At 39.4% G+C, this 130,198-nt stretch overlaps 7 protein-coding genes and 3 non-coding genes across 12 annotated transcripts; 6 read left to right on the top strand and 4 right to left on the bottom strand.

The window, feature by feature from the left end:
- The first annotated feature begins 10,852 nt into the window (after positions 1-10,852).
- Positions 10,853-10,953, top strand: LOC135599594 (small nucleolar RNA Z43). Its single transcript, XR_010481943.1, has one exon. It is a non-coding gene; the product is annotated as a small nucleolar RNA Z43 (small nucleolar RNA).
- A 288-nt stretch (positions 10,954-11,241) lies between these two features.
- Positions 11,242-11,323, top strand: LOC135599598 (small nucleolar RNA U83). The gene has a single exon (XR_010481947.1). It is a non-coding gene; the product is annotated as a small nucleolar RNA U83 (small nucleolar RNA).
- A 77-nt stretch (positions 11,324-11,400) lies between these two features.
- LOC135599592 (small nucleolar RNA snR60/Z15/Z230/Z193/J17) lies at positions 11,401-11,495 on the top strand. The gene has a single exon (XR_010481941.1). It is a non-coding gene; the product is annotated as a small nucleolar RNA snR60/Z15/Z230/Z193/J17 (small nucleolar RNA).
- An 18,897-nt stretch (positions 11,496-30,392) lies between these two features.
- Positions 30,393-32,597, bottom strand: LOC103974878 (uncharacterized). The gene is made up of 2 exons (XM_009389778.2): positions 31,294-32,597; positions 30,393-31,209 (listed from the first exon to the last, which is right to left on the bottom strand). The coding sequence occupies exons 1-2, from the start codon at positions 32,595-32,597 to the stop codon at positions 30,393-30,395; spliced, it is 2,121 nt and encodes a 706-aa protein (XP_009388053.2).
- Positions 32,598-37,286: 4,689 nt separating this feature from the next.
- LOC135599191 (uncharacterized) lies at positions 37,287-50,352 on the bottom strand. The gene is made up of 20 exons (XM_065094038.1): positions 50,097-50,352; positions 49,836-49,988; positions 49,590-49,749; positions 47,641-47,959; positions 47,081-47,218; positions 46,797-46,989; positions 46,557-46,687; positions 44,613-44,831; positions 42,412-42,578; positions 41,487-41,565; positions 40,626-41,159; positions 40,203-40,540; positions 39,949-40,065; positions 39,769-39,873; positions 39,453-39,695; positions 38,857-38,925; positions 38,444-38,659; positions 38,076-38,183; positions 37,865-37,966; positions 37,287-37,730 (listed from the first exon to the last, which is right to left on the bottom strand). The coding sequence occupies exons 1-20, from the start codon at positions 50,197-50,199 to the stop codon at positions 37,430-37,432; spliced, it is 3,795 nt and encodes a 1,264-aa protein (XP_064950110.1). The 5' UTR covers positions 50,200-50,352; the 3' UTR covers positions 37,287-37,429.
- A 6,964-nt stretch (positions 50,353-57,316) lies between these two features.
- LOC135599190 (uncharacterized) lies at positions 57,317-69,951 on the bottom strand. The gene is made up of 4 exons (XM_065094035.1): positions 69,600-69,951; positions 68,025-68,340; positions 58,104-58,162; positions 57,317-57,661 (listed from the first exon to the last, which is right to left on the bottom strand). Exons 1-4 carry the CDS (start codon positions 69,847-69,849, stop codon positions 57,621-57,623), a joined length of 666 nt encoding a protein of 221 aa, XP_064950107.1. The 5' UTR covers positions 69,850-69,951; the 3' UTR covers positions 57,317-57,620.
- On the top strand, positions 69,886-73,080 carry LOC135581103 (vacuolar protein sorting-associated protein 25-like). 2 transcript variants are annotated; one of them, XM_065094036.1, is made up of 7 exons: positions 69,886-70,065; positions 70,162-70,274; positions 71,587-71,726; positions 71,987-72,040; positions 72,161-72,249; positions 72,333-72,408; positions 72,733-73,080. In XM_065094036.1, exons 2-7 carry the CDS (start codon positions 70,216-70,218, stop codon positions 72,852-72,854), a joined length of 540 nt encoding a protein of 179 aa, XP_064950108.1. In that variant the 5' UTR covers positions 69,886-70,065; positions 70,162-70,215; the 3' UTR covers positions 72,855-73,080. The 2 variants fall into 2 exon arrangements, with proteins under 2 accessions (XP_064950108.1, XP_064950109.1); XM_065094037.1 differs by having other exon boundaries at positions 69,926-70,065; positions 72,333-72,402.
- A 1,096-nt stretch (positions 73,081-74,176) lies between these two features.
- Positions 74,177-93,015, top strand: LOC135599189 (mitochondrial carrier protein MTM1-like). The gene is made up of 10 exons (XM_065094034.1): positions 74,177-74,539; positions 74,752-74,841; positions 76,668-76,796; positions 76,894-76,953; positions 78,639-78,809; positions 80,083-80,182; positions 91,334-91,425; positions 91,560-91,709; positions 91,928-91,986; positions 92,275-93,015. The coding sequence occupies exons 1-10, from the start codon at positions 74,273-74,275 to the stop codon at positions 92,405-92,407; spliced, it is 1,251 nt and encodes a 416-aa protein (XP_064950106.1). The 5' UTR covers positions 74,177-74,272; the 3' UTR covers positions 92,408-93,015.
- An 892-nt stretch (positions 93,016-93,907) lies between these two features.
- On the bottom strand, positions 93,908-109,321 carry LOC104000689 (protein SUPPRESSOR OF PHYA-105 1). 2 transcript variants are annotated; one of them, XM_018827819.2, is made up of 10 exons: positions 109,046-109,321; positions 107,036-108,675; positions 103,269-103,426; positions 101,732-102,569; positions 96,871-97,017; positions 96,383-96,697; positions 96,227-96,286; positions 94,524-94,888; positions 94,391-94,436; positions 93,908-94,265 (listed from the first exon to the last, which is right to left on the bottom strand). In XM_018827819.2, the coding sequence occupies exons 2-8, from the start codon at positions 108,554-108,556 to the stop codon at positions 94,697-94,699; spliced, it is 3,231 nt and encodes a 1,076-aa protein (XP_018683364.1). In that variant the 5' UTR covers positions 108,557-108,675; positions 109,046-109,321; the 3' UTR covers positions 93,908-94,265; positions 94,391-94,436; positions 94,524-94,696. The 2 variants fall into 2 exon arrangements, with proteins under 2 accessions (XP_018683364.1, XP_009421072.1); XM_009422797.3 differs by having other exon boundaries at positions 94,391-94,888.
- A 6,239-nt stretch (positions 109,322-115,560) lies between these two features.
- On the top strand, positions 115,561-118,266 carry LOC135599187 (protein trichome birefringence-like 26). Its single transcript, XM_065094033.1, has 3 exons — positions 115,561-115,794; positions 116,557-116,834; positions 117,263-118,266. The coding sequence occupies exons 1-3, from the start codon at positions 115,629-115,631 to the stop codon at positions 118,019-118,021; spliced, it is 1,203 nt and encodes a 400-aa protein (XP_064950105.1). The 5' UTR covers positions 115,561-115,628; the 3' UTR covers positions 118,022-118,266.
- The last annotated feature ends 11,932 nt before the right edge of the window (positions 118,267-130,198 follow it).

The following is a 130,198-nucleotide window of genomic DNA, read 5'->3' as shown; positions in this document are numbered from 1 at the left end:
GTATTCGATGCAATTCATCGAATCTAGTTCTGCATTGTTTCATCATCACATGACATGACGTAATATAAAATCTAAATTTACGCTTGATTCTCAAACGTAGAAACCATCTTAGAGAAAAAGATGTGTTCATATATTACGTCACAGAGATAAGTAATAAATATTTGAGTGAAACACGGAAGAAGTTGGTCCGGTCCCCTTTATCTATCACCACAATTAAGTTTAATAAAAACAATTAGTTTATTGGGACATGTTATTAATGTAGACAAACATTTTAGAATAGTGAGTGAACATCAATAAGATTAGTTCATCAATTATAATGTTGAGATAGGAATTCCGATAACAATGAATTATCCATGGATTCAAATGTTTTTAAAGTCGACCTAACACTATATATATAGCAATTTAGATAGATAAGGAATGGAGCCATTGTCACATTGTGATATGAAGTGATCATTAGCTATAATCTTATATGCACTATACTAGAGTCTTATTTTGAATCATATAAGTTTTTGACAAAGATATAAAACCATTAATAGGTATAATCTTATATGCACGTCTCATTTTGAACTATATTAGGTACTAGATATAAAATAATTGTGACTTAAGGTATCAAGCTTTAAGAATGCCTTTGGGGATGAAAGTCTCTCTGGTTGCAAAGGACTAGCAACATAACGAGCTCTAATAGTACCTATCATTCTTCCATATGAGTCTGTCTGTGAGGGTGAGGCCATATTTGCAAGCCCAAATCACATTTTAAAGATCTATCACAATGAATATTATAGTTAAAGTTTTGAGGCAGTGAGAAAAAGCTTGAATTAATATTACTAGTCGTTCCTTTAATAGTATTTTCATGAAGGAATAAGTCATTGGTGGCATAAACCACCTTTATACGAATAGTTGAGGCTTTGGCATGAAGGTTGCAAAACACAAATCATTCCTATTTATCCAAATATAACACGGTGAATTAGCAATGATACTACAAAGCAGGTAAGGTTATAGGGAACATCTCAAAAGACAGACTCCTTTTCTTTATAAGAACGCAAGAATATATTGAAATAAAGATGGATACAATTGTTAGAAAATAAATAGATAAACAAGTTGTAGAAGAAGTTGATTGTTATTAACATATCCCCCTTCCTTTTATACAGGTTAGAAGGGAGAATTTTCCTCAACAGGTTAGAGGATTTTCCTCAACAGAGTAGAGAGATTTCCTCAAACAATTAGGGAAATCTCATCTACTTATCATGCCCCCGCAAGATGGTACTTTGATCAAAGAGGCCAATCTTGGACAGATATAATGCAAAAAGTTTATGAGCTAGAGGCTTCGTAAATGAGTCGGCCAATTGATTAGCCATATGAACATGAGAAACACGAAGTTGACGATGGACAACTTGATCGCGTACAAAGTGGAAGTCGATAGCAATATGTTTCATGCGGGAGTGGAATACCGGATTAGCGCACAGATAGGTAGCTCCAATATTATCATAATATATTGTAGGGGTGGAATCGATGTTGAGTTCCTAGAGTAGATTCGTGATCCAATTGAGTTTTGCAGTGGTAGCGGCAATGACACGGTATTCAGCTTCAGTTGTAGACCGGGCGACTGTCTTTTGCTTCTTAGAACTCCAACTGATTGGATGAGCACCAAGGAAGATAATATACCCCGATGTGGATGTTCTATCATCAAGGTTACCTGCCCAATCAGCATCGGCAAAGGCATGAAGACGAAGTGGAGAGTGTTTACGAAAAAAGAAACCATGATTTAAGGTCCCTTTAAGATATCGTAAAGTCTCTTGACCACAGACCAGTGTAGAGTAGATGGTTGCTGCATAAACTATGATAATTTGTTGACAGCAAATGAGATGTCTGGACGCGTGAGAGCTAAGTATTGTAAAGAGCCAACAACTTGGCGGTATTGAGTGGGTTCCGTAGCAAGACTTCCATCCGATAATTTGAGAGAACCACTAGTAGAGATGGGGGTTGTAACTGCATTTGCATCCTGTATGTTTGTCTTTAATAATAAATCTTGAATGTACTTGCGTTGTGATAAAAGGAGTCCGGAAGACGTGAAGGTAGCTTCGACGCCCAGAAAGTAGCTCAAGGGTCCGAGATTCTTAAGCGAGAATCGAGCTGTCAGCTGTTTGATGAACGCTTGGATGCTGATGGGATTGTTGCCTGTGACAATAATATCATCCACATATACCAGAATATACATTGTGTTTCCATGATGATGTCGCAGAAACAACGAAGTGTCAGATTTGGAGTTAAGAAAGCCAACAGAAGTCAAAAATGAGCTAAGTTCATTGTACCAAGCTCTCGGAGCCTAACGAAGTCCATAAATGACTTTCCGAAGTTTGCAAACATGCTGTGGATACTGAGGATGAGTAAAACCGGGGGGTTGTTGCATAAAAACATCTTCGGATAGAGATCCCTGTAGAAAGGCATTATTAACATCCAATTGTCGTAATTGCCAGCCTTTAGTGGTAGCTAGACTCAAGATAAGCCGGATTGTAGTGGGTTTAACAACAGGACTAAACGTCTCAGTGAAATCAACTCCATGTCGTTGATGAAACCCTTTAGCGACCAAGCGTGCCTTATATCAGGCAACAGAGCCATCTGGGTTTCGCTTAATTCTAAAGACCCACTTACACCCGATGATGTTTTGTGAAGGATGGAAAGGAATGAGATCCCACGTTGAATTATGGAGGAGGGCATTATATTTCTGACTCATGGCAGTACGCCAATGCAGAGATTTTTATGCTTGAGTGAAGGTGGTGGGTTCAACGTTGGGGGATGAGGAATTCATGATAGCTTGTAGGTTAAGTACCTGACGAGGTTTAAAAATACCATGCTTAGAGCGAGTGGTCATAGGATGATTGGAGACGACAGGATTGAGAGGTGATGTTGGGTGAGGATCTGTGGCACAAGCCGGGTCAAGTGGAGACACGTCAGGGGCACTTGGACGAGAAGGAGATAAAGAGGATGGTTGTGTTTCGGAACATATTGCCCCATCAATTGGGGAAGAGTGGAGTGGAGTAGGAACAGAGGAAACGGGCAAGTGTTGAACTGGACTGATATAGTGCGGATCAGGAGGGGAGGAAGTAGACGAAGTCATGGGAGGCTCGTCCGATTGGTCCGAAGGTATACTCCAGTGAGATAGTGAAGTGGTCCATATGGCAGGATATGGAAGAGTTTGGAAAGGAAAGTTAGACTCAACAAAGACAACGTGACGTGATATGAAAATTTTGTGAGTGTGGAGATTATAGCAGCGGAAAGCATTATGTTCAAGTGAGTAACCAATAAAGACGCAAGGAGTAGATCGAGATGTTAACTTATGAGAGGCATAAGGACGTAACCAAGGATAACATAAACAACCGAACACTCGGAGTTTACGAAGGTTAGGGGGTTTGTGAAATAATGTGTCAAAGGGGGACTGGTATTGTAGAACTGGTGTAGGCATTCGATTAATTAGGTAGACAATAGTTTGAAAGGCTGCTGTCCAAAAAGTTGAAGGCATGGAAGCCTGATGTAGAAGTGTGAGTCCAGTTTCTACTATATGCCGATGTTTGCGTTCGGCAGAACCAACTAGTTGAGGAGTATATGGGGGAGACTTGAGGTGTTGTGTTGAATGCCACAAGCTGAGAGATGGGATGCTAGGGCTTGATATTCACCACCACCATCAGAGTAGACTGTTTTAACGATAGACTGAAAATAGTTTTCGACCAACTTCTGAAAAGTGAAAAAAATGCGAGAAACGTCAGATTTATGAGAAAGAGGATATATCCATGTGTACTTAGAGAAGTGATCTACAAAAATAATATAAAATTAAAACTTATCAAAAGATAAGATTGGAGCAGGACCCCAAACATCAGTATATATAATTTCAAAAGGTTTAGAGGAGGAAATGGAAGATGAGCCAAAAGGCTGCCGATGACTCTTATTACTAAGACAAGCATCACAATGCATCATAGAATTAGTGGACTTAAAAAGAGGAAGAGAGTGATGAGATAATAATTTCTACTGAATAAAGGACGAGGGATGACCAAGCCGACAATGCCACACATCAACTGGAGCCGCAACAGAAGAATGAACAGTGGGCTGGGTTATTCGAGAGTCTGACGGCCATTCGTAAATGTTGTCTTTATTCGGGCCTTGGACCAATGATGCCCCCGTGCTCAAGTCCTTAACAAGAAATGAATCAGGAAAGAATTCAATGGAAGTATTGTTATGTTTGCAAAATTGAGAAACAGAAATGAGGTTGCATTTAATATGAGGGGCGCATAAAACATCATCGAGGGTAAATGTATTAGAGTCAGAATTAAGCGTTGTGGAACCAGTATGAGTTATAGGAAGTCCTTTACCATCACCGATGGCTGGAGTTACCACTTTACGAGAAGTGATGACTAGGAGGATATGAGGGGTGTTGCATGGAACTCACAGAATCAAGAGGTGCATTAGCCAAACCTTGGGTGATGTTCGGCGAGTACCGAGTGCTCTTCCGTTTAGACTTGTGACTGACTTGAGCTGTGACAGTTGATCCAGACAGTTTGTCTGCACGCTTCAAGTACATCTCGTAGTCAGTCAGTTTGAGGTGGACTATGGTCCTGTGATTTTTTCCACATTGAGTTTTCTACGTTAAAAGATTTGGTCTCACTATATGATTGATTTATTGCTCTACTATTTATGTTCTTCTGGTTGATATTTTCATTTTGATATCAAGTTGGTATTTTGATGAGGAACCCATTTTGATACACAAAGAGGAAAAAGAATTATTTTGCTTTAACTAGTTTTTCCCAACACACAAAGAGGACGAAAGAGTTCATAGATTTCAGCCTCTCTATCAACTCCCTCACCTAGTTCTACAGAATTGCTTGGGTTGTCAAATCTTCCGGAACTACTCCTCTAGGCCACACCACCTAGTTCTACAGAATTGCTTGGGTTGTCAAATCTTCCGGAACTACTCCTCTAGGCCACACCAAAGCACATTTAGGTGCATCATCGAGGTGTCACTACTCTAGTAATTGACGCTCCTACCTGTAGTCTTTCGCTCTTTCTATAGCACCCAGCTTCAGCACTTGCTACTTAGTGTCATCTATCGTGCCTTCCTCTTCCCCATTATCATAGCCTATATCTAACAGATTTCACAATCGAACGATGCCATCGTATCCGCACCGTCCGGCTGCCCATTACAATAGCAACCCATGTCTAGACAGCACCCCTTCCCACCTTTCTTCTCGTTGCTACCTCCATCTTCGACACTACTATCTCTATCCCCGATCTTACGATCTAAGAACTCCCATAGTCACAACAGGAGAACTTCCAATAGCCAACTTCCTAGTGAATCTAATGTGACAACAAATTCGTCACTGACACCCCAGTTATTGTCCTTACAGGAAACCATATCACTTCTCAACCTACAGGCCTTATCACCATCAATGCTGCAGTACTGATCCCTTTTAAATTATCTAAAGACGGTAACTATACATCTTGATATATATAACATTCTAATCTCCTATTTGTTGAATCTCATATTTTGATGATGAAATCAATTGATAAGTATTTATGATTTGATATACGTTTTTAGTGACGTAGGATACTTCGATCAGGATGAGACAATTAAAGCAGGAAGAATCATGTTAGGCCGATGGAACATGTCAGAAGATTGGACGTCGAGCCGGAGGATCGGTCGACGTATCGACAGAAGGCTTCAGGCCATGGATTCGGGCATCGAGCCAAGAAGAGCGGATATTATACTAAGGATATCGGAGTTACGGAGTCAACTGACCGATTGGGCAATAGGCCGCAAGAGAGGACGATGCGCCGAAAAATCGGACGAAGCGTCGATGGACCAATGACATGCCGGACAATATGATTCAAGCTTAGTAATAATTTTCTAGATCGAAGTATATTTTTACATGTGCAGGATTAACTACGATAGTAAGACATAAAGTAAAATGAAGTCCCGAAGTTAAGAACGTGATTTCGTTGGGAGTTTGAGAGTTCGTCAAAAAGTTCGGACATTCATTGGAAGTTCTACCGGAACCAACCGAGAAATCTAGGAGCTTGCCAAAGAAGCTCATCGGAATTCGCCAAGAAGATTGTCGTGAAGTCTAGGAGCTTGCCAGGAGTCCGCTAGAACATTGCCGAGAGATCTTCGGAAGATCGCTGGAAGCTCGCTGGAAGAAACCTAGACTTACGGACTTGTTTAGCTTAGGAAATATCTTAAATTTCATAGTTAGCACGTAATTAGGATTGGAATTGGGCCAACCAAATTAAGGGTCAGTTGGGCCCATGTAAGGACTGTGTTGGGCCCAATGAAAGGCCCAAACAATGACCCAAGAAGTGGCATCATCGTGGCACAATCTTCGAGACTATGTCAAGCGGTGGTATTACCAGTCTGGGTGGTGGAACCACCCATGGTAGGGTGCCAGGCGATGGTACAGCCAGTCTGGACGGTGGTACCTCTTAGTGGCAAGGAGGCAGGTGGTGGTACTGCCCAGTGCAATGTCAGTGTCAGACTGACACTGGCGGTGGTACTGCCCAGCACAGGTGATGGTACCGCCCGAACCTAGGAAACCCGGGATGAGATATTTTTAGGCTCCAAGTTTGAATCAACTTGAGGCCTATAAATACCCTTCTCATCCCTAGTTAAACCACAAACAACTTAGAGCAAAAAGGAAAGAAAACTCTAGTGTAATTGTGTGTGAAACTCCTATCAAAGTTCTAAGTATTAGAATAGGTTAAGAGATGAGCAAGTGGGGGTGTAAGGGTTATCTTCTAAACCAGGTAAAAGAAGAAGGAAGACCGATAGTGGATGCCGGTGGCCTCGACGGAAGAGGAATCGATGGAGTGGATGTAGGTCACGACGACCGAACCACTATAAAAATATGGTTTGCCTTTACTTTGAGCAATTTACTTTAAACTGCAAATTGCCTTCTCATTACTTGTTACGCTCTTCCGTACACTTTCAATCTAAGCATATTTCTGGAATCAGTTTTCAACATACGAAGAATTTTCAGAACCAACGTTACAATAAACGAGAAATATAATAAAGACTCGCAAACCCCAATAATAATAATCACAAGTACACACATCACACGATCCATGATCATCTGTCCACACATCATACATCACATGTATAAATAATCATCATCATGTATGATTACTAGATAATGATAAAAATAATAATTAACTAAACTTAATTAATTAGTATTTTATGAAATCAGGGATATATAGGAAATTTCTGAATTCATAGGGGTATTTTTATAATTTGGACAAAAGACAGAAACTGGAATTTCTGAAATTCACAAGGGCAAAACTATCTTTTTTGCCCAAAAACCCTAAGCCCCTTTGCCTTTTCGCTGCTGTTGCTGCCGCCACCACCCTGCCGGCGACGGTAGGTGCAACAGGGTTGGGGCGTCGCCCCTGTAGGTGGGCGCCCCCATGGGTAGCGCTGGCCCCGTGGGCGGGCATCCCTATGGGTGCCGCCCCTTCCGCGGGCGGGTTCTGCCCACGAGGCAGCGCCTGCAGGCGGTGTTGCCTCGCCGAGGTTTTTGCCCATGGGAGCAGCGGCCATAGGCGCCGCTGCCCTGTGGTACCTCTGCCCGCTGGCTGCCAGCCCCGTCGGTCGCAAGCCTGCTGCAGGCACAGCGCTTGCGCATGCGTCGACGTTGTGCTGCCTGGCTACGGCTATCGCTGTAGGTGGTTGCAGGCACACAGATCGAGGGCAGCAACTATTGCTGCCCTTCCTTGTTTTTACGTCAATGATTTTGACGTCAAAATTCTTCCTAAACACAACACACGCAGTTCAAAACCAATCATTCGCATGAACAACCTAGCCTTGATACCACTGTTGGGAAATCTTGGGGGTGACATCAGATGCACAGCAGAAGAACAAGAAAACAAAATCCCCGATTCCCAAAGAGATGTTCATCGTCGTGCGAAGATTGGTGCGCATAATCCGCGAAACTGAAAAACTGTGTATAGAGTATATTATGTTACCTAGGGAGATCGTATATCCCTATTTCCTTACAGATCTTTAGGAGAGGGTGAAGGAGGTCAAGCGTCCTCCTCTCTAGCGGTGATCCACACAGCAGGGCTGTGATGATGCTCCTCAAAACTCAAAACCTACTCTGAGATGGAGAGGGGAAGGAGAGGCAAGCAAAGGCAATAGCCTTTGAGGCTCTGAATCCCTCCTATTTATAGAGGTCTCCTGTCAAACCCTAATGGATCCTCCTCTAGTGGGTATTGGATCTGCATCCAATAACCCAAGCCTTTTAGATTAGTGGATCTCTATCCAATAATCTCTCATGGGCTCTTATTGGATCTCGTCCATGGGATCCAATAATTCAGGGGCTTATTGGATATCCAATAAGATAAGGGCTCTGTTGGATATCTCATATCTAAACCTCTACTAATCGTAATGCCTACCATATGTGTGTGATCCTCTAGGCACAATATCGAGCTGACCGTGAGTCATACCCGTCAGAACTCCTTCTAACTCAGTGAATTATTATCTCTGTAATAATTCACTCGACTCATCGACTACGGACGTACTAGGCCACTATGCCGTAGTCCCTAGACGATACAAGGAAATCCAATCTATTGGACATGTCTGTCCTCAGTTACCGTGTACCTATAGTCCCTCATCCATCTAATATCCCAGAGATCATATATCGAGCATGGTGTTGTCAGACCCATACGGTTTCTACTCGAGTCTCGCTCTAATCGGATTCTCCCGGAGAACTCTTTTTCTCTCAACCCGAATGACCCTGGCCAGAGATTTGTCTGAGCAAAAACACATGGGATATTCCTCTCATGACGTCAAGAGTGGATGATCCTCTATCGACACTCAATAGCCCTCGTAAGGTCGACTACCACTCCCAATGACCAACTGTACTAGATCTGGGACAGCCAAACCTATAAGTCTAGTATCAAAGAGTGGAGTACTCATACAGGACATCCTTGGTGTCTCAAGTCTAAGGACCAGATATACCACTATGACTACGGAATCGCTGTCTGACAATAAGGCATCATCAACCATCCAGCATTCCGTAAGTGAATCAATTAGTGAACTCATTCTCCAATGAGCACATATACTGTATCCCTAGTGTCCCTACACGAGCAGCTATGAGACCAGCCGCATCCATCATATGGACGGGTATACCACACACTAGTCTGTCCGGTTATCACGATGTCCCTCTCGAGTAACCTATGACCAGGATTATTTATGATATGTGTTTAAAGGTGAATCGATCTCATTTTCGTGATCTCATCACGATCTGATTCCCATTGCACAAATCCAAGGACATCACAATATATATGTGCATATATGCAATAGTTATAAAGTGATATATACCAAAATATAATAAGCAAAAAGATTCTGTATTAAGTCACACGTGTCATCACTCACGTGATTGGCTTCCTGGGCACCTATGACTAGCACCAATGTTAGGAACTTCCGGTGGATTGAATAGGATGATGAGGTGGCTGCGCCTCTTGAACGTCTCGGGCGAGAGTTGGACCGGCGGGGTCGGTTGGGCCCTCGTGAGTGGATGTGGGTCACGTCCTTCCGTTCTCAGGGTGGTTGACAGCTCGTCTTCGCGACGTGGTCGCGCCCTCGGGAAGGGATGCTAGTTGGCATTGGTTGGGATCCGGACCGACGGGCTGCCCTCCTTCTACGCACCAAATGGAAATTCCCAGGTGGAGACGCTCGCTGCTCGGGAGTGGTCGCTTCCCTGCAAAAATGGCCTTCGTCGGGTGCTTCCCGACTTTGGCCCCTCCGACAAGCAAGTCAGTCGAGTGTTATTTTTTTTACCTCTCTTTTTTCTCCCCTTCGTTGAGTGTCGGACAAGGGTTTTTATACCATCATGCGAGGATTGGTTCCACCTTGATTTGGCGTGGCCACTGACTTTCATAGGGGTAGAGTGACTTCTCTAATGAGTTGGCATCTTTGGGGGTGCCTGAGCGACGTCAAACAGCACTGTCCCAAGCTCTCGGTGTAGTCATGTCGCATAGTATATCGGTACGGAACCCAATATGGCGTGCACCCCGGGGTTTTGATGGCATATGGCGTCGGTTCGTGGCTGGTGGCATGTGACGTCGATGGTGATTCATACAGAGCCAAAATATGTCCTATCATTAATCATGAACAAGATTATTAATCTCTTAAATGAAAGAGATCATGTTACCTAGTAAGTGGAAGAAGACTTAATAAACTTGTAAAACGATAGCTAATCTATAATCATTAATTTAAATTTAAATATTTTGAGTTAGTGATTTGAATAAACAAATAAATGTGTTGGTTCTCTCATCGGGAGATAATTACCGAGCAAATCACGTTAAAAAGTGGGAGTAGAGTTTATGTTGTTCACTCGTGATGGTCATCTTGGATGACTAGACCGGGCCAATTGTGGAGGCGGTTCAACCAGGTCAGATAACACTGTAGTCCTCTTCTTATGCTTGGATAATTAGACCGGACCGATGTCCGAGCCGGTTTCTTTGAACAGATTAGATAACACCGTCCAAGTCGACTCATGTTTGGATGATTAGACCGGGACGACGGCTGAGCCGGTTTAAATACGTGAGGTAACAAGCCAAATCTTGAGGTCCGTTGGATCTCGAACCTCCTCGCTAGCGGACGGTCGGAATGCGATTGTCATCGAAACCCTCATCGAGTCCCGAAACCCTAATTACTTTCCTCACCTATTTAAAGCCACGAGGTCTACCGCATCTCCAAGAACAGCCTTCCGCCCCTCTCTGTTTCTGCCCGCCTCTTCTCCTTCGATCAGGTTGGCTTCCTTTAGGGTTTTCGTGTTTTTGCTATTGCTACATGGCATCGTTCGTGGAAGAGGGACGATGACGAATGCGTTGATTAAAGGTCTCGTTCGTCGTAATGGCGGCACCACCGCCTTGCCGACCATCCTGATATATCACCACCCATATTCTGAGTCCCACTCTCTCCCTCTGCTTTTTCTTTTACTTTCGATCTTTTAGCCACAAAGGTTTACTTTCAATATTTTGTTTGTGTGGCCGATGATTAAGCTGATAATAATGACAAGCATATGTCTGAAGCTTATCTGTGTGGAATAGATCTAATCTTCTCTATGAGGCCACCCTTTCGATTTATTTTTATTTTTTCGTTTTATTTTTGAAATTTCTGGATTTATCGTCAGGAGATTAATGTGGGGCGTTTAATTCTCTTGATTTGATAAGTTACATGGTGGTTGATGTTTCTGATGGAGCCCATGACGAGGATTGTGATACTTGTATTTTGTCTGAGATACTGTGATTACATCTTTACTACTGCCTTCCTTCTGAGGCTTCCATCTGCATGCGTTTTGATGTTGGATTTAGTAATGTTGGTTCTTTTGTTTTGATGTAATATGATTAATGGGCTGAAATGGTCGCGCGATGATCGGTTGCATAGTTCAAATGATCACCCCTTTGAGGGTATGATTAGTATGAACGTCTTTCGCTCCTATCTGATGACCTAAACATCTTTTGCCTTAAATTAGAGTTTTTATCTTCTTATTGTTTAAATGGATTGACCTTTCTTATTTTTGAGTTATAAAATGATGTAAAATTATCCATGGAACTGTAATTTTTTCGATTTTATCTTTGATTAATATATGGTATTTTATATGATCGAGTTTTACCCGTGTAACTTTTTGAGAAATTTCTGTGATGTCATCTGAATCACATATTGGAACATTCTTTTTATTATCACGAATTCCTTTCTCGACTAATATAAACGTTCTCCATCATCCCTAGAGTCTACCGGTGATTACTGCTTCAGGCGGCTGCGATGATCTCTGACGTTAAAACTGCAATCCGTCTGCTTCGATCCAATAAACAGCCGTTTTTATTCAGGGTCGATTGTGTTGTATGTGTATATTGAATCATAGCATTGGATATTTGCACAAATGTCTGAATATATATAATTCTCACAAGGATGGCCAGTTATACCTATAAATTAGGCCTATAATTTTTGAAAAATCTTAAAATATTGATTATATGAATTAAAAAGAATGATAATAAAAAATTCTCAGTTAGAATTTTTATAACACATAATGTTTTTTTTACTAAATCGTAAAAAAAGTATAACTCTAATAGAAAACATTATAATTTAATTTCAATTAATTGAAATTTTTATTAACAATAAAACACCAACATTACAAAAAGTTTGGAGGTATTATAAAAATATTAATATATGAATGTGAATGATTTTTGTTGAAAATGATGAAGATCTTGACATATTTCAAAATAAATCACGATAAAATTTTGTTTTTTTTCCACTTTGTCTTAAATTTAGGTATAAATAATTTTTAAATGAGCAAATGATAATAAAAAATAACTATATATTATTCTTGTTTAGTAATAAAAAATACTATAATTCTATTCAAAAATATTATAACTCTATTTGAAGACACTATAAACCAAATATATTGTAAAGCTATTTAAAGATATTTAAATAAAAATATTATAACTTTATTTAAAAAATATTATAATATTGGATCAGTTTAGTTTTAACCGGTAAACTATTTGTAAGGGTATTTTGATTTTATTTTATTTTTAAGAAAGGGAATGATCGATCAGGGGTGTCATCCGAAAATAAAATAAAATTTAAGGTAATTTTGATGATGGTGGAGAATTTTTCCTTGTCCAACTCGCAACGGCAGACTTGGCGTGCAAAATCTCCCCCATCGGCCGGTTTTGTTAGCCCCCCTGTCGGCAGATCGGAGCTCTAGGCGTCACTTAAGCCGTCGTCTTCGCGGCCGCTGCCTTAGCGGGGGGCCCGGTTCCGTCGGGACCCTTAGGACTGGGGTCCACTCATCAGAGCTGACGTGGCCACGGGAATTCTGTTCCGGGGTGAACACGATTCAAAACGGAATCCCCTTCTCCCGCGCCTTTGCTGCCCTCTTGCAGGTACCGCCCCAGAGAAAACCGTCGCCGGAACTCTCTCTCTCTCTCTCTCTCGCTCTCTCTCTCTCTCCTCCTCGACTCTCCTCCTCCCTCTCCCTCGACTCTCCTCCTTCTCCCGCGCCTTTGTTGCCCTCTTGCAGGTACCGCCCCAGAGAAAACCGTCGCCTGCACTCTCTCTCTCTCTCTCTCCTCCTCGACTCTCCTCCTCCCTCTCCCTCTTACGACGAAACCCTGATAAATTATTCTTGATCCCGGCCCTCCTCGGCTCCCGCGCCCGCCCCGCCTCGCCATCGTCGATGGCTCCGCCGAATGTGATCCCGAAGTACGCCAAGTTCGGCCGGTCCTCCCTCATGAGCTGCTTCAGGGCGATCCCGGCCGGCGAGCTGCGTCTGGGCTACTTCGCCAAGGACCTGCAACAGTTCAATCTCGTCCGGCGGTCGCTGCTCGCCGCCGTCGGGATCGTCGGCTTCTCTTCTTTGAAGGTCGGGCCACGTCTATCCATAAGGTGCCGGCGGCGAGTTTCATCTATTCTTTGTGTTGCTTCCTCCTTACATGTTAGGTTCAATGGGTGATTCAGGACCATGACAAGGATGCTCTGAGTGTTACGGTAAGTAACTTTTTCAGCCGTGACCTCAGGGTCGACACGGCTGATTCAGGGCTCCAAATGGTCGGGATCAAACGTGGCTCCCCTTGGGATGTTGTGGTGGCTGCCGCGGGGGATCCGGCCGGAAAGTTCTGCGACGCCAAGCGGATTCAGCGGCGGTCGAGTACCTGCACACAGGTCGGGTCGGTTGCTTGGCCCGACCCCTCCGACGATCAAGTCAGTGAAGCGGAGAGGAGCTTCTTGGTGAGATCGTTCTCCCCCTTTCTGTTGGGAGCCAGGGGGTATTTATAAGTGGGTTTGATGTTACCTGATGGGCCATCCTACCGGGGCAGGGTCGTACCTCTGATGGCGTCTGTCGTCGCAGTCGTTGCATGGAAGGCCGAGCTGCCGCAGGGTATGGGGGGTGTCAGTCAGCGCCTTCGCCTGCCTTGGCCGGCCATGAGGGGTCAGCCGAGGAGGCTGTTTGGGTATGGTGGGTGTGGGTGCGCGTCGTGTCGTTGTTAATGCTCGTTCTGGAGTAGTGTGCCGCACAGGGTGTCCGACGTGGGGGTGCATTACGTCAAATCCGAGGTGTTATGTCAAATCAGTTTTTTACCCCTATCATATGCCCCACCCGAAAGGAGCTATGCGTCGGTTTTGCAGGTAGGGAGTCCGATGCATGGCTTTCTGCTTCAAGCGGGCTGTTCAGACGGGTCTGAGGAGCGCGCCGCAAACGGGTCGGTCGCGTGAATGCATCTCGAGCAGCGTTAGGTCGAGGCGTGCAACTCAGTCGGGAGGCTGAGGAGGATTGGACTCGGGGGTAATGGAGCCGATAAGGGTCGAGGAGCACAACGCAGGCGGGGTGACCGCGCAGGTGTGTCTCGGGAGGCGTAAAGCCGAGGGCCGAGGGGCACAACGGAGGCGGGGTGACCACGCAGGTGTGTCTCGGGAGGCGGGAAGCCGAGGGCCGAGGAGCACGACGCAGGCGGGGTGACCGCGTAGGTGTGTCTCGGGAGGTCGAGGAGCACAACGCAAGCGGGGTGACCGCGCAGGTGTGTCTCGGGAGGCCGAGGAGCGCAACGCAGGCGGGGTGACCGCGCATGTGTGTCTCGGGAGGCGGGAAGCCGAGGGCCAAGTGGCACAACGCAGGCGGGGTGACCGCGCAGGTGTGTCTCGGGAGGCCGACGCAGGCGGGGTGACCGCGCAGGCGTGTCTCGGGAGGTAGGAAGCCGAGGGCCGAGGGGCACAACGCAGGCGGGGTGACCGCGCAGGTGTGTCTCGGGAGGCGGGAAGCCGAGGGCCAAGGAGCACAACGCAGGCGGGGTGACCGCGCAGGTGGCATTTGGTTCTTTGACCGTTTGGTTGGTCGTCTGACTGCGCGCGGGCGCGGGAGGCCAGGTTGCTTTTCCCCTGGGGAAGGTAATGGGCTACCCCTTTTTGGGAGTCGCTAGTTCTCGAAGCTGATATGATTGGGGGCCTCCGTACTTCGCACCGCGCTGCCGTTGGCCGCCACGTCAGGCTCCCATTAATGCGGAGCGCCCTTGGGGGTCTCCCGATGCGACGTGACGGCTGCGGGTGAGGGGGCTGCCGCCCGTCCTTGGGAAGCGAAGGGGCGCTGGTTCTGACGAGTTATCCCCTTTAAACGGCGGAGGCTCAACTCCGCCTCCATCTTTCGCCGTCGTACTTTCTCCTTCGAGTTACGTTGTTGCCTCCCTGGTCCCCTTCCGTCTTCCGCGTACTCTTCCTCTCTTCTTAAGGTCAGCCGGGATGTCGTCTCCTTCTTCTCCTCCTTCCTCCTCATCCTCTTATTCTCTTCGTGTCCTCGGAGCTGGGGAGGGAAGTCCCCCTCCATCTCCCGTCAAGTCCTCCGACGGAGAAGCGGCACGAGCCCTTGAGGCTCTGATGTGGCCGCAAGACATTGATTCCACCGTAAGCGGGGCCCTGCTGGAGGAACTCCGGGTGCGCTATAACATCCCGGAGGACCATATCCTTAGTGCTCCCGAGCCGGGTCAACGGGCGTATGACCCTGTCCCGAAGGGCTTCGCCCTGACCCTCGACACCTTGGAGGCGGGCTTGCGTTTTCCTCTTCACCCCCTCATAGCGTCCTGCCTGTCTCTCTGGCGGATTTCGCCATCTCAGGTGGCGCCAAACTCTTGGCGTTACCTGGTGGTATTCCTGGGGGAATGCCATTACGCCAATATACCCCCACTCTCAACCTCTTTCTCTCCTGCTACCGCCTCTGCAAGGGTTCGTGGGGCTATTTCTTGTCAGCCCGGACGGGTTTTCGAGTCGGTGGTGCCCCTTCCAGTAACAAGGGATGGAAGGGGAGGTTTTTTTATGTCAGCCGTGCGCAGGACTGGGGTTTCGGGGTTCGGTGGTCTCCGAGGGCGATCGATAACACCACCCCATGTCTAGGCGAAGCAGAGCGCCAAGCTCTGGTGAGGCTCAAGGAGATTCTCCCTAGGTCACAGGTCATCCGCACCATGACCGAGCAATGGCTAGTCGAGGCGGGCCTCAGCCCGATGCCTCTGGGTATGCTTAGTTACGTTTTGTCCGTGCGTTTGCGTGGTCGGCCCCGGGTACTAACTTCTTTTGTTTCTCGTAGATATGGTGAACCTGCGTTCGCTCTTGGGGGGTCAGGGTTCGGAGCCCCCCCTTCCAGCTTCGCCAACCGGTCCGCAACCTCCAATTCCCGCTCTGTCGACCAACCCGCTACCTGGCTCGGAGGGCGCCCCGCTGGAGGTCGAGGCTGGGCACCCTTCGAAGAAGGCGAAGACAACCCCGTCGAAGGGGTCCAGGACGAGCTCTCATCGCGGAGGGGCAGGCCCTAGTCGGCGGATGGTCGGGAAGCGTCTTCACCCTGTCTCCGTGCGCGACCTCTACCGGCTTCCTGCCAGAGACGGGGAGCCGTACCTGACGCGGCTAGCAAGCGAGATCCTGCCCGATGAGCTCAGCGACCCCTGGTTCCCCGCTGGGAGGGCTTGTCCCGGGGGTCTAAAGTATGGGCCGGAGGGGATCCCTCCGCACCGTTTCTCCGAGGCGCGCTCCATCCCGATATGGCTCATGACTTGTATGTCCTGCCCTCGGAGACGTTGCTCAACAAGTCGGCCCAGTCACTGACCTGGGTAAGCGTGTTCCCGTTTTCCTGGTTCGTCTATCTGATGCCGGCCTTCTTGATCTGTTTCCCTCTATGCATGGTCTCCACTACGCGGTGGCCCTGATGGACAGGGTGCGCGACGCCGGGCGAGTCATTGGGGGCCTCGTCCATCGCAACGCCGAGCTCCACCGTCGGATCGCGGAGGTTCAAGCCGGGGCCGGCCCAGAGGCCGTGGCGGCCACGGAAAAGCGTGCGATTGATCTGGATGCAGAGGCGGCGCACCTCCGGTCGGAGCTCAAGGCCTCGAAGGAGGCGAACGAGGGGCTCCAGAAATTAATGAGGGTGGAGCGGACCGAACTCCGCCTATTGAAGACGGAGGCGGGTGCTCTCGGTAAAAAACTGGACGCGGCGAAAGCTGAGGCGAAGACGGCCTCGGAGGCGCTGGCGGAGGAGGCTCATCTTCGACTCGCGAGAGACAAGGAGCTCCTCGAGGCCTACAAGAGGTCGGAGGGGTTCGAGCTCGGGCTGACGCGGATGGGGCGGGTATCCTTTGAATATGGATACCGTATCGCCACGTCCCGTTTCCGTGCTCATCACCCAGGTCTCGAGGTGGAGGAGGATCCTTTTACTCCTCACCCCGAGGACCGGGGGGTGGACATGCCCGAGGAAGTCCCCTTCGACGATCGCCTAGAGGTCCCCCAAAAATAAAGGGGTTTTGTATTTGGTTTGTTGGTCAGGTTTTTGTAAGTCGGGTCTTGTAATTGGGCTTGCTTTCAATACAAAAGAAAACTTTTTCTTCCCTCGACGGTTGACTTCTCCCCTTTTGGGCGAAACACCTCTTTTAAAAAAGGTTTCATTACTTCAGACAAAAAACTTCTTAAGGTTCCAGACATTCCAGGTTCTCGGCAAGGGAGAATCGTTCATTATCATGAGCCGGTAAGTACCTGGTCGGACCACCTCGGTGACCCGATACGATCCCTCCCACTTGGGGGCCAGCTTCCCCCTCGCTAGGGTCGGGTTGCTGACCTCGACCCTTCGTTGGACTAGATCGCCTAACTTGATTGGTCAGGGTCTTACCTTTTTGTTGTAGACCCTCGCGACGGCTCTCTGGTAAGAGAGGGCTTTCAGGTGCGCGTCAGCGCGTCGTTCCTCGAGCATGTCGAGACCGGCACGAAGTCCTTCGTTCGAGACTTCTTTTTCATAGCTCCTCGTCCGAAGGGTGGCGACAGCCATCTCGGGTGGCAAGACGGCTTCGGTCCCGAACATCAAGCTATACGGGGACTCTCCGGTCGCGGCCTTAGGAGTGGTGCGCAGCGACCATAGTACGCTGGGGAGTTCGTCTGTCCAGGCCGATCGGGCTGCGGACACTCTTCTTTTCAGTCCGTACAAGATGGATCGGTTGGTTACCTCCGCCAGCCCGTTCGTCTGAGGGTGGGCCACCGAACTGAACCTCAGTTGAATGCCATGACCGGCATAGAATTCCAGGAACCTTCTGCCGGCAAACTGAGGTCCATTGTCCGTGACAATGGCCTTGGGCAACCCGAACCGAGTTATCAGGTTTTTCCACATGAACTTCTCTACTTGATGTTCTGTGATCGTCGCCAGTGGCTCGGCCTCGACCCACTTTGTGAAGTAGTCCACTCCTACGATTATGTACTTCCGCTGTCCAGAAGCCGGTGGGAAGGGTCCGAGGAGGTCCAAACCCCACTGCGCGAATGGCCATGCGCAGTTGATGGGGCTGAGCGGGACCGCTGGCTGTCGGGGCGCGCGGGCGTGTTGCTGGCACGACCTGCACCGACGCACGTAAGCTTTCACGTCCCGGCACATGTTCGGCTAATAGTAGCCTTGGCGGAGTATCTTGTGCGCCAAGGTTCGCCCGCCGACGTGCTCGCTGCAGACCCCCTCGTGGGTTTCGGCTAGGACCGTCTGGGCCTCGTCAAGCTCCAAGCATCACAGGAGGGGATAGGTGAAGGGCCGTTTGTAAAGTCGGCCACTCTCCTCGGTGTACCATGCGTGCGTGCGACGTAGGCGCCGAGCCGTGGCTTCGTCGAGGGGAAGGGTTCCATCCCGCTTGAAGCGCAGTAGCTCCTGCACCCACATGGTCGGCGTGCTGCCTGAGGCCATAATCGCCACTTCAATGGTGCGAGCAGGGAGCTCCTCAACCTCTGGCCGTGCCTCGGAGGTCGGCTTCGATGCCAGCTTAGCTAGCGCGTCGGCTCGTTCGTTTTCCTCCCTCGGAACATTGGATAATGTAAAGTAATGGAACTTGACGGTTATGTCTGTAACACCCCTCATTTCCGAATTTTCGTATAATATTTCTGGTGATAATGTAAGCATCTATTTTTAATTGACACAAGAAATAGAGTATGAATCAGAGGTAACTTATTTTTAAGATTTGGGAGATCTGTTCAAAAAAAAAAAAAAAAGAAAGAATCTGAGGACCTATATGTAAACCCTAAGGACCTAATCGTGAATATGATAAAAACGAGGACTAAACTGCAAAATGCACCAAATGACAAATTCCACCGCTTAAGCCTCTCTGCCTTCGTTGTTAAGGAAGCAGAGGAGGCAGCTCGTGGGTGACCAGGGAAAGAAAAGAAGAAAAAGAAGAAGAAGAAGAAGAAGGAGAAGAGAAAGAAAATTTGGGGCTTTTAGGGTTTTTGCTTTAATCTTGTTACTTCGGGACAAAATTTGCAAAGGCAAGTGTTCTAACCCCATCCTACATAAGTATTTGACTCTGTTTTTATGTTGATTCAAAATAAATTGGAAGATTTCTATTTAGAGACTGATATATCTCTCTTTGGACTTAAACCATGGATTCTGAAAGTCTTTCGGTAAACTGACCCCTAAGCACTGTTTCGGCTATAAGTTTTAATATAGAATGAGAATTCAGGCAGGAACTATTTTGTTTGAAATTAGACTCGTATGTGTTTCTTTTGACACCGATTTTGTAGATTTTGGACACCGAATACTTACCCAAAAATTTGTTTCAAAAGAGCCTATAGACGCTGTAAAACAGAGTTCAGATTTCTGACCTTTCGATACTAAAACGCCTATAACTTCCTGTTGAAAATTATGATTTGTATCAAACTGATTTTATTTGAAACTAGACTTGAAATTCTCTCTTTTGACATATAGTTTGAAAATTTTGGAGTTCAATTGCCCACCCTATCGTCTGTTGATTCCGACCTTATAAATTCTGTAACACAGTGATTGTGATTTTGACCTTGTGTTACCAAATCAGAGGTAACTCAGTGTTGGGAGCCCTGTTTCATATGAAATCTGTTCCATCTTAATATAGATTGATATATGATTCGACCATAGCCTTATTATGGGTATTGGAGCATAATTGTTATTCTAAAATATTTGTTTGATGTGCCACTGGAATTCTGTCCGAAAACGAGCTTTGGTCGATTTCGCGTATTTGGTTCCATTCCTTTGGATATCTGAATTTGTCTAACCTTCTTATTGGAATTGAGCTGATTATGATTGCTTGGAATCCCTGTACACTCTTGCTTTCAATTCTTTCCTAAAATGAATACTTTTGTGAGAGATTTGTTCCTTGCATCATTGTTTTGAAAAGGCACATGTACGTTTGGTTGTTCCGCGTGTGCTTCCGTTATATGCTGCTTATTGTTGAAACTGCCTTCTTGTACTCTGGTGTGTGGGATATTGTGAACCTTTGCCAGAAATGGTAAAGGGAGTTGTGAACCTTTGCCAGAAATGGTAAAGGGAGTTGTGAACCTTTGCCAGAAATGGTAAAGGGAGTTATGCATAGAGCCTGCGATGCTCTGCCGGCCCCCTCTGACTTCACCTAGACGTGGGTGGATGGAGCTCCCAGACGTGGGAGACTTTTGTCAGGTGGTCATTCAGAAATGGATGAATCACATTCTGACTGAGATCCCACTACACCCTCTATATGTTTGATATGACATCCAGAGTTTTGGTGAGTTATTTCTGTTCGTGCTCTGGATAAGTATGATATGATTGCAACGTCAAGGACGACGTTTGAGCTTCTGTACGACATATGAGTTTGATATGCTCTGAAATGCTTCATTCACTATTGAGTTTGCTTCGTAATGTTCCATAGATCGTTGATGTGTTCTGGAACATTTTATATGCCATTGATAAGCTCCGATATGTTTCCTTTGTTTCTGATATGCTCCAATTACTCTATGCCCCATCTGTCAGGAACCAAATATGTATGATTAAAAAGGACAATTATGATTCTGCTCCTAATGATATTATGTATACGAAATCGTATATTCTGCTTTTGTGTTTTGATACTGTATCTCTTTGGAAATTGTACTATTTTGATATGGATATGTTAGTCACTTGCTGAGCTCTTTATGCTCACCCCGTTTGTTGATAAATTTTTCAGGATAGCGTATCGCTTGCTTAAATGTTAAGAATGGGCTGAGGCAGTGGAAAGTTTAGAAGACGTTGGGCAGAACTTTTGTTAGCATATATGTAGTTGTGTATAAGCTACCTTGCATCTAATGAAATGTGACTATGAATCTAAACCTGTGGATTTTGTGTAAGTTAAAGGATCCCTCATGTATAGGGTTTTGGAATGTTAAATTAAATTTGTGTAATGATATGAACTTATGGTAAATCGATGATTGTGGTGACTGCATAGATTTCCCCACTTGTGGACTTATATTGTGGTTTTTATTTTGATGAGTCGGGTTCAGATGGTATAAATTTTCGAGTGATGTGTGCTATGTTTATGAATTGCACAGGGATATGAATTGGTAGATTATAGAAGCGAAATTTTTGATTTGAATGTTTTCTTAGTGACCTCAAATGTGTGTTTGGATCCTGGGTTAGTTGTGACGAAAGATTTTAAATATCATGTATATTTTTAGGGGTGTGACAGAGGTGGTATCAGAGCATGATTTGAGAATCACTAAGAATGTTATGTTTTTTTTTTTGAGGTTTATTGACTATCATTTAGAGATTGATCAAAGAAAATGTTCTTTTGATGTTTTAGGAAGCAAGGATGACGAGATCATCTGGTTCTCCTGTTGCATCTACTACTGATCAATTGAGTGGTATTATGCGGACTTTGGAGACTATGGCACAAGTGATGCAACAACAACAACAACCTGTCCAACAAGGAAGTAATGATGGAATAGAGACATCAAACCGGACGGGGTTGGGAATTGGACAGTTTAAGAAGCTTAGTCCTCCCAGTTTCAGTGGTGAGTCTGATCCAATGGTGGCGGAACGATGGATGATGCAGATAGAGAAAATATTTGATGCCCTAAGTTACTCTGATGAACGAAAGGTTTTTCTTGCCACCTTTATGCTGGAAGGAGAAGCTGAACACTGGTGGAGAATGATTAAGAGGATGTCTGAAATCAAACATGAGCAAATGACATGGAAGTTATTCCAAGAAAAGTTTTACGACAAATATTTTCCCGATTGTATGAGAGAGCAAAAAGAATTGGAGTTCTTGAACCTTATCCAGGGAAGTATGACGGTTACAAAGTATGAATCTAGATTTACTGAGCTCTCCAGGTTTGCCACACATATGACTGATGATGAATCTAGAAAGGCAAGAAGGTTTGAAAGGGGATTACGGCCAGCAATAAGAAGCCGAATGTCAGCTTTAAAATTACAAACATATGCTGATACGGTAGAAAGAGCTTTGAAAATTGAAAGAGACATGGAGGAAATTCAAGAAATCATTGGCAAGAACCAAAGGGACAAATTTACTAGCAAAAGCAGGAGAGAAAATAAATATGAAGATAGTAACAAGAGGTTTAAGACATCTGGATTTGAGAAAAGGAAACCATGGGGGAGGACTCAGTTATGTGAAAAATGTGGATCAAATCATGAAACGAGTCGGTGTTTTCGGGTGACTGGAGCATGTTTTAGTTGTGGAAAGCTAGGTCATCAAATAAAAGATTGCCCACTGAACAGGAAAAGAGAGCCACTGTCTCCTAGACCCTCAGCCCATGCTAGAGTGTACGCTATCACGGAACAAGATTCTAAAGCTTCTAAATCTGTGGTGGAAGGTATTCTTCATGTTTCTAAAAGAAATGCAAAAGTTTTGTTTGATCCCGGCTCCAACTTATCATTTGTTTCACAACACTTTGCTTGTCACTTGGATATTCTACCTAAACCCCTGGATTATATGCTATATGTAACAACTGCTGTTGGAGATTCATTGGCAACAAACGTAGTCTACCCATCTTGTTTGATCTCTATTGGAGACCATGAACTCCTTGCTGATTTGATTCTCCTAGAGATCCAGGGTTTTGATATTATACTTGGCATGGATTGGTTATCTTCTCATCACGCTAGTATTGACTGTTACAAAAAAATAATTACCTTCTGCATACCAGATCAGCCTATATTTTTCTTTGAGGGCATTAAGCATGATTTGCCTCCTTGCTTGATATCCGCACTTCAAGCTTATCATCTTATGCAGAAAGGTTGTCTTTGTTATATGGTGTGTGTAAAGGAGCATTCAAATCAGGAAACCCACATAGATGAAATTTCAGTGGTCAAAGAATTCCCTGATGTATTTCCTGATGACTTGCCTGGTTTACCTCTAGATAGAGAGGGTGAATTTGCTATTGATCTAGTCCCCAGTACAACCCCAATATCTAAGCCTCCCTACAGAATGGCACCACTTGAGTTAGAAGAATTAAAGAAGCAAATACAAGAATTATTAGATAAGGGTTTCATACGACCCAGTGTATCCCCATGGGGTGCTCCGGTACTATTAGTGAAGAAGAAGGATGGAACATTGAGGCTTTGTATTGATTATAGACAGTTGAATCAGGTGACCATCAAAAACAAATATCCCATACCTAGAATTGATGATTTGTTTGATCAACTGCAGGGTGCACAAGTATTCTCTAAGATTGACCTGAGGTCAGGTTACTATCAGTTGAGGATCAAAGAGGAGGATATTTCAAAAACAGCCTTCAGAACTCGATATGGTCATTATGAATTCTTGGTGATGCCTTTTGGTTTGACTAATGCCCCTGCAGCTTTTATGGAACTAATGAATAGGACATTTCAACAGTTCTTGGATATCTGTGTAATTGTATTTATTGATGACATATTGGTGTATTCAAGGAGTAATCAGGAGCATGAGGAACACTTGAGGAAGGTATTGTCCATACTAAGAGAAAAGAAGTTGTATGCAAAGTTCAGCAAATGTGAATTTTGGTTGAATGAAGTTGCCTTCTTAGGCCATGTGATTTCAGGAAAGGGTATATCTGTTGATCCAAGGAAAATAGAAGCTGTAGTTGAATGGGAAGTACCAACAAATGTGACAGAAGTTAGGAGCTTCTTGGGCATGGCAGGTTATTATAGGAGATTTGTGGAGGGATTTTCTCGAATTGCTCAACCTCTCACCAAACTCACTAAGAAGAATATGAAATTTGTATGGGGTGATGATTGTGAGCAAAGTTTTCAAGAGTTAAAAAGAAGATTGACTAGTGCCCCTATTCTCACTATTCCAAGGGGTAATGATGAGTTTGTAGTTTATACTGATGCTTCAAGTAAGGGCCTAGGATGTGTTTTGATGCAGGAAGGGAGAGTAATTGCGTATGCTTCTAGGCAACTTAAAGGTTATGAACTGAATTACCCAACTCATGATTTGGAATTGGCAGCAATTATTTTTGCTTTAAAGATTTGGAGACATTATTTGTATGGTCGGCAGTTTGAAATCTTTACTGATCACAAGAGTTTAAAATATATTTTCACTCAGAAAGAGTTAAACATGAGGCAGCGAAGATGGATTGAACTTCTGAAGGATTATGATTGTACCATCCGTTATCACCCGGGCAAAGCCAATGTTGTAGCTGATGCACTTAGTAGGAAATCTACAAGTTTTATGGCTAGTCTGGTCGTGAAGCAATGGAAGCTAATAGAAGAAAATTTTGATTTGAAAGCTTTGAGGAAAGAGCAAGACTCGATGATTCTGATGGCCTCCATTCAAGTGCAGTCTGATCTTATGCAACAAATTAAGGAAGGACAATTACGAGATCCACATTTAATCTACTTGAGGACTGAAGTAGAAAAGGGATTGAAGCCACAATTTCAAATTTCAAAGGATGGCCTATTGAGATTTGGGGAGAGAGTATGTGTACCAAATGAACTAGTTATCAAGAATCAAATCCTCACTGAAAGTCATACTTCAAAGTACACCCTACACCCTGGGAGCACTAAGATGTATAGAGATCTTCGAAGTCATTATTGGTGGAAAGGCATGAAGAAAGAAATGGCAATGTATGTTTCTAAATGTTTGACTTGTCAGCAAATCAAAGTGGAACACCAAAGACCTGGAGGGTTGTTGCAACCTTTAGTTATTCCTGAATGGAAATGGGAATGTATTACTATGGATTTTGTTTCAGGACTACCTAGAACCTCGAGGAAGCATGATGCTATTTGGGTTATCATTGATAGGTTAACAAAATCTGCGCATTTCCTACCGATTAATATGACTTATTCACTTGATAGACTTGCAGATTTATATGTTAATGAAGTAGTAAGACTTCATGGTATTCCAAAGGAGATTATCTCTGATAGAGACTCCAGATTTCTCTCTAGATTCTGGAGAAAATTGCAGGAGTCGATGGGCACTAAAGTCAAGTTTAGTACTGCATATCATCCTCAGACTGATGGTCAGTCAGAAAGAACAATTCAAACACTTGAGGATTTGCTTAGAGCCTATGTTATGGATTGGAAAGGTGAATGGGATAAGGATATTTCACTTGTTGAGTTCACGTATAATAATAGTTATCATTCAAGTATTCAGATGGCTCCTTATGAAGCTCTATATGGGCGAAAGTGCGTAACACCTGTATGTTGGGAGGAAGTTGGAGACAGAAAGCTATTAGCACCGGACAAGGTACAAGAAACTACCGAGAAAATTCAAGTAATAAGGAAAAGGTTAAAAACTGCTCAGAGTCGTCAAAAGAGTTATGCTGACAATAGAAGACGAGATATTGAGTTTGAAATCGGAGATTTTGTATTCTTAAAAGTCTCCCCTTCCAAAGGCATTATGAGGTTTGGGAAGAAAGGAAAATTAAGCCCAAGATTTATTGGACCTTTTGAGGTTCTTGAGAGGGTTGGTTCTGTCGCTTACAGGATTGCCTTGCCACCAGCATTGAGCCATGTCCATGATATATTTCATGTCTCGATGATTAGAAAGTATATGTATGACCCTTCTCACATCATTAAGTATGAGCTGGTGGAGTTCGATAAAGATCTATCCTATGTGGAAGAGCCTATTCAGATTATTGATAAGAAAGAAAAAGTCCTAAGGAATCGGGTCATCCCACTGGTTCAAGTAAATTGGAAACATCATTCTGGAGAAGAGACAACTTGGGAGCTAGAAGAGGAAATGAAAAAGGTGTATCCTCGTCTTTTCATCGAATAGAGGTACGATAAATTTAGAGGACTAAATTTTTCTTTTAAGGGGGGGAGAGTGTAACACCCCTCATTTCCGAATTTTCGTATAATATTTCTGGTGATAATGTAAGCATCTATTTTTAATTGACACAAGAAATAGAGTATGAATCAGAGGTAACTTATTTTTAAGATTTGGGAGATCTGTTCAAAAAAAAAAAAAAAAAAAAGAATCTGAGGACCTATATGTAAACCCTAAGGACCTAATCGTGAATATGATAAAAACGAGGACTAAACTGCAAAATGCACCAAATGACAAATTCCACCGCTTAAGCCTCTCTGCCTTCGTTGTTAAGGAAGCAGAGGAGGCAGCTCGTGGGTGACCAGGGAAAGAAAAGAAGAAAAAGAAGAAGAAGAAGAAGAAGGAGAAGAGAAAGAAAATTTGGGGCTTTTAGGGTTTTTGCTTTAATCTTGTTACTTCGGGACAAAATTTGCAAAGGCAAGTGTTCTAACCCCATCCTACATAAGTATTTGACTCTGTTTTTATGTTGATTCAAAATAAATTGGAAGATTTCTATTTAGAGACTGATATATCTCTCTTTGGACTTAAACCATGGATTCTGAAAGTCTTTCGGTAAACTGACCCCTAAGCACTGTTTCGGCTATAAGTTTTAATATAGAATGAGAATTCAGGCAGGAACTATTTTGTTTGAAATTAGACTCGTATGTGTTTCTTTTGACACCGATTTTGTAGATTTTGGACACCGAATACTTACCCAAAAATTTGTTTCAAAAGAGCCTATAGACGCTGTAAAACAGAGTTCAGATTTCTGACCTTTCGATACTAAAACGCCTATAACTTCCTGTTGAAAATTCTGATTTGTATCAAACTGATTTTATTTGAAACTAGACTTGAAATTCTCTCTTTTAACATATAGTTTGAAAATTTTGGAGTTCAATTGCCCACCCTATCGTCTGTTGATTCCGACCTTATAAATTCTGTAACACAGTGATTGTGATTTTGACCTTGTGTTACCAAATCAGAGGTAACTCAGTGTTGGGAGCCCTGTTTCATATGAAATCTGTTCCATCTTAATATAGATTGATATATGATTCGACCATAGCCTTATTATGGGTATTGGAGCATAATTGTTATTCTAAAATATTTGTTTGATGTGCCACTGGAATTCTGTCCGAAAACGAGCTTTGGTCGATTTCGCGTATTTGGTTCCATTCCTTTGGATATCTGAATTTGTCTAACCTTCTTATTGGAATTGAGCTGATTATGATTGCTTGGAATCCCTGTACACTCTTGCTTTCAATTCTTTCCTAAAATGAATACTTTTGTGAGAGATTTGTTCCTTGCATCATTGTTTTGAAAAGGCACATGTACGTTTGGTTGTTCCGCGTGTGCTTCCGTTATATGCTGCTTATTGTTGAAACTGCCTTCTTGTACTCTGGTGTGTGGGATATTGTGAACCTTTGCCAGAAATGGTAAAGGGAGTTGTGAACCTTTGCCAGAAATGGTAAAGGGAGTTGTGAACCTTTGCCAGAAATGGTAAAGGGAGTTGTGAACCTTTGCCAGAAATGGTAAAGGGAGTTATGCATAGAGCCTGCGATGCTCTGCCGGCCCCCTCTGACTTCACCTAGACGTGGGTGGATGGAGCTCCCAGACGTGGGAGACTTTTGTCAGGTGGTCATTCAGAAATGGATGAATCACATTCTGACTGAGATCCCACTACACCCTCTATATGTTTGATATGACATCCAGAGTTTTGGTGAGTTATTTCTGTTCGTGCTCTGGATAAGTATGATATGATTGCAACGTCAAGGACGACGTTTGAGCTTCTGTACGACATATGAGTTTGATATGCTCTGAAATGCTTCATTCACTATTGAGTTTGCTTCGTAATGTTCCATAGATCGTTGATGTGTTCTGGAACATTTTATATGCCATTGATAAGCTCCGATATGTTTCCTTTGTTTCTGATATGCTCCAATTACTCTATGCCCCATCTGTCAGGAACCAAATATGTATGATTAAAAAGGACAATTATGATTCTGCTCCTAATGATATTATGTATACGAAATCGTATATTCTGCTTTTGTGTTTTGATACTGTATCTCTTTGGAAATTGTACTATTTTGATATGGATATGTTAGTCACTTGCTGAGCTCTTTATGCTCACCCCGTTTGTTGATAAATTTTTCAGGATAGCGTATCGCTTGCTTAAATGTTAAGAATGGGCTGAGGCAGTGGAAAGTTTAGAAGACGTTGGGCAGAACTTTTGTTAGCATATATGTAGTTGTGTATAAGCTACCTTGCATCTAATGAAATGTGACTATGAATCTAAACCTGTGGATTTTGTGTAAGTTAAAGGATCCCTCATGTATAGGGTTTTGGAATGTTAAATTAAATTTGTGTAATGATATGAACTTATGGTAAATCGATGATTGTGGTGACTGCATAGATTTCCCCACTTGTGGACTTATATTGTGGTTTTTATTTTGATGAGTCGGGTTCAGATGGTATAAATTTTCGAGTGATGTGTGCTATGTTTATGAATTGCACAGGGATATGAATTGGTAGATTATAGAAGCGAAATTTTTGATTTGAATGTTTTCTTAGTGACCTCAAATGTGTGTTTGGATCCTGGGTTAGTTGTGACGAAAGATTTTAAATATCATGTATATTTTTAGGGGTGTGACAATGTCCCTTACCCGTGCCAGGTATCTCGCCATGGTTGGGTCCCGAGCTTCGTATCCACCGCTGAGTTGTTCGGCCACGAGCTGCGAGTCGGTGAGGACGTGTATCGCGGCTACCTGCATCTCGAGGGCCAGCCTTAGTCCGGCTAGGAGCGCCTCGTACTCCGCCTCGTTGTTGGTGGCTTTAAACCCGAAGCGGAGGGAACGCTCGAACGAGCGTCCGTCAGGGGCAAGGAGGACCAGTCCCGCGCCGGCACCCCTTGAGTTGGCCGAGCCGTCCACGTGTAGGGTCCAAGCTTCGGGGGTTTGCTTGGGGTCTCCGTCCTCCATCTGAGTCAACTCCGCGATGAAGTCGGCTACCGCCTGGGCTTTAATGGCGGTCCTGGGCACGTATCTTATATCATGTTCGCCGAGCTCCACCGCCCATTTGAGGAGCCGGCCTGCAACGTCAAATTTTGTTAAGACCTGCCGAAGAGGTTGGCCGGTGATGACCTCCACCGGGTGTGCCTGGAAGTAGGGACGCAACTTCCGAGCCGAGAGCACCAGGGCGAGCGTAAGTTTTTCTATTGGCGGGTAACGCTCCTTAGGTCCACTCAGGACGTGGCTGACATAGTAGATCGGGAGTTGTTGGCCGGAGCTTTCCTTAATCAGGACAGAGCTGACTGCACGCAGGGAGGCCGCTAAATAGAGGCCCAGCTTCTCACCGGGAGAGACAGAGGCGAGGCGGGGGAGGCTGGCCAGGTGCTGCTTCATTTGTTTGAAGGCCTCCTCGCATTCCGATGTCCACTGGAAGTTCCTCGGGTTTTTGAGCGCCTTGAAGAATGGGAGGCAGCGATCGCCCGACCGGGCGAGGAAGCGAGACAGGGCGACAAGCCTTCCGTTAAGTTGCTGCAGGTCTTTAATCGTCCGGGGGGACTGCATGTTGATTATTGCTTGAACCTTCTCTGGGTTGGCGTCAATTCCTCTCTCGTGTACGATGAACCCGAGGAATTTCCCGGAGGTGACGCCGATAGCACATTTTGTGGGGTTGAGTCGCATGCCGAACTTGCGTAGTGTGGCGAATGCCTCGGCCAGGTCGGCAAGGTGCGTTTCGGCTTCTTGGCTTTTCACGATCATATCATCCATGTAGACCTCCATGTTCCTCCCGATCTGATGGGCGAACATCTTGTTCACCGTTCTCTGGTATGTGGCCCCAGCATTTTTTAACCCGAACGACATGACCTTGTAGAAGTATACCCCTTGATCGGTGAGGAAAGCCTTATGTTCTCTATCTTCGGGCGCCATCCTGATCTGGTTGTACCCTGAATAGGCGTCCATGAAAGATAGGCATGCGTGCCCAACTGTTGCGTCGACCAGCTGGTCGATCTTCGGGAGGGGGTAGCAGTCTTTAGGGCACGCACTGTTAAGGCTGGTGTAGTCAACGCACATCCTCCAGCTTCCATTGTGTTTTTTCACGAGGACTACATTGGACAACCATCGAGGATATTTGGCTTCTTCTATGAAGCCTGCTGCTAGGAGCCGGTCCACCTCTTCTTGTATGGCGCGTTGTCGGTCAGGAGCCTGGCGCCGGGGCTTTTGCTTCACTGGGCGAGCGTCGGGTGGGATATTGAGATGATGCTCCGCGACCTCCGGGTCGACACCCGTCATGTTTGATGGGGACCAGGCGAAGATGTCGGCATTTTCCCGTAGGAGCCCGACGAGTCGTTCCTACTCCCGCTCGGGCAGCTCCGATCCGATCTTGATCGCCTGGTCTGGCCGAGCTTCTCGCAAGGGTACGTCAACAGTGGATCCCCTCGGCTCGAGATGAGGAGCCAGTTTTTTTGTTTCCCGTGGGTCTTCCAAGGGCGCCTCGGTCCTAGCTCTCTTTCCCAACGAGACGACGGTAAGGTAGCACCGCCTGGACTCTCGGGGGCTTCCCGTGACTTCCCCGACTCCAGCACGAGTTGGGAACTTGATGGTCTGGTAGTAGGTTGAGACGATGACTCTGACCTTGTTGAGGGTCGGCCGGCCGAGTATGGCATTGTAGGCAGTGGGAAGGTCGACCACCAAGAATGTGGTCATCACCATTTTCGACCTCGACGGGGTCCCCAGAGTCAAGGGCAAAGTAACAGCTCCCAGGGGTGATATTGAATCTCCCGTGAAACCGGTGAGTGTCGAGCACATCGGGCTCAGATTTTCCCTGGCCAAGCCCAGCTTCTGGAAGGCGTCGAAGTAAAGTATATCGGTCGAGCTCCCTGTGTCGACCATGATTCTCCTCACTTGCGCGTTGGCTACCCTGGCCGATATCACTAAGGCGTCGTCGTGGTCGGGGCGCTCGGAAGCTCCGGTTGGGAAGGTAATCTCGAGCTCAGGCTCGTGTCCCGAGGCTTCGTCAGGAGCGGCTCGGGCATACGCCTTTCTGCCCGACATGGAGCCTCCCCCTGATGCAGGGCCCCCGGCTATCACATTGACGTGCCGCTCGACGGGGCCCTCCGGTCGAGGCGACTGCTCCTTGTTCGGCCGGAGATACTGGCCGAGGTGTCCTCTGAGGATAAGCTCCTCGATTTGCCTCTTCAACTCGTAGCACTGCTCAGTGTCGTGCCCGTGCTATCGGTGAAATCGGCAATACCTTGAACGGTCTGCGAGCTCCCGCGGGTTCCTCATCGGGTGAGGGTCCTTGAGCAGCCCCTTCCCCTTCTCATGCAGGAATATTTCGGTTCGGGACGAATTCAAGGCGGGAAGAGGAGACCTTGATTCGGGTCTGTCTGTCCTCCGCCGGGAGGCGACGGGTTGTAGCTGTCGGGACGGCTCTGACTTGACCTTTTTGTGATCCTCCCGCTTCCCAGCCATCCAAGTCTCCGCGGCGACGAATTGACTGGCACGCTGGAGCATTTCGGGGACCGCGGCGGGGGGCCGCTCTACGAGCGACCAGAAGAACCTGGAGGGCCGTAGGCCTGTCATGAATGCCTGCATTAAGAGAGAGGGGTGAGCATCCGATAATCCGCGGATCTGCGTCATAAAGCGGTTCACAAAATGGGAGAGGGGCTCGTCCTCCTTCTGGTTGAGCCCGAGGAGCAGCGCCATGGACGGCTTCGGTCGGGCGTAGGCCAAGAAGTTAAGCTCGAAATCCTTGGCGAGCTGATCGAAGGAGGCGATGGTCCCGGGCTTCAGGCCGCTGTACCATGCGCGGGCTGGCCCCCGCAGAGTCGTCGGGAATGCCCTGCACATTAAAGCGTCAGAAGTCTCGTACAGCGCCATCTGGGTGCGGAAAGCGGCCACGTGGTCCGCTGGGTCAGCGGCGCCATCATACGCGTCCAGCGAGGGGAGGCGGAAGTGTGGCGAGATCGCCTGCTCTTGTATCTCGGGGGTGAACGGGGATCCTTGGTGTCCGTCCGCCCCGAGCTCTCCTTTTGACTTGCGAACTTCCTGTTGTACCTCGTCCAGTTTTTGACTGACGAGGCGCAGCTGAGCTCGCAAGGCATTCGTCGAGTCGGCGGTCGGAGCCTCGGGCTTGGGGCAGCTCGCCGTGTCCTCCGCTTCCCGGCTCCCAGGCCGAGTTGTGGGGTTTCGAGGCGAGACAGGAAGCTCTGGAAGCGATGCGTGAGTCCGGACAGGGGGCTCCCGTTGCTGCGAAGGTCGGGTCGCATGCGGAGGGGCTCGCTGGGAGACGATTGGGACGATAGTCTGCACCATGCTTGTCAGGGTTCGGACCTGGTGGGTGAGGTCATGAAAGGCCTCGGGTGGCACTTGCGACGGGCCGGCGGGTGTATCGCCGGGAGGCGACAAGCCTGGGTCATTAAACAGTTGCCAGTAGCGTTCTGACACCGCCGCGGGGCGTTCGTCGTGGGTTTCATCACGTAGGGGGTGTTCCCCCGAGGCGGGGAGCCCAGTAGTCGAGGGTCCGCCGAAGTGGATTCGCTGATCGCTTGACATTTGGATGGGCCCTCCTTCTAGCGCCAATATATTACGGTAAGTAACTTTTTCAGCCGTGACCTCGGGGTCGACGCGGCTGGTTCAGGGCTCCAAATGGCCGAGATCAGACGTGGCTCCCCTTGGGATGTTGTGGTGGCTGCCGCGGGGGATCCGGCCGGAAAGTTCTGCGACTCCAAGCGGATTCAGCGGCGGTCGAGTACCTGCACACAGGTCGGGTCGGTTGCTCGGCCCGACCCCTCCGACGATCAAGTCAGTGAAGCGGAGAGGAGCTTCTTGGTGAGATCGTTCTCCCCCTTTCTGTTGGGAGCCAGGGGGTATTTATAAGTGGGTTTGATGTTACCTGATGGGCCATCCTGCCGGGGCAGGGTCGTACCTCTGATGGCGTCTGTCGTCACGGTCGTTGCGTGGAAGGCCGAGCTGCCGCAGGGTATGGGGGTGTCAGTCAGCGCCTTCGCCTGCCTTGGCCGGCCATGAGGGGTCAGCCGAGGAGGCTGTTTGGGTATGGTGGGTGTGGATGCGCGTCGTGTCGTTGTTAATGCTCGTTCTGGAGCAGTGTGCCGCACAGGGTGTCCGACGTGAGGGTGCATTACGTCAAATCCGGGGTGTTATGTCAAATCAGTTTTTTACCCCAGAGAATGCTAGGGACTTCCGCATCATCCAAGCAAATCACTGAAGAGGTGGGTTTTTTGTTCCGGTTATCAAACTGCTTTAAGTTAGGGCTGGTTCGAGATCTATCTTATTTAAAGATCAAACTGTAGCAAAGCAGTTGCCGAGGGACTGAATGGAAAAGATGACTCTTCGAAGAATTTCCTGATAGAGACCATTATGTTCTTTAAGTCTTCATAATAGTGTCTTGTAGTTATTTTGTTAACCATCAAATTATCCTGATCATGGTTGTTTCTATAATTTATGGGGTTTTAAATTTAACTATAAAATCCTTATAAAGATAATACAACTAGATGAAATGCATTTACCTTTATTTCCAATTGAATTTTATGCTTATGCTGGTAATTTATATTCTTTTGGGCATAGGGATCCAATGGGAATGAAAAACATCTTTCCAAAAATATGAGTACAGACCTGTAGACAAAGTGGCATATTGCAATAGTTGAATGGCCATATGTAGATATATTTAGAATTATAGGATTAGCAAATAGAGCAAGGTAGAACTGGTTAAGATAATTCATGTTGAAGTAGTTTTTTTAGAATTAATATGGAAATATGTAGAACCGTATACAAATCATAGTTTGTGATCCAACTATCAGTCAAGCTCTGAGATTGGAAAGCTTCAGAAAAGCATGTATTCTCATCTAATCATGTGATATCTATTGTAGCATAAATTAAACAAGTGCTTATTGTCTGCATCTACTGTCAGCCAACATTTTATTTCCTTGTTAGTATGGGTAATTCATATCGCTGAACCTTGAAACCATCTAAATTCAGCACTGAGCATACTAGGTCAAGCATTACAAGTTTTAACTTTTGATATGCATATATGTGTCATCAATATCTTTATTTTTCTCCGGTGACATGTTTTCACTATTTCCATTCCTTGCCTACGGAAGAGATGGTACTCATATTTATATACCTTCTGATACAATGTATTTTTTTTCTTAGGCTGGTTCATATTCATCTACAGAACACAAACACAATTGCCTACAGATGGATTTCCGTATTTCTGATGCCAAAGCTAAGTACGAGGTGCTGTTTATTCTTTATTCCTTTTCTCTATCTGCTAATTTTTTTTTTATCTCTTGTACTTGAAAGCTTGTAAAGCATTTTTGTTTCACTGTAATGGATTATCAAGCCATAAGTTATTGCTCTGTTCTTGATGGAAAGCCATCGGGACAGTTATTTTCCGTGAGAAGGTATGTTTCTGTTTGATATGATAAACCATTCTAAAGATCACTATGCCAAGAGGATTTGGGTTCCTATGGACAATCCATATTGAATTTGATGATTTATATTTGACATTCATTATGCCAAGAAGGTTTGAGTTTTTAAAACATGATACATGTTATCTATCTCCATTTTTAATTTTTATGCCATGTGACTTGAGGTTTCCACCAAATACTGTGAGTTATGTTAAGTTCTGTATTGCTAGGAAGATGGCAGCCTTCATGATTCAGAAAAGGTTGCTGCTTTTGATTTTGATGGTTGTCTTGCAAATACATCTGTGAGAAGGTATGATTAGTAACTGGACAGCAAACATTTGAGATAACTTCTGGTTGAATAAACAGTTTAATTATTGGGAGACTAGCTCCTGATTTGTTGGTGTTTGTTGATTTCAATAATCTGAAATGTGATGTAATATTTTCTGAAATGCTTCTGACGGTCTCTATGTGCTACTAATGAATCCTCGCTGAAATATGGGCGCTTGGTTAGGGTTGCGGCTGGGAGGCGGGCGGCGGTGATGGAGCAGCGGCGGTTGAGAAGGGGAGCGGGGTTGTGGCAGGATAAGACGCTGGTAGCGTCGTCTCCTAGCAGCGGTGGTGACTTGAGTGGGAGGCGATGGCCACGGTGGACTCTGGCCGGACGCGGTGCAGGGTCGGTCGTTGGTCGGAGAGCAGCGACGGTCGGCGGTGGGCTGGCCGCAAGTAAGGGAAGCAGTGGTGCGTGGCTGCGGCTTCTTCTTCTTCTCTCTCTTCTTTCTCTTTTTTTTTTTTAGTGATGAATTACAATGAGAACGTCTAGGATCGCTGCTCTGATACCAAATGATAAGACTCTAAAGTCTTATCGTCGCTCTGATACTAAATGATAAGACCCTAAAGTCTTATCGTCGCTCTGATACCAAATGATAAGACTCTAAAATCTTACATCACTATTTATAGAGTTTCACCTAGAGTCCACTTGGACTTGGACTCTTAATAATAAATAAATATTAAATAAATCTCTATCCGATTCTAACTGTACTAAACAACTTGACTAAACAGACTCAATAAATAATATTAAATAAAAGCTCAGAAAAAAGGGTCCTAACATAGTCTGTTATGGATCTTCATGTGAATCAATACAAATGTTGACCAATTACATTCGCAACCACTCGATAACATCATATGTGAAAGTACAAGGGCCATAACCTTTCTTAAATTGGGTGTGGAGCCTTTAAATTATAACCATCACTCAATTATAAAAAGATATAAATAATATTTTATTAGCATAATAAATCATTAATATCAATTTTAATTTATAATCAACATGTGTGAATAACTATTCCTTACTTTGATCGAGACTATAATGACACTTTCTGGCAAAAGTCAATATATAATATTCTTTAGTACTAACATTAAATGTGATCGCATTCTAAGATTATATTGAAATTCAATGGCTAGATTTAGATAATATATCGTAAGACAAATAATTTTGTTCATAATTTTTTTTAATATTAAATATTTGTTAGAATCATAAATGACACTAAAAGAGGGGGTGAATTAGTACTTTCGAAAAGTTAAGACGATTTGAAAAACTTTCGTTCGATTAAATCCATATCGGAAAGATGTTTAACTTACAATGTGCGTAAAAGTAATGATCAAGTAAATCAATAAATGATATGAATAAAAAGTATAAACAAAAATGTAAATTGATTTATAGTAGTTCAGTCGTCCCGACCTACGTCCACTCCTGATTCCTCTTTACTCGAGGCCACCAGCTTTCATTATCAATCTTTTTTTTAATGGGTGAAAATCAACTACCCTTTTTACAGTTCTTTCTCATTTTCACAGAGAGAACCTTCGCACCTCTCTTTTACACAAGACCCAACTCCTCCCTTAGAAAACTTCTAACTTTAGGAGGAAAGACTCTAAACTTTAAAAGAGATTACAACATTTTTTCCTCAAGGATTCTTTTCCCCTTTCTACTTTTTTCTTACTTACCCAAGTAGGAATAACTCAGATATTTATAGACCCCAACTAGCTTAAAAAAAGGAGCCAAAATTCAAATCCCTAGAATTTTCGGATACTAGCGGTACCACCGCCTGTGGCCCTGATAACTGGCGGTACCATCACCCAATTTGGGCGGTACCATCGATTGACAGTCTTGGAGACTATGTCTGGGTAGTACCATTGCCTTACACTAGCAATACTACCGTCGAGTCTTTCGAAACTGTACACTTCGTACGTTTTAACTCATAGGCGGTTCCACTACTTGGTCTAATAGTGTCACCGCTTGACCCAAATTTTGGGTCACTAAATGGGCCTCCGAATAGACCCAAATTAGCCTCGACTTAGGCCCAATAGGCCCCTACTTGAGTTAGCATAGTTACGCCCGAAACTAACTCAATTAGACCTAAACTACTTCGATCTAGATATAATCAATTATAAATATAAATCCTATGTTGTCTGACATGTCATTGGTTCATTTGGCGCTTTGTCCGATCCTTCGACGTATCATTCTCTCATTTGGCGTATTGCTCGATCCATCGGCATGTTAACCTCCTACAACATTCAATCTTTTTGATGCAATGTCTGTCTAACCCGATGCCCGAACTCATGGCACGATGTCCTTCCAACACGTTGACTAGGCCTCCTGCCTGACTTTCAATCTTCTGACATGATCCATCCTAACCTAACATATGATTCTTCCAGCTTTAATTGAATTACCTTTTCATAATCAAATTAGTCCTTCTAGATCATAACTTCATCAATTGATTTCATTATCAAAATATAAGATTCAATAATATTTAATCTTTGATTGAACGCTTGTAGAATTTAATTTACATAACTTTTTAATTTGACTATCCAATGCCAAAAGAGAAGGTATTCAAAGAAAGGTACTAAGCTGATTCTTCTGGCCCGTCCCTCTTACAAGTAGCAAGCACCATGGCAATCTTTGTTTTACTCCTCGTCTTCATCCATAACCAGCTTAAGATTCCTTTTATGACCTATCCTACTTGCGGGGTGCGTAGCATTCGTTTCACCCTCCGAGTCGAAGTAATCCATCAGCTCAGCTTCTGTAGCTCCATCCCCCACCTTGCTGGGCTCATCCATATTGTCATCAAAACCAGAGGTGAAGGTGGCCGTGGTGGCGCCAATTTCATCTTCGTGGGATTGCTGTTCGGCGTCCATGTCATCGTCCAAACCAACACCGTCCGTTTCATGATCCGCGGATTGTTGGTCAGGTTGCCGTTCCGTTCTTCTTCCGCCAGGATAAAAAGAAACAAAGCATTTAGTAACTCTTGCAATGATTGGCTACAAAGTACACCTAACGAGACAGGTGCTTGTATATAGCTGAAGTGTTTCTTGGTAGGTAATAATACCAAAAATACTTACTTGAACAAAGTCGCAAGAACCTCCTCGTCCGAATCATGCCGAGAAATTATCTCCGGTGTAGCCTCCTTTACTGGTGACTTATTCCTCCTCTTTCTTCGATTTCTGACATAACATTTAAGTTCATAGATTAGCCAGACTAAACTGACAGACGAAGAAAGTAGATGGGTCCTAACTGTCAAGATTTATGTTATTAGATACATCAGATACACACTTTGACGTGGTTCTCAGAACTCCAGAATCATCTTCCACTGGCAGCTCTATATTCTGGGGTGGGCTACTTGATTCATCCTCCTTTGTCAAGGATTTCCTCTTTCTGTGGCTTTCGAACGAATGAACAAATAAAAAGCTTTAGCCTGACATAAAGAACTTGGTAACAGATATCTGATTTAAGAATCAACTGACAATGGTCAGGATATCTGATAAAAACCTACAGAAGCATTAGTAGCATGACTAAGATGATATTTGGATTTTGGACTAATCATCACACAAAGAACCAACAGGCTAGCACATCACCAAAAACCAAGAACCTGCAACATGGCATCCAAGTGCACTTTTGTGACAGAAAAGAAAAGCATGTACCTTTTTTTTATTGCAAACAACGTCTCTTCTAACTGCAGTCCTTTCTCTTTGTTTTGATCATCTCTCGAGTGCTTCTCAATTTCAGGTGAGGTCAATTTTTTAGGAGCAAGCAGACCTAGTTGCTTGAGTTTCCGGGAAACTTGGGCAGCAGTGTAAGTCTTATCAGCATCCAAAGCTTTGGCTATCATATGACTGCAATTCTTATGATCCTTAAACCTGTATAGCACATGCAAACATCAACAAAGAACAAAGGGTTATTGTAAGAAAATTCCATGGTAATGTACACTTGCAGGATCTACCAAGCTCAACAGCTGTTTCATGCCCAGACACCAATCCAACAGATTTGACGAATTATTGTAAATGAAAAGTTAGCCAATGGTAAGCAAAATGGACAGAACATAATCAGCATCAACCTCTCAAAGAGGATTTTGATCTCAAGCTCCTGATCTTTGCTGAATGCTTGTACTCTCTTTCCTCTGCGGCTGGAAAAAAAAAAAGAGCAAAATTTGAAACTGCTAATCATCCGTGACGATCACAAAAATAAATATAAACCGGAAGAGTGACCCAGTAATGGTGCACCCCAAAGAAAGGTCCTAATACAATATGGTTTGGAGCATTTAGTGATACTTTTGGACCTTTGCAACACATCATCCAGACTGCACCCTTAGTATGAACATTTTAGAACGGGGTCATGATAAATCCAAAGGAATAAATAAATAAGATTACTTACACGAGTGTTGACAGAGAGTATTCCAGATGGATATATGCAATCTGTTGCAGATCTCAATCAAACTCTTAGGAAACAGATAGGTTATCTAACTCTAATAGACTTTGGCTGATAGCTATTTCATACCATAAAATGGTGTTTTAGATGAGTATGAAACTTCAGGTTAGGGTTTGCTACAAAAGTTAGCACATCATTTCACGCAAAATCTAGTTTTCTCTAAACTCAAAGTATGTCTTGGAGATGATATTCATAAGACTTGCTATATAATTGAACAGAGCTTACATAGATGTTTTCAGATAAGAGTCATTCTCATGTCCTTTTGGAGTGATGGTAAATGCAGTACCAGCTTCTTCAGTGGGATCATCTCCAGCTGGCAAAGGCACATCAACACATGCCAGCTTTTTACTCCTCGTGGTTTGTAGACCAAGCTGTTTAAGCTTACAGTAGATCTGAACTGCAGTTATTTTTCCTTCAGGGTCTAAAGCTTCTGCTATAAGACGACTGCACTTTTTATCATCCTTGTATCTGGAAAATTTAAAATGCCCAAACCAAATAAGCCTGCTGCTTCGAGAACAATAAAAATACTCAAAACACTTACTTATCATATAAATGTTTTATCATGGTCTCTTGTTTTTGGTCAAATATATAACTTTTCTGCCATTTGAAATCTTTTGTCCTCTGAAATCTAGATGATGTTCCTTTGCTGCATCACTTACAAGTCAAATGAAAATCTGCTCAAAAGAAAAAAAATTCATTGAATATTTTGATGATTGCTAACCTTACATCCATCTCATCATCATCATTAGAGATGGATCTCATAACATTCTTTTCACTAGCATGTTGCTTAGTTTTGTACAAATCATCTTCATGAAACACATCAAATGGATTTTCATCCCTGCACAGTCACAGAGCTGATCAACTTAGCAATAGAACTAGTACTGGAATTTGATTTAGAACAATAAAAGAGAATAATCCTTTGTAAGACATAATTAGCATATATGATGAGATACAAATTCCTCACTTGTAACTTGCCTCTGGTTATTGAGATCATACGGTATCACGAATTCATCATCACCAAGAGAATCTGCTATGTTTTTCTGTTTGTATCCTATATCATTTGTCAAAACAACTTCATCAGTATGCGAATCTCTTTTGGCTAGGCCAGACATTAGAACATCTGCACTGATGCAATGACATTCTTTCCGTGTCTTCCAGAAGAGCATTTCAACAAAAAGCAACGGTCGGTCTTTCAATAACTTCAGCATTTTCCTTGTAAACTTAGTGAGAAAATTTACAATACTAGCATATTCCTTGGATGCTGATGATTTTTGGTCAGCTAGTATATTATAGAATACCCTGAGGACCGATAACTGCATGAGTAGACAGATTATTTAGAACGAACAAATAAACCATCAATATTAGGATGAGATAGGCATGTGTCAACTCAGATTCTACCTGGTAGAGCATTGGGGAAATATCCAGATCATCACAAATTCGTTGCAGCATGGTGATGATGTGGTGGTTTGTACTCACAGAATTGCTTTTATAATACTTCAGCAACCAGCATAAATTGTGCACAACATAATTGTTTGCAAAAGTAGCGACCAATTTGGATATATTGAAGTCCACTTCGTTTGTCTCAGGCAGCTGATCATCGCTGGAAGAGTCTGTTGGTTCATGTACTGGATCAATGAAATTAGTATTCACCACATCACCACCTAAAGCTACCATGTCATCTCCACTGTGTCTTATGTTGTGCACAGACGCATCAGGCACTGCAGCATCATTAGACATAAAAGTGCCTTCTTGGTTATCTCCTACTTTATCAGCTAAACTTAGCTCTCTTAATTGCTCTTTTGACAGATTATTTGAATGCCCACCAGTCTCCTCTGTTTGAGCAACAATATGTTTGGGATTCACATGTTCTCCCAAATTATTGGCCTCTGTATTTGTCTTCTTCTTTCTGCCTTTCCTTGATTTTCTAGCAACCTAAAGCTCACATAGTAACAAACAAGATTTAGCAAGTAATTTACCAGGGCAACTCTATGTCTTTCATTTTATTAAAAAGGTTACTCTATGATCTGTAACCTGATATAACTTGTAAGGACTAATTGAAAAGATAACTTAGACTTTGTTAAGAATTAACAACGACTGAAACAAACTCTGGTAGTTTGGGATGCAAATAAAATCCAAGTATAAGCATCAGGATCTAGCTTTTGTATGGAATGCATGAGACCAGTACCATGCGCAAGGAATCATTGAAATGCCTATAGGCAAAGCCCAATTTCAAAACTTCCAGGTATGAATAGAACATACCCTTAGTGTACCTCGTGCTTGAAGCTTTTCCATCAGTCGTAACACTACATGCATTATTTCCAACAAATCTGCAAGATCACTGATGAAGAAACTGTAAATTTCAACAATGAATTCTAACCAGTATATTTAATAGTGCTTCAAATAAGAAAGAATATACACGATGCACAGAGGAAATTTTACAGTGAAAATAGGAGGTAACTTAGGTTTTAGTTTGGGCTTAGGGTCTACTCAAGTCAGTTCATTGTAGACTTGTTGTAGCAATAAGTTTATGACCTAAGAGTGTGCAATAGGAAAGACAAAAGATATTGGAGACAACTACAAAAGAGGAAGATTATCTTGTAGTTCAACAGGATTCAGTAAGATAAGTAGGCTTGTTATAGCACTGCTAACTAGGCCAACATGACTCTTTCACACAATAATCCACAAGAACAAGAAAACACACGTGCTTTTTGCACCAATTGATACAGACAGAATCCGCAGCAGTTGAAAACATAAGTACCACATTATGCTACTAACAATAAGCATATAAATATAAAGACAATAAATTGACAAAACAGTATATATTAAGACTCTAGCATCTGTAAGAGTTTTAGTCCAAAGCAGCTCATATTTGAAACTGTTTTCCATTGATAAACATATAGATACGACTCTAGCATGCCAGAACATAACACTGCATGTGAAGCATTCAATTCTCCTTCAGATCTTATTTCTGGTCATGATAAAAGCATAGGTTTGTGTAACACAAAAGCACAAACAATTAGTATAGTTATAAAAATAAAATCATCTTGGCCATCTATAATTTACATATCCTACTATGAACCCGATACATGGTATTTCCATTAAGCATGAAGCTTATATAACATACATAAGAAACAGACATCATAAACTAAACCTTCAAAAATCATGAAGCTTATATAACATGAACCTTTTAGGTTGTTTATGGGTGTTGAAAGATCTGAACATATTTTGGAGAAAATGAGTCAGCCCCTGATCCGTCTGATCATAGAACAACTTATATAGTAGAACACGAGCAGTTTGAGTTTCCTTTGAATCTTCAGGCAACATTCTTAGCACCAAATCTAACATGCGAATCTGCATAAAGAACAAAAAATTAAACAGAAAACATAAAAAAAACTTTGCAAGTCACACTTTTGGCATGCAGTAAAGAGCAAATCCATTATAGACAATAAAATACATTGCATGGTGAAGTCAATAAAGCACTTGATAGGCTTACCAACACATGCAATTGATATACAACTCTCAGAATTAAATGGTCTAAATCATCATTTGCAAAAATAAAAGGCACTTTATGGTTTACTCATACTGCAAAAATGAATATCTAATGCCAAAATATTTTATTTGGATTTTACAAGAAATAATGAGCATTAAATTAAGTGATAACTCCAACTCCTCAATGACAACAAAAGATCGATGTAGCCACCCCTAGATAGTTGAGACATTACGGATTGTTGTTATTGTTATATAGATCTCCAACTTTCAAGCATCAATTGATACAGTACAAGTACATTGTGGTTCAAAAGCTTATCTGATGCAAACAACCAAGACTATATCTTCTATGTTCTATATCAGATTGTAATGAACAAGTCAAACATAATGAATGGCATAATTACTGCATTTTAGTTAATATAATAATTCAAATAAGCATTAGAAGTTATTGTTAATGATTACTGCATCTAGAAAGAAGACAGTTCATAAAAAGGCTGGACATGGACAAGTTGTGGCCAATGCTTACACTCACTCATGAACTCAGACATTGGACCCAACATCAGCATGTACTAGGCAGGCAAGCATGAAGTTCACCTGCCATGTTAATGGCATTTTAAGGCCAGCCCAAGAAGGGCAGCCACTTGAGAGGCCTCGAGCAGTTATATGATATTCATGCGACACTGTATAAAGTATCATAATAGACTAGGAAGGGCAACTAGGACGAAGATTTTGGCGATTGAATTGGTTTCCTACATCAAGTTATAGAGAGAAATTAATCCTATTTCAAGTTGAACCCTGTCCAGCTCGGACTAGAGGCCAGCGAGCCCTTAGGGCGGTTGGGCACCCAAAACCCTCAAAAGATGTGTTTGGCCAGGCTTTGCAGCAAGGTATACTACAGGATTTTAAAGGATAGATCAGTTACAATTGACAATATTCAATGCTAGAGTTGGCCACTTGGCACCATTAGCCTACATATACATGATACGCTGTAGCTCAATGAGGCCTTGATACAAGACATTTTCTCTTATTCCTAGCATTAACAATGTTAGATGATTTATCTCCACCACTCTTGTTCTCTTTGAAAGTGCTTCTTTCTTTCAAGAACTCTTGTTTGGAAACAATTTTAAACATGTAAGACAGTTTGTAATACATTTTACAGGTATCAGTCTGATACCAAAAGAAAAAGATAGGATGTGAAATCATGTTCAGAATTTGTTTTATGCATTGGATGTTAAACAATTCAAAAGGCTACAAGATTTGTAGAAAGAAATTTCAAAAAAATAAAGGAATATGACCATAGAAATCCATTTATCAATCATGAATTGTAGACAACAAAATTTGACTAGTGTTCCAATAAATCCTCAATGGACAATTATGCTGAATGCATATGTTATCTGTTCAATGGAAGATTATAAATTGTTTTAGAAAAATGAAGAGATTATTGATAGCATATTGCTAGAGATTTGCAAGTTACTATAGGTCTACTCTTGTTCTCTACATTTGAAGTATTGGTCCAGAAAATCCAAGACAGGTCAACTTGATGATGATATCTGGATGAATGCACATATGCCAACTTCTATGTTATTTTAATGACAGGCTAATAAAAAGATTAATTTCACTTTCCAAAACATAGATGGATAGCACATAACCAAGTAATAAGTATTAACTACTGCAATGTACTCAACAACCTAATTATTATCAGATTATGATATTGTAAATCCACTCCAACCTTAGAAAACAACAGTTGACACAGTTCATTATCCACAAGATTGAACTTCTTTATTTGAGGTTTAAACAAGCCAGAGCAGAACTTTAAATGCAATGCTGAAATATGGCGCTAGTTCATTGATCTATTACATGCAACCAAATTACCAACATAGAAAAAGCATGTACACTGACCATATTCTTAAACAAAGAACCAGCTGCTGATAGGGATTTGTAGTCATTAGTTTCTTTCAAGCTATCAAAAGCCTGAAGCCATTTAGATATGACTAAATTAAACATGGCTTCATTTATGGTCTCCGCAACTGGTCCACATATATTCCCATGGAATGATAAGTTATTGGCAAATTCATCTTCATGTGAAGGATCAGAAATGGGTTCCTCCATGTTAGGTTCCTGACAAAAAGAGAACGTGAAATCAAAGTAACAAAAGCACTTGCTAAATTAAACATAGATAACTGATCTAGACTTAGTACCTGTTGCATATCATGCTAGTAAACAGTCTTACTATAAACAAAGAGCCGTAAGACCACTGGAAAAATTAAGTGGTGGTGCTTGAAAACATTATGTCAATCAGAGATTCATTCCGAAGCCTACTTAAGGAAGAAAGGTTCATAAGTGCTGATCAATCCTACAACTTGTAACAGTGAGAACACACTCAGAAAAACTTAGATGGTCCATGAATAATTGGGTACTACCTGCAGTCAGTTTTACTCTATGATAATAAACAATGAGAATACAGAGTGAAGATCAACATGAGTATGCCAAAAAGGCATGTTAGATTTAAGAGGAAATCTTTGACCAATATTAGGCCCTATGGATTCTCATGTAAACATCCACTTTAAATGTCCACAGAGAAAAGAAGGAAACATCTAAACTATTTTTATATCAAAATTTGATTCCTTTAAAGAACTTTCTGTCTTATATTCCTTCCATATCTTGTTTCACATTAGTACATTACTGCACTTCTTACTGTGAATCCTAAAAAAAGGACTCCATTTGGCAAAGTGGCATCCTTTTTTTTCAACTTAATATGCTTTCTCAAAAGCACAGTCAAGCTTGGACGCAAATATTTAAACATGGTTAGAATCAAGGATTCCCATTTTTATGATGGGAGTATGCCAGTACCTTTTTGGCAAACTATATACACTCCACATCAGCAGACATTCCCCTGATGGCACCCTGCATAAAAATCATTGGTTTCCCCTTTGGCTCCCTCCAATAATCTATCCAAACCATCTTATTCATTCTGGCTTTGGCTTTAATAATTAAGAAGTCTATAGAAGATTAAACAAATTAGAATGATAGTAATGATTTATGAACCAAAAATGCATAACCCAATAAAAAATCAGAAGATTTTTGGGAGGTTGTGATAATGGGAGAGTACTGTAGATTAAAATATAAAATGAAAATTGCACCAAAGTTGGAAAAGTTCTACTGAAAAACTTACAATTCACTTCCACAACTTTCACAAACATGAAATGCTACAAATGAATAAAGGTAACTGAAATAAAATATTCAATATTTCTTGGGGTTTGGGGTGTAATAAACTGAAATAGGACAGGGTTATGGAAAAGGCATAAAGCATTAACTTATATGAAAGATACATGTTAATGTGTTAACCCTCCTGAGGATTTTGCATGCATATACAAGTCCACCTCTGAAGTAGAAACATTAGCCGTCACCCTCTTTCCATTTCTATGAAGGCTTCAGACCACTTTTAATCTAAGCCGATTAATAATAACATGTTTTCAGTTGTGCTCAGCCACAAGCATCTAAAATGAGAAAGACTAAATATCATGATACCAAAAGAACCAGGATGCAGAAGCCAACTAACAAATCATCTTTGAGCACCTTCTTCCATCACACATGCATTTAAAAGACATCTACAAACACTATCCTAAATTAGTTTTTTTCTTTTGTCCTTTACAAAAATCAAAATTAAATTGTATGTTTAATTTAAATACCTTCAAAAATGGTATCTGGTATGGTGCAAGATCAAAAACATTGCAAGAAGCTCCAAGTATCAATGCATGAACATAAGCACCACAATAGATAAACCAAGTTATGCCCAGAACATTTTGGACAAGAATGACTGCAACCCTCAATTCTTTTTCTCACCTTTGAGATTAGGATCTTCTGGTGCTGGAAGGCTAGAACAAATTTAGCAACTCCAAAAAACATCATAACATCAGTTTTTTGAATGGACTGGCATTCCTTACTGATATCATCGTGAATGGACTGCATCAAAACTGAGCAGTAGGCCAGATTATAGTATGTGCCATATCAGACCAACAAGACTTGGAAAGGATGAAAAACATGAAAAAGGAACAACAAATCTAAATTATTAATGAAGCCTACCATTATAACCTCCTGACAAAAACTGGTTCAAGAATTCATACAGCAATTCCGTAATGTTTTCCTTTGCCAGAGGCAAGTTGTCATGGTCCCAAGCAATCCTCTTTAATGGACCACGTTGAACATTATGAACTTTTACCATGCCATTTTCAGAAGCAGAAGTTGGGTTACGTTTAAATAGGGTTTTCGATCCATCCTATAATCACAACAGCAGTAGAAACTCATCAACCATCAATCTATATTACCAAAATATTTCATGGTATCAGCAGTTGGTTAAAGAGTTGTACCACGCCAAGGCGAGTAAATGTTCCGCTGAATTGTGAATGCCGTTCCAAGTTCCTCAGCCTGATTATTCTTCTCTTTTCCTCTTCCTCATCCATAATTGTCCTGAGAGAATCTACAGTAGTTGTGATATCTTCTTTGACCTGCGCATATGAGCTTTACCATGGAATTGCCAGTTCAAATAGAAAGGAAAAAGTAGCTTAATAAATTATTTGTTCCTAAATGTTTAGCATCTAAAACTGGAGAAGTTCTACGCTTGCAATATCAACAGAAAACAATTCAGCAAGACAATTGTTTGGACAAGAAGACTTCAACATATGACTTCCATATTATCCATCTCAGAAACTAACAGTAAAAGGTAATGCCTCCAGTCACAGAAAACAGAGTATACAGAAATATTTAAAGGAGACAAAGCTTTCAAAATGCCTAAGACAAAGAAAATAAGAGGACTTTTCTTATCATAAAGGTCAACGTATAACTAACTATAAAGTGCAAAAAAATTTGAAAAATCTACATTAAGATAAATTGATTATCACAAACAAGTAGGAGAAGGATCAGAATAGACCTTAGAGCTTCTTTTAGAAACTTTGGCTATCAGCTCTGGTTCCCGGCCCAGAAAAATATAGTAGAATGTTTCCAATAGAAGAAGATTATCTTGCTGAAGATAGCCAGAACAACCATCAACATGCTGCGTCAATACTAAGATCAGATCCAGTACATACTCTTGAAACATGAGCTCCAAAAATCTATCGGTCAAACAGAAAAACTGAGTGGAAGATCCAGATGACTTCTGTTGCAGTGTAATATCTTGGATGGCTAGGACATTTCGGAACAATGTAAGCACCAGCTGAACCAATTTCCAATCATCATCCGTGAATGTTTTACTGTGTTTGAATATAATGTTAAACAGAAACACTTGGTCAGCAACTATTGCCATTGAATGCAAATATGGTAGAAATAAGAAGAGGACTAAGGATCATTATATGATATAATGCTATCAGCCAAAATAGCACAAGGGATTGTGGGAAAGCAAATCCAATATCATATCACTTCTAAATAATTTGCAGCAATTGATAAGGAGTGATTTCATCTTGGTTCTCAAACTTGATTTGCAGCAATAAAGTTCTCAAACTGTCCTACTTGCAGCAAATTTGCTCTTGAGTATTACCACCAGACTCCATCAAGGAAGATTAATGGAGCGCTGAAGTGTGGATACGGTCACCAGCTAAACATGGCAATAACTTTTTGCCAATTCAATTCTTTGGTCATCAGCCTTCAACCAAATAACTTGTCACCGATTCTCCTCTTCTTTGTTTATTAGCCTTGACCCAAACGAACCTGTCTTATTCTTCTCTTCCTTGACGGAAACATCCCCAGGATTGATACCAACATCACAAGTGAACTCATGACAAAGGGTAACCCAAAAATTCGACACCAGTGGTGAAGCCAAAAGAGGTAGCTATAGTGGTGCTTTGGTGGTAGAAATGGGAGACACTAGGTGGAAGTGCCCAAGGACGATGCAGCTGTGGTCTCTAGTAATGATGGTGTAAAATGGAAGGAGAATAGGAGCTTCAGTTTCCTCTTTTCTTTCATCTCAGTCTCTCATTATTTCTTTTCTATCTTTCCTCCCTTACTATCCTCTCTCTTCTTTCTCTCCTTTCACTTTTGTCTTACAAATTAGGTCATTATGTTGTAAGATGTTGTTGAAATGTTGTTGAATATAAGCATTTTGTTTTAAGATGTTTATAGCCATATGCTTCGGTCAGATTTGTTACAAGATTTGAAATGACATGTTTTACTTGATCCAGTCCACAACCCAATGGTAGACTCAGGTATACAGCATTCCATCAATTCACCTTGATGGAATAGACAGTAGGACTTGCTGCAGCAAATGTAATGGTTATCAAAACATCTTAGATATACCACATAACGAACCAGCAAAGCCACCCCAGATAGCAACATATATGCCCAGGCTTTTGCGCATTAAGTAGTTCTGGAGACATGTAACATAAGATATAGCATGCAGAAAGTAATACCTGATGCAACTCATGGATCTCATAATCAGATGATGAATTACTAATGAGACAAACTAATAGATCAGGTATGCACGAGAGAGAAATAATTACTATAAGACAATTATTAACTGCAACAGGAATTGAAGGATGTTGCATTTGATAGACACTCTGGTTCAGCTGTTGTAATGATCAAGAGATGAAAGTCCAAATTCAGGAAAATTACAAGTCCCACTGTGCCTATATAGGACAACTAAAATAATGAATTGTAGTAAAGGTCAGCTGATCTTAATCAATACTCTTCTTGTCATCGCTACAAAATGTTTGCATCGTACAATGATTTCATTTTCTCTGATGTACAAGCAGAACAAAAGAAAATTCAACCTCGCTTTGTAGTGTTGCCAACTTCACATGAAAAGCACCAAACTAAATCTAAGAAGTATTAGCATAGATATTATAAGAAGAAGAAAAAAAACTTAAAAGATGGAAGTTGTAAGATCACCATTCTAAATGGTCCAATGGATCTTCAAGAAGGCATACTATTACGGCTATTGTGACAGGACGTGTCAATGCAGCCTTTAAATCCCACAGATACTCTATCTGCTGTGCAATACCATCAGACGAATGGTCTATTGGCATTGTGAGGAACACCAAAATCTTGACTGCACACAGGAGGAACAAGAGAAAAATATAATAACAATCGCAACTCAGCCTACAAGAAGAAAACCGCGATGACATGGGGATTTACCAGCATTGATTACCAAATTCCGATCGCTCTGGTAATATTCTATAAGAGGAACCAAATTTCGTGAAACCGTGTTCCATTTGCAAATCTGTTTGAACACGTCTCGCTGCCGTGGATCATCCCGCCTCAAAAATCTCTGCAGATCCTTCAAATTATCTGGAAAAAAACAAAAAACACCAATCTCGTTGATGTCGCGAAGGATTCGTGTCCGCGAGAAGAGTACAAGAACCTATTCAAAAAGAGGTTTAAAGCTAGAAATTCTACCTAGACAATATTCGCCCTTGGCGTAACCAATTATGGCGCCATTCTCGTCCTCATCGGCGTACCCGATCCCCGCGCAGATGATGGAGAGCCCTTCCGTGTCCATGTCTCTCTTGCCTTTCGCGACGGGATCGCGAGTTAGGGTTTCGGCTGGTCGGATCAAGGAATCTTGAGATGGAATATAAGTGTTGGAAAGGGGAGAGAATGGAGAGAATGATGGGGCGGTCGAAGAGAGCGGCGAAGGAGAGAGGAAGAGCGGAGGGCAAAGATGAGACTGACTTGAGAACGGGGCGGGGAGTGCGTAAAAGAGTTACAATTTTCCCGCCTTTTGGGCGGATATTTTTCGCGCGCTGCTACACGAGGCTATGTTCGGATTATATATATATATATATATATATATATATATATATATATATATATATATATATATATATATATATATATATATATATATAGTCTCACATTTATTAAGGAATATGAGAATCAAAAACTTTTATCCTACGATAAATGGATATTTTCTTATAAACCTATGAGTCATGTATCAATATCCGATTAATCAAATGGTCCTTTATCATAAAATACTTTGGAATTGAATCATGATAAGGTGAAGCCATCGATCGATCTGAGGTTGATTGTGATCCAAGATTTAACTAATGATCTTAGTTAATTTGATATTTCTATTATGAAAAATATTTTAAAAAATAGCTATTGTGGAAAGTGTAAGAAAATAAAAAGAAGCATGTGTATGGAAATCCGATAACTTCATCTAGTTTGTGAGATTAATATTGGTAAACGTATATGATTTATATAGTCTTAAAAAAAATTATTATTTTTAAAATACTATAAAATAATTTAGATTTTGATAGTTCAAATAAATATATGGTTTGAATAATTATCTATTATTTTATATGTGTTTTTAAGTTATCCTAACTAAATTAATATGAAAACATCAATCATATTATATTTTATAAAGATTACAAAAAATCGTTTGAATATTTTTAGTTTCAAATGATATATGATTGCATGAATGATAAGTGGAAAAAAAATTAATATTTTAGTTTTTTATGACACGATAATTATCGAGTGAACATTGCTATATTGGATCATATATTAGAATATATTTTAAAAATTAATTTTTTTTTTCTATATCCTAACATAAGGAGATGGATTACCTATATCATATGGATTAAACATAATTCTGGATCTTGTCACCAGAATAAACATGATTAAAGCTATTGATAATATTATGAATTTTTTTTCTTAGATATATATACCATAATTGTACTTATATTTATGAGCTCTTTGCTATATTTATGGTTATTTGTGAATATCTAACGATAGTCTTTTATACTAAAATGATTTATGATTTGATATTATGATATGCATATAAATGGATGTTATGTAATTCAAAATATATATGTAAATGTTAAATATTTGTAAACTTTATAAGTACGAGGAAAGTATTTGATGTATATATATATATATATATATATATATATATTTCAAAAGCATATATTAAATACATAAATATTTGTGTTTAAAAAAATATTTATTGTGTTTTCTTGTATGATTATTTTTTATTTTTCAAACATGAGGAGTAGCTTATTTGTGATTTCGGATTGAAGAATCATTAAGAGTCTTAGGCATTATTGTATATTGAGATTATTTTGAATATATATATTATTTGGAATGAAATATTATGAATTCCATTAAACAAAATTTGAATATCTTGTGGTTGAATTGATTATTAATTGATTTTATTTAATTAATATAAGATCGTGGTGTTGTACCCATCCTTGATCATCATAATTTATGGTATCAAAGCAATGATTCAATATCTTATAATAAGTATAAGTTCTAAAAATATTTTGAAGACTTTTATGATTTAAATTATCGTAATATTAAGTGTAGAGGATAAAATTTTTATTGCATTCAAAGTTTTGGTCAGCTTAGCTGGAAAATATCCTAACATATTATCACAATGTTTTGGACTTAAATCTCGCCTTTACTAACAAAAAAATATTAAGTGTAGAGTACAATATATGTGTTTGATGATCAATATTAAATATATATAGTGTCTCAAGTCTTTTTTTTTTTATAAATTTTAAAATATTCAGTCATACATGATATGTTATATGATTGATATGATAAAGATGTATTAATCTTGATTGTCTTCTAGATACCAGAAATAAGAAACCGTGAGAAGGAAAAGTAAGAGGAAACAAAGAAGAGAAAGGAGAGAGAAAGAGAGGGAGGAGAGGAGAGAAGTGAAGGAAGGAACAGAAGAATAAAAACAAAAGAAGAGAGAACAGAAGAGAAAAGGGAAGAAAGAGAGAAAAAAATAAGAGTAAGTAAGAAAAAGTAGAAAAAGGAAAAAAGAAGAAAATAATAAAGAGAGAAGCGAAGGAGGGAAGGAACAGAAGAATAAAAACAAAAGAAGAGAGAACAGAAGAGAAGAAGAAAAGGGAAGAAAGAGAGAGAGAGAGAGAGAGAGAGAGAGAGAGAGAGAGAGAGAAAGGAAGGAAAAAGGAAGAAAATAATAAAAAATATATACGAAGGATTTGGTTTGATAGTAAATGAAAATTCAGATAAGTCTAGAAAAATTGCATTAGGAATGTTTTTAAATTCCATTATATTCCTACTAATCAAATTAGTATACAGGATTAATTAATGTAGATGTTCTTAGAATATTTGATATTTATATTATGAAAATAAAAAAAAATGATTATACTGAAAAAGAAAAGAAAAGGAAACTTCATATTTGTATGATTACATCGAGGATATGTAATTAAAGTAAGTATTCAATGACTTCATCTAGTCTTTTTGTTTTTTTAATCAGTGCATACATTTAAAATTTATAAATACATATAATTTTAATTAAAGTTATTTTTATTTAAAATAATTACAAAACAATAAAATATTATATTACAAGCATTTATTGATTTATGTTATCTAATTTATATGAAAATATCTGTTCAAAATTATATTTGGAAAAAAAATGTGAATATTATTAGTTTGAAAGGATATGAAAAAAGATCTATTCAAAATTTTTATTTGATAAAAAATATATATTAATTTTCTAATGAATAAATATATCTGCAAGAAAAATGACCATTAGTCACGAACAAATGTCGTCACCAAAACCATAAAAGTCGTCACTAAAATAATTAGTGATGAAATGAGTTGTTATCAGCTTTCACTTACTAAATTATGATTTTTAGTGATGGCTTGCTTGCTTGTTTTTATGGCAAATACATTTAAATTCTGTCACTAAAAACAAATTATATATATATATATATATATATATATATATATATATATATATATATATATACTTGCTAAATTATGAATTTTAATGTTGACTTGTTGTTTTAATGGCCAATACATTTAAATTCCATCATAAAAACAAATAAAATAAAATAAAAAATATATATACACTTACTAAATTATGATTTTAGTGATGGCTTGCTTTTATGTCCAAATACATTTAAATTCTGTCACTAAAAACAAATAAAATAAATATATATATATACACTTACTAAATTATGATTTTTAGTGATGGCTTGCTTTTATGGCCAATACATTTAAATTCTGTCACTAAAAACAAATAAAAAATATATATACATATACACTTACTAAATTATGATTTTTAGTGATGGCTTGCTTTTATGGCCAATATATTTAAATTCTGTCACTAAAAACAAATTATATATATATATATATACTTACTAAATTATGATTTTTAATGTTGACTTGCTTTTATGGCCAATATATTTAAATTCTGTCACTAAAAACAATATATATATATATATATATATATATATATATATATACTTACTAAATTATAATTTTTAATGTTGACTTGTTTTTGTTGAATCTCGAATTTTGATGATAAAGTCAATTGTCATTTGTTGTCTAATCTATGTGTTGAGATAAGTGTGCAGGATTAACTACGATGAAAGTTAGACAAGCAGCAGGAGTTGCGCCGGAGTCAAGTTCATGATCACGTTGGGAGTTCGAGAGTTCGACGGAAGTTCGGACGGTCGTCGGAGGTTCTGCGAGAACAGATCCGAGAAGTCCAGAAGCTTGCCAAGCGAAGCTCGTCAGAACTCGCCAAGTGGATCGTCGCAAAGTCCAGGAGTTTGCCGGAAGTCCGCAGGAGCATCACCGAGGGTTCATCGGATGATCGACGGAAGTTCGCCGGAAACTCGCTGGAAGAAGCGATTGACGCACCAAAGCAAAGCTGCAGAAATTGTCTTAGATCTAATCGTAGTTAGCACGTTGATTAAGTTGGAAAATGGGAGGTGATCCTATTAGCTTAATCTTGGGGCAATTGGGCCCCTGAAAGACTGAAATTGGGCCGAATGGAGCTAACCATTCGGACCCTGATTGCACCAGGAGGTGCAACCGCCTAGGCCAGGAGGTGGCACCGCCCAGGCTATGTCTCCCAGCGAGACTGGGCGGTGCAACCGCCCAGGGCTCAATCTCCGAGCGAGACTGGGCGGTGCAACCTCCTCTGTCAGGAGGTAGCACCGCCAGAGCTCAAGTTTCGAGCTCTGCTAGGCGGTGCAACCGCCTGAGCTCAGTCTTCGAGCTCTGGCAGAGAGGTGCAACCGCCCCTGACAGAGGTAGCACCGCCCAGAGGCTCAGTATTCGAGCTCTGCCAGGCGGTGCAACCTCTCCAGTCAGGAGGTGCAACCGCCTGATCCCGGAATTCCGGGATTTGATCGTTTTGAGCTCCAAATTTGAACTGGGTTGGGGCCTATAAATACCCCACCCATTCAGCACTGAAAAGATACAGACCTACACCGAATTCTTGATCTTTTCTGTGATTCTAAGAGCTCAAATTTGTGTAAAGTCCTAAAGTTCTCCTCTTTCTGTTCTTCAAGTCTTGAGTTGTAAAGAGATGAGAGAAAGGTCCTGTAAGGGTTGTCTCCTGAGCCCATCAAAAGGAATGAATCTGTAAAAGGGCAGTTGGCCTTCGCCTATTGAAGGAAGGCCTCTAGTTGACGTCGGTGACCTCGTCGGTGGAGGAAGCCAAAAGTGGAGTAGGTCAAGACTGACCAAACCACTCTAAATCTCTGGTTTGCGTTTATTTTGAGCACTTTATCATTACTGCAAACCTCCTACATAGCTACTGCTCTCTGCGCCTTTACGAACAAGTTTCTAAGTGCTGATCTTTCCGAATCTGCATTCAGACGTAAATCGGTGTTTTCATACATTACAGTTTACGTTTACGTTTTGATTCTGCAAAACTGTCTTCTGCGCTTTTACGAACGAAGTTTCTAAGTTCAGATTCCTTTAAAACTGCGTTTAGACGTAAACTGCGCAAACTGTGTTTAGACGTAAAACTGTGTTTTAGACGTAAACTACTTTTAAACGTAAAACTACGTTTAGACGTAAAACTGCATTTAGACGCAAACTGCGTTTAGACGTAAAACTACGTTTAGACGTAAAACTGCGTTTAGACGCAAACTGCGTTTAGACGTAAAATTACGTTTAGACGTAAAACTGTGTTTAGACGTAAAACTGTGTTTAGACGTAAAACTGCGTTTAGACGCAAACTGCACTGCGCTTAGACGCAATCTGATCTTAGACGCAAACTGCGCTTAAACGCAAACTACGCCAAACTGCGCTTAGACGCAATCTGCATTTAGACGCAAACTGCATTTAGACGCAAACTGCGTAAACTGCGCTTAGACGCAAACTGTGTTTAGACATAAACTGTACTTAATCATAAGTATTCTTAGAATCGGCTTTTGCATCAAAATAGTTTTTATCAAACGAACGCAGCTTTCGTTTTTAATCGCTGAAAGATTTCCGCTGCACTAATTCACCCCCCCCCCCCTCTTAGTGCTCTCGATCCTAATAGCTTTTATGGCCAATACATTTAAATTCCATCACTAAAAATAAATAAATTAATAAAATAAATTTTAGTGACAACTTAGGTTTGTAAATAATTTATGATTAAATGAAAAGAGTAATTTCTATCACTAAATGTCAAATTCGGTCTGTCACTAATTTCTTGACAACCTATCAAATTTTAATAATATCAAAATTTACTAAAATTTCTAACAATCAATATATAAAAAAATAGAGAAATTGATATTCGAAGCTTCAAATTACAATGTTCATTTTGTCCAAAAATCATTATTAGCGTTGAAACAATCACAAAATCTATAACATCCCAAGAAAAAAAAAAACATCATCTTATGCATCTAAATAAAAAAGATATATTTCATGTACATCATCTGAAATCACAATTACATAAAGACAATTTGTTAGGTTGGAAAAAAAAAGGAAGACAAAATGGGATGCATAAAAAAAAAAAGAAGACAAAATGCGCGGGTTCAATTCTTGTTCGCCCATCATATTTTTTTTAATTTTTATTTTTAATATTCTTATTTATGATGACAAAGAATAAAACTATCACTATTTTTTTTTTACTTTTCCTAATTCTTCTTCCAAGTGCAGGATAAAAAAATCACTTGAATTTTATTAAAAAAATCTAAAATTTTGGGGAAAAAATATTTTTTGGGCCTTAAGTTACATTATTTTTACTCGAGTGAAATAATTTTTAATGTCATAATCGAAAACGATATAACCCACCTCTCACATTTGTTAAAAATTTTAAAATATTCAAAAACCTTGGAAATGAGTTGCGAAAGTCTCAGTGATATTTTTTTAATTTTTAAACCTTTAAAATAGATTTTTTTTACTGATTTCTATATTTAAATGGCATAAATTCAATATTTGAAGTGTTGAAATCAGTAAATGGGCACATTTTAAGGGCTTAAAAATTAAAATAGTGTTTATTTAGCTAATCCTTTGAAAGTCATTTCCAATGTCAACTGAAAACATAAGATTTTAAAAATTTATTTTTATATATTTAAAATATATAAAAATAAAATATTATTATATCATATTCTACTTTATATTCAATAATACTCTTTATTTATTAATTCTTTATTTTTATAATATTTTAAATACAATTTTAAGATTAATTTCATAAATATTATATATATATATATATATTCATAAATATTAATATCCATTTGTCCATCATACGATACAAAATAACTAACAAGAGGTTATCCATCCTTTTTTCTGGCAATATACTGTGTTGAGCAATAAGTGCTTCTTATCGTCTAATAATTTCATAAAACAAACAAAATGAAAGAAACCTTTAGCAAAAGCCATTTTGCTGTAACATATCAATAAGATATTGAAACTCTTTGGCATCATCAAAGGCAAAAGTTGAAACAAATTGACTCTCAAGGACTTGCCAAATAAATGGACACAGCCAAACAACAATATCCTAACGGATGCACAAAGAACAAACTCCAGCTTCAGAAAGTTGCTATAATGGTTAGGGATATAACAAATGTGAATTTGGGAGCCAAATGTGCTGATTCTTCAAGAGAACAAAATTATATGGAAGCCGGTGGTGGCAAGGATGTTCCAATGTTAAAAGGAAAATGGAGCCTATACATTGGGTGCTTCAAAAATGCCAGGTGGGGACTCCACTCACTGGATTTCCTTCCTTGTGATTCTCGTTTTAATGCCCCCTGCAGACGAAAAATATCAATATTAGTGCTCTTTGAGAAATATAAAGTGATACTCTATGCAAGTTTAAAGTGTGCGCGCGTGTCCACGTCGATGTGCAGCACATCATCAGCGAGTTGAAGGATGAAAAAGCCCTAATGCAGAGATTCGACATAGGGCCAACTTTTGGTCACACTCTAGGCAGGACTTTAGTTCATCTCAAACATTCATCATATATGATAGATGATGGTGAGATAAACATGTGCTACAAGGGAAAAATGTCAATGAAATCCTAATATGGCAGAATTGTCTTCCGACTTCCATTCCAGACCCAACAAGGTACAACTGCTCATCATCTAAGGGTTTTAGGTAAACCTAACACCAACTCTGTGAGGTACAAGTCCCGATCTAGCCACCATAATATGAACAGTCTGATAACAAAAGTTTGGGAAAAGTTCCACGGACCATTTACTTCCTCAAATTCAACTTCTTTCACCATGTCGTCAGCAGCATGATACTCAAACCTGCATATTCATATAGCAATTAATGTGCATGAGCCGCAAAAATTCTTGAAAATATTTCCACAAAAAGTTCTTATTGCAAAAAATAAATAGAGCACCTATCTATCTGTTAAATCTGCAATAGTTGCTCTTTTGATTTCTCTAGAGTATACGACTTGAAATTTTTACAGCAAAAGACAGACTAACTAAGCTCTCAGTTAATTCACTGATATACAAATTGTCTTAATTTTCATTCCAAATGCACCAAAATTTGATGTCTATCTCAAAATTTTTTCTGAGCAATTTCATAAGGTATGACAAGTTTGCAATCCCAATGAACTCGTATCTCCTGCAAAATCAATTTTAGCTGAACATAGGTATTTCTTTGCAAAGAAAAAAAGACAAGCTTCACCTTGTCAGCTAACACTAGATAACTTCTAACATACATTTGCAAATTAACATATTTCTTGTACTCATCTCTCTAGAAAAGTTTTAATAAGCAAAAATTTCTTTTCGTTTCTGTCTTTTCTTTTTTCTTTTTCCTTCTGTTTCCCCTTTCTTTCTTATTTATTAGAAGCTTCTTGGCAAGATAACATGCAGGGAAAAGGTCATAGTTCAGTAAGCAATCTGAGTAAATATGCTTCATATATGAGAATAAGTTACTCAATACTCCTACAAGATAGTAAAGCACTTTTAGGTGCTTAAAAACACATGCCAACAATAAATTTTCTCCTTCTACAGTACAGTTTACATGCCAAAGGACAAACTAAATATTCTAACTGTGGTCGCATGTAAACAAATGGAAAAGGAATGTCAGGTTAAAAAGGATGGCACAATGCAGAGTTTATCGTACCATGGTATATCGCCCAGTACTAACGATACATACTGGTCCGACAAGGGACCAATACGCAAACCACTTTGTACTAGGTGATATATGCTGAATGACTTCGAATTACCTGATACGAGGACTGTACCAATTGGAATGATCGAAATTCGATCGTCATCAACCTGTACCGGTCGGTAATGGTCATATTTCAACCATTACCAACGGACGACTCGGTTCTGACCAATTCCAATGGTCAAATCCATTTAAAAAGGTTTTTAAACTCTTTCCTCACCTCTTTATAGTGGCAAACAGTCAACGTATTTAATACCTATTAGGTGTTTGACATGTTTATAGTGGCAAAGAGGACTAATTAAGGATTAAGTGGCAAAGAGGACTAATTAAGGATCAATTAACTATGTTAATGATGTGATTAGTGTATTTAATGTTGATTTAATTGAAATTCAAATTATATTGGGTCAATTAAATGTCTTTAATGCCTATTCGAGTGTTTAACATGTTTATAGTAGTGAAAATGAATAATTAGATAGTAATTAACTATGTTACTGTTGTGATTACAATATTTAATGATGATTTCATCATAATTTGACCTAAAATTTATGTATTTAATGCCTCTTATGATGTTTGATATACCTACAGTGGTAAAATAAGGCTAATTAGGGTTTAATTATTTTTTTACTAATGTAATTAGTGTATTTGATGATAAATTTATCGTTATTTCACCCTTTATTGGGTCAATTTTATGTATTTAATAATTATTAGAGTATTTAACATGTTTAATATGGTAAGAGAGGGCTAATTAGAGAGTAATTAGTGTTTTTTATATTATTATTAGTGTATTTAATTATGAATTCATCATAATTTGACCTATATTGAGTAAATTTTATGTATTTAATGCCGAATAGGTTGAATGACATGTTTATAGTGGCAAAATAAAATATATTACGTATAATCGTACCTTGTTATTTCAAATTAGTGCTAATCGCAATTTGTTTATTTGATTCAACTTTGGTAGGAACATGGTACCAAAGGAACAGACACATGATGATGCTTGGGATCATGCTCGAAATATAGATGAAAACCATCATTATTGGCAATGCATTTATTGTGACTATATCGGTAAGGTCGGAGGAATTACCTGGACAAAGATATATTTGATCGGTGAGTATCTTAATGTTGCAAAATGCAAGAAGGTATCGATGGAGGTCTATGTAAGAGCTGAGGAAGAATACTACAGGGCTATGTAAGAACCAATTTATGATGAATATGAGGGTCGCGACGATGGTATTCGTGCATCATTGGAGCATAAGTACATGTATGAGGAAGTAATGAGTTATCAACAACCTAACTCAATGGGAACATGACGATGGTAGTAGGTCTACGCCATAGGAATTCCAAAGGTCGACCAGCATGAGGCAACCAATTGCACCTCCTCCTAAATTGAGCCGGATTAGTAGCATGAAGCAGGGTAGAATCCATGGTTTTATCAGATGACTTGGTAGCATGTCAACATTAGATATTATTGATATTGATCTGTAAGCATATCCTCTACAAACAACGAAGCAGACACGAATTGACGATACATATACAAAAGAAAGAAACAGGATGTTGGGAAGGCAATAGCTAAATGGTTCAACTTCTACAGGATTCCTGCAAACACAGTCCAAGATCCATATTATCAAAGCATGATCTCTTCTATTCAAAAGGCTGGCACGAGGATCTAACCTCCAACACTGAAAGAGATCCATGACGTATATTTAGATAAGGTGGCAGAACTGAAGGATTGAATTAAATCCTTCAAGATGCAATGGGACAAATATGAGGTAACACTTATGTATTGGACAGGGTCAATAAGAATGAGTATTATCAATTTTCTTGTGTATTGCAATAGATAGGTGGTTTTTCATAAGTTAGTTAATGCTTCCGATAAGATTCAAGATGCAAACTATATTAAAAACCTAATGGACACAATGATAGAGAAGATTGAACCATAATACATTGTCCAGATAGTCATCGACAATGGAGCCAATTTCAAAAAGGTCGATTTACAATTGATGGAAAAAAAAACAACATTGTTTTCGACTCCATGTGCAGCTCATTGCATAGATCTAATGTTGAAGGATATTAATGAATTACCATAAGTTAGCAATAGTGTAGCTTGGGCATAGTCGATTACAAAGTTTTTATATAATCATTATTAGGTTCAGTATTTGATACAAAAGTATACAAATGGTGAGATACTCTAACCCGACTCACTTGGCTTGTCACAAATTTCATTGCTTTAAAGTCAATACAACAAAAGAGGCAGGGTCTCAAGGCAATGGTCACTTCACAGGAGTGGTCCGATTCTAGTATTCGAGATCGAGCGATGGAAAAAAGATGAAAATACTATTTTTTTCTTCTAGATTTTAAGATACTGTGAATGAAATTATAATAGGAGTGAAACCACTTTATGTTATCCTTTGTAAGATCGATATGGATAAACATTCTCAAATGTCTTATCTTAGATGTATGCTAATTACAATAAGAGAGGAGATCAAGTAAACAATCACAGATGATTTTAAGGTCGAGCAATAATTACATATTATCGATCGCTGGACCGAAGTTCATATGGACCAAGACATCTATAGTACAGGTAAATTCCTATTCAATATAATTTAATTCATAATTTTTTAATATTTAAAAAATTATTACTAACAAAATTATTTGTTTTGCAATGTATTATCTAAATTAAAGCATTCAATTTTGATATTGCCTTGGAACACAATCAGATTTACTGTCAACACTAAGAAGTGTTATATATCAACTCTTGCCAAACACTATCGATACAGCCGATGCTATTATGGAGGGACGATTATTCTAGAAAACAATTGGTTTATTCTTCGATATTATAGTTGTAACGTGTTGTTATAATATAGATCCTGGTAGGGAAAATTACACATATGTTGATTATAAACTATATTTGACATCAATTATTTGTTATGTTAATAAAATCATATTTATATCTTTTTGCAGTCTAGTGGTGGATACAATTTGGAGAGAACACACTAAATTTAACGAAGGTTGTTGTCCGTATACTTTCGCAGACGACAACATTGAGACATTACGAACGTAAATGGTTAACGTTTGCATTGATTCACATGAAGGTCCCCAATAGACTATCGTATAGACGGTTAGAGAAACCGGTATATCTCTACTACAATATGCGGCTAAAGTTACGGTGTGCCGAGTTGGACAAGGAGCCAAATGAACCAAAGATTGATCCCATTTACTTCCAATACTACAACGAAGATTCACAGCCAATGTTAGAGTCGATTGAAGCAGTGAAGAACTAAGAGGATCCTTTACTTGGTGAGGCGAGAGATCCTCCACGTCCTTCGAGTTTTATCATCGAGACAACAGAAAAAAAGGAAGCATATTATCCCCAACAGGAGGAAGATCCCCTATGTCAGAACGTGACAGAAGGAGCAGGACAACATTGAGACAGACTACTCAAGGAACTAAAGATGCCCAACATACAAAGGCAAAGGCAAAGAGAGTAGCATCAGTCACACCATTGGAAAGAATCAAGTTGGGCAATGTGACACATTCTCAATCACATTCAGTAACCCGTTTGGTCTAGAGACGTGGCAGTGACGTGAACAGTAGTAACTCGACTGATAATGACGACGACATTGGGGAGTCAATGGTTCCATCTACATAGTTTGAGGGTGGTGTATTGTCACGAACGATCGTCGCACACCCGCAACAACTCTGTTCAACGAACCGTTCGTCGCTCTCACCTACATGTACAGTTGCTTGGCAGCATGTTTTGGCTTGGTTTTAAGTCCTTTTGCTTGTAAAAATGTAAGTTCGAACAAGTTGCAGTGCTACAGTGCGACCGCTCACCGAACCAAGCAAAACAACCCCAAAACAGTCCAAAACAGCTCCGTTTTCGCGTGCCACGAGCTGTTTTCTGCAGCCCGCTACTGCACGCGAAACGTCAGCCATCTCAACACCCTGGAACCACCCGGGTGGCACCATGGGGGATGGGGCTTCGGTATAGTGTCGGGCGTTGAACAACCTTTCGCACGTTCGCACGTTACCTTGACGGGAACTTGTTGTCGTGCTCGGCACCCGGTGAGCAACTGTTTGTGGACTTGCAACTGTTCGTTCAACCCTCTAAAGTCCTTGTTTTCCTCCTCTCCCTCTTTTCTCTTGTGCACGCAAGGTGCTCGCTGAATTGCTTGTAAAGCTTCCCCTTTTTGCGAGACGTCGGGACTTGTCCGTCGCTCGTTCTTCGAACTCGCTGCACACTTCAGCCTCCTACGGACGTATCATTCACATGCCGAAGAGAAAGTTTCAATGCTCCATGGCGTCGAGTTTCGATCGCCTTGGGATGGCTGCGAACATTCCATCATCCGCATACAAGTCCATGCATGAGTATCGAATTCTTCAAGTTAGCAATTCTCCTAACCTCTGTGAGCTTTGCACAACTCTTTCGGTCACTGAGCAACTTATTCCACCTTGCATGGTCTCATCCTTTACCAAGCGCCTCGCTTACCTTGAGCACCATCAAGTATAGTTGTCAACGTCGAGCTGTAGCTCGAACTCAGCCATCCTAACCTTTGTGCGCTCCGCATTCTTCCAAGCTTGTTTGTTCTCGTGGTGCCTCTTGCGCGAAGGTTTGGCCATTCCTCTAAATGCCAATCTCAGATATCCACTCTTCCGAGTGACTCCTTTTCCCTACATCTCCATGCCCGTTTTCCCCCAAACGGTCGCGTGTGTGCTGACTGCCCTCAACGCAGCCCCGCTAGGTCCCCCACGTTTACATGCCAAGTGTTTCTATGAGTGCTTGTCCCGCTCTGATACCATCTGTCACGGACTTAGCTGGTTTGCCTAAGTCGTGTGGCACCCTTGCATGTCCATCCGCAAAGGTCAACCTCCCGGAAGCCTCCCATGGTCCCTTAGAACCCACAAAAGAGAAAACGAGTTAGAGAAAACGCCTCACTCGGGATCCACAAGCAAACATTTCCAAAAACACTTCATAGACAATGCAAATTACAAACAGACTTTAGAAGCTCTGAACAGTTGCACAACAATGGGTCAAAATGGTCCACTACAGATCGAATATCTCTCACAAGTGTCCACATGACACAACATTTATTTACAAGCCTAAGAAGGCCACCAAACCTAACTAAAATAGGGCTGTTATGCCTTCAATCATTCCTCTACATGCTGTGCAAAGCATGAACAAACATAGAGACAAGGACATACACAAGTATTACATCAAACATCCTGTTTAAAACTTTGTCCGTGACACTATGGGGAGCCCTTCGAAGTCCATACAGATACTTCAGACTTCGCTATTGGGGGAGTACTTATGCAGGAGGGTCATTCGGTGACCTACGAGAGCCGTAAACTCAACGAGACCGAGCGGCGGTATCCAGTGCACGAGAAGGAGATGATAGCGGTGATCCACTGTCTACGAGTTTGGCGACACTACCTTCTTGGATCGCGATTTGTACTAAGGACATACAATATCGCTTTGAGCTATTTCCAAACTCAGAAGAAACTCTCTCCAAAGCAAGCACGATGGCAGGACTTCCTAGCTGAGTTTGATATGGCAATGGAGTACAAGCCCGGAAAGGCGAATGTCGTGGCCGATGCATTGAGTCGAAAAGTGGAGCGTGTGAATGCCGTACAATTGGAGGGCAGAGGCCAAGCAAGTCAGTTGCACTCCAACTTCCTTTCCAAGATCAGGGATGGACTGTACAGTGATCCCCAAGCAGAAGCCATAATACAACTCATTAAAAAAGACGAGGCACGACGGTTCTAGGTCCAGGATGGACTCGTTTACACAAAAGGGAATAGGGTTTATGTTCCTCGAGTGGACAATCTGAGACGTGAACTCTTAAGAGAGTGTTACAATTCCCTTTGGGCTGGACACCCAGGCATTCATAGAACCTTGGCTCTCGTGGAGAGAGCCTTCTATTGGCCGAAGATGGGGGACTGATGTGGAGGAATATGTTCGAACGTGCCTCACTTGCCAACAAGACAAGGTGGAGCAACGGAAGCCGGTGGGACTTTTGGAGCCGTTGCCAATACCAGAAAGGCCGTGGGAGAGCATTTCCTTGGACTTCATATCAAGCTTGCTTGCAGTAGGAAGACTCGGATCGTTACTCGTGGTGGTCGATCGGTTTTCAAAGTATGCAACTTTCATTGCTGCTCCCCTACACTGTTCAGCAGAGGAGGTGGCCAAGTTAATGATGAAGGATATAGTGAAGTATTGGGGAGTCCCACACAATATCATCAGTGATCGAGACGCTCGGTTCCTGGGATGATTCTGGACCGAGCTATTCAAATTGTTGGGGTCCAAGTAATACTTCTCCATAAGCCTCCACCCCCAAACGGATGGCCAAACCGAAAGGATAAACTCGCACCTAGAGCAATATCTTCGGCATTACGTGAGTGGCAACCAATGAGATTGGTGAAGTTGTTGGACATTGCCCAATTCTCCTACAACTTGCAGCGGAGCTTTGCGTCCAATAAGAGCCCCTTCGAGATCATTACAGGACAACAAATGTCAACTCCTCACACCATGACAATCGGGTATACTGGGAGTAGTCCGTCAACCTACCACTTCGTAAAGGAGTGGCACTGAAATGCAGATATTGTGCGGGCTTACTTGAAGAAGGCGGCAAAATGGATGAAGAAGTGGGCAGACTTGGGAAGGCGACCGCAAGAGTTCAAGGTCGGTGATTTGGTGTTAGTAAAGCTCCAACCAGCACCACTCCAATTCTTTAGGAACAAAGCACACAAAGGATTGGTGCACAAGTATGAAGGGCCCTTCCCAATTATCAGCAGGGTGGGCAATGTCTCCTACAAGTTGCAGCTGCCGGCGTGGTTCAAAATTCACAATGTTTTTCACGCCAGCAATCTAAAAGCCTACCACTCGGATCCGCAAGATGCTTCCCGAAGTGTTCCAACTCGGCTACCCCCCACCAGAGTCTCCTACGAAAAGCGAGTTGAAACCATTTTAGCGGATCACAAGATAAAGCTACCCAATGGAGCTGAGTAGACCGAGTACTTGGTGAAGTGGCGAAAGCTTTCCCGAACTGAAGCCAGTTGGGAGCTCGAAGATGTCCTGCGACATGAAGAAACAATTATCAACAACTACCAACTAGCGTCGACGAGGGCGTCAACAGTTTAAGTGGGGGAGAATGTCACGAATGGTCATTACATACCCACAACAACTCCGTTCAACGAACCGTTCGTCGCTCTCACCTACATGTACAGCTGCTTAGCAGCATGTTTTGGCTTGGTTTTAAGTCCTTTTGCTTGTAAAAATGTAAGTTCGAACAAGTTGCAGCGTTATAGTGCGACCGCTCACCGAACCGAGCAAAACAGCCCCAAAACAGCTTCATTTTCGAGTGCCACGGGCTGTTTTCTGCAGCCCGCTACTACACGCGAAACGTCAGCCATCTCAGCACCCTGGAACCACTCGAGTGGTACCATGGGGGATGGGGCTTCGGTATAGTGTCAGGCGTTGAACAACCTTTCGCAAGTTCGCACGTTACCTTGACGGGAACTTGTTGTCGCGCCCAGCACCCGGTGAGCAACTGTTTGTGGACTTGCAGCTGTTCGTTCAACCCTCTAAAGTTCTTGTTTTCCTCCTCTCCCTCTTTTCTCTTGTGCACGCAAGGTGCTCGCTGAATTGCTCATAAAGCTTCCCCTTTTTGCGAGACGTCGGGACTTGTCCGTTGCTCGTTCTTCGAACTAATCAACTTTCTCTTTTACAGGTCTTTCAGAACCTGCAAGAGGTTGCAAGTGGGCTGATCTTTGCGGACACAAATCGCAAGGGCGAAACGCGACTTAGGCAACGCAAGCTAAGTTCGCGTCTTTGCCGCAAGGGTGCCTCATGACTTAGGCAATTCCAACTAAGTCCGTGACAGTATGGACCAAGAGGAAGTATTTTACGCATATCATCCAAGATTCAGATCATGGAGCTCGACGAGATACTGATCAAGTTTATACACGAAAGGATAAGAGGAAGGCAATGAATGATTTTGAGCAGATACGATAGAGCTTACATAACGTAGACACAGAGTAGAGCTCATTGTATTCACAACCATCATATTATAGAGAATCTTATGGCCAACAGCAGTATGATGATAGTTGGTCATTCTCTTTCAAGCAAGTACGATAATCGATCTTATGATACAGAGTAACAGATCACTGGTGAAAGTAAAAGTTTTGATATTCTCTATCCTTCGCACCAATACATACCATAATTGTATTTGCCTCAGGAGCCGCCTCAAACATATATGGTTCACTATGATTAAACTACGACCATCACTACATTGATGCAACAATAACATACAGTGTATCGGTATAATACACCATGGAATCAATTTCAGGATTGGATCCGACAAACATATCAAATTGATATACAGATACGTAGGATCAAGGACCCCAATCCCTCACCCATGGAGTCCCGTCATTTTTTTGTGGTAGAACCAAATATATCTATCAATTGATAACTTGATTCATTTGAATCTTAAAGTTTAAATTATTTAACAAATAATCTAACAATTCAAATCATTTCTTTACAGATAGTTTAATATCAACGGAAGGACGGTCCGAGACTTACCACAAAGCTACTCCTCGAAGCCCGAAAAAGATATATGCAATTATTCTTTCCTTATTAAGATTATTTTTGCTAAATTTATACTAAATTTATATTTATTTTTAACTTAAAAACCTTAATCTAACATTTTTTCTAGTAATTTTTAGAGCCATTTTTGGCTAGTTTTCCGTGTAGTAGGCATGCCCGACCGTATCGACACACAGTATGTTGGTACAAAGCAATTTATACCATACTATCGATCAATCGATATATCGGTTTAGACTAGTACGACGAACCTTGGCACAATGCATGGGAGCACAAGAGGTTGTTCCCAAGACAAACTCTCAGTATTCAAGTAGCGAAAGGAGCAACCTTATCATGACACACGGACTCATCATCAAAAAACAATATAAGAAGCTGTTTGGAACAAATACCTGTCAGAGAAATCCACCTCAATTTCCTCAGATGCACCCTTAGTGGCTTCCGTTAGCACATTTGCAATCTCTATTTTTCTTGTGCTCGCCATAAGACAATCATACTCGGTAGGAACGATGAGTGCAAAAAAATTATCATCGAATTTGCTCAAGCATATCTTTTCAACAGCTGCAAGTGCTATTCGCCTTTTTAAGACATCAGCATCAGGATCAACAAGATAGATAGCAAAATCTGTAATTAGCAAAATATGCTTCTTCATCTTCCCAGATCCAGTGAACTTAACCACCTTGTCAGCAAAAAGAACTGTAATGTCACCTGCAGAGATAATGAACAGTTTTAATCATTTCATGAAACTCTGTCAATTTCAGCAGACTATTCTAGCCTTTCTCAACATAGGTCTCAAATGTTCATCCTGAAAAAAATGGGTTCAAGATATTAAAAGAAAAAAAACATGTTAGAATTTCATGCTGTTGTTAGCATTGAGAAAGGATCTGTTGACTAATCTCCAAGAAATTCAGGCACATATAAATGAACAGGAAATAAAATAAACCTGAATCAATGCATAGAACTAACTGTCTTTGCATCTAGTTCTACTTAGAACCCAAATCTAGTTCTACCTGAATCAATGCAAGGATCTGTATGTATGTTCAGGCACATACAAATGAACAGGAAAAAAAATAAACCTGAATCAATGCATAGAACTAACTGTCTTTGCATCTAGTTCTACTTAGAACCCAAATCTAGTTCTACCTGAATCAATGCAAGGATATGTATGTATGTATTCTACCTGAATCAATGCAAGGATATGTATGTATGTATGTATGTATGTATGTATGTATAGAGAGAGAGAGAGAGCAACTTCTTTTGCAGATCCATCAAGCACCTAGTTCCAGTTGAATTTTCTCAAAGCAGAAATCCCTGCCAAATCTAGTAAAAGTTATGCTGGGCATATATTGTAACAGTGGAGTATCAAACCCAAAGAATATTCAACGGTGTATTAGTATCAGAAACAGGAGCTTTAGCATACTAGAGTTATAGCAGCAAAAAAGAGAAAAGATACATGAATAATTAAATGATTGCCAGCTAAAATTAATAATTCTAAATCTTAAAGTTGATGATGATTATATAATCTACCAGAATCCATCGGACTTTAGGGATTTTATTTTTTTCATGATACAAAAAATGCAATAACCTTCATGATATTTTCCTGAATTAGAAGTTGAATTATCGAACATAATTTTAACAAATCCTAAATGGCAAGACTTCTTTTACAATCAATTTACTAGGCCAAATACATATACTCGAAATACAAGGAGGCCAAAGCCAAATCAAGAACCCTAGTGGTTTCAATATTTTGACATGTTCATGCAGCGAATTACCCTACATCTATGCCAAATCTCTTCAGAAAGACCCAAAATTCGTCACCAATGTAGACCATTCAATCGATTGAGCAACAGAAGAAAACGAACCTCCACCAGGAAATAAACAAAGCCAAAAAATTGGCGAAAGATGGGATTCATATTGCAACAAAATAAGTAACAGATGGAAAAATTCAACCGGACAGTAAAGTTAACCTTGCTTGGTCAAGATCCTGTGGAGGAAGGGATCGGATGGGACGCCGACGTAGTCCCCCTTGCACTCGCCGAAGAGCGCGGCCCTCCTCCGGACCTTCAATCCCGTGAATTGTCCCATCTCTTCAGCGACTTCCTTTGCCTCCGCCTCTTCATTTTGTGCCTCCAACGGCTTCTCTCCGTCGTATCCTCCATCTCCGTTCTCCTCCTCCACCTCCACTTGGAGTTTCGTCAAGTTCTTGAAGCGATCCATGGCGCTTATGGGAGCGCTGAAGACGAAGATTGAGATGAGGGGAAAAGCCAATTTATAGTACAAATCCGGTCCAAAAATTCGATCAGAAAACCGGGCGATTCGAGTTAAAAGAACCGGACCGGTGTCGACCACTTTATTTTGCCCTTAGGGCTTCTTTCTCTTCGATTGTTGAAGGATAGTAATTCCAGCTTCCACGGCGGATATCGAATCTAATTGGTAGCAAGAGCGCATTCATAGTTATAATCTGTATCATGTCATTGTCAAGATTTGGTTTCTGGGGAGGAATTTGACGTTTGAATGATCTGACTGCAGGGTTGCAACAAAGAGGAGAAGGATATACTTGTTTTGGGGGGAGCGCGCGCTCAGATGCAGAGACTAGGGAACTTTAAGCTGCCTCAGTTCTTCAATTTCCCACCTTTCTTCACGTAATCCACTAAATGACTGCTTGCAATTAGATTCCCTTTTCGACTTATTGTTTTTGGTAGCAGGAGAACAATTAGCATCGCTAAATGGATGGGTTGTTCTCTGTTCTTCTTATGTAATCAATCATGTGGTTTCTTTTGATTTATATAAGTTGGAGAGTAATATCATGAGAATAGTAGAATTTCCATTTCTATGGCTTGGTTGCTGCCTAGAAAAAGTGTTATCATTTAAGAAAATTTCATTTCGCCTGGGGAGAATCATTTGCACACATGTTTAGAGTAATGACTTCACTTTTAATAGTCTGAACTTCTTAGTTGGATCATTTGGTGTCCTGAAGAGGTGTAATCTCCCTCTAATTGCAAGCTAATACTTGTTGACTGAAATGCTTTGTTCCATCGGATCTCTATCTATGCTTGAACATGTTGATGTCGTTCAAAGGGATTCAGGTTCTCAATAGCAACTTTCAATTTAAGCATACTGTTTTTTTATATTTGTTGGTCTAAAATTCATCATGGGACTTGTCGTAATTGGGAGCAACCCTTCCTTCCCAAATAAATCATATTACTGACTTACCACTTAATTGCTCTCCTCCTCAATTGTACTTGTTCCTAGCATTACATACCATGACAAGTCTTTCTGAAATAACTCCAGTTGGTAGGAAAAAGAATACCTGTTGCATTCTTTTTTTTTTTTGCTTTGGATATTGTGGAGCAAGGAGTTTCTCATGGCACAAATTCACTGCCTGCTTATACCTGAAGCATCTTGTGTATCTCAGTGTTCGCCTTGTCATGAACTAGCACTCCTGGATCCTAGCTGTAATGTTTTCTTCGAAAGATACCTTCCACGAACCATTCGCTGGATGAGTTGTACATAAAATTACTATGCTTGTGTTGATTTCCTGTCTGACTGTCTGGATCATGTGATATATCATTTTTGTAGTTCTTCAATTGCAATCTGTCTTTCTAATTTGCCAGATATTACTTCATTATTTCATGTTTGTGCTTTAGTATGGCTCTTTTACTTTTGAGTTTTGATGCATTGTAAAAAATTGCAATATGATATTGTGGCTTTGTCTCCGCTTTCTCAGCTATATAAAAATAATTCTATCTTGATGCCTAATGATCTTGTCAAAAGTTGCTTGCGAATGCCCAGGAACAAATCATATAGTTTATATTAGGTTATGAATTACAAAGTTTTTTTGCACTCACACTTTTGTATGCAAAAATGGAGCTTTACGGTGTGCATAAATGGAGCTTTACTCTTCTTTATGCAGAACGAGGTCAAAACATCAATCTCACTCTCTTTTGCTTTTAGTTTGCAGCCAGTGAAGGAAACACGTGAGAAGCAAGTGCAAGTATGGAAGCAGCTGCTACTTGATTACTGCAGAAGTCAAAAGATTTTTGTGATAGGATTGGAAGAAGATTTCCCTCTGTTTTCCAATCCAGTCATTGAAAGTTAGTCGACCTTTTATATGATTACACGGTCATTATCAAGTGATGGAATTAAGATTGAGGTCTATATTTGCATAGTGGGATATATAATTTTGTTTTTCTCTTGGAGCATTCAAATTGCTCATCTAATTCATTTTAATGTTTTTTCCTTCACCATTGCAAATTGAAATTTAGCTGTTGCAAAGATGCTTGTTATTTGAGTTTCTCATGTCTACTCATTGCTAGATTTACTTTTAACGAAAAACTTTGCGATGGGCTTTTAGGATCTTTAAGCCATGAGGCAAGGGAGGTATTTCTTTCTGCTCTGATAAGTGAAGGTTCGTCTCCAGATATTTTTCGTTCACTTTGTTAAGCAGTGTGAATAAAATCAAACATATCATACAGCAAACAACTTCCATATACGGTACACTTCTGTTTGATAACCCTGTTCCTCCCAGGTCATGCCGAATGGATGGATAAAGATCATAGGAAATGTCTGATGCTTTGGTTAAGACTCCAGGAGTGGGCTGATTATATTTTAAACTTTGTGAGTACAAGAGGAAGACATGAGTAGCAAAGAGGGAAGAGTATTCGTGTTTAATTATTGTTGTTTTCTCCTGCATTGTTCAGGTGAAAGACAATGGATTGCAGGATGGTGTCATGACCATTGAAGAAATGCGATCAGGAACTGAAACACACGGTACTGGTAATGTCAACATAACTTCCTCAATGTGCTAATCAACCCTCAGGTTCGCGGGCAATATTTTCTAGTTCATTAAACAAAAGAGTGAAACATTTCATGTCGCTTTGTCCACACGAAAGTGTCTTTATGATTACTATGGTGCTTACTGTTAATTTGACATATGTTGATGATAATTAGCTCATTTCACTGTTTCTCCTGATCACTTGGCATTTCTGACCACCTAATTGACATCCTATTCAACCATATTACTTTGTCATTCTAAGTTCTAACATCACAACTTTTGCTGATAAGCTGACACTTTGCATGCCACTTTTTCTATCATTCAAGAGCTTGCTGGGATAGATCGGGGTTTGCTTCTGCGTGTTCTGAGATTACTGGAGCAGAAAGGGAAAGCTACAATATTCAAAGGGACTTCAGCAGATGATGATGGAGTAAAATTTTCTGTCTAATTGGGACACTGTTTTCCAAGCCACCTGTTGATTGTTTCCATACGGTGCTGGAACTCTGATTCTTATTGTGATCATCCTTGCTTTCTTTATGGTATACGTTTTACCTTTTCAGGCTTAAACGAACATTTATTTGCTGCAGATACATCTCTGTTTATTTGAATGGGATCAAGATGTAAATCAAGCTTTTCAGATGTATGTATTACTTGGAAAATTTAATTTGTACCAAGTGATTCTGGGCATGAAACTGTGATGATAGTAAGGTTCGCAATACCGTATCGTACCGGTATTTCGACCTTGGCTCGGTATCGGTACGGTACGGTATACCGAGCGGTACATCTGGGTGTACCGAGTACTGTAGCACTGATACAGTGTTACAGTGTACTGCTACAGTACTCTCGGACCGGTAACAGTAAACTTGAGCTGTTCTTCAGCACGCTATATCGTTTGTTGATTTATAAAAAAATTGAATGATTAGATATAAAAAAATTGAGCTGTTCTTCAGCACACTATATCGTTCTTATTGAATGATTAGATATAAAAAAATTGCTTAAAAATAGTTCATGATATTTATTTTTTTTGCATTTAGAATGAATATATTATATACATGTTGGAAGCAGCATTCTTTCAGGAAAAAAAGAAAAATGATTTTTACGATTTTATTTCTTGAATCACAAAATTGATTTTGTGATTTGTGTTTTTGGCACCTAACGCAAATAAGCGGTGAAAACAGAGGTCGAAGTCATTGGACGGAGTTCCTTTTTTCCTTGTTGACGTGGCAACTGATGATTGGATGTGCTGGTCTCCGTCTGAGCCGACGCCCCTGCCGAGCCACTCGATCGGCTGTGCCCACATTCTAGAAGCCGGCTGACTTGGCCCGTTCTCCGCCTCCTTCCTTGACATATATATATATATATATATATATAATTATTCCTACAAAGTTGGAAAACTAACAAGTAGTTGATCATTATACAAACTGATACCCATTTCAAAAGGATATATAAAGGGTCAAACAACACTTTATGTTTTATTTCTAAAAAAAATATGATAATAATGATTAATATTAGTTTTCTTGAGTTTAAACAAGAGTGACATATATGAAAGTTTTAATATTTAAGATCTTAAAATTTATTTACCTGAATTTAATATATATATATTTAAAAACAAAATACTTAGAATATAATTAAAATATTAATACAAGCAAAAGTTTCTATTAATATTATTGTAGGATAATAATTTTAGTTTTTAGTTTTAAAGGATTATTATACTAAACTTAATTTAAAACGATATTTATAGAGTTTTGGGTCTTCTCTTTTTCAGTTCTTTGATCCTTTTTTTGGTCTCCCATTTCGTCTTTTCTAGGGTTGTAAGTGGATCTCACCGAGAGAGAGAGAGAGAGAGAGAGAGGTGTGAAGTTGGAAATGGTGGGTTGCTCGAGGCATGGCTTGCCTAAGTGGATCGCGGCCGCCACCAGAGTAGACCTCGACGGGGCCTCCTCCTCCCCTGGTTCTCCCAAGTCCGATGCCTCTTCCTCCTCGTTGCGGTCGTCGCCGTCGTCGTCTTCTTCATCCCCTCAGATCATATCCTCTTCTCCCGACCCCTCCACGGGCTTCGGGGAGAGGGCGCTGTCCGCGGCGGGGGCCGCCGTGGTCTCCGCCGTCCTCGTGAATCCCCTCGACGTCGCAAAGGTGACTCTTGGCTTTTTTTTTTTTTTTTGCCATGTTCTTTGTTATCCTGTGTCAACTAGCATTTGACGTCGTTTCTTTTTCCTCACTGCAATTGCATCTCACATCTTTTATTTCTGGATCATTTGAAATCGAGTTTCTAGTGCAAAAAAAAAAAAGGTTCTTTCCTTCTGGATTTTTCTGGATCCTGAAACTGTCGTACCTCATAATCGCAGACAAGGTTGCAGGCGCAGGCAGCTGGAGTTGCATACTATCCTTTGCAGCATCCATATGGAAGACAAATGGCGTCCCTTGGCCCAAGCACGGTACGGTATTACCTATTTTCCAAGGCTACTGTTAACAGGAGATGATCGTTCAGTGGTAGGCACTTTCATTCTTGAATATGTCTATCTAGGATAGACTGATATTTGGAAGGTGACTAGTAGCATTGCCTTCAACTCGATCAATTAATTTTGCTGCTTGCATACGACTAGAGCTGCTCATTCTCATTCTTAATCAAAGAGAAGTTTAACAACTTCAGAATGCACTGAAATTCGAGTCTTGTGGGAAGATGCCGGACACCTTATCTTGGTCATAAGTGAAGAGTGTTGATATTGGAAGAACATCATTACTTACTGGCTTGAACTTCATAGCAGACCTTTCACTTCTTAGTGGTTCTTTTATTGTAGGGTTGATGACTGTAGTTGGCAACTGCTAGAGATTTCTCTTAGTTTAGGATCTTGTTTGAGACAATTTGGTTGCCTGATGTATTATACATGTTATGTTTTTAGTCAATATTTAGCAAACTTTTAATAAGAATTGGCTATCACATATCATGGCTTAAGTCTGTTCATATTAAATGTATTGAAAGTTAGAACTAGCATCAGATACTTCTTCTAGGATTTGAATACTAATTTGATGTTATATTGATGATTTGATGTGGTTCATTTGCTGTTTTCTTGTGGACATCTTTGTTCCATGAATTGACAACATGAATGCTGCCGAGGAGCAGTGATTGAAAGAGGCGCTCGGGTGCTCGCCTAGGCGCTCGGGCTAGGCGAGGCGAGGCCCGAGCGCCTCGCTAATGTCCCAGGCGGCGCGCTTCAAACAGGCGCCGCCTGGGCGCTCGCCCAAGCCCAGGCGCTGGGCGCTTCGGGCGAGCGCCTAGGTAAACCAAGTGATCGAACCAAGATTTTAGGTCTGGTTCGGTCCTGGTTCGGTTGTTAGTTGGTTCAATCGAACCAACTAAACCGATATAACCCTTACCCAACCCTAACCCGCTGCCGCTGCCGCTCCCGATCTCGCTGCTCGTCGCTCCTGCTCCCGCTGCCGCTGCTCGCGCCTCACGCGAGCCCTCCAGCTGCTCGCGCCTCCCGCGAGCCCTCCTGCTGCTCGCGACTCCCGCGAGCCCTCCCGCGAGCCTTCCCTCTGCTCGCGACTCCCGCTGCTCGCGCCTCCCGCGAGCCCTCCAGCTGCTCGCGCCTCCCGCTGCTCGCGACTCCTGCGAGCCCTCCTGCTGCTCGCGCCTCTCGCGAGCCCTCCCGCGAGCCTTCCCTCTGCTCGCGACTCCCTGCTCGCGCCTCCCGCGAGCCCTCCCGCTGCTCGCGACTCCCGCTGCTCGCGCCTCTCGCGAGCCCTCCCACGAGCCTTCCCTCTGCTCGCGACTAGAATTTTTATTTAAATTAGCATATTTTTATTTAAAATTTTAAATAATTATATTAATTAATTATATTATATATTTTTATATTTTAGCGCATCTCTTTGCTCGGGCGAGCGCCTGGGCGAGCGCCTAGCGCCCGAGGAGTATTTATGTGTCTCTACCTATATCGGTTGACCTAAAAAGGGAATAGAAAAATGTTTTATGAATTTTTTTTACAAGAATAGCATTGACCTTTAGTTGGTTTTTGGGAAAATAAAAATCATTCGGACATGCTATTTCTAGAGAGCCTAAATAGTATTTTTGTCATGAAGGATCCTACAAAAAATTTTTAGAGTTGAGATTGTAATTGCTAAATTATATTATAGATTCTCATTTAACTTTTTCCTAGAAAAGATTGTCTTCAGACTGTCTGACCTTCTTTTATTGTTGATTTATGTGTTCTCCTTTTCACCTTATATTTTGTGGCTGATATGATGTTGATAATTCTCCCAGATGATTTCGGATTTCAGATGCTCCCCATCATGCACTCGTGCTGCAGTTTTTGGTACTGAACCAGTTTGCCCTCCTGAATGTTTTCACTACAAGGGAACAGCAGATGTTATATATAAAGTTGTTAGACAAGTAAGTATTCTAGCTTAGTGGATATAAATGATAACTGTTTTAATTGCTGCAATGATCCAACTTTGAATATCTCTATCTTAATGTTGAAAATCTGCAGGAAGGCTTTGTTAGATTGTGGAGGGGTACAAATGCAGGATTAGCATTGGCTGTACCAACTGTTAGTTGTCACTTCCACTTCCCATGGCAGCATATTTATTCTTGATGTTGTTGTGATTCTTCTTTTGCTTTTATCTAAGAACTTGTTTATCACATGGCCTACTTACAGCGATTTCATATAGTAAAGATGGTTTATTTGCAAAGTTGATCTGTATATGTAATAATGTTATAAACTACAAGCAAATTTTTTCCAGTGTTTTTCTTTAATGTGGATGTACAATGGAGAGATTCTAACATTAGATTAGTCCCGACAAATTCCTCTTATATATTCTTGCAATGGTCAAAGATACTGGGGTACCATTTCATGCTTATTGTCTAGTAAGCACACAACTTTGTGATACCACATCTACAAACTTTGGATTTCTTTATCTTTTATATTCCATCGAGCATTTTTTACTATTCCATTGGCTGATAGGCGAAAAGGTTGCTAATTTACCTAGCTTTGAAGTTTACCATTCTTTTCTGATTTTGGTATTGTTTTGCCTTCTAAGATTTGTGGTCCTTATATGCAATAGTTGTGTTTTTCTTGGAATTGATTTAAAACAATAACTTGGTATTTAAGATTTTGTATCTTTCTGTAGGTATGTTTGTGAATCAACTATAATCAATAAGGATAATTGTAAAAGAGTTTACTATTTTCCAAATGTTGATATTATATCTCCTCATTATAGGTTGACTAATCCATTTCAAACAAGTTTCTGATCCATCTAAAGTGACTAGGCTAGACCAAAATTCACATGGGTGTCTTACTTTCATGATATTCTCATTCTAGAAAACTTTCTAAAGATTACTACAAGGACTCTTTTCGGAAGACCGTGGAGCACTTATTGCTCCATCATTGAGGCTTCACATTTCAATTGTAATTGATTCATATCCACCTAGGTTAACCTAGAGGAATTGAAAAAAAAAATATTATAGTTTTGTCCCTCTCTTGTCTTTTTTCTTTTTCTTTACTTATCCTCTTTGTCCCTCTCTTGTCTTTTTTCTTTTTCTTTTTCCACCTTTTTCCTCTTGTTCCTTTTTTCTTATATCAGTTATGGCTGGTATACTGCCTGATGCACTATATAAATTCAATGAACGACCAACACAAGGTGTAGTATTGGTATTGAATTCCTAGTATATACGTCAAGGATGATATCTTTCAAATTTCAAAATAGGATAGGTCAGGTGAAACTGAATCCAATTTGAGTTTTGGATTTGATTAGACTCGAGGCCTATTGAGCCAATTTAGTTTTTTCTACTTTCTGTTATCTTCCACACCAATTAGCTTTACCATTAAAGAATCCTAAATTCCTGATGATGTGCTGAATGATTCAAGGATGTATTTTTGTTTATTATCTTTTGGTCCTCGAAAATAAGTCCTAAAAAGCACTCAATTTTTTTTCAAAAAAGTATATATTAGTAGGTAGGAAGGTTATATAGTACTTTTTGTTGGGGACTTGGATCAAGTAGAATTAAGATAGTATGCAGGGAACAAAAGAAATTATCTTATTATGGATAATCGTAATCCATTACCGGTTATCCCAGTGAAATTGGAATATTGTTTAAGTAGGAAATCTGACAAAAACTGACACCATGTTTGAAAATTTTCATTAATTAAATTCTATTGGTATGAACCCAGATTACAAACTGGAACTTTTTTATTTGAAACTGGTTTTTTGATACCTTTGAGAATTTTTCATGCAGGTAGGAATATACTTACCTTGTTATGACATATTCCGCAATTGGATTGAGGAGTTCACAGCCTGCAATGCTCCAACGTTGACACCTTATGCCCCTCTATTTGCAGGCTCATTTGCACGCTCATTGGCATGTGTTGCTTGTTCACCTATCGAGCTAGCAAGAACACGTATGCAGGTAGCCTTATATTTGCTTGTTAATGATTTCTTATGGGCCATGTCAGCTTGTTAGTTTTTGAATTTTATTAAATGTACCTTATTATTGTTAACTTATTTATTTAGCCTGTATCTAAAATCTTGGTCCTTTATCCTATTAACATATCTTTATTTATTATTTTCCCGGCATGTATTTTACGGTTGACTTCCAATTTGAAGAACTCATCTGGTACTTCAGTCCAGAATAGGTTTATGCAATAGAAAAACTTCTAACATTTTTTTCTTCTAAAATACAGTATGAAGACACTAGAGACGCACAACTATGCTAGAAGTTATAGATCTCAGTAAAATATTGCATTATGCATTATGTATTAATATTGCATCTAGTGAGCTGATTCATTGTGAACAATTAAATGTATAAGAACTGTTAAAAGGTCTTATGAGACATGCAAAATATGTCTATTAGGCAGGTTAAAGGATGCTTAATGTGTGATTCAAGTTGGTACATATCCAACCAAAATTTTATTGTTATTTTTGTGGTTAGTAAGAGATAGCGCAGACATATCTTTGAACAAGATATACCATGAATAGATTTTGATGTAAGCATGGAACACGTTCCGTTAGAGATTCAGGTCATCTTCCAGTTCCATTTCAGAAGCACATTCATTCAACAATCAAAGATTGTGATAATAATGAGATAATGCTTGTTTTTGCGGGTCTATTGTATCTAAGGCATGAGTGCAGTCCTTCGCATCATGATAAGGTTGGTTTTTAAAAAGCGGGGTGACTAGGTTTGAGTTATCGAAACACCTTTTGCAGATATGGGAAAGGCTTTGTATATTAACTATCACCAGACCCCACATTTCTAGGACCCACCCCATCCTTTCTTATTGTATTTGAAGCATACAGGTTCACCAACATACCAATATTCCCTAAAATCATGTCTGCAATGTCATTGGTTCCAACCTTGTTGTTGAACGAGTAATATATAATGAATACTTTAGTAGTGGCACATATTGATTAGCATAGTTTATTATAGCTATATTTGATGACACTTTTGTGTGGGTTCTTATATAGTATAAGAAAAGATAGCCAAATACGAACCATCATAATTCATGTCCAAATAATAAATTGACTCTACCTTGTTATGTACAATGTTCTTAGCTGGAATCAGAAACCTATTATTGAAAATTGTCTGTGTTAGCTATATATCAGCATCATGATCTGTTTCCTTTTGTTTTACAAATTCAACTTCAAAAATATTATATTGAAAAATTAATTAGTGACAATAACAGGCATATAAAGAATTGCAAATCGGAGCAAAGCCCCCGGGAATGTGGAAAACATTACTTGATGTTCTATCATCTCTTAGGAGTACCAATAACAATCATAACTGTAAGTCGATAGCTTCTATTACTCCTTTTAATGTCGAAGTCCTTTCAAGAGATCTATTCTGTAAGCTAGCTTGCTTTATGACATTTTCCTACTCAACCATCATAAGTGTTAGTTGATAGCTTCTTCTACTCCTTTTACTGTTTAAGTCTTACCAAGAGGTTGATACTATAAGCTAGCCTGCTTTATGACTTTTCCCTACATAAATCATGTCTACTTGGTTACAGAATCATGTAGCATTTCTTTCATCTTGTGCCAGATGTAGGAAACCAGAAACTGAACCTATAATATCAATTTTAAACTATAAAAGATGAATGCTTCAAATTTCTTGTCGTATTTGTATTTGGATATGTAATAGATACAATGCTTTTGAGGTACATTTAAAGACATACCGTACTATCACGAATGGTCATTGCGCACCCACAACATCTTCGTCAATGAACCATCCGTCGTTTTTGCGTGCTTGTATAGATGTTTGGTAGCATGTTTTGACTTGGTTTTGTGTGTTTTTGCTTGAAAACTATAAGCAAGAACAGATCGCAGCGTTGCAGAGCGACTGCTCACCATGCCAGGCAAAATCGCCCCAAAATGGCTCCGTTTTCGTGTGCCATGGTTTATTTTCTGTAGGTTGCGGTGCAGTGTAAAACGTCAACCATCTCAGCACCTTGGAACCCCTCGGGTGGCACAGGGGTGGATGGGGCTTTGGGGTAGTGTTGGGCGTTGATTGGATTTCACAAGTTCGCACGTTAAGTTGATGGGAACTTGTCATCGTGCCCGACACCCGGTGAGCAGTCGTTTGCGGACTTGCGACTGCTCGTTTTGTCTTTTAAAGTCCTTGTTTTCTCTGTCCTCTCTTTTCTTTCTTGCACATCGAGTGTTTGCCGAATTGCTTGTAAAGTTCTCCTCTTCGTGAGACGTTGGGACTTGTTCGCCACTCACTTTCAAATTAATTAATTTGCTCCTTTTACAAGTCCTACGGGATCTGAGCGAGGTTGCAAATAGGCTGACCCTTTGCGGACGGATAACGCAAGGGCGCCTCATGACTTAGGCAATCCCAGCTAAATCCGAGACATTGGTGCAAGGGTGCTTCATTATTTAGGCAACTCTAGCTAAGTCTATGACTTTGCTGCAAGGGTGCCTCACGACTTAGGCGATTCCAGCTAAGTCCGTGACATTATGGTATCAAAGTGGGCAAACTACTCGAGCAAACAACGAAAAGGTTTCGCAATCTCGCCATGACGAAGCATCATGGCGAATCGAGCAAGATGGGGCAAGTCGGACCTTTTCCCCAAGCAATCGTAGATAGGCTACAAGTGTAAACTCGCTCTCAAGCTGTTGGAGCCGCTTAGGAGGAGCACGACAACGAACAAGACGAGCGAGAAGTTGGCTATTCTCCACGAGCAGAGGAGGCGTAATCTGGAGTGCCAACCGGGAAAAGAAGCTACAAGGAGACTTACAGCTACGGAAACCCGCTTTGACATTCTTGATGCTAGTTTGGAGGAACTATACCAAGGCCAATGAAGGCTTCTTGGGGTAGAGAACTCGCAAGAAGAAGTTGAATCTCGGATCGACAAGGTCGAGTCCCTAGTCGATCGATTGACGGAAGACACCAAAGACTCCGTGCAATATCTGCACGAAGTCGTGGCGGAACTCACGTCCAGGGTGACATTGCTCATAAAGGCTCTTAATGCGGCAGGGAACAACACCCGTGTTGTTCCGCCACAGAACTTAAGGGCACCCGAGCCGCATTGCTACGAGGGTGCCAAGGATGCAAAGGAGATCAAGAATTACCTGTTTGACATGGAATAGTACTTTCGAACTACAAGGCCTGATTCTGAAGATACCAAAGCTTTGATAGCAACCATGTATCTGAATGAGGATGCAAAACTTTGGTGGCGAACACGTTAGAAAGAGATCCAACAAGGTTAGTGTCGAGTGGACACATGGGAGGACTTGAAGCGAGAGTTAAGAACTCAATTCCTACCTGAGAACACGGAGTTCGTCACAAGAAGGAAGCTGAGACAACTCTGCCAAAGTACTTCCATTCGGGACTACGTAAAGCAATTTTCTACAATGATACTAGACATATAGGATACGTCCGAGAAGGATAAGCTTTCAGCTTCCTCGATGGCTTGAAGCCGTGGGCACAACAGGAATTGCATCGAAGGAATGTTACCGATGTGATCGGGGCAATTGCAGTCGCGGAAAGGCTCATTGACTTTGTTTTCTCGGAGGATTCGGGGAAGAAGAAACAATCTTCGAGAAATTGCCCACACAAATATTCCCGAGTGAAGGAGTCTGGGGGTGAGCAAAGGAAAAGGAGTTTCCACAAACGATCAAGCTCAAAAGGCAAGGCCTCAAAACCTGACGGATGCTTCTTGTGTAGAGGACCACACATGGTGAGGGAGTGCCCACAAAAACAAGCACTCAATGCCTTAACAACATAAATCCATCCCCCCAGATCGGACAAGGGCAAGGCCGTTGCCCTTAGTTCGAGTAGTTCGGAATCCAACAATGACGATGAGGAGTCGCAAGGACCCCGAATAGGAGCAATACGTTTGTTGAATGCGTTGTGGGGTCAAGTGGGGGAGAACATGAAGATGAAGCTGCAGAAAGCAGGGAGTAGCGAGCTGATGTACGTGGACATCAAGCTAAATGGCCGAACAACCCGTGCGATGGTGGACACGGGTGTTACCCATAATTTCATTATTGACCGAGAAGCTAGGCAACTTGGGCTAAACTTGGAGAAGAACCCAAGTCGGATTAAGGCAATAAACTTAGAGGCTGAGCGGATCTCCGGGCTGGTAAAGGCAATACCCATCAAGATCAGGGCATGGAGCGGAAGCACAAACATGATAGTGATGCTAGTGGACGACTTCTAAGTAATTCTCGGAATGAAGTTCATGCACACGACGAAGTTGGTGCCAATGTTGTTCCTAAACTCCCTATGCCTAATAGGAGGTGACGATCCCTGCGTGGTTCTAGTTTCTCAAGGAGGAACCAAGGACCCATAATAAATATTGGTATTATAACTGAAAAACGGGGTACAAAAAGGAGAATTTACTTTTGTGGTCGTTATAAAGCTAGAGCAACTTGACGTGGAGGCCATTCATGAACCTGCTATGGTGGCGAACGTTTTGAAAGAGTTCATAGGCGTCATGCCACCTGAGTTGTTGAAAACTCTATCGTCATGTATAGGCGTGGATCATCATATCAAGCTGGAGCCGGGAGTGAAGGCTCCAGCGAAACCACTATACTGCATGGCTCCTCCAGAGTTGGCAAAGTTCAGGAAGCAGTTAGATGAATGCTAAGCAGTGGTCTCATCCGCAATTCTAAAGCACCATTTGGAGCTCTAATCCTTTTCCAGAAGAAACAAGATAGGAGCCTTCGATTATGCGTCGACCATCGAGCCTTAAACAAGGTGACGGTGAAAAACAAGTATCCAAAAGAAACAAGATAGGAGCCTCCGATTATGTGTCGACTATCGGGCCTTAAACAAGGTGGCGGTGAAGAACAAGTATCTCATTCCGCTCATCGCAGACTTATTCGACCAACTGGGCAAAGCCTTTCGGCCTTCGGTCGGGTTACTAGCATGTCCGCATTGCTGAAGGCGATGAAGTGAAGACTACCTGTGTGATCAGGTATGGAGCGTTCGAGTTCTTGGTGATGCCTTTCGGCTTAGCCAACGCTCCGGTCACATTCTGCACTCTCATGAACCAACTATTCAAGAAGTACTTAGACAAGTTTTTGGTCATCTACCTAAATGACATCGTTGTTTACAGCCAAACGCTCGAGGAGCATGTCGAGTACCTTCGAACAATTTTCAAGGTTCTTAGGGAGAACACTTTGTTCGTGAAAAGGGAGAAGTGTTACTTTGCTCATACGGAGATTTTGTTCTTGGGACATCGAATCGTCGCCCATTCGGATGGATAAATCAAAGGTGCAAGCTGTGGCGGAATGATGAACACCAAAGAAGGTACCGAAGCTGAGATCCTTCCTTCGTTTTGTCAATTATTATCGGTGCTTCATAGTTGGGTACTCGAAGTGCGCAACTCCATTGACGGAGTTGTTGAAGAAGGAATAGCCTTGGCGATGGCCAGACCAATGTGAAGCGACATTCGAAGACCTAAAGGCTACTGTGTTGGAAGAACCGGTACTCAAATTGTTTGACTATGGGAAGCCCTTCAAAGTCCATATGAATGCTTCAGATTTCGTTATTGGAGGATTACTCATGTAGGAGGGTCACCCGGTGGCCTACGAGAGCTGCAAGCTCAACGAGATCGAGCGATGGTATGTGGTGCACGAGAAGGAGATGACAGCGGTGGTCGACTGTCTAAGCGTTTGCAGTGATTGAAAAAGGCGCTCGGGCGAGGCGAGGCCCGAGCGCCTCGCTAATGTCCCAGGCGGCACGCTTCAAACAGGCGCCGCCTGGGCGCTCGCCCGAGCCCAGGCGCTGGGCGCTTCGGGCGAGCGCCTGGGTAAACCAAGGCGACCGAACCAGAATTTTAGGTCTGGTTCGGTCCTGGTTCGGTTGTTAGTTGGTTCAATCGAACCAACTAAACCGATATAACCCCAACCCTAACCCTTACCCAACCCTAACCTGCTGTCGATCCCGATCCCGATCCCGATCGCGATCTCGCTGCTCGTCGCTCTTGCTCCCGCTGTCGCTGCTCGCGCCTCCCGCGAGCCTTCCCGCTGCTCGCGCCTCCCGCGAGCCCTTTCGCTGCTCGTGCCTCCTGCGAGCCCTCCTGCGAGCCTTCCCGCTGCTCGCGCCTCCCTCGAGCCCTCCTGCTGCTTGCGCCTCCCGCGAGCCCTCCCGCTGCTCGTGCCTTCCGCTCCCTTTCCCTTTCCCGCTGCCGCCGCTCGCCGCTGCTGTTGCCGTCGCTCGCCGCTGCTACTGCCGCCACTCGCCGCTGCTGTTGCCGCCGCTCGCCGCTGCTTCCTCGTTTCTCCATCAGGCTTAGTATACAGTATATTCTTAATATTAAGTTTATTTGAATTTTGAAATGATTAATTTTCTGTTAATAGATTAATAATATATTATTTTGATTTTAATGTTGTTAATTTTTATTTATTTGAAATTATTAATTATATTATATATTTTTATATTTTAGCGCCTCGCTTCGCTCGGGCGAGCGCCTAGCGCCTCGGGCGTTTGTGGACCTTGGCGCCTTTTGGCGCCTAGCGCTTTTTAAATCACTGAGCGTTTGGCATCATTACCTTCTTGGATCGTGATTTGTGCTAAGGATGACAATATTGCAATGAGTTACTTTCAAACTTAAAAGAAACTCTTCCCAAAGCAAGCACGATGGTAGGGCTTCCTGGCTGAGTTTGATGTGGTAATAGAGTATAAGCCTGAAGGAGCAAATGTCGTGGTCGATGCTTTGAGCCGGAAAGTGGAGCTAGTGAATGCCATGCAGTTGGAAGGCGAAGGCTAAGCAAGTCAGTTGCACTCCAACTTTCTTTCCAGGATCGAGAATAGACTGTGCAGTGATCTTCGGGCAGTAACCCTGATGTAACTAATCGAAGAGGGAAAGACATGACGATTTTGGGTTTAGGAGGGACTCGTCTACACTAAAGGGAATAGAGTTTATGTTCCTCGAGCGGACAATTTGAGGCATGAACTCTTAAGAGAGTGTCACGATTCCCTTTGGGCTGGACATCTGGGTATTTATCGAACGTTGGCTCTCTTGGAGATGGCCTTTTATTGGTCGAAGATGGAGACTGATATAGAGGAATATGTTTGAACGTGCCTTACTTGCCAATAAGATAAGGTAGAATAGCGGAAGCCAGTGAGACTTTTGGAGTCGTTGCCCGTACCAGAAAGGTTGTGGGAGAGCATTTCCTTGGACTTCATATCAAGCTTGTCGGCAGTAGGGGGACTGTCACGCCCCTTAAATTTAATTCTCATTCAGAAGGTGTGAACCTAACTCAAAACTGATAATATTAGAATTCAACAAACAATCCAGGATCCAAACACACATTTGAGGATACTAAGAAAACATTCAAGTAATTCACATCCATAATTTCATAATTCACAAAACCTGTACAGTTTATAATCATACATCATATCACTTAATGATTCATAAAATCCAAAGCCAATTCAACTAAACCATAACCACATCATAAATCCATAGTTGTGGAAATCTATACAATCACAAAACCAATATGTACCATATGTTTATATCATTACACAATTTTAACTTAACATTCCCAAAATCCTGACATGAGAGGTACTTTTCAAACATTTACAAAACTCATTAGTTCATATTTATCATAAACATTCCATTAGATACCAAGTATACTTACACAATAAAAACATATTGTCCAATAAAGGTTTGCCCAAAGTCTTCTAGCTTTCCACTACCTTAGCCCAATTTAAACATTTTAGCAAGCGACAAGCTATTCTAAAAAAAATTATTAGCAACGGAGTGAGCACATAGAGCTCAGCAAGCGACTAACATATACATGACGAAAGAGGACAGTTTCAAACAAATAAGGTACCAAAATACAAGGCAAAGATACAAGATTCAAAGATAGCCACTCGGCGTATGCATAATTACAATGACGTATTGTTTGAAACATGTTTTGTTCATAACAATGGAGTAAGGGCTAATTGGAGCATAACAATGGTAGATGAAATATTTCGGAACATATCAATGACAGATGAAATGCTTCGGAACATATCATTGACATATGAAGCATTTCGGAGTATATCAATAGCATAGGAAGCATTTCGGAGCATATCAATAACAAATGAAACATTTCGGAGCATATAGCATTTTGGAACATATCAAAGAACAAATACGAAACAGAAGCTCAAACGTCGCATTTGACATTGCATACATTTCATTCTTATCCAAAGCACATAATCGAAGCTCTGGATATTATATCAAACAGATAGAAGGTGAAGTGAGATCCTAAACATAATCTCCCACATCTGGGAGCGTTATCCATCTACGTCTGGATAAAGCCAAAGGGGGCCGGTAGAGCATCGCGGGCTCTAAACATATACCCTTTACCATTTCTGGCAAAGGTCCAGATAATCCCTTTACCATTTATGGCAAAGATCCAAATAATCCCACAAACACCAGAGTACAAAAGGGGTATTGTGAACAATAAAGTTGACACATATCGGAAACACATGTGAAACAACGGAATGCATGTGCCTATACGAAACATTGCGATACAAACTTGAACTTTACATGATAGATACAGGTATACAAATAATTGAAGGACAAGAGTATACATGAATTTAAAGCAATAATGTAAAGCTCAACTGAAGTAAGGATGTTGGCTGAAATCGATTTCCAAAGAGAAGAAACAAGAAGAGGCGAAATCGATGAAAGCTCGATTCTGGCAGAATTTGAGAGGCATATTTTATGAATTATTTGGATAATCAATTATGCTCCAATTTATACAAAATAGGTGTCATTCGAAAGATGTGTCAATCTAAAATATCTAGTTTTAGGTAAATCAAGTTTTGCATGAATTGGAGTTTACAATAGGGAGTTACAAATAATTTCGTAGCGAAAGGTCTGAAAACATCAACTCTGTTTTACTGAATCCACAGGGTCGATGAAACCGGATGTTTCAGTTTGTAATTGTACTCTAAAAATTTCAAATCAGGTAAGCACAGAAAGAATTTTGAGTCTAGTTTCTAATAAATCATACTTTGCATGAATCTGAGTTCCCAGCAGAAAGTTATAAGCAATTAAGCAACAAGAGGTCAGAAATTACAATCCTTGTTTTGCAGAATCTATAGGGTTAATTGAAACAGAAGTCTTAGTAGGCATTTAAACTCCAAATCATTCAATCTAGGTATCAAAATAAAGATCTTTGAGTCTACTTTCAAATGGATTAGGTTTTGCCTAAATCAGAGTTTAGTGCTAAAATTTAGGTCTGAAACAATGCATAGAGGTCAGATTACCGAAAAATTACAGATTCATGGCTTTGTATCAAAACGAAAGAAAGGTATGGTGCTAAGCTGAAATCTTTCGAATTATGTAGAATTAAAATGAAAACATAGATTAGGATTACTGTGGGATGGGGTTAGAACACTTGCCTTAGACAAGTTTGATTCCCAAATGTGGAGAAATTGATGCAAAACCTCAAGCAAAGCTTCTTCTTCTTCTTCTTCTTCTTCTTCAAATCCTCTTCCCCACGTTGGCTACAGGAAGTATCCCTCCTTTGTTAAGTTTTCCTTTAATCTCTCATATAATTACTTAGGTTTGGCTAATACAAGGGTTGCATAGTGGCAAGCATGCATGAAACAGACTTATGGGTCATCCATAGAACCAACATGGGTGGCACCATACTTAGGTTAGTTAGTGACACATGTCATTTATTTTTTTTTTTAAACTTCTAATATAAAATTATTTAATATAAAATAATTATTAGCTAATCGTCATATTTACAAACAAGCATTTACAAAATTTTAAAAAAATTGGGGATGTTATAGGGACTCGATTCGATACTCGTGGTGGTCGATCGGTTTTTAAAGTATGTAACATTCATTGATGCACCCTTACACTGTTCAGTAGAGGAGGCAGCCAAGTCGATGATGAAGAATGTGATGAAGTATTAGGGAGTCCTGCACAATATCACTCGATTCGATACTCGTGGTGGTCGATCGGTTTTCAAAGTATGTAACATTCATTGCTGCACCCCTACACTGTTCAGCAGAAGAGGCGGCCAAGTCGATGATGAAGAATGTGGTGAAGTATTGGGGAGTTCTGCACAATATCATCAATAATCCAGATGCACGGTTCTTGGGACGATTTTGGACCGAGTTATTTAAATTGTTGGGGTTTAAGTTATACTTCTCCATAAGCCTTCACCCCCAGATGGATTGCCAAACTGAAAGAATAAATTCACTTCTTGAGTAATATCTTTGGCACTACGTGAGTTCCAACCAACAGGATTGGGTGAAGCTATTGGACATAGCCCAATTCTCCTACAACTTACAGTGAAGCGCTACATCCAATAAGAGCCTCTTTGAGATCATTATGGGATAGCAGTCGTCGACTCCTCACACCTTGGTGATCGGTTATACTAGGAGTAATCCATTAGCATATCACTTTACAAAAGAATGACATCGAAATACAGATATTGCATGGGTTTACTTGGAGAAGACCAAAAAGATGAAGTGAGCAGACTTAGGAAGGCGACCACAGGAGTTTAAAGTAGGTGACTTGGTGTTGGTGAAGCTCTAACCAACATCACTCCAGTTCTTTAGGCATAAAGTGCACAAGGGATTGGTGCGCAAGTACGAAGGACCCTTTCTAATTATCAGCAGGGTAGGCAACGTTTCCTACAAGTTGCAGCTGCTGGCGTAGCTTAAAATTCACAATGTCTTTCACGCAAGCAACTTGAAAGCCTACTACTTCGATTTGCGAGAGCCGAGATGCTTCTTGAAGTGTTCCAACTCAACTACCCCCCACCAGTGCCTTCTATGAGAAGTGAGTCGAAACTATTTTAGCGGATCGCAAGACAATGCTACCTAACGAAGCGAAGCAAACTGAATACCTGGTGAAGTGGCAAAAGCTTCTCTGAACATAAGCTAATTAGGAGCCTGAAGACGCCCTACGACACAAAGTAGTCATCAAAACCTACCAACAAGCATCGATGAGGGCATCGATAGTTTAAGTGGGGGAGAATGTCACGAACGGTCATTGCTCACCTGCAACATCTCCGTCGACGAACCGTCCGTCACTTTTGCGTGCTTGTACAGATGCTTGGCAGCTTCTTTTGCCTTAATTTTGTGTTTTTGCTTTAAAACTTTTAGCAAGAATAGATCGCAGCGCTGCAGAGCGACTGCTCACCACGCCGAGCAAAACTGTCCTAAAATGATTTCGTTTTCGCGTGCCACAGCTTGTTTTCTGCAGGCTACGGTGCGGTGCGAAATGTCAGCCATCTTAGCACCCTGGAACCCCCTGGGTGGCATAGGGATGGAAGGGGCTTTGGGGTAGTGTTGGGCGTTGATTGAATTTCACAAATTCGCACGTTAAGTTGATGGGAACATGCCATCGCGTCCGACACCCCGTGAGCAGTCGTTTGCGGACTTGCGATTGTTCGTTTTGCATTCTAAAGTCCTTATTTTCTCTTTCCTTTCTTTTCTCTCTTGCACAACGAGTGTTTGTTGAATTGCTTATAAAGATGCCCTCTTCATGAGAAGTTGGGACTTGTCCGCCGCTTGCTTCGAACTAATCAATTTGCTTTTTTTATAGGTCCTACGGGACCTGAGCGAGGTTGCAAATAGGCTAACCCTTTGCGGACGGATAACGTAAAGGTGCCTCATGACTTAGGCAATCCCAGCTAAGTCCGAGACATTGGTGTAAGGGTGCTTTACGACTTAGGCAAATCCAGTTAAGACCATGACTTTGCCGCAAGGGTGCCTCATGATTTAGGCAATTCCAGCTAAGTCTGTGACAGTACACTCTCTTAAAAGATTTAAAATTTTAATTAGTAAAAGAACATATCTTTTTAATACTTGGATGGTACTTTTTGACACTTCTTTGTAGAACTTTGTTTTACTTGACGATAATCTTTTAAATTTTAATTGTAGATATGATCTATATGTAATTAGTTAGACTATCATATGTTGTAAAGCATCAGATTATCATTAATGAATTTGTATAATGACCATCCCTTATTATAATTTCCTACTATTCTTTCTGAATGCTTTGATTTGCCATGCTAATTAAAATGATCTCTTTCATGTTGATGTTAGTTAATTGTATATTATTTTATATTATAATATGTAAATTTATGATTTAACACTATCATAGTTTTCAAGCTTTTCATATATAATTTTATATATCTGCAATATTTTTAGTGTGTTATTAGTTTCTGTCTCATATCCTATTCTTTTGATTGACTTTTTTCTTTATTTATAGTGAATGTAACTACATACTCTGAAACTGGAACAATTATCAAGATTTTCATATATTTTATTTGTATTAGTAATAGTTATCATATCCTTTTTTTTTTTTTTCAGGTTTTGACTTGTCTATGTATCTATACGTTGTCCTATCGAAATCACATGTATCCGTGCATCAGTTTTTTAAATAATCTTGTACCATCTTCATGTCCTGTTGACTTTTGTGATTAAACTATTTATGATTAAAAAATAGCTGGTATTTTTGCAAACAGTGCAGGGCTATCGCATCCTATGGACAGGTGTGGGAGCACAACTTGCTCGTGATGTTCCATTTTCTGCTATATGTTGGTCAACTCTTGAGCCGGTAATTTTCTTTCTACATCACAAATTGATGCTGCATTTTTTGTAGGTCCTTGTAGATTCAAATGTTTAACTTTTTCGTAATTGTCTATCTTTTCATGTACTTGTGTTAGATAATTGATTTACCCTATCTTACAGATTCGCCGAAGATTACTGTCGCTGTTTGGTGAGGAAGGCAATGCAGCCAGTGTACTAGGGGCAAACTTCTCAGCTGGTTTTGTTGCAGGAAGCATTGCTGCTGCGGCCACATGTCCTCTTGATGTTGCAAAAACACGGAGACAAATTGAGGTTCGGTATTGGAATTCCTATACTTATTTCTCTTTTCCTCTCACTTCAGTAGAACTAGGTTAAGTTCCTTTTAATGTATGATCTCATGACTATTTTTGTTTGATCATTTTGAAATAGGATATTCTTCCTCTTACACCGATGGACAAACTTAACTAATTAGACTAAAAGCCTTTCTCAAGATTTATTCTTAACCATTTTTATCTGGATGTTCATTCCAGAAGGACCCATCAAGAGCACTAAATATGACCACAAGACAGACACTGGTAGAGGTTTGGAGGTATGTCTCTCATTCTTGTAAAGATTAGTTTCATTAAATAGTGCCACATGGTGATGTAGATGATGCATATTGAAGACCATCATGGAAGGTCCTCTTTTGCATCCATGGCAAAATTGCTAGTCGTGAGATTTCTATAATCCTTGAGTCCTTCAAAACTTTTGCATCCGCTGAGAAAGTGACCACTTTTATGTTTAGTGACATGGGATGACTGGCTTGCATGTGCACTTTACATGTACATGGGATGACTGGCTTCTCTCAAATTATGACATTCTTTAAAAAAAATTGCAGGACTGGAGGTATCAAAGGTCTCTTTACAGGCGTAGGTCCTCGAGTTGGACGAGCGGGCCCTTCTGTTGGAATTGTTGTTTCCTTTTATGAAGTTGTGAAGTACATTCTACATCAAAGGCACAACAGTTCATGAAAAAGCAATGTTGTCAGACATGGAAGACCACCTCTCTGTATCTAATCTTGGATGGTGCTTCTACACTGTCGGCACACGAAGCAATGAAGGCTTAATGCAGTTGGAAGTGTTGGAAGTCAGTCATTTTGTTTCAGCATTCAAAGTGGGGCTGCAATGATGGTTGCTTTTGGCCTTACATAGATAGATAGGTTTAGAAGGAATATCAACCACAATATCAAATAATTGCCATTGGATCGTGCTTTTGCTTTCATCAAGTGTTCATCCAATTTTGTCACAAAAATATAATCGCTGTCCGGTTATCTGGCACGGAACACAACCGTTGGAGGTTGCACACCAAGCGGCAAATACTTTTTATCTTTTCAGATTTATTTTTGTGCATCAGTCTCATTTACTATACTGAAACACTTGTGTGAAAATTTTGACTGGTTGGTCATCGCAGCACAAACAATTATTGTTGTACCGATGGATTGTAAGACTACTACACTGATCCAAGACATCAATTGGTTTGGTCATCCCAGCCCAAACAATTATTGTTGTACTGATGGATTGTAATACTGCTACACTGATCTAAAACATCAATTGATCGGCTAATAACCTACCAATTTCTAGCTGCTTTGTTTATGGTAGTGAACTGTCCAGATTGAAATGCACCGTTTAGCAAATCATTGTTTTACAAGCCCCAGTGAATTTTGACTGGAACTGAAACTTGCAGATGTCATTTACTGAGGTGTTATGTTCTTGGTGTTTGATTATTACTTTGAATGCACTGCATCGGTGGCATCAGCTGTGCCACTTCTCCATTTGCCAGATTGTAAATTACTAGCTCGAGAATTAATGACAGATTTCCTCCAAGAGAACTTTTTATCTTCTACAAAGTAGACTTGCTGCTATATCTCTTCCATTCTGCTTTAATGTGGACCATGTAATATCTCTCTTCCATTGGCTTGATATTTGGTTCCCGAGGATTTGTAGAAGGTAATGTTATTTATCTTAATTTTTAAAAGCATAATGCAAATCAAATCCAATAGCATAATGCAAATCAAATCCAAAATCTATTTACACAGTGAGATCAAAAACAGAGAAAAGATGAAGTAGCATCGGACACATCAGAAAAGGCCAAAATACCATGGAATACAAGTAGGAGCAGAAAGCACATCAGAGAAGAAACAAAGCATGATGGGACACATCAGAAAAGGGAAGGCAGCGAAAGCAGAATCCACATTGAATTTTCTAGCCCGTTCTTGAGATTCATATGAATATATTCTAATTTATTTAGCAGCTTTTCAGAATAAAATGATGTACCAAAGAGGTAAGAGAAAGTCTGTAGATCATACATCATTTTGCTTTGGGTAAGAACAAGATTATAGGATTTGATGTATCTTCTTCATCTGAAAAATGAAATGCCAACAGACTCACCATATCAGACCTTTACATTTCCCACGAAAAAAAAAAAAAAAAAATGAGGTGCTGCTTTCTGTAGATATTTCTACAACAAGAGACTGTCATCAGTAAACATGATTCTTAATCAGAACTCGAATATTGTCTACAATGTCATCCACGTAGTAGAACATCAAAACTGTTCCATTAGATACAGCACAATGGGTTTTCTATATCCCGTTTTCATCTAACCTTATATTCTGTAAGAAAGAATCACTAGCAGTTAATTATAGTACACAATGTACAAAATTCTCAGAAAACACACAATCTTATACACCCTCATTCCCACTCAAAAGAGCAAGGAATGTGCCTCTCCCAGCATAAGCAATAACCTACTATCGACAGCCAGCCTTACAGAGCATTCGAACTTTGGAATACTCTAATGGCGGCCACTTTGTGTCCATCAATCAATTGATTGTGCCTGTCATCCACAATTATAATTATAATTATATATATATAATCAAAAGTATATCATCTGATTCATCTAATAATCTTGATCTTGAATTATCCGCTTAGGAGGAAACTTATAGTGGAAAGAAAAATTACCGAGGATCCAACTCCGGGCTTGGTTGATGATGACAGTTGCAATCTCCTGGTCATGCAACAAATTGTCTACTAAAACCAAAACATTTTGGGTAAAAGCTCATAACTGTGGAAGTTCTTTAAGGGTAATTAGTACCTAAATCTCAGGAGCACTGGGTCCGCACAGCTTAGAATTTATTTCTCATCTGAAGCTTTGGTACCTGATCTCAGTTTTGAGATTGGCGCCAGGTGAGGAAACCACACATAATTTGTCATATAAGCATCACCAATGTTTTGAGACTGCCAGCTCATTGCTACCTGCAACTTTTCTTAAACCAGCTGCAACACTTTTATTCTTCCTGTGGAATTTGCAGCAATAACCATATCTGACTTCCCTCTCCAACAGACACTTGAGACAAACTGTCCATCATCATCGCTCGTCTCTTGTCCCGTATTTGGATCAATGGATCCAAACTTGTGAGAAGTCATTGGCATGGGAAATGTCTTATAGTAAGCATAAACCTGGAGGAAATTACAGAAAAGAAATTAGACAGCCAATTAGTAGAGTGTCTTATAGTAAGCAGAAGCCTGAACAACATTACAGACAGGACATTGGACAGCCAACTAGTAAAGAAAGAGAAGCACATAATATGTGATCAGGACGAATCAACGTAGAAACATATTCTTCTCCAAATTTTGCTGTGTTCTTGCGATCTACACCAACTGGCTGTTTGGTTTGCATTAAGTGAAAAGTCAAAAGTATTTTCACAGTTTGATTTACTTAAGGTGAAAGACTTAAGAAGTATATTCCCTCTATTCCGCCAATTTCCCCAAAAAAGACATCACCCTAAGAGGCCAAAGTCAAAATCAAGGAACTAACAAGTGTTGCCAGTTAAAAAATAATTTTACCTTTATGTTTCTTTTATATAACACCAAATAGATCCATGTTGCTGATCCCAATTAGTTGGGACTTACGATTTTGTTATTGTTGTTGTTATATGTTTCCTTTACACCTATAATTACTAATGAGAGGTAATGTTGCCCTCCACTTCCAGGGAGGAAAATAATCCAATTACTTCCGGTTAAACAATCAGCAGAAGTTTTGATAAGAAAGAAGTGGAGGAAGTGCATCAAAAGAAAGTGAAGCCATATAAACAGAGGAAGTAAAAAAACTTGAGTTCGGCATAAGTGACTTCCATCTAAATTAACAAATGTACAAGATTCAGGAACCGAGAGCCTACTTTTAAGAAGTCTCTGCCTTTAGGTACAAATTTAAATTCCCTAACATCAAACAGCTCCTATAATGGCTAATTGAGAGGGGCACCAGGGTCAGCAAATTTGGTGCTTTAGTTGATAGTTCTTGCTAGGCTCTCTCACTCGAGATTCATCCTCCAGTTGGAATATCCATAAATAGGAGATAAGTGAATACAAAATCACATGTACAACTTCATATACAGTAGTTCATGAACTTCATATACAGTAGTTCATGTATAGCTGGACAACTATTTGTGAAACCCTAATAACACATTTAAATCATACCTGTAATAAGTATATATTACAACATGTCAAATAAAAGCATGTCCAATATGCTGAACCAGAAAAAACAAGCTATCATAAGCAAATAACCTTTTTGTGATGCACAAAAATCATAATTAAGTAATCACCACATTTGAATGTGGGAATGGGATAATGAACTTGCAACAGTTAAACCAAAACCCTTTTCCACGATGCACAAAGCCTAGAGTTTTGTAACTTCATATTTCTGAAATAAAAAATTATATATTCTCTCTTCTTGCTTAATAATATAGAACAATAAGGGGAAATTTTTCATAAGAAAAATGCAACCAAAATGCAACTTACTTCATTTGTCTCTGAACCACACACTATATACCCGTCACAAACAGACAAGCCAACAAAGTTCTGCAGAGAACATGATAAATATCAAATTGCAACTATGATCGTCATTGGTACATAGTGTTTTAGGCAGTTAAAGATGGAAATAATGATGAAGCATACCTTCTCATTTGTATGACCACTTAAAGTTAGGCTGCAAGCATTGGTGGATAAGCCACTTGGGTTTGTTCTCTTGAGATCCCAAAGCTTAAGGGTGTTGTCGGTCGATGCCGAAACAATTGTTTCCGAGTCTAAGAATTTCACGTAGCTGATGGCCTTTCCATGTCCGGACAGAGTACACCAGGGAATTCTAGTGTTCCTTAGATCATAACAGTAAATTTTGTAATCGGCAGAGCCAAAAGCCAAGAGATGAGACGAGTGTGAAAGCTGGACACAACACACATTGGCCACATTCCTGATAGTGTCAAGAGAACCTTTCTGCCATATACAAATATAACATCAGTCGCTGCTAGAGTAAAACAAACACACAACACATTTTTGTAATTATCACATATTATGTGCTTACAGATATCTGTTTCTATACTTGATATTTTCAGTTAAGTTTTCAGATGCCTAATGCTTGGGTTCAGACATTTATTCAGAAAGCTTACTTCATTGATACTCCATATTTTCACAGTACAGTCATCACTTCCACTGGCCAACATAGTTGGATCCAAAACCGAGAAATTGACAGACCATGCTCGTCTTTTATGCTCAGCAAACTTTGTGAATCCTTGCCCGGTGCTTGCATCCCACAACTGCATGTAATGCCACAATCAAATCACATAACCTTTGAAGAAAACTTAGAAAGGATTGCAAGTATAGTTTGACAGAAAGGAAATTCCATGATAATAGAAGTAGAGGATACAAACAAAGAACAAGAAACAGAGTGAGTACTTGTCTGTCTACAGGACCAAAAATGCTGTGAGTATCAATAATTTCATGCATGCAAATAGCTTGGAATTTTCAAGGACAAGTTTATTCATCAATAACCTACCTTAGTAACAAACAAAGAATTTTTCTGCCAAAAAACAAAGCATTTTAAGGTTTTCTAAATGATGATAGCTTAATTTTGATCTGCAAAAATTGTGTGTTGACAAGGACAAGAACGTATAAACTGAGACTCAACATATAGAGTTTCAGCAAATTTTCGTGCATAAATTATAAAATGTAGGGTCTTAGAATTGTTATAGGCTGAATGGATTAAAAGTTCAAATGCCAAACCAGACTGGTTCAGTAAAAAGGGTTGCTCAGTGCATAAGGCTCTTGCCAATCCAATGGTCCAGGCACTAAACTAAAAAACATGAGGGTCTAAGTTCCATAAAGTTTTAGGGTTTCGAACAAACATGAGAAGGGGGGTGACCAGATAATATGAGGGGATGCAGAAGGGACTTTGTCGAAGCATAAGAAATAATATATACTGATTAATCATCACTTTTCCTTCTTTTTTGCTATCAGAACCTTATGGCAGTTAAATCCTCACTCTACAAGATCCTTAATATTATGAAAGCAGTAAATTGTAAAACCTGTTTCGTAAAGTACAATTTAAGTGCACAGTCATGGAGCAGAACTCTGGCTAAACAAGTAAAGACTTCATGGAAGGGCACAAATGATACGTAACAGCCCTGATAGAATTGATGCTTAATCAAACCACTAGAATTTTTGCATTGTTGACTAATAAACCATTTTTTTCTTTGATACTAAATTAAGTCCAACATTGCATACTTAGAGAAAACCATTAAAAACAGATCATGAACCACTAGTAAGCTCAAGACAGAGAGCAAGATGATTAACACAAAATAGAACGAGACTAATCGATTCACAAAGCTAACAAAATTAACTTAAGCTTCAATGTTGTTTAAGTTTCCTAACATCAAAGATCAGTAAACTGATAATATTTGCTGTGTCCATGGTTAAAACCCACATAATAGCTTATCAGCATGGAAACTAATGTCTAGAAATTTCAAAATGCATTGACTTTTGAAATTATGGCTTATCACATCACTATAGGATACAAGAAATGAAATGGAAAGAGATTTTAGCAAGAAGCCCCTGAAACCTGAAGCCCTAAATTCTAAATTGTAATCTCTATTTCCAAAATCTGAATCTCAGAACCCTTCTGAACTTGAAACCTTGAACCCTAAACCTTGAAGACCTTTTACCAACAGAAATGAGGAAGCATGAGACCTTAGTCATTTTCCTGATTGATACCTACTCGTTTTGCTGTAGTAATTATTCATGGATAAGAGAATCAGTAAGCAAAATGGAAAAAGAAAAGAAAATCCAAGATGGAACGATGGAACCATTATTTAAATTCTTTTACTAAGAGCAAAACTTAACCAAAGTCTTCACTCCCTTTTGGTGGCTCGGCTTCCCTATATATTTTCTCCCGTGTCTGTGTCCTGAAAGAGGATGGCAACCCACTCCTTCCTCTCATCTCCTCTTTGTGGACTCCTTGCCTTCTCAGAAAGCTGTCAACTCTGCATGTTAGGCAAGACATATAGCCTCACACATCATGTATTTAGATGATCGGAATTTCAAAAGTCAAGGTTTTATCCTAGATGATTTCAGACTATGGGAAGACATGGTAGATCATACCAATGTCAATCCCTGTGGCCTTGAGAAGCCAATAACATAAGGGCCTTCGTTATCTTTGTTACTTTCAGCATGTGTCTCACTGATGGATGTCCTTTGTAAGGTATGGAGTCTCAGGAGGAATTCCTTGTGTCAGAAATGGAAGATGGTGTTTATTATTTCAGATTATCGAGCAAAGGATGTGGCTCTTATTCCCAGAGAGGGCTTATGGACTATTAAACTGAAAGGTTTTAAATATTATAAGGTGGAAAAACAATTTTCAATAATTCTAGAGGGTAGAAGGAAATAGATCTGGAGCTAATGTATATTCAATTCCACCACCCTTGAGTATTGGTTATGAGAACTAATTATTAGTGGTTACCTTATTAACGGGGTCATTAGGTATGGATGACATGACCTCCGCCGAGCATAGACAACCTCCATTTTCCTTTGGGGTGGATTCATGGACCAAGGTGCAGTAACTAAAAGTGCATATTACATGACTAAGTAAAATTCATCTTTGAATGACTTCCATTTTCTAGGTCAGGCAGGGCTTCAGTCTTGAGCACCGAAGGTGCTTCTGAACACTGGCTACCCCAGGATGGAGAAATATCATCATTAATAATCACTCCAAGAACCTCAAATACTTGAAAATTCAGAAAATAGGGGAATTACTGACAATATAAAAATTTGTTATCTATTCAAGGAAAGCAAGAATTTGTAGATGGTCATTTTGTTTTATGATGACTGATTAATCCTCAAGCTATTCTGAGAATGCCCAAGGGACCTAGATCACCTTCCTAGAGTCCTGTTTGTGAAATTAACTATCTAAAGGATATGAGCCAACGATTAAATGATTAGAATAAGTAGAGGAAAAAGAAGATAAAGAAAAGGAAAAAGGAAGTGGTAGAAGAAGAATGAAGAAGAGGGGGAGGAGGTAGAGGAGGCATACTAGAGTGAGCCGTCGAGCAGCAAACAATGGCAGTGCAACCTCCTGGCGAGCGTAAGGAGTAGAGGCATCCCAAACCCTAACCTACACACACACACACACACACACACCAGACCACCGGTTGGTTTAGCAAACCTTAATCTCAGCACAAGCTGATGGGTCAATTTATGGGTCCAGTCTTCAAGAACTCCACCCAATAACACATAGGGTATGGTCCAGGTCAAGCATAAATTTCATGATAGCAATATTCAATCGAACCAGATCCGGATGTTTTCCCCAGAATATAAAGAAATAATGGCCTACTTGCTAACTCGAACCAAATAGATCAACCTGACACAACCTGACTCAAAACTTGTATGGATAGGATTAGTTTCAGGTAATTCATATTTGTTCTTATCATCCCACCAATATGAACCAACCTAACCACTGCCACACCTATGTATCTCCAAGTGTGAACCTTCTGATGACTAGCAAGTAGCACTGCAAAAAGAAACACATTCGGCGAGCATTGAACTTGAAGTCCATATGCTTAAATACCTTTAAACTGCATTATTCATCCAAAGAAAGTAAACAAAACATATTATTTTCACAATTACAACACTCAACAGGATAGAAACATAATGCACCTCCAAAGCTTCTTCCTATATGTAAGTAATTCATTAATTTCATTATATTTCTGAACAAAACCAAAATTTAGCCCAAAAATATTGAGGCTCCAAGTGAGCAGCACATGGCCTAAAACAATAGTATAGACCTCTATTTTTTATTACGCAAATTAGCATGATATGCAACAACACCTAATTAAACAGGATGGTTTTCATGGTTAATCATCAAAGCAGAAGAAGATGGTGGCAATGAAGAACAGAATTTAAAATACCACATGAAATTGGAATTGTTCTTAAAAAAGAAAATAAAAAAAATCACAAGACATACGTTATCTGGTAATATGTAACTTTACCTGTATATAATTGACACCGAGAAATGACTTATGTAATAGTTTGCAGTTTGCACTTCAAAGCAGTGTTTTTAAAACCGTAATGTACCACCCGGTACGGGCGGTATCAATGATACGTATCGAACGATACGGGGCTGTACAGAGCGGTAACAGTCGGTTTCGACCATTACCGCTCGGTACAGGTCGGTAATGGTTGAAATCAACCGTTACCGTTTTGTACCGAGCGGTAATGATCGAAACCGACCGTTACTAGCTGTAACAATACTCCAACGATCAAATTGACCGTTGGAGCCCTCCTCATGGGTTTTTAAACCCTTTCCTCCCCCCTATTTCAATCCATTTCACTCTCTCTCTTAAAATTTCTCAAATATGTGATTACTTAATTCATTTGAATATTAAAGTTTAAGTTGTATGCAAAATAATCTAACAATTCAAATAAATTTTTCTATAGATAATTCAATATTAATAGAAAGACGATCCGGAATGGACCGAAATTGTGAACCTTGCAAAAGACTACTCCTCAAAGTCTGAAAAAAAATGTGTCACATTATTCTTACCTAATTTACATTAGTTTTGCTAAAACTATACTAAATATATATTTATTTCTAACTTAAAAACCCTATCTTAACTTTTTTTTTCTATTTTTCAGGTATTTTCGGAGGGTTTGATATGTATTTTAGGTGTATTACTTGGTACACAGTACCGTACTGAGCAAAGCTCGATACATCGGTATGGTACGGTATTCAAAACCTTCCTTTAAAGTATGGAAGATCTCAAATGAATTACTACAATAGATGTGAGCTTTTTTAACTTGAGGTCATAAGCAACACCAACTAGCAATTTAGCTAACTCAAATGCAGCCATAGTAATTATGATGCAGTAGGATACGAGGATCTGACAACACCTTGCAATCATAATTACAATGAAATATAGAAATTGCTACAGCTTTATAAGCAAAAACAGTAAATAATTGCAAGTTCATCAGGAAACAGACCTGAACAATGCCTTCATAATCAGTTGAAGCCAAATAATTCTTTATATAATCATTCCAACATACACAGCTGAGCTTGGATCCACTAGTCATTTCAATCAGTGGGTAATGAACATCAACACTCTCATTTAAAAGAGCACCAAACTCGAAAATCTTAATTTTTTTTGATACTCCAGCTGCAGCAAAATAGTCTTCATCACGGTCAAAACTCAAAGAACAAATGACATTTGCAGAGTTGACGATGTCTAAATTCTTCAGACTTCCACAAACTTCAAATTTACTGTATTGAGCAAACTTGCATAAACCATCAAAAAAGGTTCCTAGATGATCAGTTGCTTCATCAGCATCATTCAGGAGCTGGGAGCATCTATCACGGATCTTGAGAACATCATAGTCAGAACGCATTGCAGCAATAAATTCAGGTGTTCCAATCCTCGAGCACCTGGAAAAGTATGCACTTTCAAGCTGATCAATGTTCCTCATTAACCTCTCCTCATACTTATTTGATTTGCATAGCGTGGATATTGCTCCAGCATTACCAACAGATTTTTCACTATAGTAAGTGCTGGATGATTCTATAAATTTTGATCGGAAACCTCTGTCATCAGAAAATAACTGTGTTTTTGATATGAGCCTTCGTTCAGCCTCCTCAATATCTGCCTTTAAATAACTAAGTTGTGCTTCTAGTTTTGAGGCCTGCATCTTTTTTTGTTCTTTCAAAGATAAGAGAAAGTGTAATAACAAATCTGCTTCTGCATCTTCCTCTTCAATCAAAGCCGATGAGTTATCTAATGATGGAAAATTTCTACGTTCACTTAACAGGTCACTTTGAATAATATCCCTGAACAGGTAAAGCCGCACTATCTTAGATCACATGAACTCATGATAAGTATAGAATATATGAGACCTTGTATCAATGTGACATAATAACACATCTTTCTCAACTTAGATACCATGGTTAGATGTTATCAGCAAAGGATATCCAAAATTTAGATTAAGATTTGAAGTTTCAATCAAAACATATCCATCTTGAACAAGAGGGTTAGTTTAGTCAAGGCCAACCAGAAACAATCAGTCTCCGGCTTCAAGAAGAAACTGCTCAAACTACTGTTCATCAGGTGAATGGACAACAAATTTAGCATTTTGAACTAATAATGTGATGGAGATTTAATTTTCATTATCAGTGCAGGAGGGTCTGAATGGCAGGAAATCTCAGTGCCAGGAATAGGGAAGGACCTTCCTGATGATATGAATATCTGTCTCTTTTCCTCTTTTCATTTTGTACAATCTATATGAGATTTCCTTTACTGAAAAAAATCAGTTAAGCATTTTCTACCTTTCTCACAAACCTATGCGAAAAAAAAAGCATTTTCCCTTTTGTTTATGCAGCAGGTGTACTTGCATGTACATTGACAGAGTAGTATAAGATGAGAGAAAATGGAGAAGATATCTCATAAAAAAGTACAGAACAGAAACAAGATGTCTCAAAGTGTGCGAGTGTTGACTTCAAATGTTCCCACAGAGCAAAGGCTGGCCTCACCTTGACATTGGCCGAGAAGATGGGTCAGGATGCAACAACCAAAGACAGAAGCCAGCTTCCTTGGGACTTTCTGACAAAAAGGTTCGTGGAAGAATCCGATGCTGTAAATCCAACATTGCAGCAGATTGCACTTCCCATGTTTCAAAACAGCATAATAGCTGAAATAAAAGAAGCAACACTTGTTTAATAATCATATATAGCCTGAAATAATAGCATCACTTTTTTAGATGCATACATTTGCATACATGGATATCATCAGCGTCAACAGATATGTATGTCTACAGATCACTGATCTACTTGTTCCCTGCAGTACTTCAACAAATAAATGGTATTCACAATTCCCATAGTGGCTCATTGTGCTTGATTGTCAACATGTACACCAGTTATGCTAACTACCAGATAGACCATGCTCGGTTAATGGCAAAGAATTGCAGCAGAATTTCCTCATTGCTGTACTCTAAAATTTTATGAAGTTTAAAACACCATACTGTCATAGACATAACAGTAGACAGGGTGTTCAATGTAATGCTTGTGCATGTCTGTGTCTTTCAGTTTTGTTTATGCTTTGCACAGCATGTAAAGGGCTTGCAGAAGGCTTGGCAGCCTCATTTTGATTGGCTTCTGCGACTGTTTCAAGCTTGTAAATGCAAGTTATGTGCAGTCGCGCGCAGAGGCAAAACTACCTAGAAACAGACCATCCAGACAACCATTTTGGGAGTTTTCTATCTCTGCATAGTGGTGCAGAGTGTTAACCAGCACAATACCCAGGAGCTACCCAGGTGGCACATGATTAGATGGGCCTCTGGGATAGTGTCTAAGGCTGGCTGGTTCGCTGTTTTGTTTCGCAGTAGTGTCATGTGGGCACTTGTGGGAACTTTTAGTCGCGACGAACCACCTTGGATCTTTTGTCGTCCGACCGTTCAGAGCTTACAAAGTCTATGTTTATAATTTGCATTGCCTCTCAAGTGTTTAGTGAAATGACTATTTGTGGGATTCCGAGTTAAACGTTTCCCCTAACCTGTCTTCTTTCTTGTAGATCCATAAGGGATCGTAAGAGGTTTCGGGAAGGCTGACCCTTTCCGAACGGGCACGCAAAGGTGCCGCACGACCTAAGCAAAACCAGCTAAGTCCGTGACAATATGTTTCCCACTTATAAAAACCCATTGACCCCCTTGTGATGGAGCTCATGCCTGACAGTAAAAAAGCTTAATGTACTCTACTGTTTGATGCAAATGGCCTAAGAGAGGTGACATCACAATGGATCAAGGTTTACAAGGGTGGAATCAGGTTCACGATGGGGCATCGTATTTGTTTTAAGGTAGATTGGTTAGATCGGAATCAATGGACTAACTGAATTTGGTGAATAACCAAAAGAATGGAGTTATTATTAAGGGTAAAAATAATTTATCTAACTATTAAATAATATAGTCTAATTAGGATCTTAGAAAGCTTATTTAGCAAAAAATTTCTTTTCATGCCTAGATTTTTCCATTTCACCTCTCTATATCACACTCCATTTGAAAACCTATTGCAAGGGACAACCTAGACACTAAAATACTAACCAACCAATAATAGGTAGTAAGCAACAACTAACCATAGGGGTCTATTGTGCAACAAGTGATGAAAAAAGTTTGAAGATTTCTTCTTGTTTCCTTCTATCCTAACCTTCTTGTCTCCTCATCTCTCATCTCCTCCAGCGCTCTCTCTCTCTCTCTCTCTCTGGGTGCTTCCTTTACTCCTACATCACATTCTCTCCTTTAATCCCAGATGCATGGTTTGTAATACCGTATCGTACCGCTCGGTACGGGCGGTACATACTAGTCCGATAGAGGATCAGTATGAGCAATACATACTAGTCCGATAGAGGATCGGTATGGGTGGTACATTGGTACACCTTAGTGTATCATGTGTCGATACGCTCGGTACGTACTATTCCGACAGCTAATCGGTATACCGGTATGTTACAACATTCAAAACCTTGCCTAGATGTGTCAACCACAACCAAATTCTGACTCAAATAGATCTCAATAGAAGTCCAAAATCAAACCATGTTAATAGTCTAAGATAGTGACAGCGATGGACGTCTTGAGATTAATATATTGAATGGTTCAAATTTTGTGCAGTCAATAGTGAACCCATTCCTTCCCAAATACATTAACTTTTAATAGAGACATCATATTCCAATGATCCTAAATATCGGCTGAAAGCTGTCTTTGTGATTTGCAGGTGATATCTCACCATTCTAAGTCCAAGGTAACCCAATGCAAGAAGCTCCTACCAATACAGGCTCACAGGTGACTTTCAGACAAATCTCACCAAACCAAGTCCCATTTTCTTTTCTTTTTCTTTTGTGAGTCAAAATATGTCCAAAGTCATTTCGTTTTTGAAGCACAGACAAATTTTCATATTTGATGGAGGCAGTCAAATGTAGATTTGTCTTTCTAATTCCTTGGCAAAAAGCTTAATTGTGTTTGTTCAAGGTTAACATTGCAAGTATCTAACCATTCAATGCACATAAACTTAAGTTAAAAAAGATCATACCCAGTACACAAGGCTCCCTCCAATGCAGGGTGCGGAAAGGTTAATGTATGCAGACTTACCTCTAAATATAGGGAGGGCTATTTTCAGGACTCGAACCATGATCTCCTATGTGATTTAGAGGCTGTTTTCATGACTTGAACTTTGGTCTCCTAGGTTGCAAAGGCTCACCCTCCATGAATATACTTAAGTTGCTTTAAAGAAAATGAATAACGATCTCATCAAATCATTGTACTCGTGCCTGAAAAAGCTTCACAGCCTTCCAAATAGCACCCATGTATATGGCCTTCCTTCGATGACATTAAGGTATCATGCTCCAAACTACTTGGAAATAACTGATAGGTAAAATAATAAACTAGGTACCAAAGAATGCAAATAACAATCATCATTTTACCAAAATCATCATTTACAGAATCACAAATCTTTTTCAAGTCTTTGGAAGGATTGAACTTGACCTGAACCAGACCAAAGCTTATTGAGAATACATTCAGCATCAGAGAGCTCATTTTCTTTAAACAGGCTGTTGATTTCTGGTCCATGGTTTCTGAAACAAAATTAGTTTTTGACAGGTCGGCTAAAACACTACCACGATGGAAGGGGCCCATTGGAAAAGGTGACAACTTCTTTATGAGAAATGGCATACGTTCTTCGAGAGAAGCCTCTTGCTCTTTTTTTTTTTCTAGATTGCCACCACCCCACCACAAGGAAAAAAGAAAGAGAAAATTTTGTTATTGTGATTGAAATTTTGTGAATGATAAACTCAGGATTAATTACCTCTAAAAATTTTCTTTTGTAAAGCTTCCTAAACTTTGATATTCTTATGTATCTCAAAACTTTTGGCTTCTCACTTACTGTATGCGGCTCAATATACTTCTATGAATGCCAATGATTGAGACTTGAAATCTGTGAGCCAAAAAATGCAAAAAAATGCTAAGGGCTTTTTCTCTAACATTATGGCGTATGAAGCAAACTTGTCAAAAGAAGCAGATAATCAAACAAGAGAAATATTTGAAGACAAGAAAACCAAAGGTACCAAAGAGTGGTAATCATATGTTGCATAGAAAACAACTATGTACATCTCAGGTAGTAAATTGCAGATCACAGTGGAAGCAACATAATAATATAAGGAACAAAGAGCCACCACATAGGTAAAAAGCCTGATTCAGTAGCAAAGTCTCATACTAGATAAAAATGATTACTAAATACTTTTTAACATAGTCTCCTCTCACCTCAAAAAGAAAAACCCCAAGACTGTAGATATTTGATGCAGAGGAGCACACATAATCATTTATCTCCTCAGGGCTAGCATACCACTTCTCCTCCAATTTCACCAGCTCAGATATGGATTGCTGGCTGATAGAACTAGATATACCTGGACTGCAATTCACGTTATGACCTTTATGCCATTTCTCCAATTTCACTGCCCTGAAAGCACTGCCAGTAGTTCCTGCTCTAAAACTATCAGCTTCCTTTTCTTCACCTTGATCATCTCCTACAGAACCACCCGTAAAAGGATATGTGTGATGCTCATTACTGTCACTATTATGATCACGAAATTTCTGAAGCTTCAGCACCGAAACTTCATGAGTCTCCTTGTCCTGGTCTGTACACCTCTTTCTTTTTGACTGATGATCCAGATGGTGAATATCTTGCATTACTAAATCTGGTAACTCCATCTGGCTCTGAGGAACAAAGGACCCAATGTACTTAACCTGATTGGAGGGATATTTGATAAAGTATGATGGTCGTAAATACTGCAAAACAAGAAGTTGGGAGTGACAGATGTCAACAAAATCCAGGATCTGCTCAAATATATGCATGCGCTCAGCCTTATTTATCTTGTGGCGCTTAGGTTTAAGCCATTCCCTCAAGGTAATTCCTTCGCTATAGGGATTTGAAGTTCCTAAATGTTTGAAAGATATAGAATCCACTTTACAACTAGGACTATGTGAAGATTTAAAAGTCACGTTCAGATTGGCATTAGGCTTTTCAATATTTTGACGAGAGATCACAACACCAGGCTCATCACGATTTTCTTGATGGTTATATACAACTCCCTTACCCTTCAATGTAGTCTTGACCAAATATTGTTGAAATCCAGATGCGGAGAGAACCTTAGTCCGGATTGCAGCAGGAGATTTTGTTGTAGTAGTACTTGGGATGATATGCTTGTCAATCTTAGACACATGCTCAGGGAACCTAGAATCTTTTGGCTCTGACTGTGTGGCTAGACTAGGCCTCTGTGTGCCCGACGGAGGCAGAAACCTGTTATCCACATCATCATTATGACCCATTGACAAGGACTTCCTGGTTGCTGTGTCCCTCGATTTTCCTGCATGTCTTGTGAAATTCTGCCATAGGCCCATCCGGACTGATGTTTTCTCCCCACTACTTGTGCTACTGCCCAGAGACAAATTAGGATTCTTATAGTTATTCAGAGTCAGCTCTTCCACCATTTCTCCTTGGTTGCTCAAAGAGTGAGCGTCTGAGCTATGTGGTTCAGGCCCAGAATGTGCATGTGGATCGCAATTTAAGCTCCCTCCAGCCATACGTTCAAGAAACATCTCTGGTGTCTGCAGCCAGGTGAAGTGCTCGGCCCATTCTGCATCCTGTGAGACAAGTGGGGCGTGTGTTTCTGCGGCATTGTCGGGGCTTGGCTGCTCCGGTGGTTGATCATTCTCTGTTTTTTTAATATGAGGAGCATCGACCGAGCTCTCAAATGTCTCATTTACTTCAGCTGGCCCTTCCATGACTAGCGAAAGCGTTCCTCAACATCAGGGACGAGGCAAATTTTGTGAACCGATCAATCTGATAACTACCGCCAAAAGATCCACATCTGTATCAAAAACTCAGAGCTCCACTGAAATCCCTGCATCAATTTTTGTAATGCAGGTAGATCGTAAGTCTAACGGTGCTAACTCCATCAAAACGGAATCGAAAAGAAATCGCAAATCCCTTCAAACCATTAGGTAAGGTAGAGACTATTGACACAAAAAGGCGACTCTAGGGCTCAATCAGGAGCGAAAAATTCCAATTTTCCCCTATAAGAAGAGAAAAAAATCCCATTCTGTAGAAGATCCAACGGAAACCAATGGGATAAAAACGATTGAGTACCGAAAGTTCCACGTAATAACCAATTACGCAAGCAAAGATTGGTCTTGACGGAGCCAATCGCGAGGAAACTCGATTAGAATAAGAGTAAAAGGGGATCACAGAGGGAAAGGTAAAAACAAACAAACCAAAGAGAAAGCAGGTGCGGCGCGCCGGCTACGAGTCGATCGAGGGCGGAAATCCACGGAGAGGACCGGGTAGCAGGAGATGGGCAAGTGGTTGGTCGTGAGAACCGAGGGAAAGGAAGGAATCAGAGCGGAGCAAGTGGCCGATGGGAGAACCCTAAAACTTCCGAAAGCGGAAAGAAGCAGAGGTAGGCATCATTGTCGAGAAGCCACTTGGAACGGGATCTGCGGCTCTCCCTGGCTTCCGACGAAAGGCTTTTGTGGGTAGGAATGGGAGGAGTCAATGTTGTCGTCCTCTACCCACTCGAATACTTTAATATCTCCAAAATTAATGAGATCGACCCATCCGAACGCATTAATTTGAGGTTAATTTTCGAAAAAAAATATATTTTTTTGTTTTATAATTTCTCATTTAGCATCCTAACAAATTTTTCCTTAATTTTTAATAAATTTAAAAATTATATATATATATATATATATATATATATATATATATATATATATATATATATATTTGGACCTATCTTCGTCTCGCACACAACCTTCGCACGAAGGTTTGTCATCACCTCAACCTTACACCATCGTATATAGGCGGCCTATTTCGCTTCATGACTTGTCACCCTTTCTCGCTTACAACTCTCGTGCTAGGGTCTGTTATCGTCACTTGTTATAAATGATGTTAGTTTGAGAATATACTTTTCTTTTGGTTCAGTTTATAAGTTGGAAAACTAATAGTTTTTTAAATTCATAAGTTTATCTTTCTAATTGTGTTGTTAAGATATCTAAACATCTATGTTGATTGGGGCATCCAGATCAATAAGCTGGGTTCACCATGTACCATTGCTTTTATTCTTATTGAAGCTTGATGACGCTGACAGCAAATTGTAATAGACTAATATGTTAAAATGGAAGAAGAGCTTCCAGCTGCTGTACTCTAAACTTTCTTGAAGGTTGTTGTTGGGAGGCCTTTTTGTAAGACAATGATTATGTTGAACCATCTAAAGTGATCGAAATTTAGCTCAAACTCAGTGTCACTCGGAAAACTCTTGGCATGCTCTTTCTTGAAGGTTGTTGTTGGGAGGCCTTTTTGTAAGACAGTGATTATGTTGGACCATCTCAAGTAGTCAAAATTTGGCTCAAACTCAGTGTCACTTAAAAAACTCTTGGCATGCTCTTTCTTGAAGGTTGTTGTTGGGAGGCCTTTTTGTAAGACAGTGATTATGTTGGACCATCTTAAGTAGTCGAAATTTGGCTCAAACTTAGTGTCACTCGGAAAACTCTTGGCATGCTCTTTCTTGAAGGTTGTTGTTGGGAGGCTTTTTTTAAGACAGTGATTATGTTGGACCATCTCAACTGATCGAAATTTAGCTCAAACTCAGTATCACTCAAAAACTCTTGACATGCTCTTTCTTGAAGGTTGTTGTTGGGAGGCCTTTTTGTAAGACAATGATTATGTTGGACCATATCAAGTAGTCGAAATTTGGCTCAAACTCAGTGTCACTCAAAAAACTCTTGGCATGCTCTTTCTTGAAGGTTGCTGTTGGGAGGTTTTTTTTAAGAGAGTAATTATGTTGGACCATCTCAAGTGATCGAAATTTAGCTCAAACTCAATATCACTCGGAAAACTCTTGGCATGCTCTTTATTGAAGGTTGTTGTTGGGAGGTCTTTTTGTAAGACAATGATTATGTTGGACCATTTCAAGTGATCGAAATTTAGCTCAAACTCAGTGTCACTTGGAAAACTCTTGGCATGCTCTTTCTTGAAGGTTGTTGTTGGGAGGCCTTTTTTAAGACAATGATTATGTTGGACCATCTCAAGTGATCGAAATTTAGCTCAAACTCAGTGTCACTCGGAAAACTCTTGACATGCTCTTTCTTGAAGGTTGTTGTTGGGAGGCCTTTTTTGTAAGACAATGATTATGTTGGACCATCTCAAGTAGTCAAAATTTGGCTCAAACTTAGTGTCACTCGAAAAACTCTTGGCATTCTCTTTCTTGAAGGTTGTTGTTGGGAGGCCTTTTTTTGTAAGACAATGATTATGTTGGACCATCTCAAGTAGTCGAAATTTGGCTCAAACTCAGTGTCACTCGAAAAACTCTTGGCATGCTCTTGCTTACTCTAGTAAAACTAATACTTAACACTAATCTACTCTAACAAATTAATCACATTGGTGCTCACCAAATTAATTGGTGGGCGGTTCCTCATGTATAGGGATCACAATTACAATAAAAAATCTTGACTCATCCACTCGATCCGACTCAACCTGATCTCCACACATGCGCTTGAGACTAACATCTTCTTTGCTCATTTCGACCCCTAAGAAAATGGCTATGATAATTTCTTATAAATATATATCCGATATTAGTAATATTATATACTTTTATAAGATCAACTAATCCAGATCAGAGTTGAGATGTTTTAGTAGGAGATGAGGACGATGGATGGGATAGAATCCATTTCGTGGGCTTTAGAGTGGGCCTTCCAGTTTGGGCTGTGCCCAATTAGCTTTATAAAGCACCGGATTCCAAGTTTGTATATTCTTCTGCATGTTACAGTCTAAAATTTGAATTCATATAAGAATTTCTTACAAACAATCATATAATGCAAGGAAAAGGAATTGTTATCTAACTATATATTTAGTTCCAGAAATTTATCTTCGTCATCGTCAAGAACAGCTCATGACTATGTTGGGCAAACAACCCATTCATTCAGCTCATAGTGGAGTTTAATAACTCACAGTCCACTTAATCATAACCCTCTTTTCTTATTTAACTCAAACCCTGACTCAAGAGGGCAGTAGTGGCTGTGAATAGGGCTAGAAACTTATAGCAACATGACTTAGAAAAAAAGAAGAAGGAAATAGCAGAAAAATAAAAAAAAAGGAAAGAGAAGAAGACAAGGACAACGCAGAGATTGTTCTCAATCATCTAGGCAATGTTATCATCTCAGGTTAGATCAGATTTACAGTGAACTCTTGCTATAATTACTTGAGGAAATTTTGGATATTGTGCACAATGATGTAATCTTTATATTCCAATTATTCTCTTGCGATTGTTGCTTGGATTTTTGGGCAAGAAACTGAGATTTATATATTCATTATTCTTATAGTGGATTTTCTCTAGTTTATCCCATGACTTTTGCCTTTTACGTTGAAGGGGTCTTTCGCATAAATCTTGATATTTTATTTGATTATAATTTCATTTAATTTTACTGTGTGTTATGACATACTTATATTTATTCATATACAAAGTTCTCTTTTTATTCCGTATTGTACTTATCTCACCCATTCATTCTTGTCGATCTATATCGAAATTAATCATATGTAGATTTCAATCGGCCATGGGGATGCCCTAATCAACTTATCCTTGAAAAGTAAATTTAGGTAGGCACAACTCAAATCAGCACAATCGACATCTGATAACTTTCATTCTAACTAGAAGATAAGTTAGAGCAGTAGTTTGAGCTTGGTGAATACCGTTTGAAGAGACTTGTCTCATCATTATTATAGAATCACTCTACAAACACATCATCATTAAATTAAAAATAGTATTAGTCCTTATCAAGACGAATTGAACATTTTATCAGTGACAGAAGGATCCTTTGGTTATTCTGAGACATGGAAATAAAAGAGGTTTAATGATCTCTCTAAGCTTACAAGTCTTCATTTTCCTTTCACCGAAGCTTTAGAGGAGTTTGTGTTAGGCACACCCCTACTGCTCTTTGATATGCAGATTCATCTTCGACGATATAACATAATCTATGGTACTAACAAATGATTTTGAATATAAACTCACTAATAAATAAATATAATATATTATAATGTTGAAGAACTTGGGATGCTACTGGTCTTTTCCTGTGTCACCTTGAGGAGGACAAGAAGAAGAAGAAGACGGATCTGAATCATAATGCATGTTTTCTTTGGCTGCGTATCCGAGTTGTCATCACATGTATCATGCACAAGCATTCGATGGATCCGAAGCTTGTCCATCGATGGAAGCTGATGCTGCAAATTAATTCATTTGTCCCATTCAATAATGTTGCGACCCTTATGGAATCATTATGCTCCAATAATTGCAGTAAAATAATATATAAAATCAGTCTTAATAAAAAAAAAAAAGGTTATACGAGAGGACTCGAACAGCGTCGAGTCTTACTCAACCAAAAAACAGCTAATAAAACTCTATGAAATTGTAATAAATCTTACCTAGCCACCTCTATCCTATAAAGAAGAGTAATATTTGGATCTTTGAGCTTCCTAATCGTCGCTCCTTTTTTATTGGGTTGGTTGATTAGGGTTGAAGGTAAAATGGATAACTCACTTAGGAAGCAGCTCGTAGGGCTAGGGTTTGGAGCCCTATATAAGCATATAGCTTTCATCTCTTTCGGAATAAGATCTATCTACAATTATAGTTATTTGACCGACTTCTAAGAGGGTGGAACCCCTAAAGCATTTCAAGAAATGATCTCTCTTAAAGATCAATCTACATAGAATTTCTTTAGGATTCTATCATTATATTAAGTAAAACAAGTTAACTATCGGAATATTTAATTGAATCAAAACGAGACTAAATCAATAACCAATGACATGTTAGAATTAAGAGGTGACATTGTGAGGTTTTACTCTTGTAGTTTTTCTAACAATAAGCACTCACATTTGATGTTCCTTTGCCTACTAGGCAGAGTTCATGCTCATCCTTTACATGAGATGATTTGAGAAACGATTAGATTTGTGGCAGAATCACACTCGAACTTTGGAACTTGAGAAACTGGAAGAGGCACCAAAAGTATTCATTTCCACAACAACATGAAACGTGTGGAAACTGTTCCTGTCAGATGAGTCTCATAAATAAATACAATCAGTAGATCATATGGAATGCAGATTAAGATTAGAAGCGTCAATCGCCTGTGAGATGATATAAGTGTGTCAATCAATAGATCAACTTGCTCATCTTTTGCTTTGCATAGGACAAAACACTTTACGGTGTCCAACTCAAAGAATAAATAATACAATAACAACAAGAAGAAAGACATCAAACATTAAAATTGATGTGCCAAAACAAAAGGCAAAAGCCAGAAACCACTGGGCATTAAGATTCCATGTCACGGTCATCAACATTGATGATCGATAGAGCACGGCAGCATCCAACTCTATCTTGTTTATTTTCTTTCATGACTTCTACGACACCTCTCTGACACTGAGGACTCTACTTAAGAAGTAGATCATGTATTCGGCTTGCTATGATGATTGATAGAACACCAGCAGTGATAACAGGATTAATGAAAGCATCCATATGGTTTGAGGAGTGATTAGATTAATAGGAAAGAGGAGTGGTGTCAATCCAAAGAGACATAAGTGAAATGTACAGCACTCAAATTTTTTGAACATGAATAAATTAATAATTGCAAACCATGTGAGGAAATATTAGAAAAAAAAGATTTTTATTTTTTTTTTATTTTTTGGTAAATAAAAGCATTATTAAAAACTAATTTGATCACAATTTTTCACAACGACAATGAAATTCTTTCCCGATTAAATTTTCTAACACCTTTCAAAAATTGTTAGGGTGAAAATTTAAATCTACAATATTAAGTAAGCGAGTCCGATGCACTATTTATTTTATATTTAAAATAATAAAATTTATGATAAAATAATAACATAGATAAAAATTAAAATTATGAATTCTAGAAAAAAAAAACTTAGGTTTCTTTTTGTAGAGCATCCTGACCGTATAAAAAGATTATTTTACCCCATAATTTTTTAAAAAATTATTGTTGTCTTAGCCTTAAACGTGTCTCCACTCGCACTTCGCTCCTCGGCTCGTTGGCCTTCATTATGGTTGGCCACGACCCTTGTACAGAGGCACAGACAGCTAGGGGAGGCGAGAGGGTGGTCAACATTGCCATCCTACGTGCGGACGTGCAGGCGCCTAAAGGAGGGGTCGGTCGGCATTGCTTGCTAGCGAGGCTAGCCCATGCAAGGAGGTGCAACTAATGAGGGGAGGGGAGGTGGGCGGTCGATATTGCTAGCTTGCACATAGAGGAGTAGGTGGTTAGGGGGGCAACTAACGTTGCTTACTAGCTCGTGCGTAGAACGACAAACAATTAGGAGAGAGGAGACGCGATTGATGTTGTCTGCCAGCCTACGTGCAAAGGCACAATGATGGGTGAGAGTTACGATCGACCACGACGGGTGAGCGATGGGTGATGGGGTAGAGGCAGACGAAGGGTAGTGATCGATAAGGGCAAAATGATCATTTCTGAAAAAAAAAATATTCTATAAAAATTTTTCGGACTTGCTGTGGTCTGTGCAAAAACCCCAAACTTACATAATTTTGTTTTAGAATTTACCCAAAATAAAATAATTAATTCGTATTTCAGTCATTTTAGTCTTCACTTATGACAAAAAAAAAAAAAGAAAAAAAGAAAAAAAAAAGACACGAGCTGACAAGTGAAAGGAAGTCTTTTGGCTTCTTTCCCTCGCGCGTCCTTTTTAGGCATCAGCCCACCGACCCTCCTCCACAAGTCCCTCCTCTCTCTCTCTCTCTCTCTCTCTCTCTCTCTTCATCTGTCATCAGACCAGAGCGCCATGGCCAAGGCGAAGGAGCCGGAGACAGAAGAAGAACCAGGCGTTCCCACCAATAAGAGGCTGTACAACTTCCTCCTCGTTCTCTTGGGGTCGTCCCTCCTCTTCGCTTTCTGCTATGAGCTCCTCTTCCCCTATGGCTCCTCTGACAGCTCCCCTTCTAAGAAAGGTGTGAGTTCGAAATGAAATTTTGGGAACTCGAAGAAAGATATGGTGGTTTCTTAGCCATTCCTTTACTTCTCACTGATGCGTTATGTTCAATTGCAAAGAAAGTTATTTTCTTGCTACGTAATTGCTTATTTCCTATGTCTTTATTTCTGGTTGTGCTTTTTGCAAACTTTGTAATTCCCAGAATACATATTTATTTCTGTATTTCTGATTGTACTCCAAGATTTTGGTATACTGTTTGCTTGCTACCCTTTTCACATCTTGGGATTCTTAATAATTAAGTAAATTGTTGCCCTTTTTAGTATTTAATGCAGCACTTCTTTGTATCTTGAATTCATAAACTTAAGCATATCCTTTTTTTTTTGAGGAAAACTTAGTATCTTCTTGAGCATCTTGCTTGGTTGCAAACGAAAGTGATAAATTTAAATTTAACTATGTTCTCTGATAAAAGGAAATATTGCTTCCTTATCCAAAGGTTTGAATTCAATTTTCTAACTAGTTTCAGTCACTCAGCCGCTAATAACTTTATCCACTATTTGAACTTGATTGTTCTGTTCCCTTCCCTTCTTTTGTCCCTTTCCATAATTTTGTGTTTTGGTAGCTCTTCTGAACTAATTTTATATTAAATGAATGGTGATGGTGATGCAGAAGCACGTGATCTTTTTTCTGGGAATTGGATCCCCCCTTATTTTATCTCTTTCCATAGTTTTGTATTTTGATAGCACACATGAACTAATCTTATATTAAATGAATGGTGATGCAGAAGCATGTGATATTTTTTCTGGGAAATGGATCCAGGATAGTTCTGATCCACCATACACTAATTCAAGCTGCAGTTTCATATCTAATCCTCAAAATTGCTTAACGAATGGTCGGCCTGATACTGGCTACCTTCACTGGAGATGGAAACCATACGATTGTGAAGTGCCTCCGATGGATACAAACAAGTTCTTGAATAAAATGAGAAGCAAATCTTTAGCATTTATCGGTGACTCAATCTTCCGCAACCAGATGGAGTCATTGCTTTGTCTTCTCTCAAAGGTGCTTTTCTTGCTTAGTGCCAAACATTACTGTTTTCAACATTTGTGTCTAACAATCTTATCATAATATAGCATAGTGGCTAAATTTTTTTGAGGCCTCTCATGGTAATACTTAGTTTATAACAAGTAATGCCAAATATCACTGCTTTCAATTTCTAATGAAAGAAAAGGCATAAACATCATTCAGCATGCTTCTTTATGCATGTACTTTAAACAAGCCTCCATCTCATAAAGCAATAAATGCCGATTTTACTGAAATATGAAAACTTAATTATTTGTGCGTAAAATGATGTCTTAGTCGGTGTCCTGTGAACCTAATATCAAAATTTCACTTTGGATCCTTTTTTTCTTCATAATAATGCCTTTTGTGCATACTCTTATTCAACTTCATGGAATCTATCTCTTATGAATCTGATTTCTGATCATCAGGTCGAAGAAGCTATTTTGGTCTATCATGACGAAAAATTTCAATCCAAAACATGGTACCTTCCTTCGCACAACATCACACTTGGACTAATTTGGGCTCCTTTCCTAATCAAATCTACTGAAGCAAGGTCCAAGAACAATATTCAGCTTTATCTTGATGTGCTCGATTATGCTTGGACAAGCCAATATCACAAATACGACTATGTAATGTTGTCTGGTGGGCAATGGTTCCTCAAAGAAACCATATTTTGGGAGAACAACACAGTCATTGGCTGCCACGACTGCATGGGGAAGAAGCTAACGGAACTCGGAATGGACTACTCTTACCATAAAGCACTTCGATTAGTCTTCCAATTCATGAGCACCTCAGAACACAAGCCACTTGTGGTTTTGAAAACCTGGACTCCGAGCCACTTTGAGCATGGGAAGTGGAACACCGGGGGGATTTGCAACAGAACAGAACCTTTCAAAGAAGGGGAATATACTGCTGATCCAGTGGATGCGACAATGAGAAATGTGGAGCTAGAGACTTTCCAGGAAGGATCGAACAATGGGTTGCGTGTGAAACTCCTCGATACGTATCATCTTTCACTGCTGAGACCTGATGGTCATCCAGGACCCTACAGAAGATTCCACCCCGATATCAGTAAGAAACTACAGAATGACTGTCTTCATTGGTGCTTGCCTGGGCCAATCGATACCTGGAATGAGATGCTCATGGAGATTCTGATGAATGAGGCGGAACTGAGATCTGCTTTCTAAAAATAACCTAATGTGCCTCTTCCAAGAGCCCAAGGCATCCATGAACTAGTTTGCTGGATCAGGGGAGAGCTCATGATCCCATGTGTTGTGGTTTATTGGTGGATTACAATGATGCCAATAGAAAAGCTTCTGTGCTCATGCTTTTAAGATTAATTCTTTTTTGGATATTGGACAAAGTCATTGTGTTGAATTGCCTATTGTCATCTAATTAATGGAATAAAATAGATCAATGTCCTGCGTTGTCATTATTGGCTTCAAACAAATAAAGGTCTTCATCACCTTATCTTTCTCATGCTCCACTTGGTGTCTGTCTGAAAATTAGCAATCTGAGCCCTCATCAAGAAAGTTGCATGTGAATTTGGATGTTGTTGTTTAAGCTACCTCAGGTTAATCTCCTTTTATGTATCAGAATGTTCTAGGGAATTAAATCTTTCCCGAGCCATCCCTCATCTAAATATTTGAAATAGCTTCCACAGATATTATTTTCATGCCCCCTCATCTAAGGATCAATGTTGAAGATATCAACATTTTCATGCCCCCTCATGCTCTATGTGATGCTTTCTTTGTGTTAGGTCTTATTAATGCTGTAGTGGTAACAGGATCAACCAACTAATGGTCTTTGCCAAAGCAATCATGCAACATATAAGAAATGTGATCATGTAAATAATTACTTTGATAATCATGCAAGCAATCCATTTTATGATGCATCAAAATAAGAAAGGCAATCATTCAAATATAAGTGAAAAATATAATCATGCATCAAATTTTGTTCTTTAAATTTGATGCATCAAATAGCAATGAATAAATCCCTAAATAGTTCTTTAAATCATATAATTATCCTACAATATATTAGACACTTTGTACATCCACATCAATGATTCTGAAAAATCAGGAGCTTCCACTCTAATATTTATCTAAATTCTCTGTCTTGAAGTCATGGTAAGTGCTACGATTAATCTGAGAAGTCATTTAAAATAGACATATGCAACTTCGAGTTCGGAAAAAAAAAGAAAAAAAGAAGGGAGGATGTTAAGGATGCAAAAATATCCTTTTTTACTTGATGTCTCAAAGTGATATATCATATGGATATGTTTGTTTCTTTCACAATTAGTTGGATGTTTGAATAATTTTAATGTCAAAAAATTATCATAAAATATTTTGGTTAGTATGTCTTGTAATCATTTTAGTATATTTTTGAATCAAATAGATTAGGAGGCACATATTGCTACTGCATTATTTTGATAAGAAACTATAGAAACAAGATAATATTTCATTAAACCTAAGTTAATCATGTCAAATTCCTTTTTCATAAAGGATTGAAACTCTTGAATCATGTCAGAATCATTACTAGTGTAAATTATGTCATCAACATATAATCAAATAATTAATATCCTTCCTTCCTCCTCTTCATATTTTGAAAATAAATTATGTCCATAAGGATATTTTTTAAATTTATGTATCTCAAAATATGCATCTATATGATTATACCATGTTCTATATGTTTGCTTTAAATCATATGGTGCCATTTTTAATTTATAGACTTTATTTTCAAATCCATTTAGTATAAATCCAAGAGGTTGGGAAACATAAATTTTTTTCTTGTAACTCAATATAAAAAAAAACTGATTTAAGATCTAACTGGTCTACCAATTAATTATTTTGAGCCATAATATTGTCTAACCTTTTGCAACTAACTTGACTTTATACTTTTCAATAGTATCATCATTTTGTCTCATTTTTGTTATGTAGATCTACTTTATGCTAATAGAATTTTGTTCAAGGGGATAAATCAATCAACTCCTAAGTTTCATTCTTTTTTAATCAAAGATAAAAAATACTATATTAATTCAGAAAATGGATAGAGCTTGTGCTTTAGAGATCACAACACAAAAAATGAGAGAGATCCAAAGGCTAGTCCATAATATAAACAAAATGCACCCTATTTTTAGCTTCTTCTGAACATGCAAAATCGATATGCAAAATCATAAAAATTAGTAATATAAAATTTCATCCAACTTGGTCTCCTAATTTTTTTTTTAAATTTATAGGAGTTTCTGTAGATGATGATATTGAAAATTCTTCTAAAATTGATGGACTTGGAAAATCTTTAGCTAGGGAAGAGGATCCTCTTGATGTAGTTGATTCCTGGGTGGTTGTTCATTTGCAACTTCACTTTGAATAAATTTATTTGTATCCATGGTTCACTTAATATTTTTTTAAACAAAAATAACATCTCTAATGATTATAATTTTTTCAGTCATGGGATTATAAATCTTGTATGTGTTTGAATTATATATATATATATATTATATATATATATATATATATATATATATATATATATATATATATATATATATATATATATATATATATTATCATTAGTTTCTTTCTTTTTGTCATCTGAAACATGAGCATAAGGACCATAGAAAAAACTTTGAGATGACACAACTAGGGGCATATAACCTCTCTATACTTCAGATATCATATTTATGTTGGTTCTTTAATATGGATCAAAAATATTTTATAGAAGTAAAACCGAATTTTAGAATGTTTCCATAAAAACTTATTAGATCCACAATAATATATATGAAATTCTACAATAATTACGAAATATATTAACACGGAAGCATACCCGATGAATTCATCTGAGTATTTTAGTTTAATTGGTGAATTAGCCTTCCAATAACAGAGTATCTCTAAGAACCTTTTATTTCTCTTTTGATGGGTGAAGAGAAATATGATAAATTGATACTACAATCGGGGACCATAACCTTATTTATAGAAATGCTCTAGGAGTTTTATATTCCCAACTTATCTCATCATTAAGTCAGGATGTTTCATATTCCTAACTTATCTTGTCATTAAGTCAGGAATATAACTGATGGTATTCGCATAATTAATTTTCATAATAATTATATCCCTTAGCCAAATAACTTTACTTTAATTAGATCATTTTAATTTTGACTAATCAAAATAATGGCTTAACACATTTAACTATACATGTGTGACCCTTAAAATTCTAACAATCTCTCACTGAATCACATATGTATCCTTATAAATGTGCTATACTTTGTGAGCTCAAAATTGTTGTCATTATTAAACAGGATATATAAAACAATCTTGTCCATTGGCCATATTAGTATAGGACCAAAGCGGTCTTTGCTATATCAATCATAGTTAAACCCATCAATGATCACTAATATTAACATAACCAAATGACATAGATTAATTATGAAATATGTAGCGTAAAAATTACATGAATGTGATCTATACATGTCAATTTTTAACTAGTCCAACTTTATCTTTATGAGATCATTAATAACTTTAATAGCCGTAATGTACAAAGTATAACAAACTGAAGTTTTATTTCTGATCAGAAAATATCTATACAAATATAGAATTTGATATAGAACATACAACAAACATATGACAAGCTCCAATTAAACTGACGTTTCCTCAAATTTTAATATACCCATATGAGTAGTATGCTCATGAAAGGCCTTGGGTGACACACCTTTTGTGAGAGGATAAAGTTTGTTCCTAAATGTTTTATAGAAATTTATTTACTTTGTACCTTTTCTTTCATGACTAGGAACTTGATGTCAATGTGCTTTGACTTAGTTGAGCTCCCATTGTTGTTGGAGTATAAAATAGTTGATTTATTGTCACAGTATATCTTTAGTGGTTTTTCAATCCCTTGTACTATTTGTAGCTCTGTGACAAAATTCCTTAGCTAAATTTCATGATTGGATGCCTCAAAACATGCTACAAATTTTGCTTCCATGGTGGAAGAAATAATAAGAGATTGCTTGGCACTACGCCAAGAAATTGCCCTACTAGCCAACATATAAATGTAGTCCGAAGTGGATTTCCTACTGCCTTGGCATCTTGCAAAATCGAAGTCAGAATACCTAATGATTTCCAAATGATCTGATCTCCTATATGTGAACATATGATCTTTTATCCTCTTTAGATATCTCATGACTCTTTTAGCTACATTCCAATGATCCATTCTAGGATTACTTAAGTATCTACCTAACACTCTAACAATGTACACTATATCCGGATGTATACAAACCTGTGCATATATTAGACTCCCTATAGTTGATGTATAGGGAGTCTTCTACATTTCTTGACTTTCCAGATTTCCTTTAGGGCAGTGATTGAGACTGAACTTATCTCCCTTTACGACAGGGGTGTCTCCTGATTTGCAATCCTGCATGTCAAACTTTTTGAGTACCTTATCGATATAGCTCCTTTGTGATAATCCTAAAATACCACGAGATCTATCTCGGTGTATCTAGATTCCTAATACAAAAGAGGCATCACCAAGATCTTTCATCTCAAAATTTTTGGATAGAAATCTCTTGGTTTCGTATAATATGCCTATATCATTTGTGGCAAGTAGAATATCATCCATATACAATATCAAGAAAATAAATTTGCTTCCACTAAATTTGTGATATATGTAATCATCAATAGCATTCACCTTAAAACCTAATGAGATAATTACTTGATGAAATTTGTGATACCATTGACAGGATGCCTGTTTTAGCCCATAGAGAGATTTTATCAATTTACAAACCATTTTCTTTGGGTCTCCTGACATAAAGTATTTTGGTTGTACCATATAAATTATTTCCTCAATGTTTCTATTGAGAAACACTGTTTTAACATCTATCTGATGAAGCTCTAAATAAAAATGTATGGCTAGAGCCATAATTGTCCTAAAAGAGTCATTCGTTGAAACATGATAGGTCTCTTTAAAGTTAATTCCTTCCTTTTGAGTATAGCCCTTTGCCACAAGACGTGCTTTATACATCTCCACATTACCATTAGAATCCCTTTTGGTTTAAAAATCCATTTACAACCAATAGGTTTCACACCTTCTAGTAACGGGACAAGTTCCTAAACTTTATTGTCTTGCATGGATTTATACTCCTGATTTATTGCTTCAATCTACTTATCCGAATTAGAATCCTCCATGGCTTGATGGAAGTTGATTGGATCATCTTCCATTATACCACTACTTACTTTATATTCTTGGTGAAATACCATATAATCATTCGAAATGACACCCTTTTCCTTAGTGGATCATCGCAAAGGTGCTGGCTCTAGTGGCATGGGTTCTTGAGGATATTGAGTTTATTCCTCATGAATAATTTTCTCATATTGTATGAGAGTTGAAATGACTATATCCTTTTGAGGTATTGAATTTGCCATATTAGTGGCAACTGTATGAATTGAATCAAACTGAACCAATTCTTCCTCAAAGGTAAAGTCTTTAACCTTATTTCTCCCTCCAAACTCAATATCCTCAAAGAATGTAGCAATACCCATCTTAAAAATATTTCTTGATTTGGGATCATAAAATTTATACCCCTTAGATCGCTCAGAATAACTAATAAAGTAACTACTCATTGTTCGGGGTTCCAATTTCTTTTCATTAGGCCTGTAAGGCCTTACCTCAATTGGACAATCCCATATACGAAAGTGTTTTAGACTAGGTTTTCTTCTAGTCCAAAGCTCATAAGGTATTTTTGTAGTTGCTTTAGTTGGTATTCTATTAAGAATGTAAGCTATACTCTTTATTGCTTCTCCCCAGAGTGACTCTAGCAAAGTAGATTAAAGAATCATACTTCTTACCATATATTTAAGTGTGCAGTTTCGTCTTTCGGCTACACCATTCATACTAGGTGACCATGACATTGTATATTGAGGGATAATTCCATACTCTAGGTATAAAGCAAACGGTTCTAGACGTTGTTCACTTGAGTTGTCATTTCTGTCATAATATTCCCCTCCAAGGTCAAATCCGACGCTTTTTATCCTTTTGCTAAGTTGATTTTCAACTTCAGCTTTAAATGATTTGAACATATCCAAAGATTAAATTTTTTTATATATTAGATATAGGTATCCATATCTAGAGTAATCGTCTATGAATGATATAAAGTATTGTTGACCATTTCACAAAGGTGTAGGAAATTACCCAAATATCCGTATGTATCAATTCTAAGACGTCCGTAGCTCTATATGTACATGATCTCTTAGGTTTAGTTTGTTTACCTTTAATGCATTCAACACAAACGTCTAAACTTTAAGTCAATGGGATCAAGAATATATTTTAACATAAGTCTTTCAACTATATTTCTAAAGATATGACCCCAACGTTTGTGCTAGAATACACTCGAATTTTTAATTTTATGTTTAGTACCTCATAATTCTACATTCAGGGATTCATGATAGGATGCTATAGTATTAAACAAATATAGATTGTCATAAGCCATAAGTGAACCAGTTCCAATCATATTTGAATTTAAAGACAAAGTAAACTGATTATTTTTAAATGAACAAGAATAACTAGATTTGTCCAAATAAGAAACAAAAATTAAATTTTATCTAAATAATAGTACAACAAAAGTATATTTCAAATCCAAATAATATCTAATACACAATAATAATCATATGTGCTTATAGCTTCCATATATACCGATTTTTTGTCCCCCACATAAATGCATCTCTCAATATCATTGGGCCTTTGGTAGCTTAGACAACCCTGCATTGAAACACTGATATTAGTAGTTGCATCGGAGTCTAACTACCAAGTGTTTCTTGATACTATAGTTAAATTGACTTCAAAATAAACCAAAGTAAGGAACGTACCCTTTTTAGCACGCTAAGCATGATATTTGACACAATCCTTCTTCAAATGCCTAGATTTCTTGCAAAAGAAACAAGTAAGTCTAAGATAAATGAGTTCACTTATTTGAAGAATTAGAAGGACATCTAAGTTGGCAAACCATTGAATTGGTTCTAAATTACTCATTTCTTTTAGATCTACATATTTTTCTTTATGAACACTTCTAGACTCAAAGGTTGGGAATTTAAGGGCATGTTGAGGGGAATCAAATAGTATGATATCATATATTTCATCTAATCTCCTCTTTCCTTTGACCCTTTAGGATCTTCTAGATGTCATGGAGACTACATATATCACAAAGAATAATAACAAGTAATCAATGGAGAATGAGAGAACCAATTGGGTTTAGGAATTACCTTTGTAGTTTAATCTTCTTGTGATCATCAAAGGGGTGGTTTGAGATTGATCATTAATTTTGCAAAGGATAAGGGTTTTCTAAAAGGAATGAGGGGTGTGGAGAGGTTTAGAGGGGTGTAGAGAGAGTTGGGGGTGATTCTATTGTCGACCCTAACTTGAGTTTTTATAGGGTAGGGTTGCGGGTGGTGGTACCGCTAGTTAAGCCCATGCTACTGCCTACAACTAGTGCATACTGGTGGTGCTACCGCCAGCCTAGCGGTGCCACCGTCAGTGCGTTGTTTTGCTCAAGTTATCGTTGTTTGTTTTCTTTGTTTAACATTATTACTTTTATTTTGAGATGCAGCAAGCAAGTACTCTTGCCTCCTTTTCTTTTGAGATAAGCAAGATCACAATCATTATATGGTACAAGCACTCATTTGCATAAATATTCATTTCCTCGAACGAAGTTCTACTTTCATGAATAGGAGGAAGGATTCTTATAGAAATGATCAGTTCATAAAAGATCAAACATACCAATTATCTATGATTCAGATCTCTTCTTTTGTGAATTGTAAAGAGAAGGAATAAAAGTGAACGATATAAAAAAAGAAGACTCAATTTTAAAAGTCAAGAAATTCAAAAAATATAAAAAAGGAACTCATGTATAAGAATTCTCAAGTTTTAAATATTATGAAAGCAAGATCATGATTAGGATAAAAACTTATTTAAATTTAAATTATCAAATCATCAAAATAGATTCAAAGTGACATAGTTAGATTCATTAATTTATTATTGAAATCTTGATAAGATTTTAGGGATAGAGACATTTTCTAGAATAATGCAGTCCCCTTTTTTTTATGAGTTTGTGATTCATTTAATACAAGCATGCCTTTATCTTTTATGTCAAATAAAAACATGCATCATCGTTTAAAACCGAAAAATAAGATTTATCAATATAAAATGTGTAACACATAATTCCAAAACATAAGACTTCAAATAATCATTACATCATTAAATCATCAAGCATGATTTCATTGAATATAAAACATCTTCAATTAAAATCATTTTGTTACCGATAGTTCTAATTCTAATGATATTTTCTTTGTTATTTTGGCTAGAGAGCTTTATGAAGCATCCACTATCAAAATATCATTTTTGCTCCTAGCTTATGATTGTAAATATATCTACAAAAAAGGGGGTTTTCTTTTAGGTACCTATTTAACTTTGGGTATCTTATCATTTTGCATTGAATTATTTAAGGTTCCTTTAGGGATCCAAATGATCTTAAGTGAACTATACCTTTTAAATGGACATTTATAAGCATAATATCCAAATTTACAATAAAAATTACATTTGTTTTGGGGTGAAACATGCAAAGTTGGGCCTTTGACAAAGATGGTTGGCTTTTGGTGAATGTTACTCACAAAGTCGATTCCATCTCTTCTACGAACATGATCCCTTTTTGTAAGGATCATGTTTAAGGATTTGCTCTCTATTTCAAAATTTTTTAAGGTTTCATGTAATAGCAAAATTTCCTTTTTAAGCATATCTAATTCTTCACATTTTGTATAAGGAGGCAATATTTTATTATCATGCTTAATATTTAATCTATTGAATTCACTAATAAGAGAAGTAAGCTTCTTTTTTTAATAATTTATACTTTTTATTAACTATTTTACATTAATCAAATAAATCATGAAAAGCATTGAACAATTCATCAAAGCATAAGTGGGCTTCGATTGAGTTACTTGCCTCATCGCCAAGTGCTATTAAAGCGTAGTTAGCAACTTCTTTGTTGGTTGGCTCATCATCTTGCTCGAATCGTCTCAAGTAGCTTTTAGCGCTTTCTTTTTCTTCGGTTGCTTCTTCTTCACTTAGGGATATTCACTTATGAAGTGCCCCGGCTTCTTGCATTTATAGCAAATCATTTGGTCATTTTTATGTTTATTTTTGTATTTAATGTCATGTTTAGTTTTGTTCCTTTTTATGAATTTTTTAAATTTTCTTGTTAGAAGTGCCAAATCATCATCATCATCATCATCACTTTAGTTTTCTCTCAAGTTGTCTTCTTGAGTTCTAAGTGCCAAATCCATCCTATTCTTTAGAAGGTTATTCTTAAGTTCTTCATGTACATTGTATGTCATTTCGTAGGTCATCAAAGACCCGATAAGTTCTTGGAGTGGAAAGTTATTTAAGTCCTTAGCTTCTTGAATTGCGGTTACTTTAGGATCTCAACTCTTTGGAAGGGATCTTAATATTTTGTTAACAAGTTTAAAATTTTAAAAAACTTTTATCAAGTGCTTTCAAACCATTGATGATATTCATAAACCGGGTGTACATGTCTCCAATGATCTCGTTTGGTTTCATGCAAAATAATTCATAACCACGAACTAAAAGATTGATTTTTGACTCCTTTACTCTACTCGTGCTTTCGTGTGTGATTTCAAGTGTATGCCAAATGTCATAAGCCATTTCACAAATAGAAACTCAATTAAATTCATTTTTATCCAAAGCATAAAATAAAGCATTCATAGCTTTGGTGTTTAAAGAGAAAGTTTTCTTCTCCAAATCATTCCAATCGTTCATTAGAAGAGAAGACTTTTGAAATCCGTTTTCAACAATATTCCATAACTCGAAATCCATATAAATAAAAAAATCCTCATTCTAGTTTTCCAATAAGTATAGTCCGTTTCATTGAACATGAGAGGACGTGTGATAGAATGACCCTCATGATTGCTAGCACAAGCCATATGTCTTAGGTTTTAAAACAAATCGAAAGTAACCTTGCTCTGATACCAATTGTTAGGATCAAGGCATTAACTAAGCAATCTTTGTCCGGTATGTCAATCGTTCTTCTAGCGAATTCTCGACGAACTTCCGGTTAACTTTTAGCATGCTTTTGGTGAACTCCCGATGAACTCTTAGTGAACTCTCAGCGAGCTCCCGATGAAATCTCGGCAAGCCTTTGGCGAACTCCTAACAAATTCTTGGTGAACTCCCGATGACTTCTCAGTGAGCTCTCGACGAACTCTCGGCGTGCTCTCGACGAACCCTCGATGAGCTTCCGACACATCATCCGAATCTTTGTCATATCATTCGGTCTTTAACTCCGGCTCAACATCTGCTTTATATCTTATTCATTATCGAAGTTAAACATATAATACTTATCTCAATATATGGATTATATCAGTAATTTATCAATTAATTTCATCATCAAAATCCAAGATTCAATAGTGATTTCAAATTGACAAAACCAATAAATATATGATATAATGGTTATAAAATATGATTATGGCAAACCGATTATGAAATAAAAAGAAAAAAATTTCAAGAGCATACCGAGTAGAATAAAATTCATGATCGTATCAAATAAATCGATTCCATCAAAGGAATCTTTTAGATTTGGACTTTATAATATGAACAATATGGATAAAGCATGGCTTTGATATAACTAATGTTAGCAAAAATAATCTATAAATTAAATATATGATAAAAAATTAAAATTAGCTCCTGCCATAGAACAAGTTTGTAGCCATATTACTCAAGAACAATTCGTGTTTTCTAGTCTATGCCTTATCAAGGATGTATAAATCTTGATGGTAGCCATGGGCCTACATATAGGCTAGATAAGAGATCGTAATTTATCGTAATTCATGAAATACTTAATGTATTATCCTTAATGCTTTCATTATTTATGAAAGTAATTTAAAATATTTTGACATAATCTCTCCTTTATAACTAATAAAGTTATTTTATTTAGCTTACATCATTATGATAACAATGATAATAATATAATTGAAATCATAATGTAATATGTGGATCATCTATCTTGAGAGATTCTAATGAAATTTGAAATTCTCAACATCCTATGCATTTATTCTTTGCCCATATTTTTATACAAGGGATTGATGTCTTTTTCTTTTCTATTGTTTGATATTTATCTGTTTCGAAAAAGAAAAGTAATTATAAGTATGCTATACTCCAAACCCTTTTAATCAACTTGATTTATATGATTCGGTTGAGTTACCTACATACGTTGGAACTTTCTTCATCTTGTCATTGTTGGGGATGGAGGAGCAAGGAAAAAACAGAATACTATGATACGAGTAAAAAGAATCCTTTCGATTTAAGAAAACTAATATAGTATTTAAAACAAGAGGATTGTCAAGAACACTTACAAGATATTCTCAAGTGTACACACTCTCTATATTCCTTGCTTCATGAACTATGGTCCTATTTATAGGACCTAGTTGTAACCACCCTATAACTACTAGATCATGATTGTCGTAGTTATTGAAATTACCCTATAACTACTAGATCATGATTGAAGTAATTATTGAAACCACTCTATAACTACCTAGATAACTATGAATCAAATCTCAACACTCCCCCTTGATTCATAGTTGCATACATCGATTTGCGACATGAAATAAACATGCTTTTGAACTGGAAGCGATTTGGTGAGGATATCCGCAACTTGTTCATTTGTTCTGCAATAATGGCTCCACTTGCTATAAGATCTCGGATGAAATGATAGCATATCTCTATATGCTTTGTTCTTCTATGAAATGTTAGATTTTTCGTCATTCCAACTCAAATAGATCTCAATAGAAGTCCAAAATCAAACCATGTTAATAGTCTAAGATAGTGACAGCGATGGACGTCTTGAGATTAATATATTGAATGGTTCAAATTTTGTGCAGTCAATAGTGAACCCATTCCTTCCCAAATACATTAACTTTTAATAGAGACATCATATTCCAATGATCCTAAATATCGGCTGAAAGCTGTCTTTGTGATTTGCAGGTGATATCTCACCATTCTAAGTCCAAGGTAACCCAATGCAAGAAGCTCCTACCAATACAGGCTCACAGGTGACTTTCAGACAAATCTCACCAAACCAAGTCCCATTTTCTTTTCTTTTTCTTTTGTGAGTCAAAATATGTCCAAAGTCATTTCGTTTTTGAAGCACAGACAAATTTTCATATTTGATGGAGGCAGTCAAATGTAGATTTGTCTTTCTAATTCCTTGGCAAAAAGCTTAATTGTGTTTGTTCAAGGTTAACATTGCAAGTATCTAACCATTCAATGCACATAAACTTAAGTTAAAAAAGATCATACCCAGTACACAAGGCTCC

This window comes from Musa acuminata, chromosome BXJ2-1, assembly GCF_036884655.1.
Source record: "Musa acuminata AAA Group cultivar baxijiao chromosome BXJ2-1, Cavendish_Baxijiao_AAA, whole genome shotgun sequence".
NCBI classification, from domain to species: Eukaryota; Viridiplantae; Streptophyta; class Magnoliopsida; order Zingiberales; family Musaceae; genus Musa; species Musa acuminata.
This window is presented reverse-complemented; position numbering and strand designations above follow the sequence as displayed.

Excerpts from the sequence above, each read along its gene's own strand:
- LOC103974878 (XM_009389778.2), bottom strand. The coding sequence starts at position 32,597 with ATGTCAAGCGATCAGCGAATCCACTTCGGCGGACCCTCGACTACTGGG. Across the intron at positions 31,210-31,293 it reads GAGCTCGCAGACCGTTCAAG|AGGACACCTCGGCCAGTATC; the intron begins GTATTGCCGATT and ends GCTTATCCTCAG.
- LOC135599191 (XM_065094038.1), bottom strand. The coding sequence starts at position 50,199 with ATGGACACGGAAGGGCTCTCCATCATCTGCGCGGGGATCGGGTACGCC. Across the intron at positions 41,566-42,411 it reads ACCCATAAACAACCTAAAAG|TGATCTTGCAGATTTGTTGG; the intron begins GTTCATGTTATA and ends TTTCTTCATCAG. Across the intron at positions 37,967-38,075 it reads GTTCTGAGAACCACGTCAAA|AAATCGAAGAAAGAGGAGGA; the intron begins GTGTGTATCTGA and ends ATGTTATGTCAG.
- LOC135599190 (XM_065094035.1), bottom strand. The coding sequence starts at position 69,849 with ATGGATCGCTTCAAGAACTTGACGAAACTCCAAGTGGAGGTGGAGGAG. Across the intron at positions 68,341-69,599 it reads CAGGATCTTGACCAAGCAAG|GTGACATTACAGTTCTTTTT; the intron begins GTTAACTTTACT and ends TTATCTCTGCAG. Across the intron at positions 57,662-58,103 it reads TGAATTTGAGGAAGTAAATG|GGGGCATTAAAACGAGAATC; the intron begins GTCCGTGGAACT and ends TTTCGTCTGCAG.
- LOC135581103 (XM_065094036.1), top strand. The coding sequence starts at position 70,216 with ATGCAGAGACTAGGGAACTTTAAGCTGCCTCAGTTCTTCAATTTCCCA. Across the intron at positions 70,275-71,586 it reads AATTTCCCACCTTTCTTCAC|TTTGCAGCCAGTGAAGGAAA; the intron begins GTAATCCACTAA and ends TTTTGCTTTTAG. Across the intron at positions 72,409-72,732 it reads AACTGAAACACACGGTACTG|AGCTTGCTGGGATAGATCGG; the intron begins GTAATGTCAACA and ends CTATCATTCAAG.
- LOC135599189 (XM_065094034.1), top strand. The coding sequence starts at position 74,273 with ATGGTGGGTTGCTCGAGGCATGGCTTGCCTAAGTGGATCGCGGCCGCC. Across the intron at positions 76,797-76,893 it reads TATATAAAGTTGTTAGACAA|GAAGGCTTTGTTAGATTGTG; the intron begins GTAAGTATTCTA and ends GAAAATCTGCAG. Across the intron at positions 78,810-80,082 it reads TAGCAAGAACACGTATGCAG|GCATATAAAGAATTGCAAAT; the intron begins GTAGCCTTATAT and ends TGACAATAACAG.
- LOC104000689 (XM_009422797.3), bottom strand. The coding sequence starts at position 108,556 with ATGGAAGGGCCAGCTGAAGTAAATGAGACATTTGAGAGCTCGGTCGAT. Across the intron at positions 103,427-107,035 it reads TTGGGGTTTTTCTTTTTGAG|CTATTATGCTGTTTTGAAAC; the intron begins GTGAGAGGAGAC and ends CTTTTATTTCAG. Across the intron at positions 97,018-101,731 it reads ATTATGAAGGCATTGTTCAG|TTGTGGGATGCAAGCACCGG; the intron begins GTCTGTTTCCTG and ends CATTACATGCAG.
- LOC135599187 (XM_065094033.1), top strand. The coding sequence starts at position 115,629 with ATGGCCAAGGCGAAGGAGCCGGAGACAGAAGAAGAACCAGGCGTTCCC. Across the intron at positions 115,795-116,556 it reads CAGCTCCCCTTCTAAGAAAG|AAGCATGTGATATTTTTTCT; the intron begins GTGTGAGTTCGA and ends ATGGTGATGCAG. Across the intron at positions 116,835-117,262 it reads TGCTTTGTCTTCTCTCAAAG|GTCGAAGAAGCTATTTTGGT; the intron begins GTGCTTTTCTTG and ends TCTGATCATCAG.